Source organism: Netta rufina (assembly GCF_964035555.1).
Source record: "Netta rufina genome assembly, chromosome: 5".
Taxonomy (NCBI): Eukaryota; Metazoa; Chordata; class Aves; order Anseriformes; family Anatidae; genus Netta; species Netta rufina.
In genome coordinates, this window is record NC_140128.1 from 25,722,394 (window position 1) to 25,866,572 (window position 144,179).

The following is a 144,179-nucleotide window of genomic DNA, read 5'->3' on the forward strand; positions in this document are numbered from 1 at the left end:
CATGGCTTATATCTTATGTGTACTTACACAAAGTGCACCTTTCATTCTTTGTTCTTAGGTGCCATCCTCCCTGCTGAGATTTGGTTCATCTCATACATAAACCTACTTCCACCAGACTTCTTTTTAACTAGTGCCATGATAGATAGTGGGACAGTTTGTAATGGGATGATCTTTCTGGCTCACTTCATTAATTTCTGTTCCTTGATGATCATCGTGAGACACATTTCTTACTCTCTGCTCACAGAACTCATTGTTTCTTCATACCTAGATGTTGCCTTGTGTGCTCAATCACTTCTTCTCAGTGGTAAATTTGTAAGACACAGATGCAGTCACTTATGATATTTCTTAAATTCCATTGAACATTGTATTTCTGACAAATTCTACATGTTCACTCCAAGGCATGATGCAGTGTTAGTCATCTTTATATATTCATACTAAAAATAGCCAACCCCACAGCCAGCTACCTCTCTGTAAGTGGAAGCCGGCTCTGTGACTGTGGAAGGGTGACTAACTCCTAGTGCAAACATTCTTCAGAATGCCTCAGCTTAGTCAGCTCTGCTAGGACATTTCTTCCACTCTCTGGATGATTAATGTGCTAGCCATTGTCTTAAACATTAGCTTTGTATTGGCAGTGGTAGTGAGAAATATTTAATATGAAACTTTGCCCCAAATTTAAGAGATAATCTACGAAGTTAGAAAAGAGGCTGTTTTCATTTGTCCTATCTCATATTCCATTTTTGCTGAAGTACATGAGATCAAGTATGCCCCAAGGCATCTTGCACTACTGCTACAACCTAAAAACTGTGCATTGGCCAGTAACTAGTAACTCCTGATTGTTTCATGTCCAAAGCCACAATTGGATCACCCTGTCACTATAAAACTAATGATTATCATCACTTTGCATTTGTCCCACAGAAGACAGAAGAGATAAGTTGACTCACTACACTGAGTAATAAGCAAAAAAAATTAAAACTGTGTAAGGGAATGCATAGAGTTGTTTCACAACTACTTTTGGGAAAAATCAGGGTAAAACAATATAGCTAGAGAGGAGGTGCTAACTTTTAAAATGGTCAAAAATAAAACAAAGGAATATCTGTCAGATTTTAACAGGCACCAGAGAAAGGGCCAAACTGATAGAAAATTTGTATATCTACCAAAAGAAATTGAGAATCTTCCTGGGAGCAGAGAGGACAGCTGCTGTGGATTTTTCTGTTCTGAACTAACCCAGATCTCCACAATGCCAAGTAATGGTTACAGTAGTAACAAAATGTAAATTGCCACATCTATTATACACATATACATGTTTATTTACTAGCATGACATATGTTTGCATGAGTGTGTAAAATACTTCAATATAAATACACATACACAGTTCATCCATATATAAATACAGACAGATACATATAGACATACAAAAGATAGAGAAATCCATACACATAAAAGAAAGAGCATGTGGATGAAAGCACCACAAAATATCTGAGGTTCATAAAAACGTTGGGGAAAACATTTTTAATCAGCTAATTGAGTTCATATGGTTGCCTCCAATTCTTATCTATGACAAACCTCATTCCAGTTCCTAGTTCTGAGTCACTATAGGTCACTATTTACCTGAAACATATTGTCAGAATCCAGGCTAGCAGATGTTAAACCAACCTGATTAATCAGAAAGTTTAAGAAAACACCATATTGAACTTTCATCCAGGACTCTGATAGACCTGAAGCTGTAGGACTGGAGCCATAAATACCTAAAATTAGTAAGTTCCCAGGAAATAGACAAAGAGCTATCCTACATATAGGATGTTCAGTGTTTTGACGGAAGGTGGTTAAAAGGTGTCAGCATGGAGAGGGGGCTGAACTTTCAATCCTCACATTTAGAGCTAATCATGTGTATCTATATTATATTTCTCTTTTAAATGAAAGCTTGCACACTCAATGAGTGTGCAAATCTGGTACGTTTTCTTTCAAGAATTTAAACAAATAGAGCAGATGAGAAACTGTTTTTAGGTCATTTCTTTTCATCGCTAGCACTTCTAAAAACAGATATCTCCACAAGGACCTCAGAAATGAACAATTACTGCTTTTACTGCATCTTCAAAGTAATTATTTTTTATTGTTACTAAATGTACTTTTTGTCAAGGACACACTGCTCTTGACTAGTTTCCTGACTGCAGTTGACACAACAAAGATCTAGAACAATACTAGCATGACAAACAAAAATAATATTGAGGAGCCTGATATACAAAATAAGCTACTGGCTTTTTCCTCACTGATAGCCCAAAATGTCTAATCAGTAAGTGATACTCTGGCTTCCATTCAACTCCCTGCTTGTGGCCCTAATAATGATGTCAGAGACTGTGTTTCAATATATACACTGAAAAGATATATACACAGACAAAAGAAAAAAAAAAAGTTTGTAAAACGATATTTAGCTATCTAAACAGAAATAATTTCATTTGGAAAAAAAAAAAAAAAAAGGAGCAAAAATGTCCCTCATCTGGTCTGTACAACAGAATTTTAAAGTAATATACTCCAGAGGATCAAATTATCCAGGCAGCAGAAAGAGAGACAAAACAAGCAGCCAAGGATTTTGAATAAATACTACAGCTGTGGGAAATGAGTTGCAGAAATAAAAGGAGGAGGGACCAGCTACAGAGTTTGGAGGGTAATAACCATATTAAATCTACAGGAAACACTCAGAACAAAATTTACTCTGATTTATACCCTAAATAACTCCATTGAATTCATTGGCGTTCCACAGGATACCAAATCTCAGAAACTGGTTACTATGTGATGGCTGTGAACAAGGAAAGGGAATTCTGCAGAAATACCACTGCTTTTGTCTTACCATTTTTATATTCCACTTTTTTTAGAAAACTTGGAAAGTGATGATCTTGGAGTGGTAGCTAAAGCCAATGGTATTGCAAGCCGATGTTGCACAACTCCCCAGCTCCCAGAGCTCTGGTGTTCTGATTTCATCCACTGCTGCTCTACTTTTGGATTGCTCATGAAGGACTTCAGGCTGTTAATTCTGTGGTGAACTGGCTAGTGTGTATATTATTCATACAGATGTGGAGCACTGACTAGAAATAAATCTCAGGATTTAATTCAGTTTAGGCATGCTGACCTTCTTTTGCCTGAGCCCTTCTGTAAGCATGAATGCTTTCCAGTCATACATGCATGTAAGGTGAAAAACAGAATGGGCTGAGCCACCCAAGAGTGATTCTCACCTAGGGACTCTTTTTCTGCTTCTGCAATTCTGTTTTATGCCCCCTTCCTTGCGGTTAATTTCACTGCTTTGGATCTCTCAAGACAGTTCTCCTATTGCCAGTGAGAGGATTTTGTTGCCTTCCATACGTATTTCCTCCTCACCATCCCTATATGTTAGCATATGACGAGGCTAGAATTGCTTCAGCCAGAATCTTACCTGCTGTCTGTCATAAGTAGACAGTGCTTCTCTTTTCTGCCAAAAGGTAGAGAAACAAATAGTTAATTCTGATTAGCAGGGAAAGCATGTTTTATTAAAGCTATTTTCTGTCTGAAAAGATACATGCAGCAGTAATTTTGACTTTCTACAGCAGGCTTAAACGTCTCTGTGCCTGAGACATCCATCTGAAGTGGTGCTTTAAAGTTTTAATTATTTTAATTATTTCCTATGAGCTTCTACAATTTTTTCCTAGCTGTAATAGAGACTGGAGATGGAAATATGACATAATCCCAAATAAGGGGGATTACTATTCAGAAAGATCAACAGCTGCATAGGCTTATTTTCAGGTGTTCTCCTGTCTGATTGTTAAACCAAGCAGGTGGAATCTGTGCCAAAACCCTCCTTTCTTGTTCAAATGATCTTTTGGTGCAGCTTCATCACAGTCCCGAAGTTCTTTGTTATATTTTATCTGCTTTTTATGTACAACTTAAGCCAGGTCCAGATCTTTAAAGCTAGTGAAAAACTAAAAGCAATTTAGGACAGACTGTATCGAAATAACACTTTGCGTGTTTTCAGTCTTTATCTTAAAGGTGAAGAAACATTGCACAGTTCATTAGAAAGCAAAAGTCTTCTAAATAGAATCATAATATTCTAATCTTCAATTTACCTGATGTCCTCAGTGTTTCTGCATTTAGAAATACAAGGTTACTTCAGCCTTATGCTATATGTCACCAGACATATAATGGAAAAATTTATGGATGTATTTAACCAAAGCTGAGACCAGAAACCTTTAAAAAATATATATTATTAATAGGGACCTAATCACTGGGCAACAGACATAGTAATGGAATTATATCCCAATCTTTTTGGATATGGTAAGGCTACAATGCCATTTGCATTGAGAAAAGACTATAAAAATAAAATGTTGCATTGGAAAACAGGGTTGAGGATGAAATCCTGTGAGAAACATATTGTTGGTGAAAGATAGGGGAAATGAAACACACTACCACCACAAACTGAAAAGTCATACTATATTACTCGTCCCACTGCTATTCACTAGCAAAACATTGCTTTTGCTAATTCTCTTGAATTTCCACAATATCTGCAGAACAGACATGGAAAGTAGATACATACTAGGATGCCTGAGTAATACTGGTGGTCTGGGTATTTTTAGGCCAAAATCCACTATTGATAAGTCTGGGAAAGGCTTAAAATCAGGATTTTCATATTGATTCATGCTGTTGTATTTACCAATAGCTGAATATGATGTTCATTAATAGTGCCTTTTGTAAAAATCATCTTATCTGTTAGTCTGGCTTTACAACACACGTAGTAAACAGTGAGGGCCATGGGAATGGGCTAGTGCATGGAGGCAGACTCTACTGCTAACATTGGGCAAGATGAGTCAGCTTAAGCTGTTATCATTTAGAGTAGAACCAGTCTGTGCAGGAGATTGACTCAGCTTCAGTGCTGAATGTACTGCAAGCAAAGCCTAAGTCATGTAGTAATGTGTTGACTTTTGCCTGCAGTTTCTTCAGAATGAGAATTAACTCCATGTGTGATAGTTCAGTCACAGCCATAAATACTGGGAGTCCAATGTGTTTGGCACTCGGGCAAAGGGTTAGAACAAAGCAAATTAAAATAAAGGAAAGGATAGTACAAGTAATGTTTTCTACTTATCACCCATATTTAGAGATGAAATTTCAATAAAACACAGTGAAAGCATGAGCTGGAGAGATATTTTCTTTCTCACTAGAGCTATTTCTTTTCTGCAGTAAACTACTAAGAGACAATACATGTATTGGTAGTATTGGCATCCAATGAAGTAGGCAAGAAAAAGCAACTGTAATGTGAGCTGTTTAGGTGGGAGGATCTTTTCAGGATGAACTGGCAGTCCAAGAGGTTGCCATGAAGGCCAGAAATCAACATAAGGGAAGGAAAACACTGTTTGGTCAAATATCCTTTGAAACTGTGTCATTACAATGACCTAGTCTCATGAAATCAAGGTGAAATCCATAGGAGCAATGAATATGCAGGACATTCAGATCCTTGCTTAGATGCTTAAAAGCAGAAGTACAAAAGGCAGTGGGCACAAACTGGAACACAAGAGGTTGTCTAAACATCAAGAGGTGCTTCTTTACTCTTCAGGTGACAAAGCACTGGCACAGGTTGCCCAGAGAGGTCATGAAGTCTCCATATTTGGAGATAATCAAAAGCTGTTTGGACATGGTCCTGGGCAACTTGTTCTACCTAGGTGACCCTGCTTGAGCAAGGAGGTTAGACCAGATCTCCTCCAGAGGTCCCTTCCATCCTCAACCATTCTGTGATTCTATGAAATATAGCTTTGAAAACTTTATAGTTTTTTCTGTGATTCATTGAAAACCATTGTGAATATACTTGGAAAGCCAATTGAGGGCTTCATGCCACTGGGTTCTTCTACATATCTTATGATGTTTATCATCTTTAACTACAGGTGTCTTTGTGCAGCATTCCATCATGACTTCAGGGGAAGGGCAAACTACCAGTTTTATTGTCTCCTATTTCCAGAGGCTTCTCTTCCAAGGACCACCTAAAAATCAGACCCTATGTCTGAGTGCATTGTCCAAACACTTCTTGAACTCTGACGAGCCTAGTGCCATGTCCACTTCCTTGGGGAGCCTGTTCCAGTGCCCAAACACCATCTTGATGAAAAATCTTTTGCTAACATCCGACCTGAACCTCCCCTGGCTCAGCTCCATGCCATGGCCACAGGTCCTGTTGCTGTCCCCAGAGAGCAGAGATCAGCACCTGCCCCTCTGCTCCCCTCGTGAGGAAGCTGCAGGGCACCATGAGGCCTCCCCTCAGCCTGCTCTGCTCTGGGCTGAACAAACCAAGGGACCTCAACTGCTCCTCATACATCTTGTCCTCTAGGTCCTTCTTTGGGCACTCTCTAATAGCTTCATGCCCTTCTTATATTGTGGCACCCAAAACTGCACACAGTACTCTTGGTGAGGCTTCACCATGGCAGATCAGAGCGGGACAATTCTTACCCTCAACTGGCTAGCAATGCCATGCCTGATGCACCCCAGGGTACAGTTGGCAGGGTACGCTGATAGCTCATGCTCAACTTGCTGTCAAGCAAGAACCCCCAGATTCCTCTCTGCAGGGCTGCTGTCCAGCCTCTTATCCCCATCTGTACATATATATATGCAGGGTTGTCCCTTCCCAGCTGCAGAATCTGGCATTTGCTTTTGTTAAACTTAATGCAGTTGGTGATCGCCCAGCCCTCTAGTCTGTCAAGACCCCTCTGCAAGGCCTCTCCACCCTCGAGAGAATCAGTAGCTCCTCTTAATTTAATAGCATCTGCAAACTTACTTAGTATACATTTGAGTCCTAAGTTCAGATTATTTATGAAAACATTGTAGAGATCTCGCCCCAAGATGGAGCCCTGGGGAACCCCACTAGTTACTGACCACTAGCCTGATGTAACCACATTTACTACATGTACATGTATAACCCTTAGAGACTGACCCATCAACCAACAGAAGTTGACAGTATCTGCATGGCAGGAAGGAAGGAGGAGCCTGTATCAAATATGTGAAAGAAAGAAGAGGGGGTTTTTGTTTGTTTTTTGTGTGTGTGTGAGTGTGTTTTTAAGAATAAAAAATAGAGTCTTTCCTTTTATATTCTTTCTTATATGGCCATTTGAAATATTTTCTGCAGAACAATTTTTAAAGATTATACACATACATACACTGAGGAAGCTTACAGTCCACACATGGGAATTTGTTCATGGACCTCAAAAAAAGGAGAAAATCCTACTCGCACATCTGGCAGTCATTTGTTCATTGTGGAATTGTGCATCTGAAGGTATTGCATAATAAATATGCAGGGCCAAAATCATCCTGGGTGTAACAGTACTGACGTCAATTCCCTTACACCACGAATGAATTTTCTGTGAGGAATGCAAACTGTTTTCATGACAGACAGAGAAAGAGTTTAGTACGGATTCTTCTTATTATTTTCTTTAAACAGCTGGCAGCTGGTAGACGCTGGTGTGCTGGCCAAGTGCAATAAATGAGATAGACCATGAAAAAGAACAACAAAGAAAAATTAAGAAGGTTGCTCAGATAAGAATGGGTCTGTATGAGTTTTCCTGCTTGGAAAGAGAACGGGAATACGGGAAGATGGTGAAGAAAAATGATAGCATCTTATCTTTTCCAATAAGCAATTATAAAATCAAATTTTTTATCACAAGCAGAAGCAGAGTACTATCTCCCATTCCAGACACTTCCAGACTAACTTTCTTCTTAGTGTGGTCATATCAATTAGTGCCACAGCCAGTGCTCCATATTATTTAGCATCTTCATTAATGATCTGGATGATGAGAGTACTTAGAAAGTACTCTCACAAGTTTTGCAGATGATACAATATCATGAGGAGTGGTTGACACACCAAATGGTTTTGATGCCATTAAGAGACATCTCAACAGGCTGATGGAAATCTCATAAAATTTGACAAAAAAAGTTCAAGCTCTGTCACCTGGGGCAGAATAACTTTGTACACCAGTACAAGCTGGGGACAATTGGCTTGAAAGCAGTCTAGCAAAAAATGAGCTGTACATTCTGGTGGATAATAGCACAAGCCAGCAGTGTGTCCTTGTAGCAAAGAAGGCTGGGCTATGTTAGGAAGAGTATTTCCAACAGGTCAAGGAAGATGAGTATTGGGTAAGTATTGGAAAGTCCGTATTTGGAGTGCTGGGTCCAGTTATGGCCTCCCCAGTACAAGAGGCATGGACTGAATGGATCGAATCCAGCAAAGGGCCATGATAATGGTTCAGGGACTGGGGCATCTTCCATGCAAGGAGGGTTTGACAGAGTTGGTATTTTTCAGCCTGGAAAAGAGAAGGATCAGGATGGAACAAGACTCTTCTCAGTGGTGCTCAGTGAATAAGCAATGGGCATGAACTGAAATACAAGGAATTCCATTTACACATAGGAAAAAACTTACCATGGAGTGAGTTGCCCAGAGAGGACATGCTGTTTCCATCCTTGGAGACACTCAAAACTCAACTGACCCTGATCAATGTGCTATAACTGACCCTGCTTGAACAAGGGGTTGGACCAAGTGACAAGAGGTCCCTTCCAGCCTCAGCCATTCTGTGTTTCTATGAAATTCAGCTAAGGTTTTTGTGAGCCACAGCACAGAGATCATTACAAGATCATACAGGTGTGGCCAACACATAATATAAGGCAAAGATTTTGTTTATCTAAGGTTGGAATGTTGTAGCAGCATGAATCTGTTTCCTTCCCTACTTCTTCATGTCTTTGGGCTTCTGATCCTGCACAAAAAAGATTCCTGAACTTCACAGAACAGAGGCTGAGCTGCTGCTGGTACTTACAGTAGCCACAAAACTAAGAGGTTATGGAAGTCACAGCTTAACCCAAAATGCTAAGATTCTCCCAGGCAGGAATATTACTAAATTGTAATGATTTTTTTAAAATATGTTTAAGTCCTTTTTAAAGTCCATGTTTGTAAATGCAGATCATTTGTATACTTTTCTCTCAAGCTTCAGATGCTTTAAAATGTTCTTTCTTTGATTCTACTTAGAGGGGAAAAGATCAAGATACAGGCCCTGGATCTGTATCTGTATCTGTATATGTAAAGAACACATAAAGGATATACCCTTAACAAAGAATACATTGGAATTGACTTTGAATTTATACGTATGTATTGTTCAGCTAATTTGCTTCAACTGAAACTTAATTAAATAGAGCTACAGCAGTATAAACCAGTCTAAACAAAGTAAAAGGAAAATTGTATTGTATGCACAGGTTTTAATTAAAACTGAGATTTTAAAGATTTTTTTTTTAATTGAGCTATTTCAGACTGCAAAAATCAACACTTGCAACTTCAAACACAAAACAAAAAAATAACATCCTCAGTCTAGTCACAGTTAACCACATAGTGACTAAATATAGCATCAGCTAGTCCTCAGGATGTGTCCACAATAACAGATTACTCAAAATGTTCTGCTGCTATTCCCTACCTAATATTATGCCTACAACAAAATGCGGAAGTTTAAAATATCTCTGTAATTATGGTAAACAGACAACAATCAGTAAAATTGCAGAGTACTGTCTGCTGTTCCTAACCTACAGGCTGTATATAGAAAGCTAAATTAAACAATTTTGCCTGCCATAGGTACTCATATGCATACTAGATTCCAGGTGCTGGTGAAGCATAGGGAAATCATTTTGAGCTGGATATAAACTCTAGTCCAGATTTTCTTGAAGATTTTTAGACGATTTCTAATTCTGAACAATTAGTGTGTGTTCCTTACTGACTGTGTCAAGAATTTTCACAGATATTTTTAAATGTAGGAGTCATTAGATAGAATGACACTATTTCCTTTTGCTTTCTTACTTTGGAATTGTGATATTACTCAGTGTCCAAAAACCTTTATGCTACACTCAAGCCAAATTCCTCTTGGAATTGAATACAAAAAGAGGAATGTATCTGCTTGAGGTTTCCCTCTCCCTGTGTTTTGAGGAAAGCAGTATTTATTTCAGGGCACGGCTTCCACCCCTGCCTGCCTGCGACCCCCCAGATGGCCTTCTGCTTACGTACTGCAGCCTCTGAGTGAGAACAGGAAGAGGCGAATCAAGGAAGCAGCTGGTCTCTGAATCACAATCCTCTCTGGATTTCTCTTTAAAAGAATCATAGGAAGATAACTATTAGAGCAGAAATATATTCCTTGAAGCTACCTCTGCAGCTGCTACCAAAAGGACTCACTAGCATGGTGGTAGAGGTGCAATTGTGAGCAAAGAATTGCAATTTGCAATTGTGAGCAAAGAAGTTTTGCTGTCACAGATTGAGAAAATCTCTTTCTCTTTGGTTGGTAGGATCTACAGGGCTGGATGGCTACAACTTCACAGCCTGTACTAAGCTGCCTTTGATTGGCTCCAGAGGATTCCCTTGTATCTCACCCTGAATAAAGACTTCCCAGTCAGGGTTGCTGGGAAACTTAACCTAACAATAGATAGAGCAAAAATTCGTTAGGGATTTCAGCATCCAGTGATCAAAGTGAAACTCAGGTTTGATAACAATATCTTATATAGGAATAAATGGATACACTTTACATAACAGAGAAACCGAATCATGATTCTAGCATCTCAAGATGCCAGAATGCATTTCGTTGTTGGTAAGACTTTCATCTTTAGTGACATATTCCATATTGCTCTGTCTACCTATTAGTAAACATTACCAAAAAATATGAGTTTTTGTTGTTATTGTTGTTGTTGTTTTAATGTGGAGAGACAAATTTCTGGATGTCTCGTGGGCAAAGAACATCCATGCTTTCTTTTAAAAATTTCATAATTCTTCAATAGTGTTAAACAGATGACTAAAAGCTAAATTACATAAATACTTGCTCTATTAAGGACATACAGTAGACATATAGGAATGCACAAGTCCAGTTTCAGGAAATCCTTGAGGTGTGTTACATATTCACTGTACAGCAGTTTTCCCAGTACTTCCCTGGGAGGCTGCACTTCTAATATTTTCAAAGTCTATATTGAAGAGTCGTCTCTGTCTTAACTCAGCTATTCCAATACAAACCCATGCACAGCTGGATTTGAAGAAAATATAGAAACTGTATCCCTGTTTAATTGAGCATGTAGAGGCCAAAATTGAATGTCAATAATGGTGAACAGTTTTTGGTCAAGATACCTATGAAAAATATATAGATTTTGTTAGTCATTCTTCAAATTTAGGAAAATCTTTCTCATTTTAGAAGAGAACAACTTCTGGAGGCAGATATTGTCTGTTTCTTAATTACTCCCAATGTTTATTTTATGAATGGAGCTATAAGAAGTACTGAATTTCAGAGTAAACCTTTTGCCTTTCATCTCACAGATGAACTAGACCATTTCTGTACCAGATATTCTCAAGATATTTGTAAAACAGCCAAAAATCTGAGCCATATGTTCAGAAATGCTTAAAAACAGTACTGAAATTGTAGTATCTAAAAATAGCTTCGGTTTTCTGGTCTGAGACCTGACATTCTATTCAGTTTTTACTTGGAACTTTATCAGCATTTGGAGATAGCTAGCAAGAGCTAAAATAGCAAAATGAGTATAAGAACTCCTACATTATCAGAGCCATAAATGACTGTGCTTTTGCATCTTCCGTCAGGAAATTATACCAAAAAATGACAGGTACATTCATTCACAACAGATCAATTCCCATGTAAACTCCTGAAAGCTTCTTATACTTGATTCCTTCTCAGATGCCTTCTGAGATCCATTTCCATTATGTTATTTTAAGGAGAGGAAAAACAACAACAACAACAACAAAAAGACATTACTGGCTCTCCTTCCTGGCTCATAGTTCCTTCCTGCCTTCTTGCCCTTACTGAGAAACTGTCTTGATCTGGTTGAAAGCTAGAGTAATACAGAAATACAACCTTTGTAGCATTTATGCATAAATCAAATGCAGATTTAGATAGATTAAGGGATTTTAATATTCCCTAGTTATGCCACTTGTTACGTGCTTCCTCAATATAGCTGTTAATTCTGAAGTTTTACCTATGCTCTCCCTCTTTTCTATTTATCTCAGGATTTTTTCATGGTCAAATGCATTTTCATTTACAAAGTCCAGGAACTCATTTCAGTGAGTCAATATGAAAAGAACTTCATATATGTAGAGGCTATGTACAGGATGCTGAAATTGGGTGTTTGCTACTTTGTTGCTTGCTATCAGTAAAAGTCACCAAGGAACTTTGGAAACCTTTACTTCCGCTCACTGTGTTTTATATGCACAGATATAAATACATTTCATAATTTACATTAGTAGAAGACAGTGAAAAAAAAAAGTTTCTCTGTTCTGACATTATTAAAATTGCATTTTTAATTCTCATTCTGTTAATTTCTAGATACCTTTTCCCATATATTTTGTATGTGTTACTAATATGGATAGAAAAAAAACCTTTCCTACAAGCTTAGTTGGTGACCTCAGATGACACTTTACATTTCAGTTTGAAAACAGACCCAGTTAATTACTTAAAACATTTATTTCCTTGATTAAACATCTCGTGAAGACAGAACATCAATTTTCATTGGAACTTAGGCTTCTGAATGCAGAAGTCACTTTTTAAAAAGAGCTTAGATGCCTGACCTGGATGTTTCTTGAAAATCATCCTTTCTTAGCTTTAGCATTAAAAAAAAAAAAAAAAAAAAAAAAAAAAAAGTGAAGTACACATTCCTGTAATATTTCATCAAGTTCTGACTAACAGAGAAACAGAAATGTTCTAAAATGTTCAATTACAAACAGGCATAAACTTTGAGACATTTTTGTGGTTTCAGAGAAAACTGACTTGAGTACATACGTCTGGAAAGTCCCACCAAGAAGCCACTTCTGTATTTTCAGGAAATTAAGTAAAAGGGCCCACTGCATTTTTTTTCCTATTGTCCTGTGTTTGTTTATTTTAAGTGACAAAATAAACAGACATTTGTGATCATAGGTACAGCATTTATACCAAAAGACACTGTTTGAAGATAAAAAGGTAGCTTATGTAAACAACAGTTCTTAAAAGTTTTGAGACCATTTGTAATGGTCTTATATTCTGTGAGATTGTGAATAGTGGGGGGATTTCAAAGCTCTGTAGCTGTGGAACCAAGCCACAATCACAGTCATTCTCCCAAGTACTCCTTTTTTACTTCCTTTTTCTGGAGTTACCCACAAAGATTGCTTGACATATGAAAAGTAGTAGGATATACCACAAGATGCCCCTGAAAGGTTATGATAAGAAAGGTGAGTGGAAAAGTACTATCCTGAATTAGATCATCATTCCTGAGCATGAGATACTAGATCAGAAGGTCCCTGTAGCTCCATGTCCTGTCTCCAGCACTGGTCAATAGCAGATACCTACAGAAGAATGTAAAAGCAAGACAAGTATATTGTCCATATTCTCCACTATTTGGAAGACCCCCATATTCAGTACCTCATAATTCAGAGATTTCTTTACATAAGAACAGAAAAGCCTTGTTGGTTCAGAACTAGGGTTTGGCCCTTGCTAATAAATGTTGAAAATATTAAAATTACAGTCAGTTGGATCCTGATGTAGCTCAGAATCACATTTCCCCTTTTTATAAAGCAAGTCGCTCCATAAGCTCCATCAGGTCTGCATTGACAGAATAGACAGCCTCTTTCCTTTCTTTTGGAAGGTCTTCCAGAACAAGGGCTCTTTTTATTCCTTCAGAATTTCTTGATTTCTAAATGCCCCTGGCAATCCAGAAGGCAGGCTGTCCACTTGAAAGATTTCAAGCATGAGTACCTTCCAACCCTGAGGCTAGAGATCTGGAAGTCTCAGAAACAAGACTTTTTGTGATGATAGTGATACCAGGCAGCTGGAGACTCACAACTGCCACACTGAAGTCTGATCATGCAGAACTCTGTCCCTGCTGACTCCTTAGCAGTATTGCAAAGCTGTGACACTTGGAATGAGCCCTGAGCTGCACAATTAGTGATCATGGCGGAGGCATCACAAGTGAAGGCATTAAACAGAAAGTATGTTTCACATTGTAGCTGAGCAATCTTTGCTGCTTTGTGGTGAGGAAAATGGGAATTCAATGGGACTAAAAGAAAAGGAAAGAAAAGGAGAGTATTCCTCACATTGGCGTCCCAAGTTCCACTGCATTTCTTCCTCACATTGGCATCTCAAGTTCCACTGGATTTCTGCAATGTTTCTCCCACTGAAAGAATGATGGGACTAAGGTACTTCATGTAATCATATTATATACTTGCCTATACATACTGTTGAATGTCCAGCAGTAATTAATGATATTGTTCCTTTGTTCAGGTCTTCCTTTAGTGTTGTGAAAACAGTCTTCTAATAATATAAGATGCTGTTTCATGTCAATATCTTACACTTAGTTCTTCCTTTCTGTTTTTAAGAAAACAAGCCCAATGTCCTTGCTAAAGGTAAGAGGTTGCCTAGAAAAAGCATTTTCAGAAGGCTTTAGTTCAAAAAAATGTAAGCAATGATGAAGAGTTATGGCAGAACCATCCTGTCATACTGCTGCTGCACCCTGCTACTCCCACATAAAGCACAGTGCTAGGGACAGCATCACGTCCTCACCTTGCATAAGCCTCTGTTCCAACAAGATGTGACAGCTGAGCTTGCAGACACAGTTATGTCTTACTGAAATATTAGGGTTTGTTGTGCACAGTGACATGCTGAAAAACTCTTAATTAGCTGCTATTTACAGTATCTGCTTTTACAGTAGATCCTAATTCATTGCCCTCTGCCTATACTATGTCTGTATATGCCAAATGTAGATTATATTGCAGCTAATATCCTCTTGTGTATGCATATACAAAAGATGATTAGCTGTAAAGCCTTCTGTGAGACGTGTTATGTGGAAAACTACTTACAAAATATATCAGGTTGCACCAGACAGCTGCCTAAATTCTGGAATGAATATCTGCTAACCATTTATATGCCAAAATTGTCATTCACAGTTACTTTGTAACCGTATCCAAACCACTAAAGCAAAAACTTTATTTGGCACATAACACATTTCTGATCCATGGTTGCACTGGTACTAAATAATATACCAGCCTAACACAAGCATGTTATTATGCTTTTTCCTTGCTTTACCAACCTCTGTGGTCTACCATGCCCTCACTCTAAATTTCAGATGTTTGTTTCTAATTGGATGCTTCCTTCTGTAATGATAAAGATGATTCATATAGTGTCTTAAACGTATACAAGACTTTTCGGAACATGCTCGATACTTCTGCTTTAAGGCTGCTCTGTGCTCTTCCGTAATTATATAAGGTCTTCTCAAAAAGGGATTGGAAAAGGCTGTACTTTCCAGAGAACAGCAAATAATGTGATTTGTAAAGAGATCGATGTGAAAAAGATATAAACACAAATTTGTACTCTTTGCAGTGGAATCCATGAAAGCTTTTCTGATACTATTCCTTTTGTGACAGTATGTAATATTCTAGTCTTCCTTCTTTCAAAGAAATATGACTTTCTTTTAGAAAACATTATTCTGTAAAGATACTGAATAAAATTAAACTTTACCTAAAACTTAGAAGCTCTTTAGGGCAGAGATACCTGTTATATTTTGTCTTCAAGTAGAAATGAACACAGAGAGAATCTCTGCCACCGCTGGAGTGCCTTGGCACTTCCACAATAAAAACAACAGTGACTGTGGTGAGTAATGTGACCTCTACTTTTATTTATACTGCCTTTTTTGTATTTACACTTGTATTTAAATTTCCCTCCTCTGTAAACTTCTCTCCCATAGGTCATAATTTGTTTCCCCAACCTGTCCTTTATTTTGAGTCTCAATCATTGTGAGGCTTATGAAGGGGGAATACTGGAGAGAGAAATGAAAAATTGTGCTGGCTGTTTCACCAGAACACGGGAGTTTTCCCTCTTCAAATATCAAGAGGCTTTGTCCATGAAACTCATGAGTGGCCCTGTAAATGCACAGGTAAACTACACTCCTGATTTCCTAGCACTCTAAGTTTAACAAGGTGGAAGAGGTTCAGCAAATGGGCCTGTGTCTTGTGGCAAAATTTAAGCATTCATTGATTTCTGTGAGCGCTTGAAAGGACAGGTAGAAATAATATTCACCCCACCTTACCACCCACCTACATTGCCCCTGTACAGCTTTTCCTTGTCTAATGGATGTGGCAGTGACTGCAGAGCTCTCTTAGTGCAACTGCCAAACCTTCTTTTCCTGTGGGAGCTGGGAGACCTATTAGTAAAGGCATCTTCTGCATATTCAGATTCAAAGGTCATTATCTGCCTTTAAGTTCAAGATATACAGCAAGCTCAGTATATCTCAGATCCTTTCTTTGAAGCTTTAGCCCCAAAAGACACCATTTCCATTTGGCAGCAGAAAATGATTCACATGTTATCAGAAGCCGGCCTTCCTCTTCTGGGAACTGGAGGAAACCGGATTTGTCATTCAAAATGTCAGCAGCATTTTAGGTAGCAAAAATTAAAAGGCAAGGGAACTAAGGCCAATAGCTTCAACTTGTATAATAACAGTGTCAAGACATCTGAAAACAGGAAGAAGAACAGGTCTTGGGATGTTTTAAGTTAGGTGCCAACCTGGTTTCAACCTGTGCCTGTTAAAAACTACAAGTCATTAGGAGCATAAAACACTGTTGATTTATGCTTCTTATTCTCCTCCCAATGTCATTTTGTTCTCATTGTACAATTGACTTTACAAGCTCCAGCTGAGGACTAACGTCACCAAGGACTATGGAAAGCTCTGCTCATGTGCAGACACACACAGAGAAAAGGCTGGTCTACTCTCTCAAGAGCAACTGCACCTATTTTGTCCCGGTGTGAGACAGGAACCTGTCATGTACTCATCATTGTCAAAATACACTCAAAAAGAATAAAAATTCAACACAGAATGGTTTTCTGTAAAGTATTTTGTTAAAATCTGAGAACATTATTATCGGGCAGTCAGAAAATTAGTTGTTTTTGTTGTTGTTTTTTGTCAGAATAAAGTTAATTACAAAATATAAAGCAATATTTACAACATTTACAAGCATGGGCACTTAATGACAGTGCAAAGAACTTCTATAGGGGGCAATTCTATTGTCTATTATAGTAGTCTGATTTGGCCTGATCTCAGGAAATTGACCTTGAATCAGGTCAGCAGTCTGGTGACTTCACCCATTACTGAACCACCTGATACAAACAGACATGAAACTAAGGACTCCATAAAAATAAAATCTGTGGAAAATAGAGTCTGAGAGCAGCACTCAAAAAACTAAGGTGAATGAAATGTTTGTAGATGTAGGAGTGTTACTTCTTTGACACAGGATGGCAGATGGGTAAAGGTATGATTCATAAGCATTTATCAAACAGAGGATTAGCCTCAATATTATAAGTGAATTTGTGCTAGAGAAGAATGTCTGAGAGGAACCATATGGCTTTAAGTCATGAAAATAACAAGTTTGCTGTCCTAAAAAAAAAATAAATAATAATAATAAAAAAAAATCTTAGTGAGGTATGTGGTTTTGATGGCAGATTTAGAAAACGATTGGTAAACTACATTAGATTGTAATTTTAAGAACCACTGAATTATCCTACATTGGTGGTACTTGTCTTTTATTATATGGTCTGAATTCTCAGTGTGGCTTTAAATGTTTGTGTCTACTCTAAGTGCTTTTTATGATATTCATTTTTGGCCAAAAAGAGAATATTTTTATTTAAAGAGATGTGTAAAGTGTCAAAGATTATTTTAATTTATACATTGAATGTAGCTTTATTTATTTGGAAGACAGTTTCTAAAAGGAAATTATTTCCATTTGGAAATGTGAATAGTTAACAAGACAATTATGCTAGTTTTGCATGTAATTCCTTTTTATGGATGCATAATTCCAAGTTTGGAAAAAATGTAAGGTGGACATATTTCTTCCAGTTTTGGAGGTGAGAACACTTTCCCTCACAACACTTGGAAAAAGCAGTTGGGGTGAAATCAGTAATATTTTAAATGTGTTCAATGTTTATACAGGAAAAAAATAAAATGTCTGACTTGCATCCTACAAAGGAACTGACAGTGTTTGTGGAAACTGGTGGTGACAGCTGTCAAACAGGAAATGCGTAGCAGGGAACAAAACGTGGCAAAATGGCCTTCAGACATTTTCTTAGAACCAGGAGAAAGGGAGTTCAAGTCATACTTCAGCTGTGCAAGGGACTCGAGAGCTACTGGACAAAAGTGCATTTGGTCCTTTCTGTGGAGAACACCAGCTTGGCGTCCTTCTCCAGTGACTGCACCAAACATAAAAGGAGCCCCAGCTGTGCAGGGTGGCCCCATGTCAGCTGGAAGGGCGTGAAAACCCCCAGACAGCAGCCCTAGTGAGGAAGAGGGGAGGTGTGGGGGTGCAGTGTGCCATGCCCCCAGCCAGAGGACATGCTCCAGGTCCCAGTGACACTGCATTTCCTGCTCAGCCTGGAATGCATCTTTCCTAACCGTACCCACACTACTGACAGACATGAGCAAATTACATGTGTGAAGTCTGCCTTTATGCAGATTTCCTGCAGCAGTGGGGATGTAATTTGTGACGCATCTTCTCAGTACTTCACCCGAAAGTAGACTGGCCAGCTGAGGAAGAGAAATGAGCAATAGTAATTCCCCTCAGAATATAGTCATCTTCTTCCCAGTACTTCCTCATGGTCCTAGTTTGTCATCTTTTCTTTCTGAATGTAGAAATTCAAATATATGCATGCATAATTCAGTATTTCATTGCATAGCTTCTTCTGTGATTTTTCCTACTACCCTTTTTCTGCCTTAGCAAGAATCTTTCCATGTTCCTCAAACATGGGACTAATCAAGGAAAAGAAAGGCCCCTTTTTCCAGGAATAACATAGAAAAAATAAATCTGAAGCACTTCCCAGCAATTTTGGCACTTCCAGGATGATCTGCAGTCTTCAGTGTAGCTCTAAAGAACTTTTATCTGGTTTCTCAAATTCTCTTTTGACCACTTCTATAAATCTACTAGGGGTACCAACTTGAGCACATAACAGCAGTCCTAAGTGCCCCTAAATTACCTTCAGAAAATACCTGAGATGCCTCTCTTCCATTTACATGCCTGATTAAGTGCCTATTTGCTATGTAGAGCAAAGCTCTTGCTTTGAAAATTCTGTTTACTTAACAATTACCTTTTTGAACTAGAGCAATGCTAGACGTTTCTACTCTGGTATTTCCAAATCCCTCCTTGGCTCAGTTAATCAATCCCAAAGCCCTTTTCTTCTTTAAATAGAAGACTGGATTTATGAACGCCACAAATCAGGGGTTTTTACTTGATGTTATAGTAGTCTCTACATTTCTCTTCTGTAATATGAAGACACTGACCCTCAGGCAAGTTTAGCAGCTCTGCATTACGACAGTGAGACAAAAACAGTTTTAACTGCTGATAGGCTCTGTATAAAGACAAATCTCAAGTTCTCAGGGGCAGTTCCTGTGCTTATGATAGCTTCCACTTTCCCTTTTTCAAAGACTTGGCATAAACAGTTATCTGGGAGAAGGTTGAGTATGTTTCTGTCGGTTTCATTGTGGCATGAAATGCAGTGGTTAAGTAGTTGGCCAGGAGTGGGAGTAGTGCTTTTTTAATTTCTCTGAATTAAAAGTCTTTTCCTTTGTCCACTCTTTCTTCTCCAGAATCACTTCATTTGAAGTCAAATGGGACCTTCTTGTGAGACTGGATTGTATTGTAGCCATGACACTTAGTAAAAACAAAGACTTTTATTTAGCTGTGTTCATCTCCCTCTTCTGCTACCCTCACTTCCTTTGATTTCAAGAATGTTTTACTGTTAGCCAGTATATATGACACAATAAGTATACTTTCATTCTTCCAAAAATAACCGTAAATCAGCTGGAGACTGATCTCAACTGAGACCACAATTGAGATTTAAAACTCAAAATTGCAAAACTCATAGCAGAATCCAATGTTTGAATCTCTTCAATCCAAAATGATATAAAGCCCTTGTGAATGTGTCTAAAATACTGAAATACACAACAGCTTCAATTATTTCCTGTCTCTGCTTAGCTCTTTTCATGGCCTTGGTCTCATCACTTTGATTTTCTCACACTCAATTTCTCCATCTATAAAATAGCGTTAAACTTACTCCTTTGTTAAGTATTATGAGATAAGCTAGTAAAGTGCTTTTATAGTACCTGGCTATTATAGCGAGCATGGACAATACTGAGAAAATAAGTTACCCTAAAAATTGCACTGACTATAAGCAAAAGATTCTTGCTCAGAGATGTGGGTTTATATAAAGCAAAACAAAACAACAACAACAAAAAGCCATCTCCTTTGGACCAGCCTAATGACTATTCCAAACTATTGTTTAGGTAGTAAGGCAAGATTTTTTTTAAAGCTGAATATATTGTAAGCTTGAGATACATATATTTACTCATCAAGGTGAGAAGTAGGGTGCCAACTATAAAAGAAAAGAAGAAATATTTAAATGTATGACTCATCATAGGCACAAAAATAAAGCATTTTTGTGGGTGTCAAAACTGGCTAGACCGCATTTGTTGCCCTCCCAGTAATTACCCATTCATGAGTGATGGACATACTTGCTGGCTGATGTATAGCATGAAGGAGTATTCTGCCTGATGAGTGCCAGCAAAATGGATACCCTTGTTCACCTTTAGTCCACAATCTGGCATATAATTGAAAAGTCAGTGGATTTAAAAGGTTTCCACATTGGTATGTGTGTTTGTAGGACTGAGACTGGAATTTGTAAGGTATTTTTTTAATCAGAAAGTACCTCCACTTTAAAAGGCAATGTGTAGATCTGGCACATCTGGCTTCTCAACAGTAAGGGACGATGAATGAATCCTTTGCTGCTTTGTACACACAGGACATTGGCAATTATGTAAACAGGGTAGGTAAGAAACCAAAGAACCTTAGGTGGGGCAGTGCTCTTTCAAGAATAAATAATTCAACAAATAATAATAATAATAATAAATCAAGTGTAAGAGAATTAGACTTATTTTTTTTTTTAATTACAATTTTTGCGGTGAACTCAGTTACCCAGCCCTTGCATCATGTTGCCTTACAAATTGGCTACACAGTTATGCTAACCTAAATTACTGGTTTGTAATTGGACAAAACCTTTGAAAAGTTTCTCATATAGGACTGAACTTTTTATGACCTGTGTCAAAAACCTCTATTTGAGAATAAAAGCTCCAGTTTCAACTGATGAGTTTTGCTCATACAGATGCAACAATTGATTTGGCAATTCAATTTACATGGAGGTCATTCCAGAGAGCGTTTTACAAATGGGACAATTATAGATTATTTTTATTTCTGTGACTAAAAAGTTAAATTTTCAGGGGTCAGTTGGTAAATCTGTCCCTCAAAAGCATTTCAGGCAAACGACCTTTCATGTTATATGAGGCGCATAAGAAGTCCTCCACCTAGGGTTTCAATGCAAAGACAAGGTCACCAGCCTAACTGCTCAAATTGGCTGGTAGGAATGGCCTTTGTTGCAGTGATAAATTGGTCATTTGCTAAATAAAACTATTCTGTGCTGCAGATTTACTTGCCGATGCTGGGTTTATGTATGGGTCATAGAACAAATTTGATATATAGCATACAAGATGACTAGTTGCTCTTTGTTTTAATAACAAATATATGTAGAATATTTGGCCATGCCTAGTCTATAACCCAAATGTCTGTGCTGTTAAATTACACTGCCCGTTGCAGCATTCTCCCAAACAACTCCGAAGCACAATTTAGGAGTAAACACAGGAGAGTAACCACCTGCAATAGTAGTTTGCAAGCAGCCACTCTGATTTGGAAGGATAAAGAGAGGTTAACAGTACTGAGAGGACCAGACCATGCCAGTTGGCTTAAGGCCCAGAGGATACACTATGGTACTATGCATTTTACTAGTATGGATGTAACTTTAGCCTAAGAGACCAGATAAATAGCTTAATATGCTATTACCGAACAAAAAATAGGGTGCATTGATGCAGCATCTGAAGTCAAGATATGTTCCCTGATATCTGTAGTCAAGTAAATAGTTTTGTCAATATCTCCATGTTAGTGATGTAAATAGCCTTGTCCTCAAATCAAGATTTATGTCCTATGTACACAATAAGCCTGAAAATGTGGATTTTGTTGAACCAAGATGAATCTGGACCCAAGAGTGTTCAGAGGCTTTATTACTTGCCAGCTAGATCTAGACAAGCTCTCTATGGGTCATATATAGAGATACATAGCCTGAAAAGTAGGGAGGCAGTGGGTAGGACGTACTTCCCTTACAGCTCTTCTTCAGGCTATTTCTCAGGATAGTGTAGAGAGTCATTAAAATCAAAAATCTACTCAGCAGAGTAGGAGTGACTCATATAAGCAACAGTTTGCTGAATCATCCATTTTTACAGTTGAAGGGCTTCACTCATTGTTCTTCTTGCATAGCAATTGCACAACTGCCAGCCTAAACTGGGTATAAAATGCTCCTAACTCTGGAGATGCTATTTTACACTCTGCACTCAGTACTAGTGCAAGTCATTGTTCAAGATAAAGAACAATGGAGAGCTGGGACTTCAAAAAGTAAAGTCAGGAAGTCTCTTTTTATACATGCAAGGCAAGTATTATTCTGCTTACACTACAAGCTCAATGGGCTGAAATGTGTACAAATCCAAACAGAAACAGAGGATTGTTTACTGTCATTTATTTTTTACCTTCATTATTTGGTGTACTGCTTTGAGACAAATATTCTGTTAATCAGGGTTTAGAAAGTATTTTATGTTTATGAAGAAAAAACAAGGAACAAAATGGATTAACTGATTGATGCTAACTTAGCTTTAGAAAGATCTTGTGTTTTTTTTTTTTTTAAAAAAATCTGAACATGTTCACTTGATTAATTTTTTGTTGGTAACATCATTTTTGAGTTGTACTGCAGGTATTCAGCACACAAGTAAGAACTGAGTTTCTTCTTTTTAATTGACTTACAAAATAGGCAGAGGGAAATCATGTTTCAGAATATCAAAGGATCACCATAAAAGTTTTGTTACAGAAAGCAATTTCTACCACCACTATGCCTCTTACCTAAAAACTTTGTTTGTTTTCATTTGTCTGTGTTATTCTTTCTTTCATGTGCAAAATACCAAAGAGCTTCTGAGTCCCAAGAATATCCAAAGGTTCAGTGTCCCCCTAAGAAAAGTTGGGCCACCTGACAAAAGCTAACCAGCACTGATTTATAGCAGTGTGGAAGTGCATAGGTTGCTGTGGTTACAGAAATACCAAAACCTAGCTTGGGTATTTGACTACGGTTGGAGGGAAGCACTGTTGCAGGTTTCTGTTTAGAGCTAACCGTGTTACCAGCAGCAGTTTTTGTAGGATGTATTTCCTGAACTCTTAAAAATAATGTTCTTAAGATAAGTGCTAACACATTAGCAGCCAGATGCTGCTCGTTAGGAAAGAAGAGTGACTAAGCTCAAATCACCGTCAGTATCAGAGTGAAAAACAAACAAACAAACAAACAAACAACAACAACAACAACAACAACAACAAAACTTTCTGGATTTATTTTCTTTTGGGGCAATGCAATTATTTGAAAAGTTCTGTCAGGCATCAGCTGGCAATATATTTGTGCTCAGTTTTAAAATGTGTCTGTATTCTGAAATGGCCTATTTTTTTTTTTTTTATTATTCTCAAATAAAATCAATTAATGTATTTTTCATCCTTTAACCAAAACTAAGCACTTTTTGAAACCCCTAGTGACTGTGCTACCTTCAGCACTACATTCCCTCTGGGAAAAGCTGCTACTCTAAAGTCGTGACACAATTACATTGATTCACTTTTCCTCAGCGCTAAAAATGGGCAAATCCAGGTTAACTGTGAGCATAAACTCTCTACAGCACAAAAACTCCTTCGATGAGCAGCCTAAACTTTCCTTACAGGGAAGTTTATTTGAATATTCCTATCCCCGTTGTAAAGAACAGACAATTGATGCAGTCTGCTTCACTGTGGCAGAACTATAGATAAAGCTTTTGCCTTGTCCTTAAGGTAGCATTCCCTTTGTACGCAGGTGTCCTATCAAGTTACTTATTTACAGCTGAGTTACAACATTCCTTTCTGTCTTCCACTGCATACATGTGTGCGCGTGTGTGTCTACAGAAACACACACTGGAACGAAGAGGGGTAAATATGCACTGATATCCTATCTACGAATGGCACCCAAAATTGGTAACACTTCAGTCTCAAAAGTCTAACCCGTCTGATCTTGTCTAGGAAGCAGAAGTTCCAGGATAGTCATGTAATGCACAAGCAGAGTTTTTCCCTGCTTACTGCATGAAATGTGGATTTAAAACTTAAGCAATCTTTACTGTATGTTCCATTACACTTAACTATAGCTGAGGTCTTTTAAACAGCACGATAATTGCTAATGAAATGATCAGGTTTTCAGTTCATTTAACATGTAATATTTGTATGATTAGGCATTATGCATTTCCTTAACATTCTTATACTTAACCAGTGAATATACTATGCAGAATTAATGAAAGAAATTATATAATTTTCTCTGTAATGTTTATTCACAGTATTATCACCATGTGATTTAATTATTCTGATCAGTGTAGGTCTGACTGTCATAACACTCATGCAAAGGAAGGGCAAGTGTTCAGAACTATAACAGTAATATTTTATCTGCTCTGCACAAAATTATAGAAACACTTAAATGGCCATGTGAACTTAGAATACTTTCAGCCTGAGAATACTTTTGTTTTCTCAGGTTTTCAGGACTTGGGGTTTGCTTGTTGTCCTAGTAAACAGCATTATTTTTAAGTTAAATGAGTTCCTTTAAAAATTAGACTTTTGCACATGTATGGATTTGTACTTGAATGTCTAATAAACAGCTTTTGTTTGGGAACTAAAACTGTCAATTAATTGGACTGTTCTAGTGAGTGACACAGCTCCCTGAACTAATCAGAGCTATTATTGCTTGTCCTGAAATAAGGAAGTGCAAAACTGCAGTTCATATACAAGCACCTTTCTTAGAGAGCTAAATGACAGTTGCCCTTTCATGAACTTGAACTTATCTGCAATTGAGAACAAAAAAGTGATAAAAATCTGGGTAATGAAAGTGCATTGGTTTCGATTTTCAGTGGTTTGTTTGAGAGCTAATCTTGATCTTTCTGAAGTTGCTGGTAAAAATATTGTAAATGAGTTGTGTGGGTACAGCCTATGGTGGATTAAAAAGTTCTTGCCCGTACCTGGAGATGTCAGCTATTGGCCCACCTTTACTCAATTCTGAAATTGTGATTAAAATGTGTGACTGAACCAAGCAGAAGCTTGGCAATAAATCTGCTTGTTAGTATTGGCAATAGATTATTATTGTTGTTTTTTGTTGTTGTTGTTGTTTGTTTGTTTGTTTTTGTTTTTTTAAGAGGAAGAAGCTCAAAAGAGCTGGAGTATTTTGATTTGAAAATTGGCAAATGTGATTGCCTGAGGGGTGGACAGGGGTAGAAACTGTTTTATTGAGTAGATGAGAATTCTGAACACAGCAGGAAACATAATCTACAAAGCTTTCCAAAAATGCCAGCACTGATATTAAATATGTATGCCTCACCCCATTTGAGTAATAATTGTACTGTGAGTTAAATTTATTTCTAACAGTGGTGAAAAACACATCCCACACAGATATGATAAAGCACCAGAAGAACAATGAGACAACCTGGGGGATGAGCACTGCTGTGCTACCAACCAGCAGGCCTACAGCCCCTCCAACCTCTTCCCGCACCGCCAGGCAAAGAGAATCCCAAGGATAAGGCTGTGGGCAAGGTCCCTGTGCTACACGGCTCCCATGCACTTCCTAGAGCCTGCTTGGCCCAGCTCCCTGGACACAGGAACCTCCACTACTTCCCTTGGTGAGCTCAGCACAGCCCCATGCATCCGGGCTGCAGGATGCTTGACCTGACCCGAGGCTTCTCACAAGGACAATGTGGTTTTGTTATTGGTCTTTTCCAGGATCAAAAGAAAAAATATGCTGTCCAAAGTACTCCGCTACATGCCACAGGCAAGCAGACCATCCTGCACAGTAAGCAATGCTCTCTTCTTCTCTGTATTAAGTGATAAATGGAGGGGGCTAGAAAGCACAGCCTTGCCTTGACTAAGAGGAAAACTTTCTTACGCAGTAGTCCCGTATCACTGGACTGGGATAAAGATTTATCACTCTTTAAGCTGAAGTATAGAGAAAGCAGCCATCAAGAATTTCAGCAAGGACAACATACTTCCAGTTATGCCTCCCTGCACTTGGCAGATGACAAAGGCATTGAATGTCAATAATTAAACCATATGGACTAAATTTTTTACCCCCTCCACTCCAAGCTCCACACTTTTTCTTGTGGCAAAGTATGGTTTCAGCATTTGATCTCTTCTACTCACCCCTCCCATCCCTTTGAGGAAATTAGTTGCATATGTAGATTTGGTTTTGTGTTTTCTAATCTCAAATAGGATCTAAAACTGTGTTTCAAACAAAAGGAAGATGAGTGGGCACAGATCTTTACTTTCTATCAGTGTCTTTCGCTGCCATCTTCTCACAGAGCATAGCACTGATCTCCACAGACTTTTTTTTCTTTTTTCCTCTTCATCATATATCTTGCTTAGCTTTTTGTGTGTTGGCTTCTGGTAGCTAAGCCTCCTTCAAATGAAAACTTAAAAATTGAAAAAATATACAAATGGCATTAAGAAAATCACAACAGACAAATATGATCCCACACCATTTCCTAATTTGTTATGTATGAGGGAGTTATGGACTTCATGTTTTAAGTGTTTTATAACTCAACCAAGAAATACAGATGGTATTATTGCAGGGTTATTTCAGACCTCAAAAGCCTAAAGATGGCCATGCCAAAATAGAAAAACATGGAAGAGGTTAAAAAAAAAATGTGAAAGAGAAAGCTTTCTCATGCAAACAGTCTGCTGGAAGTCTCAGCCTAGTGTACTAGTGTTTGTGTCAATCTTAGTGGAAAGGGTTTGCATTTCTATTCTCTGTGAAGTTACAACTCCTCTTTCTGATTGTTAGGAGCTTGTTTGTTCACATATTTTTGCGTTAGAAAACCTGACAGATGTATACATCATGTTCAATATAATAAATCATTAGTGTATTGCAGAAGAGTGTCTGAAGTAGAAATTAAGATCAGTGAAACTGTGAAGAAAGTATCAATCATTTGTAGCTTTTTTCGTGAGTATTACTCTAAATTTCACCAAATCCAGTTCCCATGTAAGAATTACAGACCACATTTGTTTGGAAGAAAGGATGTGTGGTACACAAAAGAATGATTCACAGAAGAAAAGATAGAAAAAGAAGAGAGAAAAACCTAAAACTGATAAAAGGATTGAATGTTGAAGAACAGAATACAAAATCAGAGAAGTACAAAGAGAACTCAGGAACAGTTTTGAAATCTAGAAAGACAGCTTTCAAGTGACTATGAGCAAGAGTAGAAGAAGTCATACCCTGTATAGTGGGTCTCTCCTTGAAATATTTTCTGCAGGCAAGGTGATCAGGAAACAGATTTTACGTTAAATGCTGGTCACACTATGTAAGGTGCAGTCTGAGAATTATGATATATGCAAAGAGCTTCCACATGAGTAACGACTACTTATTCAGGCTCATGTTAAAAATCTAACACTAAAAATAGAGAGAACTATATGAAGTTAGAGAAAAACACCAGCTCAGAGTTCTTCATCACATTGGTTGATGTATACTGACTTTCTTGCCTTCTGTGCATAGCTTCATACCTTCTACTGCATTTTCCAGCTGGTGATTATTCAGTTAGCAATCAGAAGAGAGAGAATCATATCTATTGTCAGCATAGTAGTTATGTGATAGTAACAATTTTGTTCAAAAAGGTTCAATGATTCATCCAAAATCATGGAATGGGGTATCCTGATCTGAAGGTGGCACAGAAAAGGCTTCTGAGTCTCTCTGGGTTTTGAGATAAAATACGATTTATTTGTGATTATACAGCAAAGGGAATGTTCTCAGAACTGTTTCTAAGAATAGCAGGATGACTTCTTCAGCAGTTCTCTGAGTAATTTGAGATTGGCGTATATTGTGTGTTTCTCTATCCCATGAGAACCTTTTGATCATAAATATATATATAATTTTACATCAGCATTTTTGGCGTTTGACTTTTTCTTTTTCATTCACAATAGCTTGACTTGCCTAAGAAATTTGCTTTGCTCCATAGTCTTTGAAGAATCTTTGTGGGATCTTTTGTGGGAAAGCCATAACATGCATTAACTCTCAGACTTCACAATTCTTCACCTTATCTGCAAGCAAATAAAAAGTCTGTGGAAATCTAAATGGTAGATTTGAGAAAGAAGGATCTGAGAATGATGGCAAGGCATAAGAACCACAAGAGAACTGTTCTCAGAAGATTTACTACAATGCTGTCAAAGCTTCTTGCATGCACTTCATTTAATATAAGTAATCACCATACAGTAGCTAGCATATATGTAACCAGTATATATATATATGTATACTGTGTATGTATATATACATATAGTGTGTGTATATATATATATGGTCATGGCCAGCATAGGAGATAGTAATAGTCTGATAGTTTGGGGTAATCCCAAAGCAAATGTCAGCTCTCACAAATCCTGAAAGCCATTGATTATGACTCTATTACTAATGGAAGATAAAATAAAAATCAACAGCATTGACATTATAGGAAGAAGGAAAAAGAGTTGTGGAATGATTAAAGGACAAAGAAAAAACAATCTGATTTAGCTGAATCTGAGTGAATCCAGCTGAAATGTCCAAATGTTTAGTAGTGGGGAGAAGATGTTCCTTTTACATTCACTAGCTCTTGAAGTTGTTTGTCCCAGAGTCAGATCGCTTCAGGGCTCCCTTAAAGTAAATCTAAATCACAAGATCAAGAGAGCACTTTGTTAGCAAACTATTGCAAAAGTATAAATTCCCAGTAACAGTGTCTTTCCTACTAAATCACAAGATCAAGAGAGTATTTTGTTGGCCAATTATTGCAAAAATATAAATTCCCAGTAACAATGTCTTTCCTGTGATAATGTCTCACGCACTGTTGGGCTGGGCTGAAAAAGATGTTAAAAAGATATGTTCTTTAATTTAGAAGAATATGTTCTCTTTACGTTTCATATACATGTGTGGCCGCCATAACCTAATGCTTCTCCAGTAATACAACATCGCATCTTCATACAAACCAAAATTTGATGCCAATTCTTTTGTAAGCTATACAAAACAGAATAAAATTTCTAAAAGGAAAACTGAAAATTTACAAATAAACATAACCATATTTGGCAGTATGAATGTTTGTACTATTTTTTAGAAAAATTAGATACAGTGGAGGATAGAAATTTCCTGCCAATAGGATTCATAGCAGCTGAAAAGCCAATATAGCAATAAAACCTTACACAATTATTGTCTGAAAGTCCAAGTTAGCTGTTATAGTCAATGTTAACTACATAAATGTTAAACTAATAAACCCTGGAAAATATACTGCTAGGCATTGCATCCACTGCAAAATGCAGCATCTAACCTTCGAAAACTTGTAAGTAATAAGAGCTTTAGCACCAGACCAAAGAAAATGCCCTTACTGATTCATTCCACTATGTCTTTGTCCCAGTTTTTCTATTCCTGGACTTTAAAACACTTTTTAACAGATATAATTTATCCTCTGAGACCACTAACACCGTGAAACATACCACAGCAGTATCTTCCTGATAGTTTCAGATCAGGGAACATAAAACAGATGAATGTGCTAAATGACTGTTTTGCTTGACTCCTTCTCATTCCTGAAGATAAATGTACTTTCTTCTGCTGTTTTGAAACCTGAACTATACTTACAGGAGTGCTGCTGAAATGGTAATCACAATTTGAATAAAGGTAATTGCTAAGTTTATTCAGGAGGACATATCAGCAAACAAGACCTCAAGACTTCATTGACAGGAATCTAAAAAGACAAGAGTTTGAAAGACAGCATCAAAAGCTGTTTTCCATTGGATGACCTTCTGCAGCTCTCCATGTAGTGTCTGTGCTGTAAACAGCAAGTTTCTTTCTAGACAGGTAGCTGAAAAAACAAAGGTTATTTTCTCTTACATTAAAAATGGCTCTTGCACACTGGGTTGATTGGAGTCTTCTATAAAATTTATGCCAATCAACTGCTGTTTCCATTGACTTCCAAGAAAATCTTGCTGTTTGATTCTCTCTTAGGGCTTTTAAAATTTCTTAATTTCCCCAAATGCTTTACCAATCCATTTTCAGTATTCCTACTCTTACTGTTCTAAATTGATTCATAGCCAGTCAAGACAAATAACAGTTCCCAGCAATTTCAGATATATGGCATCTTCAGGTATGCATTTTCTAGTAACAGCAGGAAAATAATGTGCGGTTAACATATTAGATTGAGATCAAGAGGTCTGGAATCAATTCATGTTCTTACCACAGAGACTCACTACAACCTTGGGCAAATCACATCAGGAAAAAATGTACAACACAAATCTTTAAGCATGTGATCTAGGTACCTCAGCTACAATCTAGTCTCCCTGTGCATTTCCTGTAGGCAATGGATAGATAATAGTTGTAGGTACCTCCCATTTCTCTCTGCAACCACTATTGGACTTCCACTCTTTATTGGATTCCTCTGCATATTCAAGGACGAGCTCAATGATATCTTTGAGTCCTGTAGACACACTGACACCAGCAGCAACAAAGCCTGCCCAGTAGGTATAATACTGTGGGAAAAAAAGTGCTGAGAAGGTTTATTAATTTATAAATGTTTCATTTTTCTGGAACCACTGAGATAGGTGGTCATGCATATGTATGCATATCTGTGCAAATCCGTGTGCATGCAGGTATATGCATCTGTCTGTGAATGGCCATGTGTGTATCTGAAAGCTTAAAACAAGGGCACTTTGCAGACATTTAGGAGAAGACTGATTTAGGGACAGAAGAATTCACCAAAAACACAGAGCACATTTCCCACCATGTGTTCTGCATTTTGCTTGTCTACATTTCCCATTTAGGATGAATAACTGGAAACACTCTGTCAGTATCCCAGATCACAAGAGGAGCAGCATGCTTCTTGACTGCCACACAATCTATGAAGGAGAATAGGCTGTTTGCTGTAGTGTAAGTCAGATTAAGCTGAAGAGAAGCAATCCTATCACTTCCTCCCGCACACAGACAATTTACACCTGCACTATTCAGCTATGCTGAAGCATTTTAATCAGTCTCAGAAAATCAAGAATATAATTTTAAACCCCCTTGTTCTCTTATACAAATCAGAGATCCAGGAATTTCATAAGTAGATGTCACAGCTTGTGTGTACAATGGAAAGAATTAAAAATAGCTTCTAAAACCTGATTAAATTTTTGTATATTTGTGAACTAGATTTGGTCATTATATTAACCGTACAGTGGTATTTGTACAGCAAATACATGTACTTTGTTATTTGCAGTGTAAGATTAAAATATATATATATTTACACATGGATGATAAGAGGAAATATGTAAAACGTGTATTATCCATGATTCATTGACAACAGGGCAGTTTTTGTCCTTACTTCTTTAGAAATGGTATTTCCCACGATAGTGCCAACTAAGAATAAGACCCTATTTTGCTAAGCACTATGGAAACAGAATAATCTCAAAACTAGCCCTACCTCAAACAGTTTACAATCTAAGAAATGAGAGAAAGCAGATAGTAGGTGTTCGTTTAGTCTTTATGTCTTGCCTTGTATACTGGAACTGTAAAGAATTATATAAATTGTTGCTAGTTCTGATGCAGCTTTGTGATTTGCAGATTAAACTGAAACAGCAAGTATGGTTTCTGCCCTACTGTTCCAAGATGTGTTTGAATCTCTGGATCTGAATGAACCTGACAACCTTTCTCCTCACAAAGGCTTTATTTTGACTTGCAGAGTTTTGATTCAAACTTGGACAGAAGGGGAGAGAAGCTGTAGATTTTCTCATGCCTTCCAAACCGAATTCTAGATCAGATCAAGCCTCAAAATTATATTCTACTTTATACTTATTCCGAATATTATTTATTTGTCTTTAAATGTCCTGAAATCATTAAATCACTCCAATATAAACAGGTCAACAGCATATGTTAGCAAGCTGTGGCAGCAGGGGGAACATCGAAGGGCTGAAGTGGCATTAAGGCCTTCAGATGAAAGAATCTAGCCTCTGACCCTAACAAAATGCTTTTCAAAATCTCATTAAAAAAATAAAATACGTGCAGGAGCATTGTTCTCCATGTCAGCTTACAAAGTGCACTTGTTTCTCATCAAATGCTGAAAGCAAAGCATGAAGCTGGAGGGAGGGAACCAGCAGAGTTCCTCCAGTACTGTTCTTGGGATGGGTCTCATTTGCACCTACATGAGTGTAGGGGGTCACAGAACATGTCTGTGGTTAGGAGAGGTACTAACAGAGGGAAGTGATCACCACAGAGGAGGATATCACACAGGAACGGGAAGAACTGGATAACTTTGAGGACTGGATTTACAGAGATGAAGTGAAATTCAAAGGCCAAAATCAAGTGGTTATGAACTATGAACAAAGCTTTACTACAAAATCTTGAGCTCTTCAGCTAGAAACAACACAGGAGGAAAACTGTATGTATGCATTAACTGGACACAAAATTATTCTGAGCTACTGATCTGCTGTAACTGAAGAAAAAGAGAAATGTTTTCATAGGCTGTATTGGAAGGACTAATACCTTTAGTGCAGATCTCTGGCAATATTTAATATAAAATATTCTGTAAAGTTTCTGTGTTTCATGCTCAAGAAGTGTGAATTCAAGCTCCAGGAAGGTGCTGAGATGGGTTGTTCAACCAGTCCTGGAAATGGAGAGCCTGTCATGAGAAAAGACTGGAAGATCGTGGTCTGGTTTATCCAGAAGTATGGTGACTGATATTATGATGGTCTAGAAATGCCTCAAGAGGGAAAATAACTGTTTAAGCTAGCCAGCAATGTTGTCATGAGAATACATGAGTATAATCTGATCGTGAATAACTTTATGCTGGAAATTCAGATGTTTCCTCCTAATTAGGGAATGAAGATAGAGATCAGCTTCCCACTGTGAGTATGGAGGGGAAACATGCTAGGGAGTTGTAACATGAAGTTTGGTTAATATAGAAGAAAAATTATATAATGTGGTTGCTCATGTCAGCACGGCACAGCTACATAAGTCAAATTAATATCTTGCTCCTCAATGCTCTATAGAATATTTTTTGCTTATCTAATGCAACACTGAATTTTTAAATTAGTGTTTCACAGGCTGGACTGAAACATTTTAAGGTCATCTATATATCCAACTCCCTTTTAATTCATATAATTAAAATATATGGATTAAAACATTGGGAACTCAAGCATTTTTCCCCAAATTATTGATGGGAGCCACACTGTGATGTGGAAGCTGAGGGAAAGACTTTTTAGTCAGTCATCTGAAAAAGCTGTGATATTATTTCTAATAATATTGCTTTCCAGGGCCCCCCAATGGACAATAACTTAGTTCTTTCCTACTTGTTATGTTTATCAACCATTGTACAAAGATCATCTGTGCAACTGTCAGCATATAAAATTTTTTTATAAGTTTTATTGTTTATATTCTGAAGATGTTAAATATTCCTAGACAGCTGGCAAGCACTCATTTTACTTTCATATTCCTGAAATACATTGAAAGTAACTAAGATTATTTTGTGGCATTTCCCACTAAACCTGTATGCCTGCAAGCATTGTACTATCAGGCACTGCCTCAGCAGCCTGATGAACTCCAGACAGCTTCAAAATCTTTTTCATTTGTAGCTGTCTGTGATGTCTCAAAAGAATTAATATGACCATTACTGATTAATTTCTTTTTTTGATACAGGAGAGAGAATGATGCAAAAGTACTTTTGAGCCCACCCTTTTTTTCAAACAGATTTAGCGTGTCCTTTTTCTTTAGCATTCAGTGCTCCTTGAGATCCAAGAGTACCTTTTTATGGTTCACAAGTTGCTGTTGTAATCAAGTTGGCTGCAGGCCCAAAGCAAGCTGTGTGACTCAGTGACAGTTGCAATCAGTGCACCAGGAAAAAGACAAAGAACCGATACATTGGGAAGCCACAGCTACGGATGAAAATGTTTGGAGAGCTTTTCACAAAGTCTATTGGTTGGAGAGCTTCAGATTTAATCTGAGGTTTAAAAAATTCAGTACCACTAACAATGAACATATGCAGTATCTAATGCTGTCAATTTTTATACTTAAAAAGTATTGTTTGATTAGATACGATACTGTTAATGTCCCATTGTAAAATATATATATATATATAAAAAACAAACAAAAAACATCAAGGATGTGCTTAACTTGATGTATTTGCTTAATTCTCAGAAATACCACTGAGATTTAGATGTGAACTAGATAGGAAATAATTTGATTTATACATTGCCATTTACTATCCCAGAGCCTGATAGATTCTCATGAAAATGTAAATTTTCATTTCACAAGTTTCCTGCCAAGGATTTGAAGAATGTTTTGAAATCAATGATATTGTTTCAGTAATAAAGGTATCCATCATTTTTCTGCCCATAAAAATTCCCTGATAGAGATCTCTTTTGTAAATTCTTTCAAATGACTAACAAGCATTTTGGTAGTACTTCTGTGATCTACTTCTGAGAGCACTCAGGAATCTACGCTAGCTCAACTCTGTAGGGAGGAGCTCAATCAAGGGTAAGATATGGCCAATGTTCAATAGTTACACCTGCTCTGCCCTTTCTTTGAAGAAAGAAAAAATGCACAAAGCATATGAGAACAAGTCAAATATATCCCGGATAGCTCCAGCTTATGTAATAGTACTCCCACCTTCTCTGCCAGCGATTCATTGCTTCTTCATGAACAGCAATGTACTCAGAAGTCACCCACAATCACACATATGAATATAGGCCCACTCGTTTGCACATTTGTACAGCAATTCCTCGAATATTACCTTGTATCAAGCAGCTTAAAAATGAACTTTTAAGGCAGAGTATACCATATACATTTTAAATAGCCTTAGGAACTCAGCGGATACATCAGTGAGAACAACGACTTGTACTCATGTCACCAAGAGGCTTCATAAAAATTACATTAAAATTGCCACATTGCCTCACATTCGTTGTCCATTGAGTCTAGAATCCTGTTGGTGAAGGTGACAAGTACCAGATGCTTCAGAGGCAGGTGCAAGAAACCCCCATATCAAACACTTATGTAATAGAGAGGGTTCTTCCTAAAATCAGGCAGTTAGTGGGTGGCTTATGCTTCACAGCAGGAGAGTTTATAATGCCGTGAAATGTTTATCTTCATTATGTAACTGTGGATGTGATTACCCATCTATAGTCAGCTTGGGTAAAAAGTGCCACAGGGCTTTTAATAAACACTACTAATCAAGACCTTGTGTCATTTCTAAGCTCAGAGACATCAGAGCAATTGTGGCTCTGAGATACCCTGAAGTATTACACCGATTGCTAGACTGTTCATTTTTTAAATTATAGGAAGCGCTTGCAAGTAGGGTTCATTCAGCCATCTCAAAGTTGGATGTCTGGTCTAAGCTAGGCACTAAACCAGAGATCCACCCTAGTCCCAGCGCTACTAACTCACAGTGGTGAGATTCAAGGGTTACATGTGCTGAGCTTGAATTGGGGAAGTAAGCAAGAGGACTTTTTTCCTTCAAAACCTTCTAATTCAAAAGAAAAATCTCTTAGGCAATTGACATTAAAAATAGCCCAGGTCTGAAGTACATTACAGTTATAAGATGACATTCATAATCTCTATTATTCAAGAAGAGTGAGAGTGCTATTTTAAATAAAATGATTGATTTGCTTCATCGTAAAGGAAATTCACTCCTTTCCTTTGTAAGGAGGAATTTAAACATCCAATATAAATACCAAAAGCCTTCTATACTGTGTGCTTAATTTTAAAATTATATTGCTGTTTTAAATTGCAAGTCTCCTCCCCAAGTTAAAGCTTTTCTACAAGAGGCAGCACACATGCATAACAATGTAATTTAATTTGTTTGATGTTATAATCATGCCATTAGTTAATTTAGCACAACTCTGTGTGGGTCCTAGGAATAATGGTACACACAGCTTAGTTGTCACACTGTTCTGCAGCACAAGCAAGAAGGAAGGAAAAGAAACAAACCCCACATGGGAAGACTCAGGCTTTAACATTAATTTAAATTAATCCATTTCATTAAAATGAGAGTAGCAGACATGGTGGGAGAAGGTAGCTAGGTGGTGGCTGTGGTGCAAGGCAAGTTCTTTCTCTGCATTGCCAGTGCTGGGCAGAATATTTCCTGAAGTGCAGGATACCTGCAGCATCTGTCTGCACGTGAGCTATCATTCCTTTCAGGTCCTGTGTATCCATTTCTGATTTCTTTTTGATAGTACTGGAAAGGAGGAGCTTGGGAGAAAGGGCTCCTTCACAGTTATGTATCTGTTCGAATCTCTGAAGCACCTTTAAAAACAGAGCGGGCACATCCTGTCTCGTGTTTTGAAGTGAGAGAAATTAGGGTGGAGTAAGTATTGTCCTCCCATGGTGGTTACAGCTGCGTAAATGCTCCCTGGCCATTTCAGCATGAAATAAACAGGTTTGCTGTAACTCCCTTCAATGGCAGGTTTAAGCTAATTTCCAGCTGTGCACTGAAAAGTGTGCATACAATTGACCACAGCATCTCAGCTGTGATCTCTTCAACCACACCATACAGCACGGATTTCCACATGAATTGACAATGATCGCCCAGCCCAGGGGTGGCCAGGCTGGGAAAAGACCCAGAGCTGCTGACCCGGTATACATTGTTCAGTGTATCAGACCACAGTTTCCCCTAGATAACGTTTCTGCGTATGAGACAGAAATCTGCCCTTGGCTCCTATTTTATATAGACTGAAAGTACTACAGTGAATCTGTCCTCTGCTGCTGGCCAACAGACCTTCCATTAATATCTGAGTATCTTTGGGACTTTCCCTTCTGAGGATCCCGAGGAGTGTTTTTTTCTGAGTGAGCATTGATAATATGGCCCCAAAAGGCCAAAAGATAAATATGTGAAATATTATATTAAATTTAGAATGAGATTCTAAATAAGATTTTTGTTCTTCACAGAATATTTACTTCTTAATAGAACCATTAGCAAAGGGAAAAAAAAAAAAAAAAAACTTTAGTAATTTTCCGTGTACTTAGATTGTCTGTTTTTTTCCTTCTATTTACGCACATTTTGCAGTATTTTGCCCAGTCTCAAAGCAAAGGGCTGAAACTACAGACCACTGGGTTTTCCCACTTGGCATTTTTTGTGTATGTGTGCATCCCATGAATTTGGACAGTGTGGCTTAGTCTAATTAAAGTGACAAAATGCATCCACTATTGAGAAACAATAAAATAGTGTCCTGCTCTGTAAATGCACCACTCTGGGCTTGTAATCACCCATCTTGACTAGAAATAACTAGGGGAAGAAAAGGGGAAGGTAGGGGAAAGGTTAGAAGATGAGAGGATATTCTTCCATCTGTGCTGTTCTTTAGCATAATCAACCTTAGCAAAGATTTGGAGTATACTATGAGAGGCATAAATTATTCTGGCTTGTGCTGTCCTCCTTCTAACTTTAACCTTCCAAATAATCTAAATTAGAAGTATGCTTGCCTTAGGCTTTCTATGGAGTCAATGAAGAGAGCAAAGCATCTCCAGAAGATGACTCAGATATTTCACTGGTTTTGTGCTTGGCAGGGACGGATGCACCTCCTCCAGCCGGACGGCAGCAGGGAGCCAGGGAAACCCAAGGAGCCCCAGTTGCAAGCAGCAGCCACTCTGTCTCTTCCCAAACACATGCAAGGAGTGCTCCTGCACATATTGCAATTACAGTCACAGTATTCACAAAAAAATAGATGTAAGGAGAAGTATGCTTTCTAGCTGAAGGAAGACTGGTGTACAAAGGAGACATTTTTGTTTCCAGATCTACCTTTGCCTTGAAGAACTACTTAGAATTAAGTACTACTGCTGGCATGTAAACACAGACAGAAACAGGAAACATATATCCTGAATTAAAAGCAAAACATTTTCTCATTGTATTTTCTGACTGCTTCCCCCTAGCAAGAAAACATCTCTTATTTTTATTCCACCTGATCCTGAATACAGCATTCAGCTGCAGCGCTTGAAACAGCAGCCCAATTCTAAGGCCCCAGTTTACCTTGTTTGACACACACAAGTGCTGCACTTCAGGGCAGCACAAATTGGCACGGCCTTCATGAAAAGCAGTTTTGCACTACCATCGTTTTCTTGTTCACCCTTCTGTGTTATCCCTTATCTTGGGCAAGCATGGGTGTTTACCCAGTTGCATATTTTACTGGACCTATTGAAAGACTAATCAGGTTTTATTTCCTACACTGGTGTTAGCCTGGGTGCATTTACCAGTGCAGTTCATTGCTCAGCACACAACTATTTAGGCCCCTAGGTAAGATGCAAGGTAAGGAAGGGAGCAGAGCAGGAGGAAGGTGAGGCTGCGTCTTCCAGAAGCAATGTTGACCCACACCTTAGGGCCAGCAGGGCTTCAGCAGCAAGGAGGAGCCAGGGTAACCTTCAGTCTCCCCTTTCCGGTCATTGGCCTTATCTGAATGTTGACAAAAGAAGAAAGAGGTCAAGTCTGACCTCCATACCTAAGCACTCACAAATACCACACGTTTATCCCCAAACACCCAGCAAGAAAAGATGGAATAAAGTTCCTGAACAAGAGCTATCACAGATCACCACTGTGATTGTTGTGCACCAACAAGATTGTTGTGCATCAGAGTCAGACCAGCTGATACATCTGAAAATTCACAAGATGTCCCCCACCTCCCTAGCTGAGCCTCCGTTCTTCCAACACAAAGCACCAATTGCTAGCATTTTTCTCTGTACTGTAAATACTAAGCTATTCCAAATACATAACTGGTATAATTTATGAAATTCGGATATTCTGTTGGGTAACAGCCATCTAAAATACACTAAAATGTACACAAATTATGTATACAAATTGGATTCTAATGTGTTGTGGGTGTTTTTTTTTTTTGTTTTGTTTTTTTGTTTGTTTGTTTTTTTCTTTTTTAAATCTTGCTAGAGAACATCTTGGAGAAAATGGGATCAAACAGAACATGTTTTTATCCTGTATGCAGTAGCAGGATTCCTGGTTAGAACTTAACAAAATCTGACTTTGCTGAAATATTAATACAGATTTAATCAGCTCACTTTAGCTAAATCCTTACTGGGATGTGTGCAATGACCACCCAGCGTTTAACTCATACTAGGACTCTGGATGAAAGCTATTACAAAAGAAATTCCCTAATGACCACTAGTAATTTTACCCCGAGGTGGTGGGGCACCCATACTATTTCCAATTTTTGTAAACTTATCATTAGGATCTGGATATATGTAAATAGACCGCTGTTTTGTGGAGGCAGATTTTGCAACTTTTATCCTTGGGAGTTAAAACCTCAAGCAAGAATTGGTCACTTAAGTTCTGCAATGACTAACTAATCTGGACAGCATTACTTCCACTGATCCTATTACGGATTTTAAGATGTGAATGCCACGCTGATCAGAATTATGCAACCTAACCCCTGTAATACATCTTCTATATATAATTCTTCTGCCACAGATTTGTGGCCTGCTACATGACATGGCCACTCCTGACCATCTGTTTCATTAGAAATATTCACAAACACAGGTGTAGTCATTTTAAGGAATTGTATATAAGCATATTGGGCCAGATGCATGCTGGCTCTACATTGTTAATATAGGATATATATCTTAGTCTTGCTTAGTCAAACAAATGTGTTTTCCAATGTTGAAAGGATTGCCTAAGTCAAGCACTCCTGGTTACCTGACCATTTTGAAGACTAAGGAAGGCAAAAGCAGATGAGTTTTGCATGTTAACATATGTGAAAATTACAACATATAAATAAATAAATAAATAAATCAGAATTCTGGTTATTATTTCATTTCTACATATGAAAAGGCAGCCTTGCACATTACATAACTTCCTAATTAAATACATTGACTTCATTTTCCCTCAGTGGTAACTACTGCCCCTCCATTTCCCATTTAGAAAGGTCTCTAGAACCAGAGACAGAATATTCACACCTCAGAGGTCCACAGCTATTAAAATGTTGCAGCAGGGCAATGGCTTTGAGGTATAAACTAGTTTTTGTAAGGTGGAGCTAAAGATCTTTTTCAAATCTGAGAAGGCCAGACTACAACTCAGGATGTTTTAACTGCAAGGTCTGTAACAACCAACAGCACAAAGGCACAGACTGGTCCTGGATCTGTTTGAGTTTGTGTGATTACAAAGGAAGACAAGCCCCTGAAACGTGTGGCACTTGTGACATGAAGCGGTCATTTGTCTGATGTTTCTGAATGGTGTCACCTGTGCTCAGGGCACTTCTGCCTTGTTTGCATGGGCAGGGCTCACGCATACTTTTCACATAAGCCATGTACACTGAAAATGCCCGATCACTTACTTCTGCTTAAAAAAAAAGCCCCCAAACCTGGAAGGCCCTGAAACCAACTGCTTCTCAGCAAAAGGACACTAATACTCCAGGACTGTGTTCTCTGATCTTTCCAACCTGGGCCAAGACAAAGAGGATTTTGAAACCAAGACACAGACCAAAACAGATTTTCTGTCTTCTTTGTGACGTTCAGATAAAGGGACGGAAACTGCTCATAAGGCCTTTGTGGCATGAGATTGCCTTCAGAAGCTGAAGAGCTTCCCCAGGTGAGGAAGCAGTGGGCCTCTCTCCTCTTACCCTCTCCATGTAGACCACTACAAGCTGTGGGATGAATACCACATTTTCATAACTGCATACACACTTTATTCTTAATGTGGACATTCCCGAAAACCTTAAGGAGACTGACATCATTTGAGGTATGTTAGAAAACGGTTAATTTTATTGAATTGTTATGGTGAAAAGCATTATTATAACAAATATATTTAAAGAATTAAAAAACAGCAACAGGTTAATGTTTATTGTCATCATCATGTCTCTTCTCCTGAGCTGGCTCTGCATAGAGCTATATCACTGTCTTACAAACTGAGCTGATTGCTGAACATTCTTGTAGAGGATAATGTTAATCAAATTATCTTAATAAACTTAGCTTACAGAATGGTAAATATAATGACTTTGAAGTCAGTAGAAAATCAGAAAGTAACAGGAAGTCACAGTATCTGCCAGTCACAAGACAGAATACGCTAAAGGAATTCTCATTGTTAAGTAGAATATCAAGTCCCCACAGCTAAGCTTCAAAACACTTTTTTTCAAAGGCGGGAGTGAGGTTCCTAGAATCAAATTGTGTATTTGAATCAATGAGAACCGTCAAATTGTACAAAACTGGGTTTCTAATGTATTTTTAGTATTTAGCTGAGATTGTGCCATGAAAAACTGATCCATTTGAGTGTACCATTTTAGGAAAAAAAAATATTTTTATAAAACAATTAGAAATTTTCCTCCAAAAGTGGCCCAGATAAGGAAGCAAGCGTTATTACTGCGGGTTTGAAATGTGTGCTGCTTGAAACACGTGCTACGGGCCATTTATCAGGGCAGGCATGATAGCAGTTTACTATAATTGTTCCATTATGCTCATGTACGACTCTTCTACAGACACATGGAATTTTGATCCGTGGGAATATTACCAAGAACAGAAACCACCGAGAAATGCCGTGTGCCTTTTCTTGCAATGTATGATAAAAATAGGTTTTCTGATTAAAATGCTTCAATGCTTTACATACCCCTCCCAGAAAAAAAAAAAAGAAAAAAAAAGAAAAAAAAGAAAAAAAAAAAGACAGAAGCTGTATATGTTTTTTGTTTGTTTGTTTGTTTGTTTTTATTTTTTTTTTCTTACTTTAATATTTTCTTGTAGTTTCAATTACAAAGAAAAAGTCCTCAGGAAAAATCTCGGGACACCATTAAGCCAAATTTTACTTTCATCCTGAAGCAGAAACGAAGTTTTTCCTTAACCCCTGGTAAAGGCGGTGCTGCCCGTTTGCAGCGTGGCCTGCGATGCTGTGAGCCACCCGGGTGCCCTAGAAGCAGCGACACCTCCTTCCTCTGTCTCCTTAGGGAAAGCAGCCGAGGCGACCCCCGGGGGAGCTCGCCCCGTCGTTTCCAAGCAGGAAGGCAGAGCTGGGAAGAAAGCTGGCATTTCCAGGGGAAACTGGCACGGGCCGAGAGCTGACGGGGCAGGCTCCGGGGCAGAGCCGGGCGGACGCTCCTGGGAGACGATCGATGCCTTTAAACTCCAGAGCCCCGCGGCGACCCCTGCCCGCACCCCGCCGTTACCGCGCACCACTCCGCTCGCCTCGTTCCTATGGCCCGCGGCGCCTCCGGCTTCACCATGTTCTGTGTTTTTCACCCCAAAACTGGAAGCTCGAGACGGAGCCGCGCCAGGCTCCCCCCACACCCCACCGGGAGCCCCCCGGTATGGGGTGCTCCCACCCGGGGGTGCTGCCACCACTGAGTGCTGCCACCTCGGGGTGCGCCCACCCCGACCCGGGTTCCCCCCGGACCACCGCAGCAGGGGGGAGGCGGCGGCTGCGCAGGGCGCGGATCCCTCCGCGGCGGCGGAGGCCCAGGAACGGCGTGAAGAAGCCGCCCCGGGGGGGCCGGGGGGCACGGGGACTACTTTCGGGAAACTCCGACGCTGGGCAGCCGCCGGGAGGGAGAGCGGGCGAGGGGGCTGCTTTCTTCCCCTCGCTCGTCCCTCCTCCCCTCTTTTTCCTTTCCTTTGCCTTCCCTCCCCCCTCCCTCCCCTCCCCGCGGTTATTTTGGATCAAGCTGTGGCGGCGGAAGGAGCTTGAAGCCAACGCTTCCGCCCAGTTTTCCTGCGAGGAGGAGGAGGAGGCCGCTAATGGAGTTGAGGCCGGGGAGGGAGCGGCGCTGCTGAACTCGCCGCAGGCCGCCCGCAGCCCCGTCCCGCGGCCGGGGGCTTCCCGTGCCCCGCAGCCCCGGCTCCCCTCGGCCAGGGGCCGTGACGCAGCCCCTCTCCCCCCGGCCCCCCCCGCCGGGCTGCCTTAAATCGCCTCCCTCCCCCCGCCGCCAGCCTTCTCCGCGGGGCCGGCTCCGCTCCCTCCCTCCGCAGCTCCCGGCCTCGCTTCCGAGGGGGCGGCAGCGCCGGGCCCCGCCGCTCGGCCCCTTCTCTTCCCTTCCTTCCTTCCCCTCCCTCCTCTCCCCTTCCCCTCCCTTCCCCCGGCCCGTGGCGGCGCCGGCGTCCGGAGGAATTTGTGCCCCGGCGGGGCGCGGGAGGCGGCACTGCCGCCGGGAGGAGGAGGAGGAGGAAGAAGAGGGGGCGCAGCGAAGGCGGCTGCAGCGGGAGATGAGCCGCAGCGGGAGGACGGCGCGGTGCAGCCTTTGGCGGCGGGCAGCCCTGCCTCGGCGCCGCCGCTCCGCGCCCCTCTAGCCGGGGTGGGCTCTACCCAGCGCCGTCTGCACCGGCCCCGGCCCCAGCGAACAGGAGGGGATCCGCTCCAGCGCCCGACAGCGGGATCTGGGGCTTTTCCCGGATCGAGGTCGCCGTCCCCCGCCTCGGGCCGCGGCTCTGGCCCTCGCCGGGGAGGGCGGACCGGGGGGGTAACAATGGTGAAGTTTCTGGTGAGTTCTTGCTGCGCCCTGGCCGCCTCGGTGCTGCTCCGGCTCCGCCTCGGATCACGGTGAGGAGAAAATGAGCGAAGAGACGGCGGCTTCTAACAACGAGTAAGCTCCGCGCCGCGCGTGTCCGGGTGGCCGTGGGTCTGTGTGTCTGTCTGTGTCTGGCCGTGCGCGTTCACGCGTGGCCGTGTCCACACTGCGCATTTCGCTGGCGGAGGTGGAAGCCCCGAGGCTGCCCTTTGTGAGGGAGCCTGGTGCGCGGGGAGTGCCCAAAAAGCGGGCTTCGGTGAAGGGGGAGAGGCCGGCGCAGGTAAGGAAGCTGCGGGCAGGGGACTCACAGCGCCCGGGGAGGTGCGGGCACGGCCCGGCCCCGCTAGCAACCCACTGCTCGTAGACGTTTCGCATGGAAACTAGTGTGTGGGAGCTTCATCCTGCAGGAAACTGCTCCTGAATTTTAATTGGATGAGTCAGGCAGTGTAAATACAGCTTAAACCTACCCTAAAGCCCTGCTTTTTTTTTTTTTTTTTTTTTTTCTTTTTTTTAAATGGGCACTTGGGACTTCTTTTTTTTTAAAAGAGGAAGGGGACAGTTCAAGGATCTCTTAATATTTTTAACGTGACTGGTCTGGAGGAAATCCAGAGAATGTGTATGCGTGCGGCCGTAGCCCAGTGCATGTAATGGCTTAAAAAAAAAAATAAATACGGGGATAGGAGGGGGAAAATACTTGTCAGATAATACGGGAGTTGTTTGTGGCCTGAAAAACAAGCAGAAGATATTTTGAAACTTTTGTTTTATGATTATTAGAAGAAAGTTGAGGTGCGTGGCTGCTCGCTGCCCGGCGGAGCTGCGCGGGGCGGCCCTCTCGTTATGAATGGTGCGGGGCAGCGCCCGAACACGGGCCGGGGGGAGCCGCTCCCTGCCGCGGGGGTCGGGCCCGAGGGGCGCCCCCCGTTCGCACCCCTTCCTCCCGTTTCCCTCCTCCCACCCGGCGCGGGGGCGACGATGCCCGCGGGCGCGCCCCGGGTCCCGGTAGGGCCGGAGTTGGGGTTGCTTTTGGGGTTGGTTTTGGGGTCGGGGCCGGGTTGGCGATGCGATGCGGGCCGCGCCGCTGCGGTGTCAGCGGGGCCGGCGCTGGAGCCGCCGCCGCCATGTTTTCTTTTTTGTGAATCGCTCTCATTTGCATACCACAATCTCCATTCATAAAAAAAAAAAATAATAATAATAATAATGGGATAAAAAAAAAAAAAGCGGCGGCACCGCCGACCTGCAGCCAAGGGCTCCTCGCGAGGCGTGCGGGGCCAGGCCCACCTTGCCGAGGAGCAGCGGGCGGCCGGGCGGCGGGGGCCGGGGGCTCGCCGGGCCCCGCGGCGCTGCCGCTCGGCGCCCGTTGACGCGGTGCTGTGGGAAAGCGCAGCTCGGGGAGGTGCCGCGAGCACGTGACCCGCTCCATTCATAAAATACCTGGCTGCCCATTCACAGCGCGCCGCAGTGCCGGCGCCCAGCGGGCTCCCGGCCCGGACGGACGGACGGACAGACAGACGGACAGCTAGCTCGCATCCGTGAGGGGCTGAGGGGGTGCCGCAAAGGGTTGCCCCCTGCCCCTGTTGTCCGAGGGAGGGCTGCTTCGGTAAATGTCCCCGCGGCGTATTTACCTCCCCGGACCGCCCGGCCCCGAGGAGCTCTTCTCGGAAACCCCCGGGCCTCCCCCTCCGGCAGCGCTACCCAAACGTGGAACAGTGAAAACCGACCTCGGTGTAGGGACGTGCTTCCGAGCCGATTTTTGAACCGGTTTTTGGTCGTTTGTTCTTGACTGAGCTCTGCTAACTCGTGTCTGCATGGGAGCAGCGCAGTGTGGAAGGCAGGCGGGCACACCTAACGAGGCGGTTGCAAACGTTGCCTGGAAGAAATGCAGGCGACGCTGGAGGCTGCTACGTTGGTAGAGATCAGCAATGCAGCCTGTCGTGGGCTGTTTACTTTGAGAATTTGATTGCAGATCAGGTGTCAGCGCTTCTCCTTAACCTATACCTTCACAGAAAGCACCTCTAAAATATCAGAATTACAGAGAGATGTTTTTAACGTGGCATAAGCTATCCGGAGGTCAAAATACTAACTTTGGCTTTAAATATTCTGAAATGTGCCTTTAAAAACAGTTGAATGTAATTCAGCGATGAAGGATCACTACGGCAGGCAGTGCAGTGGTTTGATGCAACTGTTCTATGGTTGCCAGTGTTAAAATGGTGATGTTCATCGCTCGTGAACACACTGTTTCATTATCTTAACAAATTATACTGAAGTGATCCTTAATTATACATTTGTGGAGTGGAGGAGGCTTTGTCGTTATCGAAGGCTAAGAGAACACCTGAAAGGTTACTGATCTTTACTTAAAATGAGAAAAGAAAGCTCACATGCAGCATTTAGTTTAAGTTAATCCGGTGTTGCTAAATGTATATAACCTAACAATGCATTATCAACAGCAGGGCTTTTTCTCACAGAACAGATATTTTTACTTCAGTTCTTAGAATATCAAAAGCAGCTCTAACTGGAGAGGAAAAAAAATATTTCTCAGTTTCCTTTGCTGTTTTGACAGCATTTCTGGCAAGGCCAGAGTCGTCATTCCTCTTTGGTTGATTTTGCACGTAGCACAGACTGCCACTGTAAATGGAGGAGAAACATGACTGAAGCTCTAAATAAATCCTTTGTGGAAATAGGGCACATCTACAAATTGAAATACATCGTATACTAAAAGTTCACTGTGTTTAATTGTATTGATATAATTGATATCATCAATGGCCTTGATTTCATTAACAAATCTCTCAACATGCAATGGTGAATACGGGTACTTTGCAACACACTCGTGTCATTGTGGCTATCAGGAATATTCTGGTAATTGAGCATTATTCTTTGTTTATAAAACTTAGTTTCATGGAGTGAGACACAAAGATTTGTGGTGTCTAGAAATTGACCTCAGTTAATAATATTAAATTCTCAGTGTCTTTTAAGCTGTAATGTGTGGTGGGAAAGATTAATTAAAAAGCTGCAGTAAGGACTGTTTGGTTTCTTGTTGGCTGTGAGCACGTGGAAGGCAGTTGTATAAAATTCTGATTGCTGTGGCTGAATCTTCTTCAATGTGATTTTTTGATTGTTCTTTTGATTGTGTTTGTCAGTTATGTGTTAGTTAACTGAGAGTACTGCTATACTTTTCCAGATGCATATCTGTATTTATTTCTTTTCCTTCGGTGATGTTCTGTGACCAGTGTGGTCAGTGTGAACAGAATGTGGTGCTCACAGATGCCATTAGTTTTTAAATGAAGAAATTAGTAGGATGCGTGGCCTTGTGGGTCAATCATGCAACTTAACATAATAATGTCAAAGTAAGCAGATCAGCAGGCACTGTACACAATTCCTAATTTGATGGCAGATTTTATTGGTGTGTGGAAACGCTGCTGGGCTTCAGTGTTGGGTAATACAGAAGAAATGTTACGTTATGTAGTGCCTATTCAGTAGGGATGAAGGATGATAGGATTAAGATGGAGTCCAAGTTGCTCCATTGAAAAGTAGGAGCGCTGCTTGTTGACTTTCCTCTGGGGTGCAGGTGGCTTCTTCTCTTTCTGAGGGAATGTCTGTGCTCCTGAATTGGATCTTGAGGGGTTTTTATGTACTGCGTTTGTATAGATTCAGGCTGTCATACATGAATCGTTCTGCTCCTCTGGTATAGGCAACCTCATGCTCATTTTCCTAGATAATTTAATTCTAATGCTGAGTATACCCTAATGCTGTGTGCTTAACAATATCTAGATTATGATGGTCTAAACAGCCTCATGTGTTGATTTGAAATAAAATTCTTGCCCTATTCATATATCTTCCTTGAATATTCATGAAGATACTTTTATGCTTCATATGGGCTTCAGAATTCCTTGTAGCACAAGCCCAAATGCTGAAAGATGAGCATGAGATCATATCCGAGACAGAGAAGCCATCTAGCTTGTTTTTATTAGTTCTGAAAGGATTTTAACATGTTTCAGCAGGCTAATTTTATTTCTGCTGCTGAGGGCATATACAGGCTTCAGAATTCTTCATCCCTTAATATAAGGAATTTGTGTTTAAAAAAAAAAAATGTTTGTTTTGGGGGAAATGTCTTCTAAACCACTCAGTTACATGATGAAATCATTGAAATTCAGATATATTTTTTTTTTTGTGGGGATGGCTCTTTATTTAGAGTCCCTGGGAGGCTTTTCCAGTTTTGTGAATGGCTTCTTGCTGTCTCTTTGGCTTTATGCTACGCAGTGTTGTTCTGAAGGTGAAACTGAATTTACATATTACATAATCTGGAAGCCAAGACTTTATTTATTTATTTTTTTTTTAAAGGTTCAACTTAGCAACATTACTTGATTATTGTGGTACTGCGTAAAATATGTTTTCCATCTGTTTCAGTGTAACTGGAACCTGTGATAACATTTGAATTTTGAAATGACAATTTTTTCATTGTTTGTTTGTTTAAAATCTAATGTGCCTGAGCTGTTAAACGGCATCAGTGTATGCTTCAAAAGTAAAGATGTTTCTTGAAAGGAATATATCTTGACGGGATCAGAAGTCACAGGATTAAAGCCGAGGGCATTCATGGTGTTTTTAGGCTAAACACTGGCATTTTTCTTTTTTTTGTTTGTTTAGCCACTCTTGTGAACATTTGGGAAAATCATATGCATTGGTGATGACTTGATGGGATATGACAAACATCAGAAACAAAAAATACTATTCAGGAATGATGATGCAAGTTGAAAAAGGAGACAACGGGAATACTTTTGTCAGTTTGGGTTTTTACCTCTGATTCTGATATAAAAAATAAACAAAACAAAAAGCCTATGATGTGGTTTACAACATACATTGTCTTAAACTGAATTTTCTGATGCTTAAATGTTTGCTTTCTCCTTCTTACTGTTCTCTCCTGATTGAATGGGTTGCAGTTTCCTTAAAGGACCCAGAGAGCTTGCTGGGGGTTGCCATGTTGTTGAGGTTTGCTGTTTCTTTATTGGTGTTTTAAAAATGGCCCATATTTGTCTTTTTCCTCTCTGCTCACATGTTCAGTATTTAAGCAAACAGATTTTAACTAGCATAGCTTGCACAGCTACTGAACTGCTGGAATTGGTTGCAAACAAAAATTGAATGGATCTATCGTGGTTCCTCAAAATCTACTCCTCCTTTCCCTTGAAAATACTTGTTACTCAATCTGAAAGCTCTTCTAGTTGCAAAATACTTATTTAATGATTGGTGGCAATGTTTATGTCTTTATTAAAGTATTGTATTTTATTTTGTAATATTTGTATCATGTATTTGCAACATTTTTCTGTGCTTTGATACCTTGTTAGGGGTGTTCTCCACCCAGCCTTAGTATTCAGCAGAAATAATCTTCAGCAATACTTCTCATTTAAAGGAAGGAAGAGAACTGGGTGCTCTTTCAGTATGTTGTATTAACCAATATTTCTAGATTTAAGGCAATCCATGCTTTTTTTTTTTTTTTTTTTTAAATTTACTTTTCCTATTCCTGGTAAGAGACTAAGTCTTCTGCTGATGATTAAAATATGATTTCATGAAATCTGTTGGCTGGCACTACTCCATGTGCATTTTTCATAAATGATGCAGTATCATGTCCTATACGGTAATGTTTTATGGTATACAGTACCATGGTAAACATGGTATATCTCTCCTCCTCTTTGAATGGTATCTGTTACAGAAGTCGGTCTCTAAGACTATGGTGGTTTTGAACAGCACCTACCTGTAAGAACTGAGCAGACATTTTATGTGCACGTTTGCACATCTTTTCCAGCTTATCTTATTCATTATGCTCATGCTGATGTTTCTTGTATGAATTTGTTGAGAAAATACTTTTTTTTTATATTCTGTGTTATATTCACTGTTCTATTTGCGACAAGAAAATATTTTATTTAAAAAAGCAAACAACAAAATTTTAGATATGCTGAGGGACAGAAAATATGCATTTGAGTGTTTTGAGTACTGAAATTGATTATAAATGTTCCTCTAATTAAATAATAGCAGACTTGTTGCACACTGTTGCAATCCATAATTCCCACTGCTCCAACTTAAAGCAGGCAAAGAATAAAATCCCAGTGCAGTCATGGTATCGATGTAAGGAGCTCACGCATTTTTGTCTTCAAGAATTCACTGTCATGTGATAGTAAGTACTTCAAACAAGGAAAATACACCATGGATATGAATATAAGTTTGGTAACAGCAATGCAGAACAGAGCATAAGAAAATACTTTTCTAATATGTGCTGCATGAGAATTGCCCAAATGTATGCCACCAAAACATCTAAACCACATTAAAAACGAGGTGGTAAGTTATTCCCCCCAGATTCTTGTGGTTGAAAAATATGACCACTGTTCCATGGGATACTTTTGTTGGGTGAGGAAGTCCTGTAATCCATGCTTCTACTACAAGTCAAACACTTCAGCTGCTCTGCCTTACAGACATGATGTGAGCCATTTTGCTTGAATGGTTTGTGAGCGCAAGCTTCCTTAAAGTCTACGGAAAGTCTTTTTTCTTAACAAATAATTAACAAAAAACAAACAAACAAACAAAAAAACCCTAGATCTTCCCCAAGAAGGTCTAATCACTGTTGCCACGTGCTCTTCTTCTTTGACTTGCACTGACAGGTTGCGACACTGACAGAAGTTTGCCGAAGCAAAAATGAAAGTGAGTTATTTCAGTTTTAGTGAAGTCAAACACTGTCAATAAACAAATGTAATGACAAGAAGTATCAGGAATTTCATTAGTAAAACAAATACTGAAAACTAAGGTGCAGTTTATTAAAAATTGCCACTGAAACTGATTGTCTAACCTAATTAAAGGCAGAATTGGCAAGAGAGAGTTCTTGGTGAAGGCTCCTGTCTGCAATTTTATTTTTTTTTTTCAGAAACTGCAGAATTGTTTTGGTGAAGTGGTATAAACCTTGAGGGCAGAAGTGACTTCTCTCTTTAACCTTTTGAAAAGTTTCAATAAGGGTAGTGAAAGGTGGGAGTACAGAGACAGCTCTGATGTAGGAATTTTTATGTAGCTTCCTCGAAACTTGTCAGCCTCTCAGACTTGACGAAGTGCTCAGTGCCCTCAGGTATTTCTCTTCCTGAGCATGGCATGCTTGCTCTGGCTTCCAGTACAGCATGCCATAACGTGAAGCCTGCGACTGAGGCCAGTATCTGCTGAGCTTGGAGAGGAATGTGGTTTTAAAAGGTGTAGAGACTAATTCAGGAGTGGGAGTTGGGTCCCATGCCTCTAAAATAGGAAAATCTGTTTGCTTGTTTGTTTTCTAGGTGAGTGGCTGACCTTATGTATGAAATTTCTGTGTTTTTTAGCTCTAGTTCCTGGTCTGTACTCCCTTTAAGAACAAGAAAAATTGGAACTTTCTTTGTAGGGTAAACTTTACAATAGCACATTTTGTCCCTCTTCAGGGGCAATTATCTATCTCATTACAAATATTGTTTGTAGTTTGAGTGCTGCTGATCTGTGCTGTGGATGTCATGGGGAAAAAAAAAATCTGTCTTCAGTCTTGCAAAATTTAAAAAAAAAAAAAAAAAAAGGTAGTTTTTCGATTACTGGTTCCAGTATTATATAATGGGTGTGCTAAGAGAATGCAAAGTTGTAAAATGAAATGGTTGAGAATTTCCAAGCTTCCAAAGAGAAATTGTGAAATTATAATCCATGTGGCCAAGGGGTATGAATTTTGATGATTTTGATAATGAGACAGAGATAGCACTGTAATCACACAGCCTGGGTTCTGCTCTCAAACCTTCACACTAGGAAACACCCATTTTCCCTTTTTTCAGCCCCTTGCCTCACTTGTTGTTCATCCTGTGCCAGGAATGAGGGCAGCACCTTCTGATCAAGCACAGGTGGTTCTTTCTCATTGAAGACTGCATCTTAATAAGGGTGCAAATTCCGTAACTATTAATAATGAGAAGTAGAGCAATGTTCTTCTAACAGGCTTGTTAGATTTTAATTTTTTTTTTGGCTTGGTTGTTTCTCCAGTTTCATCTGGTTTTAGTCTTTAATCTTCACATTTCAGCAATGGGAGTATTTCAGATGCTGGTAATATTACTGTAATTCTATCCAGACTTGTTGCCTGTTTCTTGTACCCCTTCTGCTAGCGTGATTTTCTTAATCCTTATCTGAAAGATGGGTTTCTCTTGGTTTTGTTGGTTTGGCTTGTTTTTTCCCCTCAGTTTGGAGGCTCTCTCTGTGAGAAGTTATTTGAGGGAGTAATATATTATGTTGAACTTTCCTTCTGCTTTACTTCTTCCAAGGCGGTAACAACGTCTGTTAGCAGAAGTCATGACACTGGCAGCTATGTACACCTTGCGTGTTAGCCATGGTGCAAGTTAGGCTGCTGACACGGGCACATGTGCTGTGGGGGCACCCACAGCCACTACCCCATCAGTGTTGGGCTGATCCCTAGCACACTACCTGTGTGCTCTCTGTATCTGTGAAAGCGAGCGGTTCCAGCTCAAAATATCTCCCATTGTCGTAGCTGCATGCAGCTTGAAGCATCTTTTCCCAGAGCCCCCGTAGCACCTTAAAATGTACGCACTTTGTTTCCATGGCAATGGGGAAGTATCGTGCACGTCGGCAGCCCCGCGTCAGGTAATGGAGGGTCTGCAGAAGGCAGCCCAGCATCTCCCTGGGGCATGCTACAGGAGCCACCTGGGTCTCACAGGGAGAGCAGGTGCTGCTCAACCTACAGGGCCTCTGTGGGGCCGAGGGGACCTCTTCAAATTGAGGTCAGAAGCTCAAGCAGTGTTGCCTTACTGCATGCATTTAAGCACCTTGTGTCATGGTCTTAGGGTGCTCTGCAGGGGTTGAAGCGCCAACAGGCTTGTGCACAAGTGTTGCCAGTATGTTTGTCACCAGTGCATTAGCAGGTTTGGTTTTTGGTGAGCTTCTTTGGCTTCTGGAGCAGTTATTTTCCACTTTGATTTCTCTCTTGCCTAGTCCTGCAAAGGGAGAATGCGTCCACGTTTATCCCTGTGAAGCAAGGCAGAAAACATGAGCTCTTCATATTACTCCAAATCTGGATGAAGAGCAGGTCTAGTAAAGGAAGTTATTCCAGAATAAGACATGAATTTAGAGTGCTGTAGTTTAGTACAGTGTTATTTCCTGTTGAGTGTCTTTATTCTCCTTCTGAAGTAAGTTGTGGTTAACTAGGGGAAAGCTGATACGCTCGGTTACCTGAGGAGAGGAGCTTTTCAGGTTCTTTTCTTCAGGCCTTTCCTTCTATGCTACACCTATTCAAACTCTAGCTCCGGTGGTTTTCTTATTTTGTTTTTTGTTTTGCCTTAGACATTTATTATTTGTGGGTGTGGGGTGGTTGTTGTTGTTCCTTGGGTTTTGTTTTCATTTCCTCCTAAAAGTGGCATATCTTTCTGGGTTTTGAAGTGATGAGGCCGTTTTGGTTTTTGTTTTTTCTTGGACGCTCTGGGACAGTACAAACAGAACCCAAATAAAAGTATGTGTTTCCTTTGTTGTAGAAAGACAAAATGCTTCATACACACTATGAGTTATGTGTATAGAATTGTGTGTAACCTCACTTCTGAACAAAATCTGTAGATTAAACTCCTGGAATAACCAGAAAGAAGCTTACTGAATCTGTTACTGTTTCAGCTGGTTTTTAGGTGTGAGCAATTACTGGGAGGTACAGGTTTGGCTTTTTTGTCTTTCGTCTTATCTGTGCTGCATGAGCTTGATCCTTACCACTGAAGATAAAAGTGGAAGTAAAAGCTTTAATGTTTGGTCTTCGTGCTCCTTCCAACTTGTGGGTGCGAACAATGAGCTTTGATCGACATACCATCCCACATAAGGCATGATGATCCAAATCTCTGCCATGTGCTTCAGGAAGAGATTATTTCAGTAGAGAAGTTACAAGAGAGATCCTGTGTAACTTTTACATGTCGAAGGAAGGAAGGAGTATCATTTCTGAAGGGCCAGAGTGATTTTGACCAAATGTTTTCTAAGGTTGCTTCCCTGTTTGTTTCTCATGCAGTGACAGCAATATTTGGGGGTGGGAGCTGAGTACTCTTAAAATATTCTGAAGAAATATTTAATTGTTTATAAAATTGAAAGATTGCTCTAAATCATTATGCTCTTTATCTTGCATTTGCTGAAGTGTAGAAATTGCCAGATGAGATGCACAAAACCACAGTCTGAGTGTTAAACCAAGTTTTCTTAGTGGTTGTCTCCTTAGGAAGTGTTGGTTTTGTTTTAGATAATTCAAAGTTGAGAAACGCTGCTGGTCTGGGACAAGAAGAACATAATCCTAATGATAACAACACACATCTGTGATTCAAGTCAGTTTAACTTAATTCTCAAGCTTCAGTGTCCAGGATACAAAACTATAATTCACCGTTTTCCACCCTAAAGTAAAAAATTAAGAATATAAATATACCGTACAATAGTACAAAAACACAAGGAGGCAATATGCCTTCTCTAGTAAACATTACTAAAAAAAATAATTTATTGCAAGGTTACATCCTGGGGTAGATCAGTAGTATATTTAGGTTACCAATCTTGCTACCAAATGGTTACCAAACAGTGCTAGTAAGCCTTTCATTAGGAAATTGGAGTATATATGTCAAGGAAGATTATAATTTTATTGTTTGCTAATTTAAAGGAGGATTGAAATAGTAGTGAAAGTCACTACAGCTTAAATCAATCACGTTTTTCAGCTTCTGGTAACTTGAAGAGTTAGTTATCTTCACCTTGTGAAGCCCGTATGTTATCTTGGACACCAAAGCCAGAAAAGAAACCAGCAAGCAGCTGAGATGTCAGTCAGTGCCTCCAGTGGTATCTGAGCATTTTAGGGGAGGGTTGTTTATACATGGCTTTACTTCATGTGAAGTTGAAGGTTTACTTTTTGGCAGTGTACAAAATATTTGAAGTTTATCAGAGGTAAGTGTAACATCTTTGGCAGAGCGCAGGTTTCACAGTATCTGCACTGAGTGTAACCCTATAGTAACATGACCTGTTTTCTACTTTTTTTCTTTGCCTCAATTATAGTTAGGCATATTTACAGTGGAGAAAGCGTAACTGTCATTTCCCAGTTTTAGCATGAACATCTATCTATGATCTAGGGTGTGTTTGAGAGGACTTCTTTTTGTATGCTCCCTTATTTTCCTGTATTGTCAAAAAGGTATATTTTATTCTAAAGAAATGTAATCTTAGCAGTTAAATTTAAAGGTGCCATTCAAGTTTTTATCATTGACTAGGAAAATCAGTTTGTTGTATCATTTTCAGTTAGGATGCAAATTTTGTTGTCTTTATTTAAACGGGAAAATGATGTTCTTCAAAAGACTTTCTGCTTTCCTCTGCTATGAGTTTCGTCAGAGAATGCTTCTTTGGAATATATCCTTTGGCAATAACAGTGCTGGTCTAAAAGTAGCAAGTTCTCTTAGTCTGACCTTTTCTTAGTGCATTACTTCAGTACATCTCAGGAAGTTCAGATTGATACTTCTCAAGGTTAAAATTGGCAGATAGTATTTGTATGCCTTCAACCTCCACAGAGAGCATGATCAGAAATTGTTCTAATGTGTCAGTGGAAGTAGGCAGGATTACATATTACCTCTGTATCTTTTTTCATTTTTTTTCCTAATGACAGAACTTCTGTTTATTAATCTCCTGCCTTGTGAACTCCATTACATACCATGTTCTTCACAAATTAAAATGTTTTGAGTGTGGATTATTAATTTCAATCTGTAGCCTTGCAGTGGCACTTCACAAATCTAGTTGTTGAGGCTGCTACCAAGTGAGGTTCCACGATCCACAGGAGATGAGATGAATTCAGTATTACTGGTAGCATTTGAGAGTGCATGAAGTTATCTGTCTGTAGTTCTGAAGGTCTGGAAGTTGATATTCCTTTGTAAAGCTATGTAGGACAGGGGTATTCACAAGCAAATCTGCATAATTATGATGTGTAGTTTTTTGTTTTTGTTTTAAGAGGTGTTAATCTGAACTTCTTTTTAAAAGCCTTTCCCAAATAGTATGAAGTTTTGTTGTTGTATGACTGATAGGTCCTAGAGGTGGGTTTGTTTAATTGGGTTTTGATAGACTATTTACATAAGTTGAAATACTTAACTCTTCAGAATGCTTTTTTTTTTTTTTTTTTTTTAATCCTTTCTGTCAAACTGTGAAGTGTTTCAGTATAAGGTAAAGTTACATAAGTACACAAGCCCTTTAAAATAGAAATAAAAAGAATTCCATTAATACCCAGCGTTTCACCAACACTGACAAATCCAGTTTTCACTGAATAAACAGCACTGGTGCTGTCATTTTGACACACAAAATAACTTTGCCTCTATGTAGTTAATAGCCACCTCTTAAAGCATCTAAAGCAAATTTACAGTTGAGATTAGTTAATGAGGGAGAGTGGGAGTAGATTTATTTGAAATCCACTGAACTTAACTGCTCACTTGTTTGCTTTTTAATGGTAAAGCAGATCTGTGGTTTGAAACAGTTTGGGGAAGTTTTTGTGACAAAGAAGATGATGGTCAGAACTACCTTAAAGCTGCAAAAGGGTCAGCTAAAATTTTTCCTCTCTGAGTTTGACATTGCTTAGAAATGACATTGGAAATCTCCCTTTGAAAATGTTCGAGAAACGCGAGATATTGAAGCTCTTCAGAGATGGTCTATTTGCCCGAAGCATTTAGAGGACATTACAAAACAGTAAAATACAGCACTAAATCATTGCTATTTTAAGATGTTAATGCTTTACATAAAAATGTAAGAATTGCTGTAAAGGATCTGACAAAAATTCTTGTTGACATCCTTTCTCTGACTTTTCCCACTTGCTATACGTGGTTAAATTCCATGCATATCCGTTTCCTCGTCAGGATGGATTATATTATTTGTTCCTTGATTCCTTGTTGGAAAATTTTACCTTGTGGTTGTCTGGTAGTACTTCATTTTTGCTTTAGTAGCAGTGTAGCTTTAGATGGTGTATCTGTTCTCAGAGTAAATGTTGTGTTCTCAGGCATTTGGAAGTTGAAGTAAGCTGAAACTGCTATGCCAGATCATTCAGTTTCAGTCTCTTGGTACACTTAGTTTGCTGTTCATGTTTGTGTATTAGAACTTGAAATTAGTTTTAGTATCTAAATGGATTGTTTCAGAGCGTTGTGTACTGCATGGATATTTCTTTTCTTGAAACAGTTTGTTTCACAAGAACCACGTGAATAAGGTGATGAGATGAAACAGCAGTGCTTCCAGTAGCTACACAAGGTTCAAGGGGAAAACATATCAATTCAGGTTTTGTTAGGAAATGCATTGCATTTATGTTCATGTCAGTGTCAACAGCTTGCTTTCTGATGTAAAGTAATATCCTACTAGGAGGAGAAAGGAAATTGGCAGTACTGGCACTCTTGGGCTTTGGCCTTGAACGAGCACCTCCTGAAGTGAGAAGGGGACTTCTGTGCCCTCTCCTTCAGTTTCCGGGGCAGGCAGGGCTGGCTCATGAGTGCTTCCAAGCTGCTTTGTTTCTACCTCAGCTATCAGAAGGGCAGTTTCATTATGCTTCCAAGACTGTGCGTGCTTATTGTCAGATCTAACCTACTTTGTGAGATGCAGCTTCACACTAGATACGTAGTCTGAGGTGCAACGAGAAGGCTTCTAGATTTTAGAAGTTAAATATATCCATATTTATCTCTGTGTTCCATAGGTCGGTCTGTCATTTTTATACCTGAAACAAAATGTATTTAATAGAAATTGATTGAATGAAAGGAATTTCTCTTTGTTTGGGCCAAAGCAATACAAACTGTAAATGTGAAATTGTATTCAATTATGATAGCTGCCAAGTATTTTAAATTACTTTTCCCCCTTGTTGCTATTAGTATTGTTGAATTTCTTATACGCGGTTTCTCAGAAGTAAATTGTACCTTAAATCTTGCTGCACACAATGCTTTCTCAACTGTAAAATCTCAAAGATGTATCATCAGCAAATCCGTCTCATTTTTTTCAAGGTGGGATTAAAGAAAGGAAGGTATCTCATGGAAAAAAATTGAGTGAAGCAGGGGGAAAAATGGCAGGGTGAGTAAATGTGCTGTGAGAGCTACCTGTGTCTACAAAGTATATTAATTCTTCTCCCCTTCTTAGAGCTGGGCCCCCTGCCATAGAGGTCTCAACCCCAGCCGGGGCTGGCAGGAGTGGTGCTGCCTGTGGGAGGTTATGGATGCTCTGTGTGCAATTCTCGGTGGCGTTGGCACTCGCCAAAGCTCCCTCTTTTTGCTCGAGTTTATCCCTACTGGAAGTTAAAATGAAAGGCAAAAGAGACAGGAAGACAATGCTGAAAAGAGGAAAAAGACTGACAAGTAAGGAGAGAAATCTAAGGCCTAGCTTTAGGTATGCATTTAAAAGTCAATTAGGCAAACTACCAGCATTAGGTTTCTAAAATTATTTCAGATGCCTGTCTTGTTATTTGATAGCTCTTCTTGTAGCAGATTTTTAATTTTTCTTTCATTGAAGTATAGTACAGTGAACATTAGAGTCCTTTATTAAGACTGTTTCTCGTATTGAGTTATTGCCCTGTCACCCAGTGCATTAGGTTCTAGAAAAATACCTAGTAAACCCCCCTGCCTAATTGATGTGCTGTTTGGAAGCTATAGATAGTTTGTCTAAGAACTGCTTCCAGTCCATGGTGGAATCCATGGCACTAGTAAGAAGGCATTTCTAGGCAATTTTTATAGGCTTTATTCATTAGCTCTCTTGCTACTTTAAAAGAATGCCCATACGCTATTCTGAGATTTTAAAGAAAATGCAAAGAGAAGTTTAAATGTCTCTGTGGGCTCTGCAGCTGCCATTCTGTATATGACGAGTGACAGGCTTCACCAGAGCTCCTGCTTCTGAAGGCAGGAGACCACGATTCTGAAACACGTTATAGCGGTGTTATTTATATCCTGCCAAAAGCAATTATCCTGCAAGGCTTATAAATATGTGTTAGCATTTGTGTGTGTGATAAACTCTGTAGACTTCCACAGAGATCTGTAGGTCTACTCAGACTGATATGTTTAAATTTTTGCAGGACTGAAGCCCAAATACTTGCATAAAAAGATGTTTCTAGTGCAGGCATATGCTGATTATTCAGTAGTGCATGGCAGAAGTCTTTCTTTGGGACGGGTCTTTCATGATTAGGCTTATTATTAGTTTTATTATTATTTTTATTTTATTATTAGCTTTTAGTATTATTAGTTTTTACATTCAACAGCATTTGGTAAGAGTTGTTTTTAAGAAATATGTTTTGATCCACGAGGATATTTCCAACAACTTCTAAGCTTTAAGAGCCCTTATCTGTCTAAGAACCCCATTTTTAATTCCTGTGAATCCTGTATTTCTCGATGAAGATTTATTTATTTTTATTTATTATTTTTTTTTACTCCTTAAAAGTGCCTTCAGTTTAACTGACCCTAAAAGTGGTCTTGTTCTGCACAGTGTCTTTTCGTCACCCTGTGACTGAAAATGAGCTCCACTGTTGGAGGAAAAGGCCTGTGCTTTGGATCTCGGCTACCAAATAGAGCAGCTTTTCTGTTCACCCCGCAGCTGCTGTTACTGTTTCATTCTGCAACTGCTAGAGGATGGGCAAGTAACCATCCTCATACGAGACAAAAATATAACTCCATTAGTCAGCTGGCGTGGGTTGTTGAAGCAGAAATGCAGGCAGTATTTTCTCCTGGTGGAGAAAAATCCATCACATCCTATTAAAGTTGCCATTAGCTGACTATGGGGGAATGTACATTTCCTGAATCCGTGATTGCCTGTTCTCCTTACTTTGATGGCTGTCTACTTTAAAACTTGTAATTTAGTCATAACTATTATAAGATCATGTTACATCTCTGGGGTTAAATCTATTTGACATATAATCTGTCTGAGAAAAGCCCTTAAGAAATAATGGTGCTTGACACTAACTGAACCTTAAATTATTGTGGCGTGAATTAGAGAAACTTGTTTCTAAAGAGGTTTGGTGAGCTTTCTGAAATCTTTATCACCCTGTTGGACTTCTGCATTTTTAATATTTTAATTTTAACTTTTAGACTACTTAATATTTTAACTCGTTGCTGTTAAACATCGATTTCAAGATTTCTTTTGGAGTTTTTTTAACAGTTGTCTTCTGAATATTGGAAATTTAACAGGCTAGTGACATCTTCTACTTGCCAGTGTTAAGTGTAAGGCTTAAGTGAGGGAGAGTTAACACCCTTAAGCTTTTTCACAGTAGCATTTGAACCTTTTTAAGTTTTTGGATCTTAATCATTGTAATTCACAACTATAACAAAAAGCAGAACCAAGAAAATAAAAAGATTCCTTCATGTAATTGCTGCTTATCAGGTACAAGAAAATTATTTTTCTTTGTTATTCTGGAAGTAGCAATCTTTAGTCATGGCTACAGGAGTGTTACAGTAAATCATTTGCATCTTTAGGGCAAGTACAGCTGTGGTTAGGTTTCCTCTTAGTTTAGGGCTCAATTGTGTTAAAATCTTAGCCACCCGATTCCTTATCTCTGTCCTTTTTTTTTTTCTTTTTTTTTTTTTTTTTTTAATGAACTGTGCACAGATAGAAATGTTTGAATTTCTTAATTTCCAGAGGGATAAATATTTGACCTTAATGTAGTGTGGATGGTATTAATATAACAGGTGTCACGATCTGTGATTGCACTTTACAGATGTACTAGCACCTGTAAATTAAAGGCAGAACAATGTCAGTCATACCGTGTAAGGCCCGTGTCTGTCTCTATATTATGTACAACATTAAATCTGAAGAAGAAATGAAGCAATGGCAAGCTATAGTCAAGCTTCAATTCTTATTGTAGTTATATTTTATTTTAGACAGGCCCCAGGTGTATGTCCAGTTAGTTGGCAGTCACCTGTCTGTGTGGGTTTTTTGCCCTTTACCCTTAAGCTGCTTTTGGTTTGCTCATCTCTCCCCATGATAAATTTGCTTCTTGTTCTCAATAAGCTATCTATATGATATTAAAGAAGTTCAAAACGTGATACTGAACAGTAAAGTCAAAGTAAGTGTCCTGGTTTCAGTTAGAACAGAATTAATTTTCTTCCTAGTAGCTGGTGGAATGCTGTGTTTTGGCTTAGGATGAGAAGAGTGCTGATAACACCCCGATGTTTTAATTGTTGCAGAGCAGTGCTTATACCAAGCCAAGGACATCTCAGCCTTTTGCTCTGTCCTGCCAACAGGCAGGCTGGGGGTGCAGTAAGAGCTGGGAGGGGACAGACCCAGGACAGGTGACCCAAACTAGCCAAAGGGGTATTCCATACCATCTGACGTCATGCTAAACAATATATAGGGGTGGCTAGCCGGGGGGAGGGGGACGGACTGCTCGGGGTTAGGCTGGGCATCGGTCAGCGGGTGGTGAGCAATTGCATTGTGCATCACTTGTTTGTACATATTATTAGTAGTAGTATCACCATTGTATTATTATTATTATTATTATTGTTATTATTATTTTCCTGTCTTATTAAACTGTCTTTATCTCAACTCACGGGCTTCACTTTCCATTTCTCTCCCCCGTCCCAGAGAGGGAGGGGGAGGGGGAGTGAACGGCTGCGTGGTGTTTAGCTGCCAGCCAGGTTAAACCACGACAGTAAGAAAATTAGATTATTGTGTTATGCAAATATAATTTAATTACTTAATGACTCTACAAGTTTAATTCAACTCTCTATTAAAAAGTAAAAATTGTGCAGTTCTAGCTGAGGGAGCTGTTTTCTGGCAAGTCAGCTTCCTGTATGTTCATTTAAGTAATGTTTGCTAAACTTTGGTATGGCAAGGTAGACAAAGTTTTGTACCATTTTACTCAAAATAGTTGGTTGCCATGCTAAAAAATGTTGTAAAATTTAATTATTACTTTGTAAGATTGAAAATCAAGTCTCTATAACAATCTGTTTTTAACTTTAAAGAAAAGGAAATGAGCAAGATCCTATTCCATTGTATTTGATCACATTACCCCATTTTACCAAAGAGCTAAATGCAACTTTACATATGCAAAGGTTGTGCCCCTGTGAGATGCCTACACATTCTTGTTGAGCCTGGGTAATGGGATTTCTCGTGAGGTCCTGTGACTGAGGGTTGGGTTTTATAGGATTTTTGCACTTTGGTGTTCAGTAAAATGTTTAAAATCCATCCTGATGTGATTCTGGTTGGCCTGCCTCAGTCTATCAGGTTCCAGGCAGCAACAGAGGACTCTTTTCAGCTTTCAACCTTTCCCTTCAGCTTTACTTTCTTGTGAGCAGGATCGTCCTCTGCATGTGTTGTTCATTAAACAGGTACTGGTTTTCATTTAATACGTAATTTTCCTCAAGTCAGAGCCTTCCTGTGTGCTGAATTATAAATCCTAGTCTTCAGTTTTTCTCCAGCTACTCCAAGTTGCATGTAGGCAGCCGGCTAGTTTTGTGTACAAGGGAGAGAAAACCTGGAGCGTGCTGTAAATGTCAGTAATGTCAGCTGTAAATGTAAAAGTATGAATGTGTGTGGGGATATGGCAAGTGTCTTGCTGTCCTGAAGAATTCTGGAAGCAAAACGTTACCTCAATCAATGGGCAGAATTTAGGAACTGGTCTGTGTGGATGCAGAAACGTGAGCGCTCTGTATCTGTAGCTCTCTTTTATCTTGATCTCTTTGGATTGGGCTGTTAGGGAGCTTGTTTTGCCTCGTACAAATTGTAAGAGATTGCCATATGGTCTGGTATAGTTCATGTACACAACTGTGATCCAGTAGAGGAAAGGCAAACTCCCTACCCCCCTACTGCTGTTTCAGAGAGGAACAGACAGGAGGAAGTAGGAGTGAGAACAGATTTCTGGATAGATTGGTAGGCAGCGGGGTGAATTCTTAGCACTTCCCACCAGAAGTTTATTCTAATAGCATCAGTTCTTAACTGTGTAGCTGCTGCTTGGGAAGCTGGAACGTAAGGATCAAGAGCAAATGAATAAACACACTTACAGGGCTTGTTTCAAGTCAGAATGGTAAAATAATTTACTTATTATTCTGAAACAAGGCTGCAGTGCTTTCAGCCTCTAGCTTGATTTTTTTTTTTTTTTTTTATAAGTGCAACTGAATGTTAGCACTAATAGATATATCTAGAAAACAGTTGTAGCAGTGTACTGGCTGAATGAGATTTGGCTAAGATGCACACCTGGTGGTGGAAGTGTGTGCTTAGTATATCCACATTGATTGAAATAGGTCACATGCAAGAGGAAATTTTTCTTGTTTTCTGGGCCTTTTAAAGGAAAGGGGTAATTTTGAGTAGATTTCCAATACTACATAGAAGGAACAGATGGATTTTTATGTTAGACACCCTGCTACTCCATTGGTCATCAGCTTCAGATTGATTTAAACCAGAGTTAAAGCAGTTTAAAGGAAAGGGGGCTGGGAGAGAACCATTTAGAATTAAAATTTATATATGGAATAGAGAACAACTTTTATGCCTTTCCTCTGGATTAAAGGTGAATTTATATAAATGCAAAAATAATAACAATAACATAAGCTTTTAAATCTGTAAATCTGCATTTCTCGTGATGAAACTTTGGGCTTCATTTTGGGCTGCCTCTGAAAGGGGGAGTTACCTTTGTTTGCATTCACCAACAATGCCTTTGCCTTAGATCTGAGGAGAATGACTGCAGGTGATTTGGGGCACTGATCTGTCAAAGCAATATTTTTGGGTTGTTGGATTTTCTGCTTAGGTTGCGCAACCAGCTCTCTTCACCGTTGCATAATAGTTTGAGCTAACACAAAGGAAGAAGCAGAATTGTGCCCCGAGACTGAGGGAGGAGAAAGGGGTAGGGATTCATTCATGCTGGATTTAGGTGAGCAGGTTTAGTTGCCTTCCTATTATCCCACAAGATCAAATAATTTTTGCTGCAAACCTACAAATGCTGAATCACTGGTAGAATTCTGTGTATATGACTGTTTAGACAACTCCTATGAATAAAATCTTACAATTAATCAGGAGGTCTGAAAATGAGAGTTGTATATATCATTTATGTGCTCTGCATGGTATACTGTACTCCTACCTTATGACTATTCAATGGAGCATCGCCCTTTAATTTGTCTCATGGAGATGCATAGTCTGTCTGTGTCAAAATGCTTGCATGAGTATAATCTGGAAGCTGCTTTTCTTCTGAGTGCCAGTGTACTGGAACTCAGTGTTGAAAGCTTGAAATTCATGAGGTTTGTATTTCCTTGCATTCTCAACAAATACTGAATAACCTTCTGTAAATAATGATCCTTATTAAAGGATGAATACATGAAAACCCTTCAAGTTTTGCAGCTACTTTTTTCTTCTTTTGAGGAGAGGAGATTTGTATTTCCTCTCCCTTATGTGCCTGGCATAATAATGCAGGAGCACAAACTAAAGAAGTGGTAACAAGCAGCAGTGGTTCATGATGCCAATAGCACTGCAGTTTGGAAAATATGTTGTACCACTAAATTAACCAGTCTCAATTAAAATGTAAAGAATCTACACCACAAATTGTTCACTACTGGTATACTCATCTTTATCTTTTTTTATCCCTTAAAATGAATAAATGTTTTCTAGCAAAAAGGTCAGCTGTCAAATTTTCTAGGTTGTTCTTAAAAGCTACTTTTCTATTTTAAAACTTTTTTTTAATTATTATTTTAAAGGAAATATCCTTTAATGATCATGATTGTAAAATGTATCAGCGAAGATGAGCTGGTGAATCACTTCAAACAAATCATATTTGTATGTTAAACTTTATTCAAAATGCTGGTTGCCATAATTCCTTTCCATTAAAAAGGTCCAGATTTGGTGTTCTTAAGCTTTGCTAAGCCATTGGAGTTTGGATCCAGACTTCCTAATTTGTACAGTAAGGCTACGAACTTTAGTATTAATTTACTGTAATATTATTAAGAGTAAAATTTTGGTTTTAATCTGCAGCAAGATAGTACTTATTATACTGTTTCAGGTGGATCAGTTATATCAAAATTTGAAGTTACAAGCATGTGCTTGTAATTGATTCTCATATTGTGATGTATTTTCAGTTGTATTTCCCAAAAATTGTGTTTTCATTGCCTCTCAGTTTTCACCACATTGTGGGATAAACTTTTTGCAGTGTTCAGAAGATCCATTTTCTGTGCTACCAGAGCTAATCCCCTTGCATCATCTGGAATCAAGAGGGCTTTCCCTTTGTGTATTCAGTCCTTACATAAAGGAAACTCAGTCTATTTTGTTAGCATGTAAACTGGGATTTACTAAATACAATGAAGGCCAAAACTTCTAGCAGTAAGAATTTAGAGAAAGTAAATGTATGTTTCTTGGGAGGAAGAAAACTATTCATAACTGCCTTACACGTTTGGTGCTCATCATTCCACATGTATGAAGCCAGAAAAGGGAACATTTAAGATTTAGGTTATGTTGATACTGCAGAAAGAATGTGCCAAAATTTATGACTTAAATCTTAAATATCCATATTGCTAGTTGTGGATTAATCTCAAAATCCATACATAATGCAGAGAAACAGCCAAGCTCTGACTGGGCTTTAATGTGACTGCCCCATCCTGTCCTGAGCTAAACAGGTTTATGTGAATGAGCTTGGCAGCAGTTGCTGAATGTGAAGCAAGCTCTCATACATGTGTTCAGGCTCTGCCATAGAACTTGTGTGGAATATATATTCTGTTTCCAGAACCATTTTGAGCAGTTACAAGAGAGCCTCGATACCAAAAATCAGTCGTTTACTGATTAAGATTGGATAATTGTTCTGGACTGAAGTTATCCTTTTGATTCACATCAGCATCCTGGTGTTGATTGCTGCCTACTTGCAGAAGCAGTGGAGAAAGTGCATGGCAAGAATAAACTATTAGGACAGGAGAGGAGTAGAGAGAGGCTTGTACTTCTGGCAACAGTACTAAGTCATTTTACTTTAAGTGCTTGAGATAACAGCAGCATTAGTGCAGGTATGAAGGGGGCCCTGGACCTGTTGGTAGAAGATAGTGGAGAACTATCATCAGTATTGAAAGACTTTCTGAAATCAGGATGCAGAAAGTGGTTGCAAGAGATAATTCTGACTGCTGTCATTTTCATCATCATGCTTACTTGCTGTATAAATGCATCTTAACCTTTCTTTCCATTCAGTCATTATCCCTAGCAGTTTTCCACCTATGTTATTTAAAAAGATTAACATGATACAGCTCTACGTTGTAATAGGGCAGCTTGTATTTGTTGGAAAGGATTTAATTCATATGCACTTACAAATTTAAATTTCAGTGCTTCACTTTTTCCCCTATTTTCTGGAACCAATTTAAAACAATTTTTACTGGTTTAGATTTAGCTACAAATTTTATACTTCCCTTTTAATGCAGAAGATATCAGTATATTATAGAAAGTCACTGCACACAAATTGCATGCTGAACAAGGATATGGTTTGTGATTATGTTTCTCCCACACACGGGAGGGATATAGGTACCTATATCATATATACATACATACACACATACATATATACACAGATGCACAATTAGTGTTTGTGCTGCATACATTGAAGAAGGGCATCCAGTTTTTCCTCATTTATCTGCTTCTTTTTTTTTTTTGGAAAAAGGGATGCTATTTGTGTTTGTTTTTTAATTTACGTGGTAGGGAGGAATTTATGCAAGCAGTATTCCCTACCACCACCCCCAACCCTGATCTGTTCATGTAACTGACTTTTGAAACATCTATTACTTCATTTTTGTTACTTGAGTTCTGGCATTTTTAGCTCCCCTTTCTTCCCCTTAAATAACTCTTGGGCAATCTTTTCTTTTTTGCGCTTCCTAAAGGAACAACTGTGTCAGCTGTTTTTCTTTAAACATCAGCTTTTCATGTGGAATAGTCAATACTGGTTTTTACTAAGTCTTCTGTGAAAATGCCTCAAATAAATGGTTGCATTGAGTACCAGTCGCACAACGCTTCCCAGTCAACATACAGACAAAGAAAGTAAGAAAGAGGTACTTTAGTCATAGGTAGTTACAATGCGGAGTGGTGGTTCTAGAACCCGTAAACACAAACCAGCATTTCTCTCTTGATTTTTCTTGCAGTCAATAAGCTTAAAAATAATAACAATAAAAAACAAGTCTTAACCTCTCCTGCAAGTGTTATTAAAAAATTACAGCCAAATGAATTCTGTCTAGGAATTACTATATGACTAGGGAGTATTCTTTCATCCATTCAAACAGTAATTTTTTGTCATTTGTGCAACCAAATTCAAGAAGCAGACTCCTCAAAAGCCCCCATCCACCATGACAAGCTCAGATGTGACGAGTGCATTCTTAATCTTGGGTTGTAAACAAAGTCTGGAGAGTTCTCAGATGAACTTTTGTAATACAGTTGGTCATTTAAGCTCAAATCCCTAAATAGGGAATTCTATGTAGTTTTAAAAAATATATATTTATTAGCATCACGGAAAAAACTACTTGTAATGTGTTATTGGTCATTTGACCTCATTTTTTCAGGATGCTTAATAAAATGCTGATTACTTTTCTTTAGCTAGTAAAGCAGTTAATGACTTTTCCTGGCTTATTGGGATTATTCAGACAGTCTCATTGCAGATAAAAGTACTCAGTCTAATTTTTTAATAAGATAAAATTATTTGTAATTCAAACTACTTTTCCTATTAGATCTTGTGCTTGGGGTATAAGTAGAGAAGGCCCTTCTCTTGCTAGAAGAGCAGAACTCTGTAGCAAAAAATAAAGATGAAATTGGTAGTTTACCAAATTCAGATTTCTGTTCCTTGTATTTGAGCTTCACCATCCATTTTTGTCCATTCTGCCAGTCTGTTTTCTCCTTATATTTATCAAATACATAATCTTTTCTTCTGTCTCTCTAAGCAGCAGTCTTTAATTTTCTGTTTGTATTTCTTCAGATATGCAGTCAGGATTCACTGTTAGCAGTTCTGTTAAATACAAGCCCACAAATATTTGTGGAATGGCTCAGTATGTATCTCACTACATTGACCTAGTAATTTTTTTCAGATTTATACTTTATACTACTTTGCTATTTAATCATACTGTATTTTATGTAACAGAAATGGCAGATAGTTGTACTTAAAACATTTTTAGGGTGGATTGCCGTAAGTATTGTCCAGTAAAACTGTGCAACACAGATGTCAGCTGCACAAAAATCTGCCTAATTGTTCTGATGTGCCATTTTTGTCTCTTAGATCGACTGGAGCAGGAGGACTTCTTTATTCCTTGTCTGGATTCTGCTGTCTAACAATTGCTTTGAGCTTTCATTATGGCCTGCTGTACTCCAATCATAGGTTTTGTGCAGCTTCCCTTAACTATCTCCAGCACCCTTTTCACCACTTCCTCCTTATGGTGAAGTCCTACCCCAGGCCCATAACTTCTAATGGCATTAATGGTTGTGAAAAGTTCAAAGAGGAAGCAACAAGATGTTATCACTACACTAAATCATCTCATGATCTCAGTGTTGTAACTTTTTGTTTAGGACTTTGTTGTTGCCAAAACAAGGAAAAACTAGCTTAGGGAGCCATTTTCAGTTGCTGAGTAGACTTTGAGAGATTCAGTGATTATTATAGGAGTTCTCATGACTAGATATTAGTTATGAAGTGTGCACATATTCTTATTTCGATGTTATATATTTTCAGGGGAAAACACATGCATGACTTGTATTCTTTTTCTCAGTAATTGGTTATAAGCTTTTAAACCTCTGGAATAGCAGCAAATAAAAAATTTAAGTAGTCTTCCTTTTGTACTGAGAGGCCTTTTAGTTATTTTGCTGCTTGTTGTGTTCATGCATGAACTATGTATTCATTAAGTATTGCTTTTTGTAGAAACTCATGAACACTGTAGTTGGAGTAGGGAATGCAGTTACAACAGGATTTGATTTTTTATTTTTTTTTCTGATGCTCTGTTAACATTCCGATGTTCTCTGACCTTAGGACTTGTGAATCACTTCTATGCTTGAGACTGCTGGCTAAGGATACTAATTATTACTGAGATTATCAAACATAGATCATACAGTTACATATTGGCTAAGTAAATCACAGTGTTCATTCTGAAGTATTCACATTTAACAATGTGAAGGGCACATTGTTAAAACATTTTGTATAATCTTGTTAAACTTGTTTCCTCTCCTTTGATGGATTATTGTAACAGAAGTCTCCGCGTTTGTCTTTCACTTATCTGTCTCAGTTCTTCGTCTCTCCCTCTAGTGTGTCTTTTGATGGGGGGAAATACAAAAAAACAAAAAACAAAACAAAACAAAAAAAACTGATTCAGACTGCAACATGTGGCGCTGCATAACAGGGGAGTGGTAACTTCCTTTCAATGGCTGAACAGAAACTCTTAAAATAGAGCTGGAAGTTGACAAGTTATGGTCCTTTAAACTGGGTTCAGATTTTCTTATTTACTCTGGCTATGGTGCCAGAGTAAATAAATCCTGTTAAGCATTTTGCAGTTTGGCTTCTTTTCTTTCTGATTTGTTAATGTGGATATTTATGATTTGTCCACTTTGTTTCTGTTTGAAACATAATTTTGGAAGCCTGTTTTTTTTGTCATCTTACATTAAAAAAAAAAAAAAAGTAGCATTAGTGATTGTTTTGCAAAGTAAATTGTGTTCCAGGATCATTTTCCTATGGACAAGTTAAGGTCCCTGAAAAGTCATTTCAATGTAAATGTTGAGACAAGCTTTAGATTTAACAATATCAACTACAGTTTTAAAGCATATAGTTTTAAAACATTTTATTCCATATTCATTAGTAACATCAAAGCTCAGCAAGACACTTAAAGGAAAGTTATTTTTTTATAAGCTGATGTGCTTTATTTGATTTTTGATTCTGAACGTTTTCAGTGCAGGCTAAATGGGAAATGAATGTCAGGAATGATCTAGGTAGGCCTTTTACATATTCGTTCTAACACTGCAAGGTTTAAATTTAAATTTGTGGTTGCCCTCCCTATGAAGCGTTGCTTGAGGAAAATAAACTGAGTGGGACATGTATTTTTTTATTTTTTTTTCCTTCACTAAATATCTTGGCAAAAGATGTATGTAGCAGTTCAGCAGCTAAACTATATACTGAATATCATCATGCATTCAGGGCTTTATTGAATTAAATTTATTACAGGTGGTTGCTGTCCCATAGTCCAGGATAAGCTGAAATAAATTCAGATATAGTGAACGTAAAATAGGAGACTATGTTTTCCAGTGTGTTAGAGAAAGTATAGCAGTTTATAGTTTGTCTCTTTTGTACTTATTTTTGCAGAATAATTTCTTAGATGTGTTAGGTGACAAGTAATAGTTTTTTGGACATTTGTGGAGTACTATTTTTAACTGCAAGAAGCATAAAAATTACATAGATGCTTGTTTGAAAATAACATATATGCAGTACAGGCAGTCACACCTTCTTAGGGTAGCTAAAACTGCTCATAAAAAAATTCCATGGTTTTATTTCAGTGTATTAGTTACCTTCATCTTATTTTACTGGTCAAGAATGTTATTACAAAGTGACTTGTTGATTAATGCATTCATATTTCCTGTTAACAGGGATTCCGGAGTCCTGTCATCCTTAATCTTGATGGCTAGATGACTAATAGCTTTGACTACAAGCATAATCTAATTGTACTCACATATTTGAGTGAAGCTCAGGGGCTTTGTATGTAAGAGTGGAGGAAAATGGTCCCAAGAAGAGAGAATTCGGACTTGTTTTTCAGATACTCATTGACTCTGAACTTTATTTTTTATCAACTGTAGTAAGCATTGCTATTCCAAGGAAAATAAGTCACAACTGAATATGTAAGCTTTATTTTAAAAAAATTAATAATAAAAAAATTTGACTGGATGGATGTTGTCTGAGGGTATTTACTAAAAGTGTCAAGCTGTGTTAGTTTTGGTGGAATCTGCCTCAGGCTTCAACCTTGTCCTTTTCTTAAGTTTACTGAAGTGCCAGAGCTCATCTTCCATCTTTTCTTTAGACATTTCTCTGCTTCTGCAAGGATGAGAAGGAACAGAAACTTTTCTTAAATTACTCTTGTTTTGTGTTGTTGTTTGTTGTTTTTTTTTCTTTAATGGATTTTTTTTTTCTCTACGTTTCAATAGTAAGCAAGTTGCAATTAATACATGGCCTCAGTACCCAATACCTCAACTGCTATGTGGTAAGAAACAAGTAGTGATTCCGTGGATTATGAAGAGTCATTGGCAATTCTGTGCTATAAATGCAGTGAAGATATTTCTCTGGATCTTCAGGAATTCCAGGATAAGGTGGAGGAAGAAACTAATGAGAACAGAGAGAGAGAGTAGAAGCAGGACTGGGATGAAGAGACTGGGTATTTCTGGAGTTCGTGGCTGTCAGTGTGTAAAGAGAAGGAGAAATAACAGTTTTCTGCAGGAAGTCTGTTAGGCCTGGGGAAGCATATGATTAGCAGGATCTAACCACTTATATTATGTTGTCCCACCTGCCTAAAATTGGAAGGAATTTAGTCCAGGAGCACCTAGTACCAACACTCCTCTGTTAAACAGGTAGCCGTGGAAGTCCCACTCATTTCACTCACTTCTCCAAGGAAGGAGTACTCCTTACTGTTTCTGCTGCTTCTCTTAGTTCTGCCCTTTATCTAAAACATGTTACCCCATGTTTGAATGTTACTTTGGTTCTTTTTAACTTATTTGGGAAAGTTTTTATTTGCTTGTGTATTTGATATCAGATGCAATTTTCCAAATAATATGCTATTATCATACTGTGTTACGAAAGCCATACCATTACAAAAACTTCAGCCTACAGAAGGCAGTTTCTTTGAAAGAGGTGCAACCCAGGTTTGTGATGTGACCTCCTTCAATCTACTTAAAGGTTATTTCATGTAACCTATGATCATGGATGACATACAGTTATATATAGTTACAGAGACTATCTACTATTATTAAACAAGAAGAGCTGAGAAGCAGGGTTAAATATTATTCACACAAATGTCAAATTTCTACTTGGTAATTTTCATGGTTTTCAAAATTTTTAGCAGCTTCTCAGTTCGTCATGCATTCTTGCTTTTTGTAAAAACTCTTGCAACAATAGCCATTCTTCCTTGCAGCCTCAGTTATTTCGCACTGTCACAAATCTTGAGTTTTCTGTATTCAGATAGGAATGTGATTCTAGTGCTACCATTTTTTGGTTTGTTTTTTCCTCGTGTTATGTGCAAGACAACACTTAACATCAGTATACTGTTTAGACAATTTCCCATTTTGGACACTTTTTCATCTGTCTCATTTTTCCCTTTTGACTGTCAAACACATTGTTTTACAAGTTATATTGCCTCTCCTACTAAATAAGCACTGTATGTATTTTTTTTTTTTTGTCTCTTCTGGGATACCAATTATTACCTCCTTAGGTAATATCGTTTCCCATGTAGCCTTTTCTATCTGCCATATTGGGTTCAGGCTAGGTTGCTTGGTAGCTCAGGCTTCTGTAGGTATCTTTTTGCTCAAGCAGGAATGTCCAATTCATTTTTTTTTTTTTTTGCAGAGTCCAAAGTGTGATGGGAACCCAACTATTCATTTGTAAGTTAGTGTGAGTACCAACATCCTAAGTATACCAACATTTGTCTATGGTTCCTCCTGAAACTCCATGTCTTTTCTTACTAAGATTCTCAAAAATAAAAATAAATAAATGAAAAAAAAAAATCCTAAGCATGGCAACCAGGCATGGTTGCTGTACCTTCTGTCCTTATAGCATACCTTTTACCTCCCATTTCTTAAAAGAGAAAAGGAGATTTTTCTTAACAGGGAAAATCTACAGAAATACTAGAGAGAGAAATACTACAAAATCTAGTTTCGCCTTTTAAGAGTATGACAGCTTGGTATGTGTTCTGATATAATGTTGAGGAGAATGGTAACAGACATGTCAGGCAAAGCCTCGTGTATAGTTATTATTATGGGCAAAAAAATACATTGTTTCTTTTACACACAAAATAATAGGATATGCTGTCATTTATTTTCTTGTTGTAAATTATGTTTTGCTCAGCATTCTACTAGTGCTATATTTGCATCTCCTGTTGCAGATAATTCATTAATGTTTCATGCTGGTGGCAGTCATTCTCTAAACCTTTTGTAACAAAAGGCTTTTCATCATCAGTAGGTTACCAATATGGTCAAGTGATACTGATGAAATTACTTACTTTCTTCTAAATTGAAATGATACTCAACAAAGGTTATCTGCAAGTCAAATAGACTTTAGTATGGTGGTTTGGTATTACCTTTTGGTATTCCTGGCATGCACTTACTCATTGAACACTTCTCTAGTTGGGAATAGTAAAATCATCTGCAAAGCTGCTTGGATAATAAGAACCATAAAAAGCCAAGCTCTTTGGGTGAGGCTAAAAACATACAAGCACCAGAAGCTGGAGGGGTTAAAGTACGTGTGTAAAGTGCCAACCAAAGGTAAGGAGCCTTGATCCATGACAAGTTCACACAGAGATTAGCCTGGAGCTGTTGTTTGTATGCCAGCAAATATAGTGTATTTTCATAGCGAAGTGTGTCAAGATTTTTCAGAATTCAAAATCACTTTTTTTCCTTAGCCTTGTCAGAAGTATTTATCTAGTAGTTCTGTGCAATAACAACCCATACTTCAAAATATGTGAATTTATGATAAATTAACCTATAATAGCTATTTTTTTTAAGATGTTTCATTGAAGTTGTTGTGCTTTGAAATATTATAGTAAACAAGCAAACAAATTGCAGAATGCTTGAGGTTAGAAGAGACCTCTGGAGGTCCGACACGCTGCTCAGGCAAGGCCACCCAGAGCAGGGTGCCCAGGACCACGTCCAGGTGGCTTTTGAAGATCTCTGAGGGGAGTCCACACCTCTCTGGGCAACCTATGCCACTGCTCAGCAGAGTTTTTGTTGTTTTTTACTGAAAGTGTTTCCTGATGTTCAGTTAGACCCTTTCTGTGTTTCAGTTTGTGTCCACAGCCTCTTGCGTTGCATGAGGGTGCTCCAGGCCCTGAATTACCTTAGTAACCCATTGTAGGCCAGTAGCTCCATGTCGCTTGAACTGGGAAGCCCAGCACTCCAGGTGCAGCCTCACCAGTGCTGAGCAGAGGAGAGCACCTCCCTCCACCTGCGGGCAGGTCTCCTCCAGGATACTGCTGGCCTTCTTTGCAACAAGGCCACGTTCACGGTTCGTGTTCAACTTTGGTGTCTACTAGGACTCTGAGGTCCTTTTCTGCAAAGCTGCTTTCCAGATTGGAAAGAAACCATAACACTAAATATTTTTCCTTAAGCTAGGAGGGTCAGTTTCTTGTACGGTTCAGTTTTTAAGTTGCAGAACCATTTTTTGATGGTGACTGTAGTAGTTTCATAGCACTGGAAAAAAAAAATACAATTACAGTTCGGTTGCCTTTACAAACATTTTTGGGACCACTTATTAATTTTCAGTCCTACCTTAAAATAGAACTGTGCAAGATGCGATATAAAAGATATGTAATGCATAATATAAATCAGCATGGAAGCCTTCCCTTTCCTAGAAAGTGGGTTAAAATAAATGGAATGCAACAAGATAGCTGCTTTTTTGGTTTTGTTCCTACCCTTCAACATCTCTTCATCTTTTTCTCTGGGAAAAATATTTTGGCAGAAATTTCTTAACCTTCATTCTCTTTTGGATCGCTAATGGAAGAAAGGACAAATGTTGTAATAATGCTTTGGTATCTTTAATTGGCTTGATATTACAAGTAAGAAATACCCTGAACTAACAAAATAACTTTATTTTTATTATAAAAAAAAAAAGGGGGGGGGGGGGGTGGGAGGGTGTGTCTTTTCCCCTGACATCACCCAATCCCCTGCCAAAGGGGTTATTCATGAGTTGCTAGGCTGAAGATCTCTGCTGGTCAGGGTCAGTGGAGTGTTTCCCAGTAAGGAGCAGCAGTTTGTTCATTCAGGTCATAAGTCACTTTGGGCCCAGGAGCATTACAACAATGTACAGTACAGATTTTGGAGGGAGCTGAGAGCCCTTAAAACCTGTGGTCAGATCATAATGCTTGATGTTCTTAAAGTTGTTAGCAAGCAAGGACTGTGTCTTTGGTATCTTCCTAGTCCACTTACGGTTTGTAGTTCTTTGTTTCTGCCCTCCCAATACTTTCTCAGGTTACTTAGCTCACCCATTTCCATCATTTGGTTTTAATACAAGAATCATCTTCAGTAATTGTGTTATGATAGTATTTTTAAAATCAAACTTTGCAAATCCAATAGCTGAGTGCTGAGTAGAAAGTATACTGTGTTGTCTTAAAATTACTTTCTTTCAAGTTTAATAGGAGTACAGATCAGACATGCTGCACTTTTAGTGATACCTAACTATGAGGAGAAAATCAGTGTGATCACAATTTCTAATTTGTTGTAATCACATAAACATGCAATACTCACCTCCTTACCTGAGGCACTCTTCTGTTAGAGAGAAGTCCCATTTCCCTAACTGTGAGTTGGTGTTGGGTTTCCATGTGCTGTTGGGTTTCCCCAGTCTTCGCTGCTGTTCAGGGTTTATTATTGAGGAGCACCTGTTTTTTATGGGCAAAATCCTGTTTTGCGTTTCCCATAAAGCTTGCCCTTGACTCAACAGTTTCCAGTGACCACAACCAAAATCAGAGCTTCTCAGGAAACGCTGAATGTGATACGGTAGGTCTGGACCTGCTCTTGCAGTGCTGCTCTTCATGCTATGCTTCACATTTGTGGTAGTTCTAATAAAAGGTTTAATCAGAGCAGTGCTCAATTGATTTCCATGTTTGGCTGGTTTTCTTTTGTTTAGCTGCTCTATCAGCAATACCTGAACGTGCAAGAGCAGGTAAACATGTCAGGCTCTCAGGTTTTAAAAATACTGTAGGGTTGGTGCTGAAAAATACGGGAGCACTGTCTGTGCTCTTTCTCCCAGCTAAACCATCCCAACATTTTAGCAACTTGTTATAGACGTTCTGAAATGTAGATAGGGCTCTCACTTAAGAAGACACAGGAGAGCTGGGTGGCTTCAGTAGCAGCAGTGGTGTGCTTTGGTTCAGCATCTTCAGTTCATTTGTAGTGGATTCTAGGAATTTAAATCACTCTTAAGACCTTCTGCTGCTTTGCCAGCTTGTGTCATTACTAAAAATAGCTATCATTAATAATTGTCAGTTCCTTTAAAATAAAATAACTAAATAAAGCAGTCTCTTCATTGTTTTGGGTATTGTTAAACAAGCACAGTAATGAATCCATCTACTTAACTTATAAGGTAGTTGTCATAAAAAATAATCTTTTTTTTTTTATTTAAAAGGTTATTCATTAAATGTTACAGATTTGCCTGCTGGGCACTTTTATTTTTGTTCTTGCATTAATGGAGTGGATTTGACAGTTTCTAAAATATTTGAAAGGATACATATTGTTTCAAATAGTCTAAAGAATACAAAATATGGAAGTGAAATGTAAGATTGTTAACTAGACACAGATAGGCTTCTTGCAATAGGGAAGGGGGGCAAAAAATTCCGGAAGACTTCTGGGAAATGGAAGTAGCTATTGATATATTGATACTGAGATATCTATTGAAGTTATATGCATCTTCTACCTTTGCTTCTCCTTCAATTCTTGAAAAGAAAATGGTTGTAGAGTGCAAACTACCATTTAAAAGTAGTGTTTTAATTTTTCTCATTTAGCCTAAGTGAAGTTCCGTGAGTGTCCATAAAAGATACTAAACCGAACCTTTACTGCATCTTAAATACCATCTTCAGTAGTTCTAGTATGCCAAAGAAAACTTATTCAGCTAAATTGACAGCCAAATTTATAGAGTAAATAACTTTTTTAGCTAAATTTGTAGTTAGCTTGAAGGAAGTATAGTGGAAATATAGTTTAACCAGTTAGTGCATCCTATTTCTTACTGTTTCATAGAAAAGTCCTGGTGTCTTCAGTTTCTGTCAGGGGAGGCTCTTCACCTGGGACAGTAAGAGATAAATGATTACTTTTGCCAGTTGCAATCTGAAATTATCTCTGAGTTAAGTAGTGACTGAAAACAATGAACAATTCAACTTTCGGTAATACTGTTAAGCATCAAAATTACAGCAATTTTTATTTTCAGACATTAGAATTGATAGATGCATACAATAAATATAATCAAGAAAAATCCAATCCTTTATCTGCTGTATGGGAGAAGTTATTAAGAGATACTGGTATAGAAATGCTGTAAAATGTTGACTGAACTGTCATTTTAACTGAGTTTAGGAGGAGGAGGTTAGTTTGTGGGGTAAACAAAGTCTCTACAAGCAACTTCACTTGCCTATAAGCTAAAATTAGATAGTCTTGTTTTTTCACCATTTTGCAGACCTTTATGTATTTGAGCAGCAAAATTATTTTATATTTACATACACATTTATACACAGATATATATATATGTGAATCATGTGTGAATCATGCGTGTGTCTGCAAATGTAATATATTAATTATGCAAAAGAGCTTACCTTCTGTTATTTTGGGAAAAGACCTTAGTCTTTTTCAAACACAACAGTTTGGTAATGGCTGTAATGCATATTTATGTACAGAAGGAATAGCTTTGTTCCCTTTTAAGGACTGAACAGGAAATACTAAATTCTACAAAGCTAATGCTGACTGGTGTAAGTACTCAAGCAAGGTATCATGAAGCTTATTTTTCTTGAAGTGGTGGGATACTTGTTCATACAGTAAACCATATGTAAAATGTAGGATAGGATCATATAAATTCCATGACAAACCACAGGGTTTTCCAACACAAGTAGCAGCAAATTCCTACTCAAAACTAAAACGTGTCGTTGAAATAAATAAAAGGTGAGAGAGAAGATTACCACAAACTATTTTTCTGGGATTCTGCAAAAGAAATCGGGCTTTTAAGGAATGAAGTGATAACTATTTGTTTATTTCATAAAAATGCTAGATGATGGAAAAAGCCATTAAATTGTAAAAATTCAAGTAATTTTCCACACGCTGCAAGCACTGGAGAGAACCAGCTAATAGAAATACTAGTTTTTAAGTAGTCATAACCAATTCTGCTGTCAAACCCCACAGCACGTATGTTCTGACTTACCCCTTCCAAAGGAGGGGCTCTCTATGTGGGAGGGAGGGAGGAGGGAGCAGCATTTCTGGCTAGAAGCCTGTTCTTGTTTAGATTTCAGTGGCAGAAGGCCTGACCTCTTTCTGCTTCCTTGTTCTCTTTTCTGTGTGATTTCATGGTGGCTGACTCGGTTCATGATTAGTCTAAAATAAATCAAGAGCTGATTTGTACTCTTCCTGCCACTGGCCCTCTCCAGCTAGATCACTGACTGCAAAGTTTCTAGAAAAATATAAATTTTGACTCTGAGGTACTGCACTGTCTGGTTCAGTTTCTTTGCAAGGAACCCACATGTATACTCCAAGTAAAAGAGGATACTTGTGAAGTCGTCCTAATGAGGGCATAAAACTAGGGAGGAATGTTTATTAGAATCTTAGACTGGTTTCTCCTAGGTGACAGTTACGAAAGCAGTGAACCTCCACTACATGAATTATTTTGATCTTGGTTGTGGGTTTGTTGTGATGTTTGTTTTGCTTCTTTATTTGTTTTGTCATGTTTCTTAACTAGACTTAGCTGTTTTGCATTTATGTAAAACTAATTTTTTCTTTTGCATCTCTTCCAGTAATAGTTATGCACGAGTGCGAGCTGTGGTGATGACCCGGGATGACTCAAGTGGTGGATGGTTACCACTTGGAGGGGGTGGACTAAGCTGTGTCACAGTCTTCAAAGTCATTCCCCAGGAAGAGAATAGCTGTGCTGATTTTCTTATCCATGGAGAACGACTCAGGGATAAAACGGTAACAATTGAGATCTGTTTAGTGTTCAACAAAGAACCTAGTGCTTGCATATTGTTGCTTGTAGACTGGAAAGTAAATTTACAGTCTCAATCTAATGCTGTTGCTGAGCTTATTCATATGACTATATACCGAGACATCCAACTATTTATTTTAGGTAATACCAAACATTTCTAGAATTAAAGATTTTGATCTTTCAGCAACTTTAAAACATAATTTTTCACTGTAGATTTTCATCCATTTGCAAAAACATTTTGCTAGTCATTTTTTTTCCAATGGAGGGTCAAAGTAAAATCTGTTTGTTGACCTGTTTATACACTGATGACACTGTGTTTATTAGCAGTGTTGTCAGCATTTAGAAAATGAGAACTTGTTAAGAACACAAAATCAGAAGGAATTTCTCAGTAATTGATTATGGTAATTAAAAGGTAGCTGTTTTACATGAAAGCCACTTCTCTATTGGAAGAAATCATGAAGTTATTAGCAGGTCCAAAAATTCATCTGGTTTAACAAATATGTAGACAGTATTAATTTATCAACTACAATAAATAGCTGTAACAAACTTGTCTTAAATAGCACCATGAAAGTCAGCCTCCCAAAAGGAAAACTGGTGTAGAGTATCAGCTGTTGCTACCTGCAGACCTATGGAAGATGGAATTGGCTTACTAATGTTTGCTGGGTTACTTGCATGCCAGTCGATTTTTGAAGGGAATGTCTTACACTGGAAACAAAGTGGGAAAAGCACAAAATCTCTATCTTAATGACTGCTATCAAAGGCTTACTGTTTTCTGCCAATAATCTACAACTCCCTAAACTTAAGCTGTGTAAGCCTAAAAGGTAGAATTACTTCTCTACGCCATGCTGCTGATTCTTCTCAAGCATACCAATTTCTTCCTTGAGGCAGGACTGCTGAGTTTTCTGCCTTGACTGTGACTGCTGTAGGAAGAGAGCATATAAATAGAAATTCTGCTGACTCAGTTGTTTCAGCGAGGCGTAGTGCTGTTAGCAGAGTACCCTGTGTTCCCGCACAGCTATGTGCACCTGCAGTTCCTTCCTCACTTTGCAGTAGTTCCCTTTAGAACTTTTTTTAGCCGTACTGAAGCTGTTTTTGAGCAGCTTAATTGCATTTAGAAGTACTTGACAATTTTCTCTTAATTCCTAATACTTTCAACATTCACTGTTTGCCTTCAGAATCTAAGGTAATAAAATGCTCAGAATTGAAGGCTGACTTAAAGTTTCTCCAGCATGCATATGAAAATGTTGCAGGCATGAGTGTTTGTGTTCTCTCTCCCAATTCCCCTGGGCAAGCCTTGTTTCGTTTCCGCTTCTGGCAGAAGGCTTAAATGTGTCTGCTCATCTTCCTGTCCAAAATCCAGTCCATATTAGTATAAATATGTTTGCAGATTCCTCCCCCATAGCAGGGACAGGAAGAGAACTTTTGTTAGATAAGGATCAGGTCATCGATTCTAAAAAACATTCTGCTCTTTATTTTCTGTGTAGATAATGGCCCTATGTTTGTTCTTAGTGATATTCCTGTGGATTCACTTAAAGCACAGCTTATAACCTTTTCTTAATGAAGCCAAACAACTGGTTTTCTAGTCCAAATAGATTTGACAGTAGACAATTATGTTATGCAACACAAGGAAAACACCAAGGAGATTAAATGTAATTGTTTGTTCAATATGTGTTTTTAAAGATACACAGAGGCATTTCTGAAAATACTGCAATGGATTAACACCAAAAAAAAGGAAAAGAGCTAATCCTTACAGATGGTCTTTTTTTCTCCTCTTCAGTCACATTATACACTATTAAAATACCTTTTTAAATGGATTACATTTTGATTTCCTCTGACCAGCAGGTTGTTTGTTTGTTGTTTTTTTTGAGCTACCCCAGCTTCCAGAAAAGGTGCAGAAATTCCCTTATCCTGGTAATAATAAAAAAATAAACCACAAAACTACTGTAGCATGGAAATGTGGGCACTTTTTCTGCGAGATGGGGAAACATGGGTTTTGAAATGCCTCAGCAAATACAGTTAGATCTATGGCTTTTACCTAAGATACGTGGACAATATATAAACAGTATAACATGAACAGTAATACAAACAATATTACTGTTCAAGCCTACATGTTGAAGAAAGAATTTATTCCATAGCAAAAAAATCCATACGTAAGATAATAGATTAACCATTGAAGAAGTAGCTAGATCCCTTATATTCAAAAAGAATGAGAGTTTCTCTTACTGTTTCTTGTAAACTGGCCTTAGTTGCTTCCTCTCCAACTACTGCATCTTATGCTACTGACAATTGCAATTCCATTCTAAAGTGCCAAATCTCTTCATATATGTTTTAGCATATGTGGACATCTAATTAAGACTGTAGATCTTGGTCATCATTATATAAATTATATAATTTGGGATTGAACATCAAAATACTGAAGTACCTCATTGCAGTTGCCCTGGGGTTTTTCTCATCATTTCTTTATATACCTGAGAGTTAGATTACTATCAGCACTGCTATGAACAAACTTCAGATTGCATGTAGAACATAAAATATATATATATATTGTGCAGTATATAGCTATTTAAACATCTCTTGGGTTGACAAAAAGCATTCTTGTCAACCGAGAAGGAAATCAAAGTGGTGGCACCACTGAATTAATTTAGAAGAGGGAATGCTTCCTGCTGGTTTACTCAGGTTGTTTAGATCTGTGTTGGAATGTAAAGTCTTCACAAAATACCCTTGACATAATTACACGTTTCCTCCTTTATTATACCCACCTTCCTAGATCTGGCTCCAGCCAGTCTGCTGGGAACAATTGCACTCCCTTCTAACCTGGTCACTCTGCTGCTCTGTTTTACTGTGTTTACAGTAGCTCTCTTCTATCTTAATGGCAGCAGTGTTAAACATATACTACACTTACAGGTTTTTAGACTTTGAGAATCTTACGTTCTGAAACGAAAAGTCTAACAGTTTCTTGTACATTATGTTCTTCTTCCGTCCTTTCCTCTGCAAGCTTTTACTGAAAAATGTGTCTAATAAATTTTGGATCACTAGTCAGGGTGGCAAGTCTAAGTTTAAAATCTTTCTTTTGAACAGCAAGTAATTGTGTAAATGGAAAGATGCAAAGCTGAAACTGAATATAAATGTTGCTCTGTTCTAAAAATCTGCTTGTTGAATTACTTAATTTCAAACTTCAATACCAATTAAAAAACTAACAGATTGATTCTGATAGCTGTAGTATAGTCCTCACATCTTTCTGAATTGGGAGAAAAAAGCATGCATAGAAAAATAATTGTCATGGGGTCATGGTGGCACTGAGGTACATATGCTTTGTAACAGTAATATGGTCAGGTCATGCTGCTTGGTCCCAAGACTAGAGAAAAGTCTTTGATTCTGTTATAAATGAAGTCTCATCTCAATCTGAATTTAGTAATATTTATAAAAGAATATTTATAAAAGGTATAAAAGGCAAGTAAACAGCACTGGGTGTGCGGAGAGTCTATGCTCCGCCAACAAGCACACACAAACATCAAACATTCTAAGTATATAGAACATTGCTTTTACATACTAAACCCGAGTATGCCTATACAATCAGAAAAGGTAACAAAGAATCCTTTAAGTTCCATGACTTAACAGTCTCCGTTTTCCATTCCTTTTGAGCAATACGTCTTGCTTTAAGTTGTCAAGCAATACGGTCTTTGAGCCTTATGTATCCCGTTCTTCCCAAATCGAAGAAAAGCATATCCATCTCCTTTTCAAGGCCAATAGGCCTGGGTCAAAAGGCACGTCCAGGTCACCAGGGGGCGTAACAGCAAAGGCCTGCGATGGCAGTAGCAGGAGGGGGAGGGGGCGATGGCGTAGCAGTCACACAGAATCACAGAATCAGAGAATTTCTAGGTTGGCAGAGACCTCAAGATCATCGAGTCCAACCTCTGACCTAACACTAACAGTCCTCCACTAAACCATATCCCTAAGCTCTACATCTAAACATCTTTTAAAGACCTTCAGGGATGGAGACTCCACCACTTCCCTGGGCAGCCCGTTCCAATGTCTAACAACCCTTTCGGTAAAGGGTTGTTAGACCTCTTCCTAACATCCAACCTAAAACTCCCCTGGCGCAACTTTAGCCCATTCCCCCTCGTCCTGTCACCAGGCACGTGGGAGAATAGACCAACACCCACCTCGCTACAGCCTCCTTTAAGGAACCTGTAGAGAGCGATAAGGTCACCCCTGAGCCTCCTTTTCTCCAGCCTGAACAAGTAAAGGAGCCCGCAGCTCCCTCACTGTCTGGCAAACCACACGTTTCTGACTGTGGTCCTACAGGGCTCTTTAAGGCCTAAGAGATTTGCCAGGTGCTGAGCAATCCCACTGCAACCTTGTCGTTTTTAATTGCACCTTGACCTCAATTTGGTCCCATATTTCAGGCTCATAAACTGTCCAATTGTTAATAAGGAGAATAAGCTGTAAGATTACCAGGACAGTCTTTGTTTCTAAGGACGTGTGATTCCCCGTAATGCGCAACTGCTTACCAGCGAGGGGCAGTTGTGTGCATGGGTCCGCTTCTCTCAGCTTGATCTTCTTCCCAGCTCCGGTGCACCTATTTCCAGCGTATGAGTGGTTTGCTGAGTTTGCCGAGCCTATCTTCATGAGACAATCAATGTGCCTGTTCCCGTCCTGGTCTCCGTTCTGCTAGCCTGTTCCTTTTCTTTCCTTCTTTCTACTTCTTTATTGATGACATAACTTCATTGGGTTGCCTTTTTTTTTTTTTATCTTGAGGACAGGCTCCCCTCTTATAACCTTTTCCCCACAGCAGTTCTTCTCAAAACAGCTTTTCATTGGTCAAACAACTTTGAATATAACAACAACAAACACCCAGAAACTTCCATGCCTTAACGGCTGGAGAACAAGAAACTTGAGACTGCATGGAGTCTCCTGAATCACAGGAGTCTCTCTTCATTGTTCCCTCTAAACTCTTTTACATTCCTGATGGCCTCATCGTTAAGAGTCTAATGTTATCATTAAACACAGGGCTTTCCGACCCCCATGGCCACACTCTCAAATCTCCTTTTTATCAACCATTTTCTCGGCACTAATTACCACTGCATATATAACAATTCTATGTAGCAGTAAAAGGATTCAAAAATATGATCAAAAACGATATGCTTATGTGTTTCTAAGTTTGGTCTGTAAATGAGAAACTGTGAAACTATCTGGATGTAATGTAAGCTGTGTAGAACACTAGAAACCAGTAAAATAGTAACTGGCTCCAGTTTATAGAGATGCTTGATTATAGGGTCTGTTACCAGAATAGAAATATCTGTCAAATATGATAAGTTTTTCTCATATTTGTTTCCAAAGCAAGATAAAAATGCCAATATCTTGAATATTCATTTCAAATTTGTTTGAAAACACTTGTCTTGGAATTGTAAGATTTCTGATTTTTGAGAAATTTGTCCATACAAGTCAAGTAGATTTAATACCTTTGAAGAATGTGGCTTGTAGGGGTGAAGAAAGAAACATACAGCAGGCAAGTATGTTTGAATAATTATGAACTCATTAGTGTTGCACTCAATGAGATCTGGATGCTATATTAACAAAGTATTTTCATATTAAGTAGTAGTAAATAGGTACACAGTGCTACATATGCTCTGGGAATTGAGTGGTTTTTTTTCTGCAGCTGTGTGCTTCTGGAGTTTGCTATCATGAGTTTGAGAATTCTGCAACATGAATGAATGCTGAGGTGTCTGCTTCATACTGGCATGGAAGTCTTCAAGTGAAGAGAACTATCAGAACCGTAGCCCTTGTTTATTAAGAAATGCAATTATTTTGAGCCATATTCATTTAATTTACAATTTCACAGATTTTCCTTGTGCCTATCACTGGAAATCTTAGAGATGGTCTACTTAAAAAGTTTGGGAAAACAGATTTTAGTAGCCACATGGGAAAGCATGATACTTTATGATACTCTGCACATGCAATCTGGAGAGATAAGAACAATAAAAAAAAACATTGTTTCCTTAAATCAGGCTGAAAATAATTATGCTAGTGTATAGGATGCTTGCTTGTTTTGTTAATGATTGTTTCCTAGAATGTCGTGTAGGTTGGGCTTTTGTTTGGGGGGTGGCAGGAATTGTTTGGTTTGTAAATCATACCCTCTAAAGTTCTATTCCATTAGTTTATCTTCAGTGCTACTATCTTGTAAAAATATTTATCTTCCAGATAAGTATTTTCAGTGTAAAGAAATCTGTATTAACTCCTCCAGGAGCAGGTGTTCATTGAGATACTAAAAAATCAGCCTTATAGTACTGTTTACTGATTTTGGATGAAACTGCATACAAAATATAGTGTGAAAATAGTTGGTGTCTAATATAGCAGAGATCCCCCCAAAGTGATCACAGATGAAGAAAATGTGATGGTGTGAGAAGTCTTCATTTTGAACTGCTTTTCTTTTTGGAGGAGGCAAGATTAAAATCATCAAAAAATAACAAAGAATGATCAGTTACTACACTGTAGAACTGCAGAATGATTTTTGTTGCTGGAGTACCTTGTAGGGAATTTTTAGGCAGTAAAAAAAAAAAAAATTATATATATAGAACTCAGAGTTGAGAAAAAAAAAAGATTTTAATGCTGAAAGGGTTTGTATGTGTGGAAAGAATGCAATCCTTATAGAGACAGGGATAAGAGACAGTAAAACTTGAAAGGAGATGATTAGCAGTGGGATGAAGTTTAGGGGGAATAACTAATGAAGAGCAGGAGGAAAAAAAATACTTGCCTATGTAATAAATAGACAAGGAAAGGAAGAATGCAAAGGATATGTAAGAATAAGTACAGACAGATTTTTTTTTTTTACTTAGAGATTTTTGTTATGTTTTTAATTAACTTAATTTTCCCATGTCATAAGAAATCTTTCATTTTTCTGTCACCAAAAAAAAAAATGCATACATAACAAATCTGAAACTCAAAAATTGTGTAGAATAAGTACACATATAAAACTCCCAGTACTAGATATTAGCATACTGTTGTTTTTTTTTCAAAGTGTGGCTTATTTCACTTGCTGAGCTTCTAGTAAGTGTGTACTGACACAAGTGCTTGCTTGCAGGTATGAGAAACCTCAGAGGCTGGGACGATTTGCTCCGTACACAGTGTCCCTAACCCATACTGCCCTATCAGTAGCTGTTAGTGCATAATTTGGCAACTAAGTTAAAATTACGTCCTTGTCATAGGAAGAAATTTAAACAGAGGCTTTTATCTGCTCTTTTGATGCATGTTTTCAGGTAATTCTTGAAGGCTACATTTTGTTCTCAAATTTGCTGTATTAGTTAGTGATACCTTTTCCTTCTGTCTTATTTCTGGAAGGTGGTCTTGGAATGCACGTTGAAGAAGGACCTCGTTTACAACAAAGTTACTCCAACTTTTTACCACTGGAAGATTGATGACAAAAAGTTTGGCCTCACATTTCAGAGTCCTGCTGATGCAAGAGCATTTGATAGAGGTATTCGGAGAGCGGTAGAGGATATTTCTCAAGGCATGTATTCAGATGAAGGGGCATTGATGGTTTTTCTTGTGTTTAATAATGGAGATGATACTATGCAAAGTCCTTTGATTCAGTGCCAACAATATTTAAAGATGTGGATTGATCAATAACATATTGAGATTGTAACAGTTTTAAAATAGTATTTCTGGCATTTTGAAAGTACCATTCATCCAAGCATCTTAAATTGTTTCACAAAAAGTACTGACGTAATTCCCAAAACATCTCTACATGAAAAAGGATTGCCTTATTTTTTTTTTTTTAGAGATGATGAAATGGAGGAAGCTGGAGTGTTACAGTGTCTTACTTGCATCTTCTCGGAAGCTTGTTACACCTTCAGTGTTCTTAAACTATAAAATTCAATGACTTGAGACCTTTTGACATCTCTTTTTATCTACTGAAAAATTCAGTTCATAGTTGAATTTGTGTACTAACAGTTCACACAGTAGCTCTGAGGACAGATTTAGATGGGACTGTAGAAGAATTTTCTCTAATAATGATATGCCTAATTGGCTCTAGAGCTTCACTGACCTCATGGAAGCTAGGGAACAAATTGAAGTTTTTAACACCTCAATTTTGAGATGTATGAAAAATATATTTGAAAATATGACATATATATATAGTATTAGATGTGGGGAGAGAGGAATGGCAGAGAACAGGTATCCAGAGTAGAAAATGCATGTCTTTCAGGCTTGTGCTTAAAAAAAAAAAAAAAAAAAAAAATTGAAAAAAAAAAAAAAAACGTGCTGTGGATTTAGGGGGGCTTTAATGTGTGATACTGTATTAGCAAAGGGTGAAATATTTTTGAAGGAAAATGCTTTTTGTCATACTAGAATGACTTTGAATTGTGCTGATCACTGCAAGAGAAATGATGAGACACTGACTCCTTTTCCGTTTTAGGGTCTCACAGTTGCTGTTTCTTCTGATTTATAGCAAAAGAACGTAGCACAGTATGCATTCATGATAACCAAATATATCTGTCTTTAATTTTCATAATGCTACGTTAACAAGGATTAATTTTTTCCTTCAGATTTACAATGACTCTTTGAAAATCCTTCATAAGAATGGTGTGAAGAAGATAGTGTGGGTAGGAATATTTAGTAAAAAAAATAAAAAATAAATCACAGAAAATAGTAATTAATAATACTTAATAAAATCAACTTGAAATATGGTGATCTTCTGGTTAAAAAAGTAAACAAACCTATTTATCATAGTTAGATATTGAAGGATGTTGTTGATTCTTTTATTCACGGTATACTGCTTTCAGAATAACTTTTTCTATTTTATTTTTTTAACCTTTTTTGTAGGCTATCCACCCTCCCAAAATGATGTTGAAGTGGCAGAAGACTGCTTTCAAGTAAGTACTTTAGTTTTTATATTAATCATGCAGTTATTTTTTGAAGAAAATGTTTGATCAATTTGTTTAATTATTCTAAATAAGCAAATAAGAGGCACAGCAAAATTAAATTTAATGAAATAAGTTCCAGAAGAGTGATTTAGAAGATTTGTGTTATTGTCTGTCCTAAGATAAGTAGTCAATATTTAATCAATAGAACGATTAACCATCATGAGTTTCAGTTTAAAATGCATCTTCTAGGTTATGTCATCTTTGGAGTAAAGATAAAATTGTTTCTATTCAGACTAGCTTGAGGGATCAGGATCATCTTTTTCTTTTACAGGAATATCCTGTTTGTTTTCCTAGATTTCACTCTGCAGCAATACATACCTCCAACACTGAATGATTGGGGTTGAAAAGATGCTGAGATAATGGCAGAGGAATCTAGTCTAACAAGGGCAGAAGTTCAGATAATTTTAAAAAATTCACTGAATATAAAGTAGTCATTTGTTGAGATTCAAATTTTGTACAGATCCTTACTTGCAGTATTTGATTTCTAGAGGTCATAATAGCAGGAGAGTTGATAACTTACCACCCATTATGCTTCAGAGTTAAAATACTTTACACAAATACCATATCAAATACTGCAGGACTGCCTGGTAACATGCAAGAATCTGTGTAAGTAAAAAGCTAGTAATATAAACAAATATTGTAGACATATACAGTAAATAGCTGTAATTCAACTGAGTAAAAGCTACTTGTTTCTGTGTGTGCCTGTAATCTTGTATTCCCTGTTCATAGTTTCAGAGAAAGCCTTTTCTTTATTTACACAAGCACTGACTTCTCAGACTGAAGATATTTAAATTAATGTGAAGCTGATGGAGAAACAAGTTGGCTCAGGGGTCTTAGTGAATTTTCAGAAAACCGGTAATATTCCCAAGAGGTTTCTTGAGGAAAGGAGTTTTGTTATTTATGTAATATTAAGTTCTTTATCAGTATGGATAGATGCAGTGTAGAACCTCTGCAACACAAAATCCAGAAAATTAGCAGCCTATTTTGAAGAAGCAAATTGTTAACAAGGCAGTGGAGTATTTTGAAAGGAATGCTGCAATGCAGTAGCAATGCAGAAGTGTCTCCTGATTTCCTTCTGTTTTATGGTGGAAGAAATTTCTTTGTGTAAGAGTTGGCCACTCAACCACCTGTTGTTCCTCTTTATTTGCAGTGCTTTGTCTTACGGCATTTAAAATTGCTTTAAAATTGGATGTTTTGGATTTACAGTAAGAATGAGTTCTTGACAGGGTGGAGGAATGTGGGCCAAAGTTAATGCTATCCTTAATAAGCTTTAGAAGACTTGTTTAAACATGCTTTATTGCAAAGATTAATCATTGAGCAATTTCTACAGGCCTAATGAGATTAGAGGCAACTAATTACCTCTTGATTATGCTGCCTAGTTACAATGTTTCTATATAAGGATGCCAAAATTGAAGCAAGTATCTGTGATTTCACATGTTTACAAAGTTTGGTTTCAGAAAAGTGGAAAAAAGATAATTTACAAGATCTTTTATATGTACTTGTGGGTACAGTCCAGTTTGGTGCAAACTGCTGGTAAAACTATCACTGCCACATTTTATACAGGAAAACATATTTCAAGACTTCACCACAACAAAGACTTTACCAAAACATATTTCAAATTTCAAGACTTTACCTAATTGTGGATTCATGCTCTGGGTAGATAAGAATTACCTGTTTTCTAGAGTCAATAAAGCTAGCCAGCCAATTTCTTTTACCATATCTCTCTGCATACCAAAGTGAAACAAACAATACCAGAATTGCTTTTCTACTACCCTACCAGAAGGGTAGGGGGAAAGAAGGGGGATGGAAAGGGATAAATACAGGGGAGGCTGAATAATCCCTGGTTTCGCTATGCCTCATCTAAATAAATTTTATGTATCGATAACTAATCCATAATTACAGGGTTATGAATGTCAGCATAGAATTTTGGTTACAAAATACAGGTCTAGTCATTGAGAACAAAATCCTGGGAAATACTAAATAGTGGACATATTCTGCTCAATGATTAATTCCTTCTTTCTTCCAAGAATGATTCTCTTGCAAGTGGAATTTACTCCACTGTATGTGTGCATGTGTATAAATAAATATTTGTTTACTTGAAAGACTGGTAAGACCATTTGGTTTAACTTACATATTGGGGAGCCTGACATGTTCAATCCCTACACACGTACATACACACACAAATAGTTTAAAGGCATAATGATTTCTTTTTTTTCTCTTTTATTCTATGAGCTGTTCTCCCAAGTATCTAATAGTAGTTTTAATTAAAATATTAAAAGTTTTGAAGTATATTTATGGAAGGACGTTTTAGAGTGAGGGCAGAAGGATAGAGGTTTACACCTGAATATAAGCATCTCAGCTGCCCTCGTACACTAATGTTCCATCAGTACAATATTCCAGAACTGCCATTTGTAACCTCTGAGGAATGAAGTACAAAAGATCAAACAGTTGAACTTACGACTACTTAATGTTTTTAAAATATCAGAAAATATTTTTCTCAGAAAGAGAAAAGGGTTATTTCATGCTTACTTTTCATAGCATCTTGGTTTATGGATTTATTTCTGTTTATGCCCTGTAGTAACTGGCATATCTATTGGTATTCTTCAGTTTCATTTGTACATCATTGGTTAGTGTGGTAAATAAAGTCCCCAGTATGTCATTGAGGTATGTTTGAAAGCTTGATTTTTAATAGATCCTTAAACAGTTAGATCATCTGCTGTCAAGGTGTTTTGCCTGTGCTGTTCCAGGAATCCCATATTTAGTGCATGCGTTTGAAATATGAATATAGTATTAACTCTGTACATAAATTTCATTAGCAGTGGTTTGTGTTTTTTACTTGTATTTTGTTGGCTTTATTTTTTAAAAATCAAAATGATTAGTGATGAATAAAGCAAAACAGACTTCATTAACTATTTTACTGGCCAGTTGTAATCTGTGCTACAGAAAGGAAAGGAAATCTAAATACTATCAAAACACATAGCCTTCTGATCTAGTCAGGCAAATTGCTGTTACCTCGATACCTACCTGTAGTAGGTATTTTCACATCTTGTAGATATAGCAGGTACAAATACAGGTTGCTCAAAACTTGTACGTGCAACTCTTAAATGTATATCAAAAGATTGAACTCCTGTATTGCACTTTCTAGGATAGTGTTTTGCTCATGTTGTTGGATCTTGGCTTACTAGACTTTATGTACTTGAAGTACAGTCTCACAGAGAAGGCATCCTTTTTAATGAAGATCAAATCTGTCTTTTAAGAAGACATAGTTTCATTGTAGCTTCATAGAGATGTTAACAAATAATGTTAAAAGCTTGGTATTAAAAAAAAATAAATCATTTAAGGTGTTCATACTTGCTTTTAAAGATTGCTTAAATGATGAAAATTACTCTTAGTTATTTAATGAACATACTATGTAAGAATTGTTCATATCATTAAATAAGCCTTTCATAGTTCTACTAGATTAATTTTGAAGTAGAAATATACACGCGAGCTAATGCAGAGCTGTCTGACTTCCTGCAGTGTTTGTAAATAAGTACTGCAAATGTATATGTATTTATATGGAAGCATACACTGGGAATTTGTTTTGGTAGGAGGCTTGGATTTTTTTGGTATAAAACCAGCTATTTTGAATGCAGTAGGCAAGCAGCTTGTTGAAGTCAGTTTGCTTGTTTGCTTAGAGATTGGCTCAGATTCTTGTCCTCTACCAAATACAAACTTCTCACTCTAAATCTGATCTAGCTTAACAAAACAAAACAAAAAATCAGGATTGGTGTTTTTTTTCTTAGAAGTAAATCCTACTAAATGAAATATAGAGTTCTTGCATTTAAAAATATTTTTCTGTAGGTTTCGGAAACCAGAATGCAGAAGTCTTTTGAGAACTGAAAAATTTTGAGTCTTGTCAGTTTGTTGATTCAGACATTCGTGTTATTTAGAGGCTATCAACGTTTTAACAGTTCTGAAGTAATAAAAGTGAAATGAAGCACTTAAGCTCATGTTTCTTACTACTGGCAGAAGAAAACTGAAGGCTTATAAATTATAAGCTTGTGGGTTATTTAAAAAAAAAAAAAAAAAGATTGTCTTTCAGAAATATGTACATTGATGTTTTTGCAAATACAAATGGGAAAAGTCCTGTAAATTAAACACAACTTCAGTGGTTTTGGTACAGTCAAAAAAGACCTAAATGGTTCCTGTGCCTCTTTGCAAATAAGCTATTTTAGTGAGCATTTGCTTTATTCTGTCTGTAAACAAATGTTTGAATAAGTTTTATTTTACAAATATAATTTGACGCTATAATTTGTAAGGAAATCTGAAATAACTTACACTTGACATTATTGTTTGTATGGAGAAAAACTTACTACATGATTGAGCACTAAAGATTAGCAATATTCAGTGTACGTTATTTTACTAGGTGTAATTCCTGGAAATAAAAGTAATATTAACTTAATATAGAAGCTAAATACCTAATAATATAGGAGCTAAAATTATTTAGGTTTATTAGACCTTTTTGTGGTGTAGTGTTCAAAGAAAAGGTATAGATACTGGCAAGAAAAAAAAGAAATAACAGCCTGTTTACATCTCCATCCCTGTTATTTCCTCAGAGTTACACTTTGTGTCTTAATTTACTAGCTTCTTCCTTGGAATCCCTAATAACCTCTAGTATGCTTTATATGTTCAGGTAGAACAGCCTTGGAAGAAATATGTCAAATACCATATATATATATATATATATATATATATATATATATATATATATATATATATATATAATCATTATATATATATATATATATATATCTCATTATATATTATCTATATATATTATATATAGAATATATACAATATATATATACATATATGTTGTATTTGACATATATATTCTATTATATATAGAATATAGAATATATATATATATGGTATTTGACATATATATATATATATATTTTTTAACTTTAAACTGCATAAAACATTCAGATTAATCTATGTAATATCTCAGTCCGTGTCAGAAATACATACCTGCTTGTAATAGAATTTCTTTGCCAACTATAGAAGTAATTGCTCCATCTTAGAAGTAGCTAAAACAGAAAGACATTATTCAAATGTCTTTGAAACCTGTATCATTTATTCACAATTAAAAGTTACAGACAAAAATCTAAACTCTTTTTGTGTTGGTTAGCATCAAACAGCAGATTTTCAGGCCTCATGGGAAGTAAAAACAAGAGCTGGGATGCAGCGGAAATGTGGTCTCATACATCCTTCTGTGTAATCATTAAACTTACTTAGAGCAGAACATTTTTAACAATGTTTGCAGAACAATGTTGAATTCTCTCCCAGACTTAACTCTGGCAAACTGGGAGAAGTAAGGAGAGAGAACTTGAAGAAGAAGAGAAGCTCAGTCTGGTTTTCATTTTCTCTACAGCTGTCATCTGGCTTTGAATTCTGCTGGAGAGCTACAGCTGGAGTCATTTTATTGCTTTACCCAGCATCCTTTTGCCTGTGCGCACAGAAATGTTTTAGTAGTCTTGGAAAAAAAAATCAGAGTATCTCTTAGCAACCATAGGACAGTAATTATTATACCAGCAGCTGGGAGCAAACCAGATTTCCGTTGTGCATTAAAAACTGGCGTAGGTTACTTTACAGATGATACTGAATAACCTATGCCAGTACTGTACTTTGCAGACTGTGGTTAAAGGATATTGAATGTGGGCGGTGTAATTGCTTTGGACAGTAGAAAAAGGGAATGTGTGCATCTGTGTTTGTGTGTAATATTCTGTATATTTAATGTACCAAGTTTAGTTCTTGTGGAAAACTTCACATTTGCTTTTCACTTGAATGCATTTCCAATACAATAGCATTTTTGTTTCTAGGGCCTCTTCTGTCAGGTCATCAGTATTTCCATTATAAATACGGGTTTTCAGGTGTTTATAACCTGGTCATAAAACATTATATTGGAGCAGAAAGTGTCTGTGTCCAAAGAAAGCCTTTTTGATACTAGTAAATGTGCTTTAGCTGTGACTAAACTATCACTTTGATTAAAAACACAGAGTTCGGGATATTCATCTAGCATTTCTGTAGTTCTGCATAATGAATATTTATAGGCTAAAGATGGTTAATGACCTACTCACTTTTAGGTTGTAGTAGAAGTTAGGCTGTATCTACTTACCTGCAGTGTCCAGGTTGGTAAGCTGAGCATTGTTATTTTTTGAACAATGAATTGAATTGTTCATTGCACAGCTTACCCAGGGATAATGATTGGCATGTGAGCAAGTATCTGTTTTTCCCTGGGAAGGAAGGAGTAGCAGTTTTTGCATCTCCTTCATCCTTCACACTAGACCACTCAAATTGATAGTAGCTCTAAGGAACCTCAACTTGTAGGTTAGGTAGTGCTTTTTACTGTGGTTTCTGTAAAATGCCTTCTAGCTGTTAAGTGTGTTTCTAGCTTAAATAGTTTCTGCTTGTAAGCATTTATAACATTGCTTAAACCAAAAATAGTTGTAGGCATTTCTTCTTCGTTCTGAATGCAGGTCTCCTGTGGTTCGAAACAATGTTTTGGAAGCTTTTTATGTCATTGGGCAATGTACCTGCAGGAGTACGTCCTGCTGGCAAGATGCTTGATATTGCACTAATATTTGATGCTTTTTTGCTCTTAAAATAAGTATACTTCCTTGAAATCTAACTCTTGCCAGTCATTTTAACATTGTTTTGTACTCCTTTCCCAGCAGTATTTGACCAGAAAAGACAGGGTTGATTGCTTAGTAGTGCTGTCATGCTGAAGGACCTGCAAAATGTGCTTCTTTTTTAGGGTTTTCAGTCTTCATCATTTTTCAGCTGAACTTTGACCTCATTGAACTACTGTCTTTCCTTTCATGGGCTGGATGTTCGCTGGTATTAATTAAAGCTGATCATTAATTAAGTACTCAATTTTAATTTTTTCCACTCAGTGCTTCTGAATATTATATACATTCTTAGTGATGAGATGATTTTCTTCTAAGCATTTGCAGCAGAGCAGCTGCTTCAGCTAAATCCAGATGTATTATTTGATGCATAGGGCTTTTATCTACATCAGGTGCTAATGCAATCTCGGAATAAGTTCTTACGTATTTTGATAAATGAAGACTAACAATTCAGTATTAGTACTTAAACCTGCCAAAATTTCAGGCTTGCCTATTCCTCAGTAGTTTTCTGCAGTATTTTTTTTGTTGTTTTCACCATTCATGTTTTCTTGATGTGTGCACATCCTTATTAAGAAATCCTTATACTAAAACTGAAACACTTATTGCTGGAAGTGGGATGATGCCACTTTTCTCAGTGCTATCAGATGATGACAGCCAGTTAACTTTACAGTGTCTTTCAATGCAAACAAAACGTTGTACAACAAAACATTTTTGGCAACCTAATGGGGTTTATATCAATATGCTCCACTGTATCCTGAGTATACCCCAGTCAGCTAGCTTAAAGAATGAGAAGTGTTTGTTTTTCCATTCTTTTCAGAAAATTGGATCATCTTACAAGCCTGTGTTCCACCCAAACATACTTCTTCCTCATTCTGAGTGGCATACGTCCTGTACATATCTCATTATACACTGCCACATGGTTGCATGTTTGTATCAAACTGCCTGATGTAACCTTAATTTCAAAGAGACAGCCATTAGTTGTTTAATACACACTTGCTGTAATTAGATATTTTAATTGAGCCAGTATATGCTAAAATTGACTTTCTGTTCCTTTCCAGCTGATCTGTTAAGCAGTATTGCTTTTTAATTTATTAAAAGGTCTGATTAACTTTAGCCACATTAGTCTCAGAATTGTTTTCCTCCAGTTCTGTATTTGTAAATATTGTCAGCCGGGTGGGTAGCTAGAGAAAGCATCATCTCAGGGCCTAGGCTTAACCCCTCCTACCTTAAAAGACATTCCTCATGTCTGATTTGGCAAGCGAGTTAAAGGCCTGTGTCTTTAACACCCAAGCTGTGTATGCTCTGCAGAGAGTCAGCTCTCAGCTTCCAAGGCTGACTCATCATTAAGAAAGTACTTGCACATTTATGTGTACTTAAAAATGTATTTAAAAAAAATCTGTTAAAATGCTTCTAACTGTGTGGTGTATTAATGCATTTATGCATGAACTTGATGGGTTTGGTACAGTTTTTGTGTAAATGCAAAAGTATTCCAGCAGTATTCTTGTTTATTCTAGAGTACTCAAGAAAACACATCAGGTTCATTAATGAAAGATCACCTTTTCCAACATGAAACTGTAGTAACCAGTGAACCTTACAACAGTTCAAATTTAAGGCCTTCAGCATTTGAGGATTTCAACACAAGGAGAGCCTGTTTTCCTAGCCAACCTAACCAGGTAAGACCACCACCAAAAGCAATTCTTACTTTGCTTGCTGTACTACTGGCACAGGATGCAGTTTCTGACAGGAAAGCATTTTTATTCTAATCCCTGTTTGTAGTATTATACTCTGGACTTCTCAAAGTGATCAATATAAGCTTTGCAGCTGAAATATGACAGCATTATTATGGCAGAGGTAATGCATTGCAAAAGTATTTACTTGTAGCAGACTACATGAAAAAGTCCTCCACTTTATTCAAAGTCAAATTTCTGTATTACAGACCTCTGTATTTGCAGCTTTGAACAGTTATCTAAATTTGTTTAGAAAATGTAAACTGGCCATGGACTCAATCTCAGTTATGTGTATACTAATGATAGTGATTTGATTAGAAATATTGTAAAGTATCTTGAAAACGGGTATTTAGGATGCATTACACAGTGGGGCACTTCTGCTGCATATTTTTAGTTGAAACTTTGTTTATGCTCTCTAACTGATTATTAAACTGAAATATTCAGCATTGGTACAGAAGGAAAAACTGTAGATTCGTTATGCATGAAAGGTATTAAGCATTTAGCAGACATTCTTAAAAGAGGAAAGATCACTAACTTGAAGAAGGCTGAAGTACTGACATTTTTGAAAAGAAGTCATGTTTATATGACATGAGTTCAGAAAGGCATGTTGCAGCTTTTTTTTTTTTTAACAATACACATTTTGCTTTTTTCTCTCACAGAACTGATTGTTTTGGTGGAGTGTAGAGGTAGACTTATTAGTGAGAGGGATAACAAGTAATTTGAGGGTCTAATACCTAGAAGCAAACAAATTGGGAAGCTTTTAGAAGAAGCTTAATATCACATCAAAGTACAATGAAAGTTCAAGTAGTTGTGAGCACTTCATCAGAAAATATTTCTGCACCTTGAAAAAACACTTGTGTGCTGGGTCATTCTGCTTTCTAACTGCCTTATTATGCAGAAGAAACAGTCCTATCTGGAGAACTAATGAAAGTTTAAAATTAAGAATTTTTATTGTTGATCTGTGCCAATTATCATCTTGTATAAGTCGCTTCATATGTTTGCTTGTTCTGTTTGTCAAGATAAGTATTCCTCCCTCTTCCCATTTACTTGCAAAGAGAATTTAAGAATTTATTTGAGCAAGATGGGTTATGAGGTTATGATAACTAATACTTTTTGGCTGTGCTAACTAGTGATGTATATGCAGTTAGTCTTCATTGCATTGTAAAGAAAAGTACATTAGTTTAAACAGCATGTATGCTCTAAGAGCACATATAGAATAGGCTAGTAAGGAAATAATTTAAGCTGTGATATAAAATATACCATGCTTTTTGGATAGCTATGTAGTGCACATTAGAACATAGACAAGTCAACAAAACCTCACAGTCTGTACGTGCACACACTGCGCTCTCTGCTGAGCTCCGTGCATGTGACCATGTGGCACAGCAGATTTTGAGGTAAATACCAATTTTGTTTCAATTAGCTATAAATAGATCTGAACACTTACTGTGCTTGTAAGTCAACTAGTACATGCTGAAACTAAAGAAGTGATTAATGACCATTAATCCTTTCCTATAATACTGTAAGAATCATAGAATCAGTCAGGTTGGAAAAGACCTCTGAGATCCTCTAGTCCAACCTTTAACCTAGTACTGACAAGTCCATCACTAAACCATGTTATTAAGTTTTACATCTACGCGTTTCTTGAAGACCTCCAGGGATGGTGACTAAAGCCACTACCCTGGGCAGCCTATTCCGATGCCACACAACCCTTTCTGTAAAGGAATTTCTTCTAACATCCAGCCTAAACCTCCCCTGGCACAACCTGAGGCCATTTCCCCTCATCTTATCACTTGGTGCTTGGGAGAAGAGCCTGATTTCCCCACCTCGCTACAACTGCCTTTAAGGTAATTGTAAAGTACAATAAGGTCTCCTTTGGGCCTTCTCTTCTCCAAGCTAAACAACCCCAGCTTCCTCAGCTGCTCCTCATAAAACTTGTTCTCTAGACCTTTCACCAGCTTCATTGCCCTTCTTTGGACACACTCCAGTACTTCAATGTCCTTCTTGTAGTGATGTTATTTAAAAAAAATAGTAATACCTAAGTCCTGCAGTTTCTCATCTTTGGGTGTGTGTTTCAGTTAAATTTTGTGCTTTACTATGTTATATTCAGCTGGTGTTGTCCTTGTATCGTAGAGTTTCAACTAGAGAAGTCACATGCATCCATTTGTTTGAGGGAACTCAGGGAAGGCTGCAGTACTGAGAAAGTGTCTATGCCTTGTGTAAAGGTGAAACCCTTCAAGTAAGGTGTAGTACTAGTAAGTTCAGCCATGTCAACAACAATTTTCTCCCTGATTTCCAGCTGGCTAATTATGTTCATAATGAGCTTCTCTGTGGAGTTTGGCTGTAATATTCTTCCTTCCTTCCTGCTTCAGCTCTTACAGAGAGTTTTGACCTGCACTGAGATATTATTGTGAACATCTAGAAGACTAGGTTTGTTATTTTCATTGAATTTTGCTGGTAGTTATGCCAAACGAAGTCTGGGTTTCATGTAGTTTGTAAGTTTATGTATCTTATGCTTTCAGACAGATCACATTAAATACCCAATATGTAAGTATTTTATAAATAAAGCTCTTCCAAAATTTTTCCTGCATTTATCACAATTTTTCCATAATTTGTCACTTCCTTTCTTAATTAATGATTTCTTGTTATCAGTTGCCTACATACAGTTGTAATATGTCAAACCTTAAGCATTTTAGTAGGTGTTTGGCTGGAGATTTAAAAGAAATAAGTTCTGGTTATGTGTTATGCTCAAACAAATAAAAAAGACTGAGGAGAAATCAGACTTTAGAGTAGTTGGTATTTGTAGTGATCTTTAACAGCTATTTAATGTCCAGGAAATGGGAGGTCTAGGGTGGATTTCTTTATTTGAGTGTTTTTTTGTTTGTTTGTTTTTTCATATAAACAATTCATTTACTATCTTACATGCATGCTTAGTGCTCTGTTTGAGTAGTGGGGTAAGGATCTTTTGTGCTGTAACATATGCAATGACATTTTTGGTACTTTTTTCCCCTTAAATTTACGCTGTTAATGGTTCAAAAAAAGACAATTATCCATAGCCTATTGTTTTAGCATCAATAACTCTTTCTTGTTTTTGAAAACAAAGTTGAGTTTGGAAGCAGTCTGTTTTTATAAGTAAAGGGTTGGCTGGCTTGCATCAGAGCCTGGGAAAATAAGGATGAGCAGTGATGTCAGCTGAGTAGGATATGGCCTTTCTTCACACCATATCCTCTAGATCTCATGGAAATCCAACCAAGTGGCTTGGAGCCAAGATAAAAATTGTTCTTGTTAGCATACTGCAGTCGAAGCTCAGAGGGCAAAGCAGCTCTAATCACAATTCTGTAATTAATGTATATCACACAAGGATTACCAAGCGGGGAAGTGGTGATTAGAGCAGGCTACACATATGCCAACTTCTGTTTATGTAAGAATATTTTAAGAAGCTATTCCGTCCTCTTCTGCCTTCTACCGCAATATTGAGACATGCAACCTTCCATGTAGTAGGAGCATGGACACATGCAAAGTGAAACTGAAGTGTAAACTTAAAACATCATCTTCAGTAATGCTTTGTTTCACACTGCAGCGGATTAGGGACATGCTAATTCTCATGAAGTTCATCAGTACTAATAAAGCTATGATATGGATGCCAAAGATGTGTTCCCAAGTAATTCCTGAATCTGGGAGAATTTTTCAGGCTAATAGGTTAGGGAGTGCTTTTCAGTCTTTTCTGTGAGATGTTTTGCAGACTGTGCACTTGACAGGAGGGAAAAAAAAGGCAGAATTAGACTTGAAGCTCAGTAATATTCTGGCTCTGATTATAATAGCCCTACAGTGTAGGAAAATAATTGCCTGTCTGTAAGGCAGGCATACTGGGACATACTGAGACTTTTGCTGTTTTGCTGGATTATCTGCTGTTTTCAGAAGCTCCTTCCATACATGTGCTAAATTTTTACACTATTTGTCGTTATTTGCACATTTTCTTAGAACCTACTTGTAATGTGATTTCAGTGACATTCCATGGCAGTCTGCTATCTTACATTTGTATCGAAGATCTGCAGTATTTCAATTCTGATGTTTCAAATTTATCACCTTCAAAAACTTTTTCATACCCCCTTGCCCTTTCATTGAGACAGAATAAACAAGAACGCTCTTACCTCTGTTGTTTGCTTTGTATGTGTTCAGTGCATTCCTTGTTACTTGTCCATTAAGGTAAAAAGCCTTAAATTACGGTCAGTTTCTTACAAGTTGAGAATTTTAAAATTCTTACTCCTTTGTCCACCGGTATCCTAACCTAACCAATCTCAGTAAAGTATTGTATGTATTTGTATGTAAGGGTGAGGCATTTAGAAGCCACTGTTGTTAAACACTTATGTTGATGAGGCAAGAAGAAATCCTGCACTCTAATTTTTACATTGTAGGTGGACATGAATCTAGAACTTCTCTATAGTAAACTGATCTTGCCTTTGCCGTTTCAGGTCCCACCGAAATCCATCAGACACGTTAGCTTTCAGGATGAAGATGAAATCGTAAGAATAAACCCTCGTGATATTTTGATACGTCGTTATGCAGACTACAGGCATCCTGACATGTGGAAGAATGACCTGGAGAGGGATGATGCAGACTCAAATATACCATTTTCTAAATCAGACAGTAAAAAAGCTGACTATTTATACCCATGTGGGGATGGAACTAAGCTGAATTCCCTGAAAGACTCAAAGAGTTCTGTGGTATTTAAAACTCAGCCTTCCTCATCAAAATTTAAAAACTCTAAAAGAAGAAAAGAGGATGGTGAGCGCTCCCGCTGTATATACTGCCAGGAAAGGTTTAATCATGAAGATAACGGCAGAGGAAAATGTCAAGATGCTCCAGATCCTATTAAAAGATGTATCTACCAAGTTAGTTGCATGCTTTGCGCAGAGAGCATGCTGTATCACTGCATGTCAGACTCTGAAGGAGATTTCTCTGATCCTTGCTCATGTGACACTAGTGATGACAAGTTCTGCTTACGCTGGTTAGCACTGGTAGCGCTGTCATTCATTGCTCCGTGTATGTGCTGCTACCTCCCCTTGAGAGCATGCCATCACTGCGGTGAGGTATGTGGGTGCTGTGGAGGGAAGCATAAAGCTGCAGGATGAATCAGTCTTGTGCCAAACAGAGCTGAAAATCTTTGTTTCCAGGAAGCATCTAACTTGGATTTGTAGAAGCTTTTTGGCAAGCTGAAGGGAATCTTCTTTCATATAAGAGATGCTTGATGTGGAAGAAGCAAGGAGACTTGTCAGACCTTGGCATTTTACAAGTGCTAGCCATGCCTATTTCCTTTAAGCAAGCGCGTGGCATTTGTTGCAAGTTGTGAAGGAGATTTTGCAAAGGAAAGCCTGTTCTTATTATTGGCTATAAAATGAGTATATAAACTATGATTATACTAAAAGGGATTAACTTTTGCCACTTTGTACATTCATGGTTTAGGTGAGGGGGCTCTTTTAAAAGGATTAAAACTTATCTGAGGGGAAATTTTAACTAAAAGTGCACTAGTGACAGTTGATTTAAGATTAAGAAAAGTTAATACTCAGCAAATGAGAAATGAAACTGATTTTAAGTGCAACTAAATCACTTATTAATAGTTTTTTGGAAGCGACTTTATGTATAAATAACAAATGTTTATATTTAACTAAATGTGTAAGGTACGAATTATTACATGTTATACTTCCCTCCCCTCTGATCTAGTAGGTATGGACCATATCTACTGTCACATTCCATGGTAGTATTTTAAATATTTAATTAGTTAATTTAGTTGCATTTTTATTCCAGATGGACAAATTGATATGTTCAGTCCTGTTTCCCTTCAGCTACAGTTTGTGTTGAGTTGTATCCATACATTCTGATAATCTAAAAACTTTTAAAATATTAATTATTCTAGTCTCGAGTGACCAATATTTTTTGTTAAGCACAGATGTAATTGTCTAAAATGTTCTTGTTAGAACATAACATTTATTTTTATATATAAATGACTTTGATTTCAACATAATAGCAAAAAGGAAGTTGTTTCTGTTGCTCAACCAGCAAGTTGTTTTCTTTTGGGGTATCCTCCAAAAATACTTTTATTTACATATGCAGGTGTTCATTAAGCAAAAGGTACATTAAGACAGTTGTAACGAGTTGTCATCAGTGTTCTTGTTTATCCTTCTGTTAAACTAGGATCCTGTTCAGCTGTTTATCAAGTACTATGATTAAAACAAGATTAATAACAAAATTGAAATTGTTTTCATTATTTTGAACTGCAACTTTTCCTTACTTGAACAAAACTACTGTTTATTTGAACAACAACAAAAGACAACAGAAGACTTGAAAATAACTTACAGCCCAGGCAAAATTGGAGTGAACTTAATTGAGTGAATTTGGAGGGAGGCCGGGGAATGGGAAGAGGGTGAGAAGTGTGTGTGTGCGCGTGCACGTGTATGTATGCACATGTGATATTGAGCACAACGTTTGTTATGGCTTTGTATTTACTAAGTTTTTAACTTTCAAGTAAGAATTAACTAATTAGCCCTTAGAGATTTTTTTAAGAACATTTCATGTTTTGCTGTCATGAAGTAAGAAACAGTTACTTCTCATTGAAGATATGGGAAACACTAAAAATAGTTCATTGGGGAAAGTGCCTATTTGCTATCATGGCTGGAGTGGACAGATTGTCCTCAGAGTACCCTTCTTGTTAAACTATAAAAAAATAAAAATTAAAAAAAAAATTCACATGACTTACTTTTCTCCCTTCCTATGCATTTTCAGTATATTTTCCGTAGCTTTTTGTTCTGCATATATCAGTGCCCTGAATTTTCCTTTGTAGCCCAGAAGTAAAAGAAGCAAATGTGTATCATCTGTCTGTAAGATACTTTTTAAAAGAAAACATTTATATTTATATTACAGCTTGAATTGACCACGTTGTGTACATAGATCATCTCAAAGTATTATTTCACATTGAAAAGAAGAAACATATATTGATAACTGTAGAAGTTAAGAAAGAGCTTCTAGTTTTGTATTAAGACTGCATGAATTAAGTCCAAGAATATGACACTGTAGCAGCAGTCTTGGTTTTTACTGTTTATATATTTGAAAGCTGCTACTCTGTTTGATTTTCATGCTTCACACATTTTCAGCTTAACTTGGTTGCCTGGAATAGACTGTTAACTTAAAAAAAAAAAAAAAAAAAAAAAAAAAAAAAAAAGTAAAATGGTAATGTCTTTCTTGTGAATGAGAGAAATTGAATATTTGTAAGTCCTTAAGTGATAGGTTCCTAACTCAAGGTGAAGAGATGTATGAACAACCTAAGAAAAGAACTTGCTGGCTGTATATAGGTAAATGCTGTAGAATCCTGTTCTGTATATACTTCAGAAAGAAATGAGTTTAACAATTTCCTCTGAGCACTATACAACATAGTGTAACTCCTAGTCCTGTACTGTACTTTATATGACATATATGCTTTAATATTTTTTTAGCGTGTGCTTTAGTATTTTCATCTTGCATTTTTAACCACTTCACTGCTAAAATGTTTTCATCTTTTGTTTTCCTCTTTAAAGGCTTGATCCATCTAAAAAAAAAAAAAAATATTAAATGTCATGGTCACTTTTCCTTCTTGTGATGGAATATGCAGTCTGCCAGTTTTTAAGATCAATGAAAAACAGTGCAAAAATACAGTTACGGAAGGGTTGGTTTTAAAATGATTCACATATACTTTCTTCTTTTTCTGGTATTAGGAATCTTATCCATGTTTGCAGGTATGCAAAGGGTAATGAAAGGTGTAATACAGCAAACCCAGTCCAGAACTGGCTCTTAAATCCATGCATCTTTTGTTTTTGACAGCGAGTAAAATTTATTTTTCCTCTTATGAACTACTTTATTAAGCATTTGGGAAAAGAGAACTGCCTTCCCCAACCTTTACTTCTCTCCTCTCCCTGGACATCAGAGCTGTAGCTTGTCAGGCGTGTAGTAGCAGAGCATTGTGTTGCTTAGAAGGGAGACCTAAGCCTTGGGAAACCATCATTGCATATTAAGTCCCTCGCTTACTGAAGCCTCAGTTACCATGAAAATTAAATATTTCCCCGTGGAAGGAAGTGAAGGAAGAAGCCAAATGACAGCGGCACTCGTGCACCATCTACTGGTGGAGAAACATTCAGGCTTTATCCAGGCACAAGCTCTGATTGTGAGGTAATTTAACGGGCTGTTGGTGCAGCACTCAACTTATTTTTGAGTTTATAACTATGAATTTACAAAATAGTATCCTGGAATCTTACGGGGATTCTTTATTTCATCGTTCCTATTAAATTTCCTCTGAAATTTTACTAATAGTGTTAATTGGAAGTAAAAATTACTTAATATGTCTTGTTAGGCTGTTGTAACTATTTTAAATCTATTACATAAGAGCCTAAAAATCAGGAATGAAACGAAAATTCTTTGGGTTCTGTCAGTAGATGTAAGAGTTTTACTTTCTCCTAGAGTTCTTTCCAGTAGCAAGTGAAGGCATATGGATATTCATGCAGAAGAAATCTGGCTTTTTGCTGTGTGATGTGAATTAAGTTTGAATATGCACAGGTGTGTCTGTGCACTTGTACATGCAATTTAGTAGTTACGAGGGTGCACCTACAGCTGTGTGCAAGATTAAAGCAATATTCTGAAAATAATCTACAATTACTATGGTAACCGCTTAGTAAATAGCAGCAAATGATGGCATAAAACTCAGATGCCTTTCTGAAGCTTATGTAAGGGATGTTCTAGGCAGGCTTAACCAATTGCTTCTAAGGAAACAGGTATTTTGAAGGATGTCTTAATTTTGCATGTTGGAATATAACATTCCCACTTCAGATGTGTTCTCTTTAGAATGGCCTGTTCATGTGTACCTGGAGGGTAATGTTCAACTCCCACGTAAATAATGCACAGGTTCAAATTAGTCTTTAAATCTTTTCAGAGCTTATGGCATAGTGTGCAGTCAGTACAGTGATACATTCATCTTAATAAAACAAAAATCAAGGTGATGGCTGGCAACAAAATAGTTTTTAAAAGATGCCTTATGGTACTCTTAGTCTAGCAGCTGTGTGCATAAAACTTTCATTTCCTTTGGTGCACTGATGAATAGAAGGAGGGGTGGGTTTGAGGGGTGAGGAAGCTTTGTTTGTTTCTTTTGTTTTTCTGAAAGCCTCTCTTAATTGCAAACTTTGTGATCAGTTCAAGAAATAAATGCATTTGATGGAGAAGAAGCCTTCATGATCAAAGCTGAGGTATAATCTGTACAGAATTTTTCTCCTTTTGCTTGGTGCCATTTGCTTTCCACCCTAATGACCTCAAAGTGCCTCATGTGTATGTTGCTTCCATTAAACCTCAACTGCTATTTCTTTCTACTAAATGATGTATAATTTAGTTAACTCATCCCATAGGCGTTTCTTTTTTGTACATGAATATAGCTTATTACTTTGAGTATATAATGTTAATATGCCTTTAAATTTGTAACTGGTTTATTACATCCTATTCTTGTAAGTTGACATAGCAGATAACACCATAAAAATTGTTTAAATATTTTTTTTTCTCCTGTAATTACTTAATTAAAACTATCTTGAAATGAAACAGTTGATGTTTTTCCATTCTGTGTTGGGATTACGCCAAACAGTGCATATGAAGTCAAGCATTGCAGCTCAAGAACAGAATAAAACTATTTCAATACAGGTAACATTTTGCCATAGTATTTTATTTACTGGTTAAACAAAATCAGGTCATTTTATGATTTTTAAGATTGATCAAACCTAAATATTGTATTACCTTCAAGGTCTCTCATCTTTCATTCTAAGAACTGTTTATAAGAGTTGCTACGATGTTTTATACAAAAATGTCCTTGCTTTGTGTCTCCAGCGGTGCGTGTTCTTGGCTCATTCTTGCCTTCATGCTATGCAGGTCAAGATTCCTTTATATAAATCATATCTATTCTAGCTTCCACTCAACCCCCATCACAAAATATGTGTGTGTTTAGATATAATGTTAAGCTTTGTGCAAATTAAATAATAATACATTTATGTGTACACCAACAAAAAAAAAAATAAAGGAAAGTCCCTCTGTTCATGAAGAAAAATGGAGCTGAAGATTAATGTAGAAATCTGAGAGACTTTGCTTTTGAAAGCTCAGTGGTCAGGATTTAGGGTGGATTATTCTAAACTGAATCTTACTTGCCTCTAGCTTTTGTAAATGTTTCCTTACTTGTTACAATTGATAAAGTAATTCTCAGTGTTCATTTAATCAGTTTCTAATGTGAAGAACTTTGGTTGTTGGGGGTAATCATTAGGTGGACAATTAACTGTTGATACTTGAGCTTTTAACTGGTGATTTGAAAGTGCAGCTCTGCCAGAAAAAGGAAAGAGGCACGTGATTTAAGGGACAACCAAGGGAGGGGTTAACAGGCAATGTTATAGAACTATTGAGGACCACATATAAGGAAGTGTTTCAGCGTTAAATGTGGCTTTACAAGAATTGAAAACCTAACTGTAAGATCTCTGTCAAATCCCCCTTAATGTTATGGATAATACACAACCTTCTGGTTTTGAATGAGAGAGAAGGACAGGTAAGAGGGTCCTTTTTCATTTTTTTTTGGAGAAGGAGAGTAGGGTGGCAGCTAAGTCAACCTTGCCTGCTGGGTTTTATAAATTAAATCCAAAACTGGCTATGGCACACAGATATAGTGGCCAGTTTCTAAGGAGACTTCATAATAGTATCCCAATTAGTCTTTGCTGTATTCCAATTAATGTATTAACATAGTACTTGCGTGTCACCATTTCTTGAACCTTTTGGCTTTCTGTCATGGATCAATATATGCTTATATACCAGAATGGAGACTTTAGACTGTGGTGTTATGTCAATACTTGCATCATTTGGGAATGCTGAGCTAATGAAATTCAATAGTTTAGAGAGAGATTTCACAAGTAAATGGATGGGAATAAAAATGATTCCTGCATTTCATACCTTAAACTTGAGGCTGGAGAGTATACACATATACACACAATGGGCTGTTGCTAAACTATGCTTTGAGTACAGCACAGTGTGAATGACTAGGAATATTTGTTTTTACATGGGAGGAAAAGAAGAGGGAAGTCAAATTCTTCAAGAAGCTAATATCTGTGTAGTATCCATGTTCAAATATCTTTATAGTATCAATGCTTGATTTGAGAAATTTAGAAATACTTCATAAAATCCAAGGTAATGAACTCCTCCGATAGAGCAAGTCTCTCAGATGGATTGTGAATTCAGTTAAGTAGGGATTTGCCAAACTCTTAAGAATATATTAGTACCCACCAAGCTATATCCGATGCATTTTTAGCAGCGTACAGTTATTTGTGTCATTTTGAGGTAATACACAGGAACAATTATATTTGGCACTTACAATTTACTTTAAAACCACAAAGGAAAATCTCTCCTGTGTTTTGGATGTTGAGTAATGTGTAACAGGATAAGGTAAGATGACCAAAAAGCTCGGTATTTGGTGGGAGGATGGGTGGAAAGGAAAACAGACGTGGCAAGATGAAGGCTGTTGCCATAGGACCTGCTCTTTAAAACTTGAGACTTTTCCTGTGAAGACAGATTTAGCCTAGTGGCTTGTCATGTTGGACTATGAGAGAGTTCCAAGCAGCATGAAGGAAAACATGCAGATGTTAATGAGTTTGCTAACCCTGGAAAATACAGCTTTTTGTGACAGTAGAACCTTATTTAGCAGGATTAACAATATCTGTTTGAAAGATCAATACAGGATCTATGTTTGAAAAGATTGTTGCCCATGTCCTGACTTTGCTGTAATAGGCACCATCTTTGAAATCCACCAAGTCATAGCACAGACCACTCCCTTTTGTAAAAGCTTGTCTGTGATTTGCACAGATGAATAACCGATATTGAAGGCTGACTGCTTTTCAGATGTTTCAATTAACACCCTGTTCTAAAGTGATCGTGTTCAGATTTCTGAATAATTCTAGCTTGTGGTGGGCTTACAAAGCTAGTAATGTAAACTTACGTTTCAGAAGTCTGGGTTATGAAAATAGCATACAGAAAACCTTAGTGTGTTTGGAGCTGGTTGCCCACAGAAGGCGGTGGAGTCTCCATCCTTGGAGACATTAAAAACATCTGCACATGTCCCTGAGCAACCTGCTACAACTGACCATTCTTTGAGCAGGTAGGGTTGGACATGGCGATCTCCAGAAGTCCCTTATGACATCAGTGATTCTGTGACTCATTTTTCAAGAAAATTATGATTTTGGAGAAGGAAGACAGCAGTCTCAGAGACTTTGTACCAGAAGAACTTGTTTCCTGATTTGGAGGCAGATCCTACTGTTACTGCTTAAATATTTCAAGTACCATAGAAGGATTGTCTTTTTAGTCACATCATTGCTATATTTCAATGTTTTTCACTGACACAATTATTAAAATATTAATGCATTTCATGAACGAAGTCTTCAACATACATGTAAGTAATAGATATTAGCATAGCATTGAGGTGAGGGGAAAAACTGTTCCAACTGTTAGTAAGTTTAAAAATATGCACAGGTGTTTGCATAAGTACTGAACAGCAGCTTGAAATGCTCTTCTGACACAGAAAATGTTTTCCCATAATAGCTAGCTAATTTTAAGATAGTTCAGTTTAAATAAAAATAAAAACTAGGTCCTCCAAATCTTTTCCAGATTACCAATCAAGTTTAAAAGCTTCTCTAAAATCTGGCTGGAATCTGAGGTAAGTTTGCTGAGTGAAGACAGGCAAAAACGCCTGAGCAGACTGTGCTTGGAAGGAGCACACATGCTCAGACTGGAGCAGCAGCAGGGGGATGAGACTGGACTCTGGTTTCCCAACTCATGGAGAGTTGGCAGCCTAGTAGTGGCTGTATCTTTGGGACCCTGCAGGTACCCTGCACCTACTTCACAATTTATGTTGTGCTCAGTGGCCAGAGTCAAAGGACAGGTGGGGACTTGAGAAGAAGTTTGAGTCATTTCTTTTCTTGCCTCTCCTGAAAAATCAAAATAATGTTTCTGCACACAGACGTCCATCCTGTCTTCAGACAGACATTTCTCTCAAATGGTTCATAGAATAATTCTATTGTATAATGGCCAGTTCAGAGTTCTTGGTCACGTTTGTCTCTTACAAAGTTTAGAATTATAAAATATTCTAAAAACTTTGTCTCTTTCTTTGTTTTTAGAAAATTCCAAAGTACCTGAACTTCACCATGTGCTTGTCAGTTATCTGGTTGTCTGTGGATGTCTGCTAGCTTACCTCCAGCCTTTTCTGAAGGGGCAGCTCCAGCTCCCCAGTTCATTCACAATCATGACTCAAGCCCTTCCTCACTTCTTGACTTCGTTCTCCACAGCTTTCCTCTGCATTGATCTACCAGTCTTTCCAGGAAGTGCTCAATTATTTGCTGAAGTTTCTCTTCCCTTTGGACGGGAGGGTTCAAAAAACTGTTTTCCTCTCAGTCCTCATTTGTTCAGCCTGATACCTCTGAACAGACTCAAATATTTGTAATATGGCAGCAGTCCTGGCCATACAGTACTGTCTGTCCACCAACAGCATTGTCTGCCTGCACCTATTAACTGCAGATCTCATCTCTTGGTAACCACTGCCTTTAGGCTTAACAATAGTTTTAGTAAAGTAGTGTGGAGGATCCCCCCCAAGACTAACAAAAAAAATTAAAGAATCTCAGTCTCTCCTTTTAGCAAGATGGGAAGCAAGCTGAGGGGAGGGAGGAGAAGATGTGTATGATGTACTTTCCACGCTCTCTCTGCCCAGCCTTGCAGCAGTAGGTCCTTGGACAGGTGCAAAGGTCACACAGGCAGCAGAGTTTTGATCTTTGCACACAGCAGCTGAGGCTCCGACTTCACACCATTAGCCTCTAAGGCAGGCTGGTAGCTGATGGACATATCATTATCAGCATGATTTTTGGCTTCCTGAACTGCCTGTCTTACTAAAACCTAAAGCTAACCCTATCCGGGCATGTGGTCCGTAAGTATCTGCTGAAACTCTTTCACCACAAAGTATCTCCATTCTCTTTTCAGCTTCCCTTTTTCTAGCTTTCCATTTCTTTAAAATACACATTTATATTTAATTTTACATTTTGATGCTAAAATAGAATGAGAATGCTTGCAGATTTTTATTGTAACAGGACACTTACTATTTAGAAAAAGTTAGAAAATGGGCACAACCTGTTGAGCTTTATAGTTCTAGATCATCTGGAGTAGTTTCAGATTTTCCAGACTAATCTTTACAATGTACTTTGTTCAGTGCAAGTATTTATAATCTGCTATGTATCCAGTGAGGCATGGTCCAGAAGTTACCTTTAACATACGCCTGGGGTTTAGGCTTCAGTTATATCTTGAGTACAAAGCTATCTGCACTTTGCAACAGCTTTTTTGCAAGTCGTAGATCCCTTGATTTGCATTTTTTTCATTCTTCGTAAGCACCTGCACCTGACAATCTACTTTAAATCTTCTAAGGAGGATAAGATTTCCTTCTAGCAATCTTTAGGTCAAATAGTGGAGATTTTTTTTGTAGATGTGTACAGAACACCATATGGGTTTCCTCTTCAATTCACAAGTGGCAAGTACTAAATTAACGATGGTTTGTGTTGCTATCATTTATCCACAAATGAACCTTTTACAAATGTAAGTTTCCTTATCGGGCTTTTGGTTACAGAACTGTTCTTTTCAAGACACCAAAGCTAAGTAGGCTTCTAAACAGTGAAACTACAGCCCGCTATGTGTGGGGATCTGCTCTAAGATTGCATCCCTTGTGAAAAATTTGTGCGTGTGAAAAACCACACTTTGTGTAATTAATGATAATATTGTAGAAAAGATCTTGAAGTATGCCCAGTTCAAAATAGTGTGTGTGGTAATTGGGCATAAGAACATGAAAGTGAAACAGCTCCCACGTGTTGCCAAGGTCATTTAGGAAAGGTTGACATCATGACTGATTCATGTCTGCAAAAACAGGGTGACTGACATACTATCACAACATCACTCGAGATGAAAGTCTTGGCTGTCAGAGTGTTTGGTGACTGCACTGCCAGGGCTTGGTGGAACTTGGACATCTGTGATGAAGCTTAAAACGACTTCTAGTTTGCATATTTACATGGGTGATCAGATGGCACCTCATCAGCAGCAGTCAATCTTGCAATTAATTTTCTTTGCCCATTTCCACTACATCGTATGATTAAGGCTTAACTGTTATATCTCTGACTTGGAAGAACTGCTTTGTGGAGATATATCATAAGAAGTTTCTTTCCAGTGGGGCAGAGCTTAGTGAGCCAGAAAACATCCCCAGGAACAGACAAAATGTCAGCTCATGTCTTGATGCTGAAGCAGAATATGTTATCCCAAGCAAAATCTTTACAGTCAGGTCATTCTGCTCCTCTCCTGTCACCAAATACATCGCAGAAATGTGGCTGTTTTTCTTGGTTGCTTATTTGCTTACATACACTGTCCCCTGAGCAGCAAATGTACATGGTTAAGGTCTTTCTTATGCTGTCTGCCACCTGTGGCATGAGTATGGAAGTGTTTATACAAGGCTCTCTTCTATATGCACACTGCTTTAGATTCCTACCGACAGTCAGGGCCAGCTCTTCAGGAGGTCTGTTATGAGCTTGAATCTTTGACAACAAACACCAGACAGCAACATGATCAATATCACTTGTGGTCTTACAGGTTCCTGTGGTGTGACTCAAAGCTTCTTCATGCTTTTAGTTAGTCTCGCTGCTATAACAGCAGCGACAGCACTGCATTTCATCAAGGACCTTAACAATGAAATTGCAATCTTGTGCCAGGATGTACAGACTATGACAGTTTTCAACCATCCCATAGAAATAAAGAGGAAAACTTTGGGGCATGGGGAGCACCTCCTAAGCAATGTTTCAGGAAAGAGAAAGATTATACAGCTTATATCAAGGTTTCCAACAATAATATCATGTAATTCTTTGGTTAGCAGGTTAGAGGGCACAGTACCTTCAGTTTGAGGTCTCTGCAGATGAAATTGTTCCATTCCTTTTGAAATGATGAGATCTGATTACACCAGCTCCCTGATCTCAAGCTCTTTTTACACCATCTTTTTTTCTTGTCTCAGAACTTCCACTGTGCTCACACTGTTGCCATTCAGTGATGTTAATTTTTATTATTGTCTACATGTATTTATGTGCATTGCTAAGTGTGACCTGCACAGCTCAAATGATCTTAGAGGTCTTTTCCAACCTAAATGATCCTATGATTCTACGATTCTAAGCTAGCTTTCTCCTGTTCCCTCTGTCTCCTAAAAACAGGTCCTTATAGGCCAGAGCCCCTCACCTGATTCCTAACCCACCAAAGCTCCCAAATCCCTCATTTAGTCTCTGTAAATTGGATCACTACAAAGCCACCTGGCAAGCAGTGACCCTCCTGTGTGCAGCCTTCCAATGGCATTGTTGTGCTCTATTTTAGTTCATTTTCAGGCTGTGGCAGTCCCGAATTCACTTTCTCTCTTTGTTTTGTCCAGTACACCCATTCCAGCTGGTAGCAGGCCTCTGAGTCTGTCATTGCTCAGTGAATAAACCACATTGATGTTTTTATAAGTTGCATGGATAAATCCTGTTGTGCTTTTCCTCCTTTACTCCCTCTGCTATGAGAAGCCTGCATAAATTTCAGCGTCACTTAGTCAGAGATGAATAAGACTCTTTCAATGCCATGAAAAAAAATGTCATTGGAAGGCCAGTTATGAAAACAAACTCAATTTCCCTTAAATACAGTAGAAGCTGTAAGTATTAATTTTATCTCTGGATCAGGTCTTTAGCTGTTAGAACTTATGAGGGTGCTCTTATTGTGATATACGTCTCAAGTGATTACTTTTTTTTTGTTTCAAGGAAAAATGCATAACTGGATAATGTATGAATTTCATTGTACAGGTTGAGGAATGTAAGCAGAGGGGCGCACTGAATATTTCCAAAATTGTTTTAACCCGTAAGTGGTTAATGTTAACATTTGTCTAGTGCCAAAAAAGTTAAATTTATGTGGCACGTAATTTAGGAAATTGAGTAGGCAGAGAGCTGGTGGATGCCTTCTTAGCTTAAAAAAAAAAAAAAGAAAAAAAAAATGTTCACTTTCCGTTAAACGCTCACACACATTTGTCATAGCAACCTTGAAGGTGGCCATAATGCTAAGCAAAATAAATAGTGCTAGCATAATGTTCGCTGTAATAACATGTCTCATGAGCTAGTTCAGTACTTCTTTTTATTACCTTATTTTCATTGCTCATTCTCTGTGCTGGAGTTCTGTTTTGTGGTTTAATCATTATTACATCATTTTCCTTTCTTAATTTAAAGCTGCTGCCCTGTTCCTGTCATTCCATGCCACCTCTTTACTATGTGCACGTATCACTTCTGACTTGATTTCTTAATAATGAGTTCTCCGCTCCTTTAGTTCCCAATAATGACTAATCATTTGATAAAATTTATATAAATCTAAATAGCTGATACTTTATCATTAGAAGAAAAAAAAAACAACATGCAGGATTAACAGGAAAAGGGTAGTACATTTAATAAAGTATGACAACCCAAAAGGCACAGAAAGCTTAATCAAGGTGCATCATATACACTTTTACATGAAGCAAAGCTAAGCAAGATTCTGAAGTGAAGTTAATTATCATTGAACGTAACAAATCATGGTCAAACTAACCAATATTTTTCACAAATACTGAGTTTAGAGTAGGGAGGAAAAAAAAAAAAAAAAAACCTCTCTATTCCAGTCTTCTTCCTTTTTGTAGATGAAGAAACCCATGTAAAAACAGGGCTGGATAAGTATTATTCTGAATTATTTGCAGAATAAAGCACCAGAGGTTTCTAGAGGATTACAAATTGCTATTCTGTGCACCTTCCCAGTCTCTCCTAATACTCCTGGCAAAATCCCTGCTGACGTTCCCTGGGAAAGGCCACTACCAACTCAGGATACAAGAGGGACGGGAGTCCAGGGCTGGCACCCTATTTTATTCTTTTTACTGTTTAATAACTGAAATGATGAAATAACTGAACTGCTTATTCTTGAGCAACATATGTGAATGGAATAAATAGTGGACGTTTTTCCTTTTCTTTTTCCTTCTACCTTTTTAGGAAAATGTGCTAGTTCATCATATTGGTAGATATTTTTTATCTGCCTCATCTGAAATGTGAAACTCTGGTTGCCTCAGTGGCTCACGTAGAGGAAAAGAAATGTTTGCTTTCAAGAACTTTTCTAAGTTTCCTTCACTGCATTTTGACATAAATTTTGTTAAATGGACAGTTTTTTAAAGGATAATTATCCATTATCCATCTTCTGAAGTTCTGTCAAAGTGTCCAATTGTGTATAAATATATGAAAATTATCTTATGTGAGTTTTTTTTTTGACATAATGTTTATTCACAGTGCTATATTTATGGAAAGACTTTGTGTGATGTAAAGAACAGCAGAAGGAACCAATAGGATAATAAAACATCAATCTAATAATATATTACTTACATTAACTTTATATTTTCTTTACAAAGCAACAAAAAAAAAACAAGGCTAAACCAACTAGAAAGGTCACAAAGTTCTCTCCTACCCTCCCAAAATAAAAATATAACCACCAAAAATGTGCTTGTTTCAGGTACTGATAATTCTGTGACTACTTGCAAAAATGGTGCAGTGTACCTAAAGCAACAAAGTTGCTCTTATTTAATCATCTGCACTGAAAATTAATATAGTTATTTTTGCAATGGCTGTATGATTCCTCTCTCTCCTCACTAATCTTTTCAGGTACCACCACTCTCACCAAGCATAGTTCCCCTCTCCTTGTGCTCATCTAAAGGAACAATGGGGAAGAAACACCAGCAGGCAAAACTCATGTCCAAAGGTCTATCTGCATGAGTAAGGACATCCTTGCAAGATTGTGAGTTGACAGTCTGGGTCACGTTCTGCTAAAGCACAGTAGTTTCATTTACGACAACAACAAAACACTCAATTTCTCATTTCAAATGAAAAAGAAATAAGCAACATACTAGAAATGGAGTAAAAGACCTTGACTGGTACTTTTTCATTAGTACAATGTGACAATTCATTTATAGAACTGGGTTTATTTGAGAGTATGTATCCTAACCTTTTTATGCAATGGTATTCAGAAGAAACTACTAGATTAGTCAAGACCTCATGGGCTAATGCAGTTTGTCTTTGTTTTATGATGTTAATTAGGTTTACTTGAATGTCTGCCATTTACCTCAGACCACAGGATTAACTGAGCGCCCTTCGTATTAACTCGCTCATCAAATAATTATCATTGCTTTTTCCATGCGGTATTATTACATACAGCATTTACTTTAATTTCCTCCAAATACTGAATAAAATGCACATTCATTATATATTTACTCTCAGAGTCATGCAGTCATGAAATCATTTTAAGGACTGAGGAAAAGAAGCACATATAAAATGATTATGGGCAAGACATGCTGTCTGCCTCAGCAGTCAGTTTAATGTCTATCATGGAGAAACGTATTTTCCAAGGCCAATTGTGGCACAAGTATTTTTAACTTGTCCTTGCTTACACTGTTTTAAATCTGGAGTAACTCACTAAAGTTAAAGGAGAAACCTGGAAAAATTCCACTAAGTGAGAAAAGAATTTGGCTACCAGCATATAAAACTAACACTGTTAATCTTCCTTTTGGTTCTAGAGTAGGTCATTTCTTTATGAATGTTTACTACAGTTGTAGTATCCAGGAAGAAAATTATTTAGCATTTTTGGCTGAAAATATAAATTCTCTTCTTGAAATGTGTATCTCAAGTGTTGTATTCTATCCAATATGTTTGCCTTTTTCCCTTCCCCCAACTGTATACTTCTCAATATTTCCAAGAGATTTTCTTCAAAATGCTTCCAGGAAGTAAGGATGTGATAGTATTCCCATTTTAGGGACAGCCAGCTGAATCTCATAGGGATTGTGGTCTAAATTCAGAGCAAGGATTTTTTCCAAAACTGCACTGTCTCTGTGAGGACTTACATATATGTTCAGGTCTCTTATTTACTCAACGCTGGAAGGCACGTAAAGTCAATATCTAATATTTCATTTGTGAAGTCATATTAGTTGTTGGACCTCTCACAGAATCATAGAATAATTTGGGTTGGAACTTAAAGCCCATCCAGTTCCAAAACCCTGCCACAAGCAGGGACACCCCCCATTAGATCAGGTTGTCCAAAGCCCCATGCAACCTGGCCTTGAATACTTCCAGGGATGGGGCAAATAATCATCAAAAAATTATGTGCAGGTGCATCAGGTTTCAACCATATCAACATAACTAGCTTCTGGGCAGTTCCTGAGTTCTGTCAGGATTCCCAAAGAGAAGTTCCTTGTCTGCTTTTTATCCACGAGACTCAGTTCACTACCTAAATGGGTAGTATAAATTTTACAGAAAGACAGGGTGGTCATACAAGGTGGTCCTGGTGGTTCAGCCTAAGTATTGCCTTGGGCTCTGGGCCCTGGCTTGGGCCCCATAAGTGTGTATATGAATCCTCACCCCCAGCTTCTAGGCGATTGCTCCATCGACCAGGTGCTCTGGCGATTTACTGCAGTGGGGTTTGCTTTCTATAAAACACATATTGGCTATGTGAAAAAGGCATATTTATTTGACAAGCATATAGACAGGAGAGGGTCTCTCAGATAGACAGGAGAGTTCTAGAAATTTCTCTCTGCAACCAATTCATTCGTAACTGACGATCGATCTTCAGAGTAGAGGTTTGAGATTGGCACTCCTACAATACCCAGAATGCTGGAATACTGAGTTGAAGTATACCTTCTCCATCTCTCTTGTCTTAGCTGTTGATAAAAGAAATTGACCACTGCTTAGAAGAGCAGTGACACCAATCGTTGCCCACCCCTCCAGACAACCATGCTGCCTCCTGCTCAAATCACTCTGTCTTATGAACTTCACCCTTCAGCATCTAAGACCTTACATGCTTTATGAGGAGAATGATGGGCACTTATATCAGGATGTACGTTGCAGATGGTAACTAGAAAAACAAAACTCAGACATGCAAGACCCAGCCAAAGACTTGAGCACCGCCATCACCTTGCGGGCAAGATTGACGGAGGTGAAAACTAACCTGGAAAATCTGCTCCAGCATGTTATCCCAGTTTTCCCTGATGTCTATTGCATTTTTATTCTTGAAACATAGCAGCGTCTCAGTGGCATTGCAAAATATGTTAGTTTTTCTTTTTTCTTAAAAAACAAACAAACAAGCAAACCAAAAAAAATCACCAACAACAAAACACCATCTCACCACTTTTATTTTATCCTTATCTTTAGAAAGACAGCAAGGAGAGCAGCAACCATATGTGAGAAAGGAGTGGTGAAAAGATCTTCGGTGCATATGTAGCATGCTTAATTTGTCATGGAGGAAAGTATCTTTTCCACTGTCATTGTGAGATTGAGAGTGAGCCATTGTCAACTTGTATACTTTGTACATGCTGTGATTTGTAACTGTTCCCAAACAAAGAGCCTTCTGTCTTGCATGATGATGAACTCTTCATCTCAGTAAAGCCAATAGAAAACAATACACTTCAAGGTTCAGTTATGCCTCAACACTATTTTTTTATTATTTGTATTTATGATTATAGTTATTATAGGTAGTCTGGTGTGGTCTGAATGGGTGTCTGTATGGTAAAAAATAAAATAAGGATGAGCAAAAGTCCCTACAAGAGTGCTCTTAAATAATTCTGGCACATGTATAGGTGTCATTTAATGATGGGAACAAAATAAACAGAACAATAGTGCATGATAATCAACATAAAGGGCTAATATAATATGTATTAAAGGTAAGTTTATTGCTAAAATATGGTGTTTTTTTTTTTTTTTTTTTTTTTTTTTTTTTTTAAGGACTATTAAGAAATATCATTCTCAAATAAGGACCTAAGCAGATATACATATGGAGCTACATGTAGTTATGGTGAAAATCAGTTCAGCTGGGAAACAAGCTTGTTTACTGATTTGTTTTCATTTACTACCTTATATGATAATACAGAAGCCAGAAGATCCACTGAAGCAGAACCCGCCTAAGACAGTACCTCAACTGAAAGAGGAGTTAGAAAATAAGAGACAAAACGTGTATTTTTAAGTTAACATAACTAAAATGATAAATATTTTTTAATTAAAATGTACTTTTTCTTCTGCAAAGTCCTTTCTGTTCCATTTAAGGGAAGGCTATGTGACAATTATTTCCTATAAAACCACTCGATGTACATACGGTGTGTATGCAGACAGCATACAGAGCACCATCTACTGGCATGCAAAGAATATGAAGCATTCGTCCTTCCTAAAGCATTTTTACTACTCCTGGTAACTGTGATTTTAGTTTTGTTACAGTGCACTGTTTGTCCTTCATTTAGCTTGCTTTCTAACTCCAACTCATGTAGAAGGAGTATAAGGCAAAAGGAAATATGCTGGGAAGTGATCAGGCTGAGGAGTTTCTCATCCTGTATCTCAAACCAGCACATGCTTTGTCCTGAATGTGGTGACTTCTAAGAGTAATTATGTTTATAGTAATAAAAGCCACTATTTTAAAACATATATTTATACATATCTTCTTGCATTGGCAGGGAGTAAAACAGGTATTTGTACAGGCCATTCATCTTCTCTGTCTGCATGCATAACTCACACCAAATCCCTGCCTGGCTAATCAGCTCTTTCAATGACAGCAGCCTTAACTTTGCTTGCTTGTGGGAAGAGCCAGTAGCAGGTATTATATGACAGGGATCATTGTATCTGCCTCTCCTGTTAAGATGAGTTTTAAGGTTTTAGTCTGCCATTTGAGAGCTGTTGATTAAGGACTGCCATCTCTCCTTCTCTCAGTCAGGTGTGAGGAAGGGCTGTATACCACAGTTCCCTGTCCTTCCACCAGACAAACTGAATGTGACCTTTCAGGACTGCTCTTGGTGGATTTACTGCTGTCACTCTCCGGATATCCCTGAAGTGGCTCAGATAGCAATAGCTTGCTGATATGAGACAGTGAGTGGTATATAGCTATATGAGAGTTCTGTAAGCTAAATGTGATCTGATGGAGATTTTTTTTCCCAGTTTATAGAAAGTAAATGCAGTTCCAAAGAATGCAGACATAAATGACAAATAATGCTTCAGAAATAAAAAGTAAGTTGTGTCTTCCCTACTTGTCCATTCCATAGTATATTATTATTATTTTAATAAAATAAAAAGCTAATAAGGGAGCAAGAAATCTAGGTGTTTTCCCCCATCTGTGTAGTTTAGCCACCAGTTAGTTTACCCAGGAATTACAAATGCAAATAGTGAGAGGGAAACGAATATTTGCAGTGTAGCTGGAGGAAGCCATCACACACACTTCAAGAGACTGTCTTGGTATCACCCAAATTACTTCCTCATCTCAGTTACAGACCCCCAGCTCTTTGAGGAGCAACCATGTGGTCAGGAAGAGGGGAACTGATGCTGCACAGACAGGACTTTTTTTCTTTTTTTTTTTTAATGTGCTCTCAAACAGTGATCTCCTTGGGGACAAGCTAGGCTTAGGTCGTTGCATACCTTTGTTATATTTCCCCAGTAATTTTTGCAAGATCCTTTTCAAAAGCTTGCCCAAACCTCCTTTTCTTAGTTTATAATCTTATCTTTTTGTTTCTGTCTTAATAACTCATCTGAAGGTATGTTATTGGCAAAGTTCTATCATTTAACAAAGGCAGTCTTTGGCAGCATAGCTGATATTTTAAAGGGCTATACTAATGTTAAGAGGACACACAAAAATACTGCCAGATTCTTTCTGCAAGTACTGAAAAGTGTCTGAGTTTCCTGAGTATTCCCTAAAGACATTAAAAAAAATGTGGATAACCCTTCTGATTTCATCTTACCAAGATTATATTGAGGTCATCTGAAATTTATGCAATGCAGGCATTCGGGGAAAGGGGGAAGGGACTTTTCTTAAAGAGCTGCAAGTGTGCTAATAATTATTGTTATTATACGTTAATAGTAAGGTCAGAAATATATTAGATGCCTTCAAGCTGCATTAGACATGATGTTACCATTGGAACCAGACCCCAAAAAAGGAAACATAAGCAATAAATATGCTGGAAGGTCAGAGAAAGAATTTAGTACTGTCAGAACAGAATGGGTCTAAGCATTTTTCCTGATGGGGAAAAATAGCCATTAGAAAAAATGATTGTTGCTATTTATGAACATCAGGTTGCTAAGTGACATCATGTGATGTTCGCTGCTTCATCAGCCACCCACAGTTCTCAAGGAATAGCAACAGAGGAGGTGAGAGGGGTGAAAGAAAATCAAAAGTCTGAGTTACTATTATAAAAAGTCCTAGAGTTAGGGAAAAAGAAAAAAAAAAAAAAAGACAAAATAAGCTTTCTAAAAATACCTTATTTCTTTTTCTAGGAGAGTCTATCAGAATTAGGTTAAGAATTTTAAACAAAACCAATACATAGGTGAATCATCTGAAAGAGAAAGAACAAGAACCAAACCTACCCCCAACCTCAAACATATGTCAGCCACTTGCTAACCTGTGTGTGTGAATTAATTTCCATATACCACAAGGAAGAATGTATGCAGTTATGGCCACACAGTTTTGAGCTGCTTCTAATGTTGTCAGACTTCAATCATTTGGGCTCAAATGCTTCATGCTCTTTAAATGTATGCATTATTAGTACTTCACCAATGTCAGCTCAGCTGCTTCATGTAGGTTAGATTGTTTAAGCAGCCATGCCACTGAACCTTCAGCACTTCTCAGGCTTTGTAGTATTCTTTTGAGATTTGTCAGAGGAAGTGGGACAAGGACAAGATTGAAGAGGAGAGGAGAAAAAGTCTGGATCAAACACCCGAGGAAAGCATGTCTAAGGAACTGATATGCTTGGATGAAGAAACAGAAGATGGAGAAGAGACAAGAGATTGAATAATTCCATTATGTTGTTGTTGTTGTTATTATTTCTTAAGAAAACATACCATGGGTCCAAGGACAGAAAGCAAAACCTCACCTCTTCCCAATTTGGATATTCCTCACACTGGGCCACAAGCATTTGTCTTAACTTTCTTGATGCTTTGCTTTCAATATTAATATATAAAATGATCAATATATGTGCATGCCATAAATGTCCTTCCTCCCATCCTCTAGGAACCTTGTGGTACCCCTCTCTTTTTCAGATACTTTCAGTTACATTATTCACACACAGAAAAAAAATAAATGAATAGGTGTTTCTCGAAGATTCTGATTGTTTTCATTTTCAATGAACATGTTATTAATTTGACACAGGTTATTAATTTAATGTCTGCTGTCCAGAGAAAACCACTTAGGATAATGAATTAATTTTCTCTAATCACACATACAGCGAGTGGAAAGGAAAGGCAATTCAGCAGCTGTGAGTGCTAGGATAAACATGTTAGCCAGATACGTTTGTTTTTTGCCTCTTGGCATGATTATCAATAAGTACCCATTATCAGTACATCATTGCTAACTTTCAGAGTTAGTATGCACAGAGGTACATAAGCTGTTTACTGTTTCAGAACTACAAGATTATGCTGATTTACATTCAGGTCACACTTTGATTCGAAGCATAATTCCCTCCCAAGAAGGGAATTTCTGTTAGAAAATGAAAAATGTAGCCTTCTAATCTTGCTTGGTTAAGCCTTTCCATTACCAGACTCCCTGAAAACTATTTCTGTAGCACCACTGAAGCCTTTAAATTAGAAATGTGTCTGCTTTTAGAGGGGAAAAAGCAAAAATTTCATTTCATGCACACTTCTTTTGTTTACATTTTCATTTGTGTTGTTTAAAAAAAAAAAAAAAAAGACAAACATGCCCTCAGTTCATTTTCCCATGCTAACAGAGTAGCTTTTTTTCTGTGGCAAACACACCTTCCAGACAGGGAGCTGCTTTCGGACTTTAGTGGTTCACTCCCTTCCTGTTTGAGACCAATTACGTCTCATTTGCAATACCATTAGTCAAGGAAGTGGCTATTCTGAGGTCACGTCTTAGCCCACCCTTCCTAAATGGCACTGGTAGGCCTTTCTTCCAAGCCACTGGCCATGAGGTTGGGTCCTCTTTGTGGTTCAGTCTCTTCTAAATGTACAAGCAATGTAAATCTTTCAGGACTGGCCACAACTGGTGCATGCTGAAATTCTCCAAAATAATTTGAAAGCTGTGGTTGCAGGCTATTTATTAAAACAGCAAGCATGATCAGACCAAGCCAACTTGCTGGTTTAACAGATGGAAGCTTGTTAAAAATCTTTATTCCAATACGTTAAGAATCCAGTTTTGCTACAAATTGTGAAGTATGACTTGTGAGTCAAGCCCCAGTGGAAAGGATGTCTCATACTTTGAAACTCTCAGCTTTACATTCAAGACCTAACATTTGCCACTTTATAATGCTTTGATTTGTTTGTTGTTGTTGTTTTCCTGTGATTCCTTTCTTTTTTTTTTTTTTTTCCTTTTTTTTTTTGGAGAGGATCAACTATTCCCATCATTTAATAGCTACCTCACATTTCCTGTTTTTCCTTTCAACTAGGACAGATACTCTGATACTTTGCATTTTGTGAGTTGAGGAGAGTATGATGGTTACTATTATTTCTTAAATTCTTTAAGCTCTGGTCTACCATTTCTACCATGCAGATAACACTGTTTTTTACACATGAAGCACAGAGACTTCAAAGTGTTTTCTCAGGGTCACACTGTGTGTGACTAGGAGAGAAATCATTTTGTCTTACAATCTGAAAAAGACCTGCCTTTCTCTCATTTTTGTTCCCCTCACTAGAAAGAAGCAAATTGGAAAAAGAGAAAGAAAAAGAAAAGAAAAAAAATCATTTAGCTGTGGAAAATCCATGGAATAAAGAAATCAGTAGTGAGAAAAAAAATCAGTAGTGAGCTGAGAGAGATCTTTTGCAATTCTAGATGTTTGGTTTCTCTATGGAGGCAGCCTGAAGTGTGCCCTACCACACATGCGTTCCTGGAAAACTTCAGGCTCCTAGTGCTTCTGACACAGGCTGTGGGAATTCAGCAGCAGCTTTCTGACCTCAGAGAATCCCCTGCAGGTAGCTCACACACTTAGCCACATACCTCATTCATCCACTCAAATATTCATCATATTTTAATTCAATTGATAATACTTTTCTCTGTTGTTATCATGAGACTTTTTCTCTTTCTTATAAGGAGGATGGTGTAAGTATTAAGCAGGCACCTCTGAATACATCATATATGAGTAAAAAATCTTAAAATAAGTTTGTGTGCATTCATGAAGAGATTAATTTTCAATCAGAAAACCTAAAAGCAGGAACTCTGTATGATTGTTTTTTCACACCTGCAACTCCAAGCTGAGTAAAATTACCTTTCAGTGAAGCAAGTGAAACAACAGAGAAAGACTGCAATACACAGAGCTCCTCACAGTGAGGCCCTACCACTTAACTTCTAAGAAATAACGTCGATGTAAATCATGATGTGATGAATGCTTCACTGAAATGATTCATGCCATATGGTCTGAAGAGCAAAATGGGCACAGTTTATTTTTAAAAGAATGAGAAATATGAACTTGGAATATTCATTGCTTTGTCCTGCCAGGCTGAACATTTGCTGCAGCAGGGGCCAGACCTACTGCAGGTCTGTCTTTTTTTGCTCACTTAATAGCATATGTTGCAGTAGCTTGAGGCTTTAGTCTCATTCATAGTGGAATAATGTCTAAAAAACTATGACCAGTACTCAGAAGAAATCTTCTGTAAACAGATGTTCACTGTGCACCCAGAGATTAAATTGTCTTCTCACTATCTCTTCCAAAAATCTATGAGAACTTCACAAGCAAACAGTCCTCACAGGGTAATGACTATCTTGGTAGTGAGAAGCTAATTAAATTCAGTCCCCTGACAGAGGCAAAAGGCGCTGGTGGTTCCACAAGTCACTCATCTTTCCCTTTTGTGAGGCTACTGATGGTCAACAATTTTCTTGATATTCTGTCATATATCAGTATATTCAACGTGAGATTCCATTTAAGCAAAACAAAATTATCAATAAAAATTAGGTTCTTTCAATAGTCATAACTCTTCTCTTGCAATGCACCAATGGGAAAGAAAATAAATAAATAAATAAATAAATAAATAAATAAAAGAAGCGAAAAAATGTGTACGCTGGGGCTGCAAAGAATTGTTTTTATGTTAAGAGTGGTACCAAAAGGTACAAGCACATCTCACTGAAATACTTTAGGCTGCACACCTACTCCTTGTAAAGTAAATGACAAAAATCTCAGTAACTTCAGCTATGTGCTTTTAAGTCTATAACATCACAGAGCTAGACTGTGAATTATTGATTTTATTCCAAGTTGCAGATAGTGAAGAACCACTGCCTCCTTAGACAGGCACTGGTAAAAGAGGAATGGTCAATATGTTGCAGTCAGTCTGCAAAGTCTGTTGATGACTGCCCGCTCCTGACTTCTCCCCTACAACTGTGCAGAGATGTGTGCCCCAGGAAAGTACTTTGAGAGCAGTCCACTTTCAAGAAATTGACATTTTCATTAGAATTCACAGAATGGTTTGGGTTGGAAGGGATGTTAAGGATCATCTAATTCCAACATCCAGGGACACCTCACACTAGATCATCACGTATATAATTTCTAACAGAAATTCATTTGGGATTGAGAACTTCATTACTTTGGGTGGCTTTATTTGGTGTAGAATATGTTAGAAGCGTGATCTCTAAATCAAATGTTTATAATGTCAGGTCGGCTTCAACTTAATTATACAAGAATCCTACCTCTTAAACCAACAGGTAGGATTCTTGTATAAATCCATTCAGGTTCAGTGGAGTCAGTAGACCTATCATTCACATCTACTTTATTTGCAAGACTGATTTATTTTATAAATAGACAGATTTTACCTTGCAGTCTGGTTCTACAATGTTCTAATGAAGTTGGTAATGCCTGGGGTGAGTGCTCCCAAATCATCCTTAAAGATAGCAAAGAGTTTATTGAAGGATTAAGAGCAGTTCTAAAGAATGGTACCTATTTTTTTCAATAGCCTAGTGCGTTTCAACACATGCAAGTTGAACAAATTCGACCTGTATCAATTTAAACTGATGGAAAAAAAATGTAAAGAAGTTATTTCACTTTAACAATTAAAACTGCTATCGATCTGTTTTAAACTCAATTGACATAAACTTTTTATATTGTCTTAAGCATGCATAATATGGTGTTGGTTTTTTTTCAATCATTTTTAAACTGTGAACACACAGTAAAATATTGCATACAGGTAAGTTTATGTTAGGGGAAAACATTTATTATGTGGTATATCCAATTCCTTCTCTATGCCTGTGATCCCCTCTAGTGGTCAATAATTGCTAAATGTTTCTTAGTACTACAAGTTACTTGTATCTCTTCTGTATTAAAATAGAGACCGTCTCCTCCTCATTTGAATTCAAGAAATCTGTTTTTTAATCCTGTGCCACATTTTAGAAGGACAGAGCAACTGAATCTTTCCAAACATGCAGCTGGCATATCTGTGAACAGTTTCACTCTCTTTACTAGAAAGAGAAAGAGATATGTTGTGCATATAATGCACAAGCAAGAATGTTTTCTCACATCACAAGCCAGGAGGTGACTGTCCTGCTGCAGCAGGAAGCAGAGCCCTTTCTCCCCACCCTGCCCATTGGGCTGTATGAGAATGCCTGGTGCCCATTTGTGAGTCTGGAAGTAGGAGTACTCCTCAAGCAATTTTGAATAGCGTAACAACAGTTTGTCATAGTCATACAAGTAATTTAATAAGTAGTTGAGATTTACCTTAGATTAACTTCAGTAGAAAATAATAATAATAATAATAATAATAATAATAATAATAATAATAATAATAATAATAAATATTATTATTATTATTATTATTATTAAGATTACAGACACCTTGTAATTGTAGAGATTTAATATGAATTGGCAGAAGACCTAGCCCCAGATTCTTGTCTTCACCTTGCTTTCAACTCCAGGTACTTTCCAGTATATTTAAGAGAGGTGTAGACAGCTGCAGCTGCACACTCCATTAAGATGCCATTTCATATCAGTTTACAGGGATTCAAGTCAGTGCTGATCAGTCCTGACTACATTTCCTAACCCAGTCTGTGCATTTCTGCAACGTCCTCATGCTAGCACTAAGGCATACCTGACTGCCAGGTGAGATTGCTAACTGCTAGACTAATAAAAAATAAATCCTGACAAAAAACTAGTTCCGGTTTCAAATATTTAGGTCTCTTGACGAAAGAGCTGACAGCAGGGAAGCCACATACACCTTTCACGTGAAGGTAAGTAAGAGCTGTATGCTGGGGCCTCCACCCTTGTTGTTTGTGTTTTACATGGTGCATAATATAAAGGCAAAATCAATTCTCTTGAGAATAAGCGGCTACAAAATATTATTTAGCCAGCTTTATCATGATTTCTTTTTTTTTTCACTCACCAGGGACAGGAGACAGAGGAATGGACATGGAGAAAGGTGTGGACTGTATGAATGGCAAAGTTGTAAGAAGGTGTTGGGCAACATTATACGTGCAATATATGTACGTTGTAGGTGAATGACAGTAGGAGAAATTTTGTGTATCTTATGTTATTTATATTATTATATATTAATTACATTATATTAATATAATTATATTATATTATATTATATTATTATGTTATGTTTATTTTATTTTATTTTATTTTATTTTATTTTATTTTATTTTATTTTATTTTATTTTATTTTATTTTATGTATTAGGAGAAGTTTTATGTATTGTTCGGTAACATAGGAAACCACACTTATGACGTGACAAAACATACAGAGAAACCCAGGGAATAATGCTGCCACCTACTTGTATCATGCAGTACTTCTTACATTACCAGATTACTTTCTAGTTTTGATATCGTTATTTGATAGTTTCACTTTCAGTTGTTCCCAGTCCTTTTTCTTAGCGTGAACTGCTGGGTGATACAAAAATATCAGGAAAGAATGAGAAAGAAGACTTTTTCTGCATATTTTGCTTTCTCACTCTGTTAACTAGGCATTCATTTAAATCCAAAATAGGGGTAGAATTCTGCTACAGTGGCAAAAGCCTGGTGTTTCAGGACTTCAAAATGCACAGACAAGAAAACTTGATTGAAATGTTATTTTTCAGCAGACTGGAGAAGACATTATTGTAGGCCTACAAGACTTCAGCAAAAAAAGTTTTCTGACTAAAACAGAGCTTTCAATGGGGAACACTGGTATACTAATTACACCACCCTTGAATAAAATTCACAGTATTTTCCCATTCAAGTTGCTGCAGGAATATCCTGGTTCTATTTCAAACAGCAAGCACAAATGGAAGAAATAAAAATTAAAATCCTTTTGGGGTTAGATCCATTTCTCAAGTGGGAGAAAAAAAAGGATAAGGAAACTCCCTGTGACCCTTTCTTCTTGTAAAGTAGGCAATGCTCAAACTTCCATCTTATTTCATATTGTCCATGGCTTTCATCATTCTCCTTAAAGCTATCCTGAAATCTTATCTATTCCATTAATACTAACACTACTCAGTACAAGCTTCTCATTGCCAGATGATGCAGGAACGTTTGAGTCTACCAAAATGTGGTCCTAACTAATGTTGTTTTAGCAGGAGTAAGAGATCTTATTTTCAGATTCTCCACTCTCAGAGACATGCTCTTGGGTTAGGATAAACCCTGCTGAAACAAAACTGCTCTTAAAGCTCTATTGTTGGAGAGAGAGGCAGATGAGAGCTGTGAAAGAGGCTGCAGAGCAACTGGCACTGATGTACATCATATGGTTGACATAAGCCTGCCTGACTTTAGCATGCTCTTTTCCACTGACTGCCATAAACATTTTATTTTTTTTTTTACTTTCTAGATTTCTGTCCATATGTGTGGGAGGGTCTCATGGCTGTTCAAAATAGTTGCTTCCAAAATTACGGCAATTTCACTCATTGGGAATGAGAGAACACCTTTATAGGCCTTCAGCACAGGGTTAGCTGTTTCTGAAGGTACATGTAAAACATTAAAAAAAAAAAAAAAAAAGAAAGAAAAAAAAAAAAGAAAAAGGCAGATTTTTCCTTCACCTAATAGAAAAGATAGGAGTGCATGGCTGAGGTGGGGGTGGATGAAATTAGTATCTTTGGACGGCTGATGTGGCAGTAGCGTTTTAGAGGGAATGCAGTGATGCTTCAGCAGAAGTGGCTGAGCGAGCCTATGGAATAGCTTGCAGCCAAGCAGAAAAAGAGAGAGAAAAAAAATGTTTTTTGGTTTATTTCTCTCTCTCAACACCGCTGAAAAGGGATCTCAGGAGACCCGAGTCAGGACAACGCGACCCGCAGGCAGCGGAGGCCCGGCGTGCCCGCGGGCCGGGCCAGGCCGAGGGGGGCCGGGGCAGCCCGACCAGCCGGCCGGGCCCCACCGCGGGGCTGACAGCGGCCGGGGGCAGCCGGGGGCCCCCTGCTGGGCCCGGTGCCCGCGGCCGGCGGAACGCAGCGGCGGGTGCAGGTTGCGGCGGGCCGCTTTGAGGCGGGCACAGCGCGGCGCGGCGCGGCGGGCCGCCGGGGCGGCATGAGGGAGCTGGCGGCCGGCCTGAAGATGGAGGGCGACATCTTGGACGCGTTGGAGGCTCTGGGGTGAGCGGGGGGTGGCCGGGCCTCGGCGGGCGAGGGGAGGATCCTGGTGGCCGCGCGGCCCTGGCCGGCCCTGCTCGGGCGGGGAGCGGCTGGGGACGGAGCGGGGGCCGGGGCCGGCCCCGGCCCCGGGGCCGGCCCGGGGTCTTGTCGCCCGCGCTGGGGCTGCCGTGGCCGTGCTGCCGGGGGCTGCCCCGAGGGGGGATCTGGTCGCTGCTTGGGGCTGGGAGGTGCCCCGGCTCGCAGGGGTGGTGGGTGGCTTTCCGTTTCGTACGGATAAAACGTGTTTTCTTTGTTCGAGGTGGAGAATAACGGGTGCAGCAAGTAAAAATAGTGTAACATGCAGTTCAGTTATCAGTTACCTCTTAGTATTGAGGGTCTCGGGCAGCGAGTTAAAAGCGTTGGAAGGAGAATTGCTTGACTCAGCACTTGAATTAATGCTGGATTTAGTGTGTTTAGCATGTATTGAAACATGGGACTCTGTTCTCACATACCTGTCATGCGTGAAGATGCCTCTCACATTTTCTGACAAACCGTTTTGTTTATAAATTACCTCTCTTTTTTTGGCATGTTTAAAAAAGTCTGAATTATTCATTCACAAAAGTAATTCACAAGTATTCATCTTAGTGTAGTTCCTAACCAGCTTATGTTAAAATTATTTAGAAGTATGCACATTTTATGTTAAACCCACTTCTTATTGCAAATGTTTATCTCTCTGCACAGGTACACAGGTCCCCTTTTGGAGGAGGAAGCCCTGAAAAAAGCAGTGGAAAATGGATTGTCTTCACCAGAGTTTTTTGACCTCTGTGTTTGGTTAGGTTCCCAAATAAAGCCACTTTGTAACATGGAAGAAAGTATCACGCCAACAGATGGTAAATCGATGTTAATTTGTTGAAGCTACTTAGTATTTAGTGGATTCAGTATATTTAGACTTGTATTTTTAGCTAGTAGTAAAATCAGTGTTGAAATTGAACGGATAACCAAAAGGTAGCCAAAGAGGTGCTGATGTTTGTGTGTATGTAGCTGTTAGATTAAGGTCCTACCTTGTGAAGATTCTTTACAAAACAAAAGAAAAAGGAAAAAAATAAAAATAAAATGGGCTCATACATGTGGTTTGGTTAATTTGATTCCTGTACCTTGTTCATCAGAAAGTTAATTACGTTGATCCACTGTTTTGTGACATAAGCTGTTCACATGATAGAAGGAATAAGCACTGTCTGTTCCTCTGCTTGGTGTAAATTAAATGCTGGTTCATTCCAAATACTTGCATTCATGTTTTCAAGCTGTTGTAGCATCAACTTTTGTTTAAAGCATGAATACAACACTGTTTTAACTATTATAAAGGAGTGTCTGCTTGTATGTGGGACTTCTTTAAGAAGAAAGAAAATATTATGAGTGGTAGGTGGTAAATATTTGTCTGGGGTCTTGAAACCCACAATCTAAATGTGTAAATTAAAAAAAAAAAAAATAAATTATAGTTTGATGTAAAACAACATAAAAGGGCCATTAACTTTTAATTTATTTCTTTATAACTTTATAGGTGATAAAGATATAGAGAGCTTCCAGCTTGAGATTAGTGGCTTTCTGAGAGAAATGGCTTGTCCATATTCATCGCTTATATCTGGAGACATAAAAGACAGATTAAAAGAGAAAGAAGATTGTCTTAAACTCCTCTGTAAGTTAAGACCATTTTTGCCACTTAGTATACTACTATTTTACATGCGTCTTTTATCATTATTCTACAATTTACATTAAATAGTTCTTTGTATTTTAGCTTATCTCTACAATCACTACAGCCTACCCAAGCATGCTAACTTGTGGAGGGGTGGAAATGGTAGAACTAATATTTCTCTGTGATGTACAGTTCAACCTACTGATTCCTCCTGACAATTTCTTGATCCAATTCCAGCTCAGCTGGAACAGATTTTCCTTCTCTTGTTTCTGAGAAGTTTTGGGGCAGCTTGTAAGAACATGTGACATGCTTTGAAGGTGCTGAAAGCAGGATCAAGAGGAGTGAACTTGGACAAAGGAGGACCAGCTGAGACTAAGTGTGGAAAGAGATTACATTGAGAAATTGGTGGTGGCAAATGCTTGGAATTTTCCAGGAAAAGAATGGAATAACATCAGGGATCAGTGTGACAACATGAAACTAGTCAAGGAACTAGGGGTCTGGGGAAGGAGGTATGGTAAGCAGTTAAGTATGGTGTACAGACAGGAAATTAGATGGAAGTCAGTTTAGGTAATGAATGGGAAACTGATACTGGTCTGTCTAGAAGAGGATTGAGAGTCTGTTTTATTGTTGTCTTCTTATCTGTATTATGAGAATGTGGGCGCAAAAAATTTTGAGTCCCTAAATATGCCATTATCTGCCATTTTTCTTTCTAGTATTTCTAAGTACAGAACTCCAAGCTTTGAAGATATTGCACAGCAAGAAAAGTAAAGGCTCTCATTTGGAAAAGCACAATGAAATTTATCAGGAAGTACAAACTATTTGTGATGCACTGGGCCTGCCAAACTCATCACCTGATATTCCTCCCTTGTTAACCAATGTGGAACAAAAGGTATGGGTTTTATGTTTTCTCTCTTGTTAACTCTTACTTCTGTAAGCGTTCATCTTAGCTGAGGGCCTAACAATATGATTCATGAAGGCCCTATCCAACAAGTGCAAAGGGATTTTTATTCTGGAAACCAGTGTAGTGTACAAGTTAAACTGTCTTAGCTGTGAGGTGAAATATTTGAGTGGTTCCCTCAGGATGAGATGTACCTGATGCGCCTTGCCACGCAACCTTAGGGTATGAGTTGTAGGAACGCTTTCCTCCTACCTATTCAAATATATCAATCACAAAACTTTGGGTAATAACTGATTGCATGTTTACATACCTGTCGTTGTCAATTCTGAGATGTTTTCAAATTTAATGTGTAAAACTAAACTTCTTGCTCTTTGGTTTATGAATACCTTAATTGCAAGTATTGATTTGTTGGTGCCATTTCCTTAGTTTTAATTCAGGCATTTTTCAACCTACTAAGTTAGGTAGTCAATATGCAGCCTCATACCTTATCCAACCTTATAGTTCTTTCAATTGTATCCCACCAGATTCTAACTCATTTCACTGATGTGATGTTTAATTTGGATTCCTCACTGCAGATTATAAGTGCCACCCACCATCTTCTCTGTTAAAAGTTTGGCTCTTCATTTCTCCCTAGTATTTGGGAAGAGAATTGCTCCCCTCTTGAGTTATGAGAGATGCGTGAAGTGAATTTCCCTCTGCTGCTCTCTGAATCTTTGAATTTACTAATTTTTGCGTGATGATCGTTTTTTGTTTTTTTTCTCCCTCCTCATCGCTCAATGGGAAGTTGAACATTCAGAGGTTTTGGGGAGGGGGCCTGTTTTTTCCCAGATCTTCTTACAGATGTGGATCTTTATTGTGGCAAGACAGAACCTTTAATAGATTCATATATAAAAAGCAATATCCAGGTGGCAGTGAAATTGTCTGCATTCCCAAAGTGTCCCTGTACTTGATCTGTTTAGCTCATATGAAATCTTTAAATCTATTCTTTCCATTAAATATCTTTGAGGGGATGGAGAAACAATTCCATCACTGTTTTCTGAGGGTTAAAATGTCAGAGTTCCAGCTAGTAACTAGTTGATTAAAGCTGCCTAGTACTGTTGATCTTTCCCTGTGGGTGTTTACATCCAAGGGGCTTGTAGTCTCCAACAGGAACAACAAGGAAGACAGTGGCCTTCCTTGCACACTTCTTGGCTTCACTTCTTGGATACAGGCTTAGTTTCATGCCATATTAAAAGAATAACACTCTAATGCTGCAATAGCAGACATGGTGGGCCAGCTTTTCACACAAACACCTAGCAAGTTGTCTTTGCATTACAAGGTTTTGCAAAGTCCAAGACTTCTTTCAGATAGGGTCACATGCTTGCACTGATGTGTAGTGTGTTACTGTTAAACTGTTTACATAAACTGTTAACAGTTTCATAAGTCCTGAAGCAGAAAAATCTTCTAAGCATGTTCTCTCACTCTCCCTCCTTCCCCCTCTCTCCCCTCTCTCTCATATCACAAACTGCCTTGAGCTGTTTTTCAGTGTTTTCCAGGTCTGTCAATTTCACAGTGGTTATACAACTTATACGCACTTCAGAGTGTAGAAAGGTGGCAAAACTAGTTCATTCATCTTCTCTGACTTCAGATTAATAGTGTAATTTGTGCTCTGAAATGTTCTGGCCCCTTACAACTGAAGAACTTTTATTTTTCCTACTTCTCAGGAGATTTTGTACAATTTCTGCTGTATGTTTCATTGTCCTTCATCCCCTACTTTCATCTGGGACAAGTTCCGAGTTTATTTTGATACAGTGCATATAGAGTTAGATGCCTAAGTTTGTTGATGTAGCTGCATTAGCGTGGTGATGCCCCTGATTGAAATTCTTTGGCTTCGTAAACATCTTTTTCAGTCCCATTTATAACTTTTTTAGATTCTCACAAAATTTCACTTGCAATGATCAATTTATTTTTCCAAATATTATGTTGCTCCCGATTTAATTAGGCTGTGTAAAATTGCACTGCTAACATGTAGTGTTATACTATATGATTTGTAACAGAAACTTACATACTAATCTAGCATTTTTATTGAATTTGAAAATGTATCTGCAGCATTTCAACATGTCTACTCTTTGTCTCTGTCTAGCATCTTCAGCATTGTCAGTAGCTGTGGGAATAGTTCTGAGAATAGTTTGGCTGTGCAGCAGCAATCTACCAAAGGGACAGATCACACATTGTATTTTGGTATGACACGTTAGAATATTGATTGTTTTTAATAATTTGTCAGATTATTTAAAAGACTAGTATAAAATCAAGATCACCTTCTTCATTCAAACTATGAGTTTTGTTGTACATCAAACCGAATATGCAATCATTGGAAGTACCTTTTAAATTTGCATCTCCTGTAATGAACTACGGCAGTGGTTACGCATATAAGAAAAATTGAGGGAAGAGTTGGTAGCGTTACAGCTTCCTACCGCTTAATGTAATGTATTATATTCTATAGCATAGAAAAACTAATGGTCTTTTTTTTTGAGATTCCCTTGTGAAGTTTCCTTATAAAGTATATTTATAAAACTTACCTCTGGGAGGTGTTCTGAAGTTTGCTACTAGAAAGCCCATAACTTGTAAATGAACCTTGATCAAAGATTCAGAAAAGTTTCTGCCAGCATTATGCTACATGCTTATATCTAGCTTTTTCCATTCAAAATGGTGTGAATTTTACACCTAGTTACAAAGAAACTTTCTAATACTGTTTATTCCAAAAACCTTTTTACTACAAAAATATTCAATTTTTTTTTTAATTTTTTTTTTACCATGTATTGCTTTGCATCATTTTTTCTTAGTTTTCTAATGTAAAAAAAGGTAATCTCCTAACTGTCTACTGCAATAAAAGGAAACTGTAAAGGGTTACCTAAGAAATTAAATGGAAAGCAAGCTAAAATAGGCTTTAACTGAAATGTGAGGAGGCTATCTTTAAAAAAAAAATATTTGGGAATATTTTCGATAATTTATTCATATTTAAGTTAGTGTTAGTGTTTAGTAATTGTACAGCCATAATGGTGCCTGTGCATTAAATGTCAATATAGCTTCAGGGAACAAGACAGAAGAGTTGTCTGGTTCGAAGTCTTTGTGCCTAAACTTGTAGGCATTCACCAGACACAAAGCTCAGGCAAAAATGTCTTTAAAATTAGATAAGTATTGAAAATAAAATGACATGTAAGTAAATGGAAGACGGGCATTGTTTGGATTAACATGTTCTGTGCTCAAGAATTTAGGTGATCTTTCTGCAAATTAAGAAAATGTTCCTTCCTGTGTAGTGATAGCGTTTTAACATAAATTCCTTTAATGACACCTCTTTACAGGTTATTTTTTAAAATATGAGAAACCCTGAAGTTGTGTGCATATATTGTTTCTCTTTGCAAATAGTGTTAAACATAAAAAGTATAGGTTTATGTTGACAGAGGGTAAAGATATTTATTAAATATGTGGAACATTGAACCTGTATTGTGAGCTAATGTTTTGTTTTTTTAAAGGAGCATAGACTTATAAAACAAATGAGAAATGTTCGATACATAAAGGTGCGCTTTATTTGGTAAAAAATAGAATAACTATGTTTTTATACAACAGAGTTTGGAGTCAAATCCCAATACTTCTGTCTCAAACATCATATTTTTTTGAGTATATGAACTTCTAAATCAATCTTGTAAATATTTAATGTTATCAAGGAGTTTGATTACAATATATATTGAATAGTCAAATATATGCATTTCCCTTTAGCTTTTAATTAATTGGTTTGCTTCTCATAACTAAGTGTGGGAGAGTTTTAGGATGATTTGGCTGGCACAATTTGTTTTACATTTCTGTGAATATTTTCACTGCCCTTTTATCTGGACACTGCTTTTTGTATTGTTCCCACTTACAAATGCAGAATTTATATTTTTTATTTTTCTCCCCCAGAACTTCTGTTTATTCTCCTTAATGCAAGGCAACTATCATGGCTAGGAATGAGTTACAGCATAGATTCTTGTATTGGTTGTGCTTTTGTCCTCTGGTAGACAGGATATGTGCCAGAGACCTTATGCTCATAGCCCTGTTGGTCAAGGTTGGACAACATATTCTGAAACTATAAGGCAGCAAAGCTTATTTCACTCTTGTACTTGTAGGACATGCACTCAGAGTACTGCTAAGTGAGGGAGTAAAGTATTAATGGAGATTCAGAAATCTGGATATGACTTTTCATTGTCTGTAAAACTCTGCAAGTAGATAAAGTTATCTGTGGAACAAGTTTCTCCTTAACTTGATTCATTTTATCCAGTGACAATTATACTATCAATGTATTTTTTTTAACTCGGGGGGAGGGGGGGCGAGAAAAAGGTTGCAGAATTTTGCAGTTTCCTAGCCAGTAAAGGCTAGTTTCACTTAGCTGCTCCTACTGCTTCTGATTGTGAGTTTCACTGATTTTCTTCTTTTATTGTTCCTCTGAACTTCCTTTCATATTTCAACTTACAGAAATCAGGGGTAGATGGTGCTGAGTTAGGTCTTTCAATTGTGATTCACTTGTCATGGCAGAATTTATTATTTTTTGTGTGTGGAGCCCAGTGTTGTATTTACTTCTTAGCTGCACTGGCAGCTGCAAGCTTGTAATAATTCTAATCTCCAGAGCATCTTCATCATCTGTACTTTCCAGGTTTTATTTCAATCTATAGCTACAGGTTATTGACGTGTTATGTTGTTGTGTTTTTTGGCTTGTGGCTTTTGTCTTCTCCCAGAAGTCAGGCTCATTTTGTTAGATTCTTATCCTTTCAACTCATTAGGACCTTTGAGGATAATATATTTCTGACCTTAATGGCTACAAACGTCTTCACTAATAGAGCTTTTAATTCATGTGTTGTTTATTAGTATAGAAGTTCTGTAGTAATTGCTGGTTTCTACATCTTTTTCTGTCATGCTGATCTTATGTTGATGATTATTACATTTCTTCTTGGCTCTTCATGTATTTATTTAAATTTAAGCATAGTTTGTGCTAAAGTACATTTGAATTTTGAAGCAGATTGAGAGGCATCATGTACATGCTTCATTAGAATCAAAACAGGTTGGCTAGATTTACAGGATAGACAAGTCAGTCAGCCCTGGAGGGCTTTTTGTAAATAAAGGTTGCAAAGGTACAAGAATTTAAGAGAAAGAAGAGTGTGGGGGCAATACGGTACATGAAACAGAACTTCAACCCTTATCATAATCACTTCTTTTATATGGATGGAATCTAATAGCACAGGTGGTACTTTTAATTCATCACTTCATGCCATTTGTTCCTTCTTCTATATTAATTGAGGATTTCTTCATCTCTTGCTGTCATGCTGATCTTATATTGATTATTGTTCATTGACTACCACAATGCTAGGTGGGCACTTCTCAGTGCCCACTATGATAACTTAGTTAACTAGGTGCTCTAGAATTTGAGCAAGTTGACTTGTCTCCTGCAGTTACTGCACAGTGATCACTGCAGATGATATTTCTGTAATGTGTAGAACTCAAAACTCTGACAAAATGAGAAGGTAATACTAGAGAAGTTAGCACTGGACCTTACCTCTATTATAAATATTAATGTAAATGGCTGTATGCCTACGCGAAGTCTTATAATCCTAGCAAATGTATCTAATGTCTCTCTTCAGCTATAGGTTTTATTGTAGGTCATGGACTGCCTTAGTCCTTCCTTGTGAAATGTTTAAAAAAGAAAAAAAAAGATATAGTTTTAGTCTTGTATGACTTGATTCCACATGAAAGCAAGTGAAGATGTAGTTCTTCCAATCAGACCATGTCCAAAACTTCTTCCAATCAGACCGTGTCCAGGAACAGTAATATGCTGTTCTCTAGTAATCTACTACTGCTTAAAAATCAGTTGGCCTGAAAGTTATGTAGGAGTGTTGTGACCATTTGTGGTAAGGTTTGTAGAAGAGTGTGTGGAAAAGAAAGTGTATGCTGAAAGAAGTTCCTTGGTAGAAGCTTTTTGTAAGGAGAGAGGGGGATGCAGTGGAGTTTGGAAGTCAGAAAGAGAGGGCACACTTCGTTCCCAAATACCGAAGGCAAAGCTAATGAAGAAGTATAAGGCAAGCTGGTTTGGAGTGAGTGCAAAAGTCTTAAACAATGTTAATTGGAACCAATAACAGGATTAGAAGGAAAGAAGTGAGAGAGCGACCTCATACCTATCATATCTCCTGCCTTCCTTACTGGCACCCATTGTCAGCTTTCTGTAGCCAGGTCTACTATTTGTCAGTGAACTCCCAGCTTTCAATTGTTAATTTCCTTAGATGTAATTACAATGCTTAATGATGAGTAAACCCAGTAAATTTAATTAGTTGTATTGCCTGTGTGCACTTCATAAATTTGACATATAGATATTTTTCAATTATAATTGGGAGGAGAAATGCTATGCCGTATAGTCTTTTTATATAGAGGTTGGTCATGTAGTGGAAGTATTCAGGAACTCGTCTTTTTGTAATGGATGATAATAAGGCAGAAGACATCTGTTTTTATGAGTCTGCTAAAACAAACGTGCTATAGTTGATCTTAGAATTGTAGCATATTTTTGCTGAAATAAATGTAAATATAATTTGTGTTCTGAAAAGAAGTATGTGTTTTGTTACAGATAAAGGACGTTCTCTCAAAAGTTCAAAAAAACCATGTGGGGAAGTCACTGCTAACAAAACCTCTGAATTCTGATCAAGTGGTAAAAAAAAAAAAAAAAAAAAAAAAAAAAGTCCCTCTATTTTGTTTTCTGTGTTTTGTGGGGTGGTCAAAATTAATGCTTATGGTTTTGTCTGTCTATTTTACAGTCACTCTTCTACTACTTAATATTCAATTACTAAATATTAATAATGCTAATCAGATACTTCCAGAATTAATGTTTTTAACAGACATTGTCTTGATATATGTACATACTAACTTTTAAAATATTTCGTAAATACATGCTACTGCAGCACTACATATCTGCACCCCTAATTTTATGTCGTTTGTAGTGATCACCAGAGAATAGTCATCTTATTTGCTGAGTGGGGTTAACTTTCAATTGATTTGTATATCTTTATTGAATTAATATTTGGACTTTTTATTGTAACACTGCAGGAAAGATTGGAAAAAATTAATGATGCTCTTCGCAGTGAGTATGAATGTCGCCGACGTATGTTAATGAAGAGGCTAGATGTGACAGTGCAGTCTTTTGGCTGGTCTGATAGAGCAAAGGTAAGGTTGCTGTATTTTTTGCTTCCTGTAGGTGGGAGTCTGCTACAGTTCCATAGATCTTGTTACCAAGTATATGTACTATGTAAATACACTTCCCTTACTGCTGTCTTCTTTCCAAGCAGTTTCTCATCCTGGATTGTAACATCCAAGTTGTAGGTATTGAGAAAACTGAAGGATTTGAGTAGGTGACACGGTCCATGTTTTGTGACTGTCTATAGCTTCATAAATATATATATTCTAGCATCCTTTGTTGGGGGTTTTCACTTTAAGTCCATACCTCCCTTTTTCTTTCCTATATCCGCCCCTCCAATCAAGTAAAGTAGGAGAAAACCTCAGCATTTCTCTGGAGATGCAGGAGGAAGACAAACACTAGGCCTTAACAGAGATTGGGTGCAGAGAGCGTCTTCCCACAAGGTCAGTGAGATTATTACAGTGAATGCTACCTATCTTGGGTGCAAAGCAACCGAATAAACAAACGGTCAGCTGAACAGCTGGTGTGAGAAAAGCCTTCAGATGGCTAAAACATCCAAACTGTTATTGGGGATTTTGTCTGCTGGTATTGTTTTAATCACAGTAATTTCATTTGTGATATTTTCTAGCACTCTGTATATTAGAAAATAGACATGACTTAACCAGTCTGATATTTCTGAGCTAGAAATCCATATTGTTTCTATCCAGCAAAGTAAGAAGATACTAAAAGTTTGTAACTTGATTAATATATGTGTGGTAAGCTGAAGGCTTTTTTTTTGCTCATGAACTGCAAGATCAACTTTACTTCTAAGAGAAGGTTTGTGTAGAAATCTTAAGATTGATAAGTCTTAAAACTTCAAAAGCTTTCTGAAAGTGATATTATAGTTTGGCATAGATATGTGCAAACAGAGTCTGCTCACTAAATATCACTGAAAGACATGAGTCTACATTCTGCTTTGCTGCTTCAAAATGGCCCACTTTAATTTCTGCAGGGGTTATGAGTGCTTTTATGGTACAAGAGAGGAAAAGAGGGCATTTACCTCAAAATTATCAGGAGATTTCACTATGTGTAATTCTTATAACTGAACCAATGCAACTATAAATTTTTAAATTTAAGGTGTACTTCAAAGATGTAGTTGATGTTTACTGATAACTCAGACTAAAATCTGATGTTTATTCCAAATGACATTAAAAACAATGAATACTTTTATGATAAATCAAGTTTAATGAGATTTTTAATGATGCCAAAGCAGTAAGATGATTCCTTTTCCTGTCTTAGAAAGGCTGTTGATGCAAAATAGCATGCAGTTAGAAATAACCCCATTACATATTAAATCTGTGATGAAGATTTACACAAATTGACCTTCATTTAAAATTGCATATGATTTTTTTGTACTTTTTCCCCTCATTTTTCATGTAAAATACTTGTTTAGAATGTCTCCAAAAACTTTGGGGGGGGATTCAAAATATTTTGGCATTGAAATTTGATTTTTTTTTTTTTTTTTTTTAAGCAATGAAGCAAGTTCTTGTCCTTTTTTAATTCATTAGCTAGGTTGCCTTCCCCTCCCTCTCCATTAAGTAGGTATTTATACCTGTCTCTGCTTTTGATGGTGTGTTTTGTTGTTTGTTTGTTTTTTGGAGGAGTGGTGGCAGTGTAGTTTTATTTTTTTCTGTCCCCCAGGGGGTTAGTTTTGCAGATTGAAATGGATCCATAAATGATGACGTAATTGTCTAGCAAAACAGCAGTGACAAAGAACAGCATCTATTGTCTGGTCCATCCAAGATCAAATGTTTATTTACTCTGAAGATCGTCCTAGTTGCTTACAGAAAGTGTATTTATTTTTCATCTTTTGTTAAACAAGTAAACATCAAAGTGAATTTGGAAAAAAATCTAATTTTTTCCCCTTCTCAGTTTCACTTTTTCATGGCTTGCACAAGTGTTCTGCTTCATTGATGCAGATTTTCACAAATTGACCTGCATTTAAAGTCACTCCTTTTTCACATTTTGGAGTGATCTGTTAAATATGGCTATTTAAAGCACTGCTTCAGACAACAGCATGGAGCCTAAAATTTAGTCTTAGATATGTTGCCAGTGGATACAGTTTCTGTTGTAATAAGTTCAGCATCAATTAAACATAATCAACATTTCCTTGTACATCATCAGAGAACAGAACTGGTAGCAACTGGCACCAAATTTTTCATACATCACACCTTGTGCTCAAACTGCAATGTACTGAGACCACTGTGTGGCTTACAGTGTGTGTTTGTATTTGTATCCTCACAAGTAAGTAATGTCTGATTTTTATTGTTTAGGTAAAGACAGATGACATAGCACGCATCTATCAGCCCAAGCGCTACGCATTATCTCCAAAGTCAACTATAACATTAGCTCACCTTCTTGCTGCTCGAGAGGATTTATCAAAGATCATAAGAACAAGTAGTGGATCAACACGGAAAAATACAGTCTGTGCGATCAACAAGGTAATGTTTCTTCCTGGGATATGATAAAAGGATGTGGGAGTTTACAGACCCATCAAAAGTAATTCTGGAATTACACTCTGTGTTTAACATTTTTGTTCCTTTGTACAAGGTGGTTATAGCTGGTGCTTTTAACAAGAAAAGTTTGCAGCATTCCAATAAACACTGCATTAAGTTCTTTTTTTATCTTACTACACAGTCAGTTTTACAACCAGATTAAATAGTAATCTAGATGAGAAAGAACAGTGGAGGAAGTAGACAGAGTTCAGAAGTTACTTTTCCCTTCCTACTGAGTTGTTCTTTTCAAACAGCAGTCTCAGAAAGCAGGGCTACACTAGCCAGTTCTCAGGAAGAGTCAATGCTTAATCTTTCTGGACAGCTTGGCCTGTCCTGCCTTTTCACAGCAGAATCTGCTGAGTTTTAATCTGCCTTCCAGCAGGGTCAAATGCACCATTCACAAATAAGATAAGATAAGAATCATCCATTTGCTTTGGTATCTGTATTTTCATAGGAAAGGGACTCCATTCAGCATAAAATTATAGTAGCGATTGTTTCTTTTTCTTAGTCAACACAGAAACAGGATCACCTGAGAACTGTTAATTTTCCTTAGAGCTACTAAAGAGCAGGTAGAGTATACTTGGTAAAACAGGGGAAAGGAGGAAGGTTTGCTTCAAGTCGGTTTATACTTCATGTTAGGACTAGGGAGTAAATACAATACTTAACACAGCTGGATTTATTATTGATTGTTTTTTGTTGTTGTTCTTTTTGTTTGTTTCTATATTTGGCTTACAAACTTAGGTCCTTGAGTTCAATGGAACTGTACACCTCAAGTTAAGGATACGTGTTAGTCTTTCTGGTATTGTTGCCTAGGCATTGGTGCCTGGGTATTGTCAAGCACAGTAATGAAAAAGTAAAACACAAGGTTTTTTTAGTTTCCTTTTGTTGTTGTTGTTGTTAACAAGCATCTTTAGTGTATCAGTACATTACAAACCTCAGAAGTTTCTGTGGAAGTGACATTTAATTATTTGGTAAAATTGTTTGGTTTGGCTGTTTGTAATAAATAAACATAGTACTTCCTTCTGGACTATAACAAAAGCTTGCAAATAACTATGTTAGTTCACTATCTCAATAGTGAATAGTTCACTATTGAAATGGTGACTGTTTTCATTAATCCTTTATTTACAGACTTTCTTAAATGCTGTGCCCCATTTTGAAATCCTTTTAATTGTTTTGATCTCAAGAGTTCTGAAGTTTTATTTTACCATACAGGTTCTTATGGGGAGAGTACCTGATCGTGGAGGCAGACCAACAGAGATTGAACCACCACCTCCTGAAATGCCTCCATGGCAGAAAAGACAAGAAGGTGGCGGAAGAGGTGGCTGGGGAGGTGGTGGTGGAAGGGGCGGCTGGGGTGGTGGAGGGGGTCGAGGAGGAGGAGGAGGAGGTTGTGGTGGTGGTTTTGGAGGTGGGGGTTTCAGAGGTGGTGGAAGAGGTGGAGGTGGCTTCCAAGGTGGAGGTGGCTTCCAAGGTGGAGGTGGCAGGGGAGGTTATGGTGGCAGGGGTGGTTACGGAGATCCATATGGTGGAAGAGGAGGTGGAGGATACCGGCGATACTAAAAAAAAAAAAAAAAAAAAAAAACTACAACAAAAAAACTGTAAATACTAAGAGTAACTGGCAAAATATAGTGGTGGTGTTTACTGGTAATCAGAAATGTAGCTATGGTACCTTTGGTTTAGGTTAGATTTAAGTATGACCATATGAATCATTGCTTTAGACCAACTGATGTTGTCATTGAATTCTTTTAGTTAACTGAAGAGAAGTTTTATACTAAAATATTATGACTAGAATCCTTGTTTTTCGTACTGGTCATGTTTTTTTTTTATTATGTCCTCTTATTTAAAATAAGCCTCAGAAAACTGAATAAAAACCTTTTTAAAGTAAAAATAATTTTTTGATGTTCAGGCCTCTGTAATTATTGCATGTTGCATGTCCATTCCCTTGCTCCTAAAACTGTATAGTACGGAGAGAGAGAAGAGGAGAAAAACAAAACAAAACAAACAAAAAAACAAACAAACAAACAAAAAAAAACAGGCCTAAGAACCAGAGGGAAACACTTTCAGAAGAATGCTGCTTTCAGGCTTTTCTCTTCATCCAGTTTTCTTATCAGACATGTAGAAGAATTTAGATGTTAAAACCCTTAAGGCTTTGGTCAAAATTATTCATTTAGGTTTCTTATTATTCCAAAACTTGTCATAAAAGTAATATTCTGAATTACTTCTCTAGAGAAATTGATAAAATTAGGTAGCTTTGTGTGTTCATAAATATATTAGAGACTAATTGAAAGTCAAAGTTTGTACCATAAAATAAGAATAATGGTGACTTTTTTTAATGTTTATTATCATTTTACCTGTTTTCCGTTTTATTGAGGTTTCATAAAAGTATTTTAAGATCGGATTGAGCTGGAAATGTCTGCAACAATCATGTCCAGTGGGAGTTCATTCCTTTTGCATCAGCCTTTAAAAATAAAGGTTGAGTAAAGCTGAGCTTTCTGAGAAAGAACGTGCCATTTCTTTTTCTTTTCCATTTTTATTTTTTTTTCCCTCCCGCTTGGTAAGGTATCTCATACACAAGTTGTTCTTCCCCATTGAGTTCTCTGGAAAAAGTGCAATTGTAATTTTCAAAGGCTTTTCTTCTCTTATTCTGCCAACCAAATGGTCTGATAACTTAAGAAATTCCATCTTGATATGATGTGGATATCTTCTCCTTCACACACAGTGCTACGCTAGGAGAAGAGCATCTAGGTGAGGAGTTAGATTTTGTATAATTACGGCTGTAAATACATATAGGCAAGTTCACGGCTGTCAGTTAAAGAAGGCAATTTCTGTTGTCCAGCTTCTTGAGATCTCCCTTGTTATGATGCTACCTGAGTAGATGTGGAACAGGGAGACAATGCCCAAGTGTATATTCATGACAGTATTTATCAGGATCACATTACTGCAGAGAGATTCAGGAAGACATATGATAAACCTTGGCATGTGTGTTGATGGCATAGCACAGAAACCTTCCAGCACTTCCACTGAATATATAACTTAGTCTTAACTGCAGGTTGAACTCTTAAGATTTGATTGTAGTTTATGTTCCACAGTTATGAGGTGTGGTTTTCTTGTTTTTTGTTTTTTCACAAATCTACTGTTGGTGTCTGTATTTGGTCTGCTTTCAAGTTGTTACCCTGTCTTCAGGGACACGTGCATCGTGTCCTCAGTTACAGAGGCAGATCTGTGCACGAATGTAAAGCTCTGTTTAAAATTGGGATTATCTATCACATCCTTTAAAAGCCTGTGTAAGATGTTATTAATTAGTTACCACCAACACGTTCAGTTGAAATCTTAGTCTAGATAACTTGAAAATTCCCTCCTGGAACTTCCCTGAATGATTGCTTGTTTGAGTGTGCTGCTTTATGATGGGACTGATGGAGTCTTATTCATACCTGGGGTCCCAGCAGGTGCCTACCAAAAAAGGGCAGTTTTCCTTGCTTGAACACATTGGCTTGGATGTAAACTTGGTGCAATGAGTTGACTCTGCTGGCCTAACTTCACCTACCTGCTAGCAGTATGGTTTCTTTATCACTTTTTCC

The 144,179-nt window shown here is 37.8% G+C and overlaps 2 protein-coding genes across 3 annotated transcripts; both read left to right on the top strand.

Annotated features, from left to right (window-relative positions):
• Positions 1–41,945: 41,945 nt before the first annotated feature.
• On the top strand, positions 41,946–102,128 carry SPRED1 (sprouty related EVH1 domain containing 1). Of its 2 annotated transcripts, XM_084287539.1 has the most exons (7): positions 41,946–43,666; positions 72,060–72,104; positions 78,187–78,361; positions 85,713–85,881; positions 87,195–87,244; positions 95,481–95,639; positions 100,163–102,128. In XM_084287539.1, the coding sequence occupies exons 1-7, from the start codon at positions 43,635–43,637 to the stop codon at positions 100,820–100,822; spliced, it is 1,290 nt and encodes a 429-aa protein (XP_084143665.1). In that variant the 5' UTR covers positions 41,946–43,634; the 3' UTR covers positions 100,823–102,128. The 2 variants fall into 2 exon arrangements, with proteins under 2 accessions (XP_084143665.1, XP_084143666.1); XM_084287540.1 differs by lacking the exon at positions 72,060–72,104 and having other exon boundaries at positions 100,163–102,127.
• A 26,032-nt stretch (positions 102,129–128,160) lies between these two features.
• Positions 128,161–142,249, top strand: FAM98B (family with sequence similarity 98 member B). The gene is made up of 8 exons (XM_084286971.1): positions 128,161–128,314; positions 129,035–129,183; positions 129,852–129,986; positions 130,697–130,872; positions 137,504–137,584; positions 137,980–138,096; positions 140,380–140,547; positions 141,814–142,249. The coding sequence occupies exons 1-8, from the start codon at positions 128,250–128,252 to the stop codon at positions 142,159–142,161; spliced, it is 1,239 nt and encodes a 412-aa protein (XP_084143097.1). The 5' UTR covers positions 128,161–128,249; the 3' UTR covers positions 142,162–142,249.
• The last annotated feature ends 1,930 nt before the right edge of the window (positions 142,250–144,179 follow it).

Coding starts and splice junctions, on each gene's coding strand:
- FAM98B (XM_084286971.1), top strand. CDS start 128,250: ATGAGGGAGCTGGCGGCCGGCCTGAAGATGGAGGGCGACATCTTGGAC. Junction 128,315..129,034: donor GACGCGTTGGAGGCTCTGGG/GTGAGCGGGGGG, acceptor CTCTCTGCACAG/GTACACAGGTCCCCTTTTGG. Junction 129,987..130,696: donor AGATTGTCTTAAACTCCTCT/GTAAGTTAAGAC, acceptor TTTTCTTTCTAG/TATTTCTAAGTACAGAACTC.
- SPRED1 (XM_084287539.1), top strand. CDS start 43,635: ATGAGCGAAGAGACGGCGGCTTCTAACAACGA. Junction 72,105..78,186: donor CTATTCATTTGTAAGTTAGT/GTGAGTACCAAC, acceptor CATCTCTTCCAG/TAATAGTTATGCACGAGTGC. Junction 95,640..100,162: donor TTCCTAGCCAACCTAACCAG/GTAAGACCACCA, acceptor TTGCCGTTTCAG/GTCCCACCGAAATCCATCAG.